Raw genomic sequence first — 144,179 nt, 5'->3', positions numbered from 1 at the left:
GTTGAAAGATCCGGCCCACATCTGGGCCGTGTTGAATCCACATGTGCCGGATCTGGGCCGGATCTGTTGCGGTCTGGGTATGATCTTTTGAACTTTAAGGTTTGAGTTTGTTCAAAAATGTATCCTAACTTTAGAATACATTTATGTGTGAACTTACTGACCAGCGGTCATTTCTGAATTAAAACATTCACACGCCGGTTTTGAGCACAAATGCGTGGGTTACAACATCGTCAGGTGACTTTAATGGTGACTTTGATAACCCAGGCTAGAGCAGTAGCTCATTCTCTGGCATAACTGTTTGTTTTGGTAACACTTTATTTTACAGTGTCCTTGTTACGTATGTTTCATGTAGTAATAACAGTAAATTATGCATAATTACATACAACCAAATCCTACCTTAACCCTATAGTAAGTACATGTTGTTAATTATTATTACTCAGTACATATATAATCACACTGTAACAAAGACACCTCAAAATAAAATGTTACCTTTGTTTTTTTGTGTGCTTTTATTTTCTGTCATTGTTCATATTTGTGACGTTTCACATCCACGCTTTATTCACAGATAACTCTCTTGACTGTTCCTAGGAGGAAAAAGAAGTGCATTCGCTACCTTCAACGAGGACGCTGCGCCAGCCCCCATTCTTCCGATGGAAGTGCTATAGACTCCTCCCCCTCACCTGTCAATCAGCTGCCAAGCCCCGCCTCCCCCACCAGCAGGCCCCGCCCACAGAGTGGCAAACGCTCCACCCACCCGCCCAGACTCTCGCTCCACTTCAGCAGAATTAAAACAGAGAGCACGACGCGCCAGCCACAATAACCCATGCCGAGACTCATTCCTCACGTTCTCTGTGTTTACTCCCAAAAAAAAAAAAAAAAAAAAATTATGGCACATCACTCATCTTTAAGGAAGTCGTGGCATTAGATTTTCTCGTGGGTGAATCTCATGAGGAATGGTTTCTCTCTTTTATTTTATTGACAATTAAGCATATTATTGTTTCCATTACCATAATGCAAAAAAAACCCCTCATTTTTGTTACTGCAGTTCAGACAATTATATATGAAACGATGTATATTAATCCTCTAGTGCTGTTCGGTCATTTTTGACCAACAAAATTTTTTTCTTCACTTCATCGGAATGGTACGAAACTTGGTAAAGATTTTGGCACTTGCTGTGTGAACACACAAAAAAATGGACATGATTGGAAAAGGTTAAATGTTCCTGTAAAAAACAGCCACACTTGAGCGCACTGGAAATGAATGGGAGACGAGTTTCCTCTAGTGTAAGCGTTCGGTACTGCAGCCGAACACACTCTCACTGAAAGCTCATTCACTGAGGTATCAACCTCAAATTTGGAAAACAGCTTGTTTAGATTTCTGGCTTAGATAGTTTTAGAGTAAAAAGTCTTTTGGAAAATATATATTTCATATAAAAATTTTAAATACTATTTTTCTGCATTTTTCATTACAATAAATGTAAAATTTTACAACTTTTTAAACTTTTCACTTCAGCAATAATCTGCCAAGTGTCGTCTTTAAAAAGAGATCAAACTTAAGATGTATGACAGTTTAAGTTGGAAATTTAATTTTCAGGTCTATGCTCAAAAAGTGAATAAATAAATTATAACCACTGCATAAATATAATTTAGTACTAAAAAATCCCCTAAAAATACACAATGTTAAATATTATTGAACTAAAATAAAGTTAAAGTGGTCTTTTTTGACCAACAAGCGAACAGTACGAGAGGGTTAAATATGATTTTCTGTATTACAGTAATGCGAATGTAGTTCTCATTATTGTCTGATTCTCATTAGAAAGTACAATTACAGTAGTGGAAATTAACTTATGCATTAGTCATGAGAATTTGGCAGGAATGTGCTTAATTGTCTTGAAGATAACGTCACAATCCAAAGACTTTTCTTCACATGAAATGAATTTCTTGCTTCATCTTTTGATTTTGTGGAGTACTGTATATCTGTACATTTCTTCGTGAGATTCAGCCACTGTGTGTTAAAACCGCTTTCGACTGCCGATAATCCATCATTTAAATGCCATGTCTCTACATCACTGAAAAGTTCTCAATTCTACAATCAAGTTAATGTGTTGTAAAACGTATTCTTTTATAGATATTAAAGTCCGTAAATAACTAAACTTTTATATGTTTTTATGTAAAGAGAAAAAAAACAAACAAAAAAAAAACATTCTTGGGCTTTTTACTTTTATTCATACATTTTAAGTTTTTGTTGTGTAGATCTGTAGTCTGCTACGCCTGTCATACATCCAAACGTCAGCGTTTGAAATGAAGTATGTGCATGTATTTTGTATGTTTCAGAAACTCTGCTTTGTGTGTGTGTGTGTGTGTGTGTGTGTGTATGCGCTTCTCCAGCAGTCACTCAGTGTTTACTCGGGTCTGTCTCCATCATGCCAGCAGAGGGAGCCAGCTCTCCTACTTTCGCTTCTGATGTAACTAGATTTATTAAAATATTTTGAAAACTATGTTTAAAGCTGATCTTTCATTGTTCCTGACACTCAACACTTTAATGTGTCTTTATCCATTGACTTGAAGACACTGAGCACAAACTATCAGAAAAGTGACTTTTATTCATTACCAGGATTTGAGTCCACTAGTAAAACCTATAATTCTTGATATCTGTGATTGTATTTTCACCATAGGATGCCATTCAAATTCAATTATCAAGAATTGATTTCTTACAAGTAAAAAAAAATGAGTTTTTTATTTCAATAATTACTTTACTAGTAAAATTATACATTTCTGATATCAAGAACTCAATTGTCACTAGTTGAAATGTTACTTCTAGATATCTGTAAACATATTTCAACGTGTTACATTTGTCATTTTTGATATCTGAAAATGTATTTCTGATGTCAATAATTAGGAGAGTAATTTCAGATATCTAAAATGGCTTTCTTACTAGTAACAATCACATTCAAGGGGCTGCATGGAAGTATTCACTGCTATTTGCGTTGTAAACAGCTTGTAACGAACCTTAAAAAGGTTGTCTATGAAGGCCTGTAAGGACTCGGCCGGTTTTGCTGGGAAAATCAAATGTATGTGGGGTTTATGTGCGCGCCAGAGAACCTCTCTTTCAATCACATGAAAATAATGCTTATACAATGTTCACGATAAGAGCCGTTCTGTACCGTAATGTCAGTGTGTCACGCAAAGAAAGGGGATTAGTTCAAACTATAGTCTCACATAGGCAGATCTAGTCTATAGTCTCAAATATACTTTATCAAACTATCATAAGTGTAATTTTAATAACATCTGTAGACATGATGCCGGTGAATCGCAGAGCTGGTGCAAACATGACCACACCACTATAATCAGATGCTTTCTGAACTCTTAGTTGTGTGTTTATTGTGTTATTGAGATGAAAGTGCAGCACATATTTACATATTCATCTAACCTTCGCTCTCAACAGCGCGGACGGTGTCGGGATGTTCATTAACAGTATATCGCTGTAACTGTATTTCTAACTTTTTACTTCTAAACGAAGAACAAAACGGCGTCGGGATGTTCGTAAACAGTATATCGCTATTAACTTTTTATTTCTAAACGAAAAACAAAATGGCGTCGGGATGTTCGTTAACAGTATATCGCTATTAACTTTTTATTTCTAAACGAAAAACAAAACGGTGTCGGGATGTTCGTTAACAGTATATCGCTATTAACTCTAAACGAAGAACAAAAACAGCGTTGGGATGTTCGTTAACAGTATATCGCTATTAACTTTTTATTTCTAAACGAAAAATAAAAAGGCGTCGGGATGTTCGTAAACAGTATATCGCTGTAACTGTATTTCTAACTTTTTATTTCTAAACGAAGAACAAAACAGCGTCGGGATGTTCGTAAACAGTATATCGCTATTAACTTTTTATTTCTAAACGAAAAACAAAATGGCGTCGGGATGTTCGTTAACAGTATATCGCTATTAACTTTTTATTTCTAAACGAAAAACAAAATGGTGTCGGGATGTTCGTTAACAGTATATCGCTATTAACTTTTTATTTCTAAACGAAAAACAAAATGGCGTCGGGATGTTCGTTAACAGTATATCGCTATTAACTTTTTATTTCTAAACGAAAAACAAAATGCCGTCGGGATGTTCGTTAACAGTATATCGCTATTAACTTTTTATTTCTAAACGAAAAACAAAATGGTGTCGGGATGTTTGTTAACAGTATATCGCTATTAACTTTTTATTTCTAAACGAAAAACAAAATGGCGTTGGATGTTCGTTAACAGTATATCGCTATTAACTTTTTATTTCCAAACGAAAAACAAAACGGTGTCGGGATGTTCGTTAACAGTATATTGCTATTAACTTTTTATTTCTAAACGAAGAACAAAATGGTGTCGGATGTTCGTTAACAGTATATCGCTATTAACTCTAAACGAAGAACAAAAACAGCGTTGGGATGTTCGTTAAAAGTATATCGCTATTAACTTTTTATTTCTAAACGAAAAATAAAAAGGCGTCGGGATGTTCGTTAACAGTATATCGCTGTAACTGTATTTCTAACTTTTTATTTCTAAATGAAGAACAAAATGGTGTCGGGATGTTCGTTAACAGTATATTGCTATTAACTTTTTATTTCTAAACGAAGAACAAAACAGCGTCGGGATGTTCGTTAACAGGTTATCGCTATTAACTTTTTATTTCTAAACGAAAAACAAAACGGTGTCGGGATGTTCGTTAACAGTATATCGCTATTAACTTTTTATTTCTAAACGAAGAACAAAATGGTGTCGGGATGTTCGTTAACAGTATATCGCTATTAACTCTATAAACGAAGAACAAAAACAGCGTTGGGATGTTCGTAAACAGTATATCGCTATTAACTTTTTATTTCGAAACAAAAAACAAAATGGCGTCGGGATGTTCGTTAACAGTATATCGCTATTAACTTTTTATTTCGAAACAAAAAACAAAATGGCGTCGGGATGTTCGTAAACAGTATATCACTATTAACTTTTTATTTCTAAACGAAGAACAAAACGGTGTCGGGATGTTCGTTAACAGTATATCGCTATTAACTTTTTATTTCTAAACGAAGAACAAAACGGTGTCGGGATGTTCGTTAACAGTATATCGCTATTAACTCTAAACGAAGAACAAAACAGCATTGGGATGTTCGTTAACAGTATATCGCTATTAACTTTTTATTTCTAAACGAAAAACAAAATGGTGTCGGGATGTTCGTAAACAGTATATCGCTATTAACTTTTTATTTCTAAACGAAGAACAAAACGGTGTCGGAATGTTCGTAAACAGTATATCGCTATTAACTTTTTATTTCTAAACGAAAAACAAAATGGTGTCGGGATGTTCGTTAACAGTATATCGCTATTAACTTTTTATTTCTAAACGAAGAACAAAACGGTGTCGGAATGTTCGTAAACAGTATATCGCTATTAACTTTTTATTTCTAAACGAAAAACAAAATGGCGTCGGGATGTTCGTAAACAGTATATCGCTATTAACTTTTTATTTCTAAACGAAAAACAAAATGGCGTCGGGATGTTCGTAAACAGTATATCGCTATTAACTTTTTATTTCTAAACGAAAAACAAAATGGCGTCGGGATGTTCGTAAACAGTATATCGCTATTAACTTTTTATTTCTAAACGAAGAACAAAACGGTGTCGGGATGTTCGTTAACAGTATATCGCTATTAACTTTTTATTTCTAAACGAAAAACAAAATGGCGTCGGGATGTTCGTAAACAGTATATCGCTATTAACTTTTTATTTCTAAACGAAGAACAAAATGGTGTCGGGATGTTCGTAAACAGTATATCGCTATTAACTTTTTATTTCTAAACGAAAAACAAAATGGCGTCGGGATGTTCGTAAACAGTATATCGCTATTAACTTTTTATTTCTAAACGAAAAACAAAATGGCGTCGGGATGTTCGTAAACAGTATATCGCTATTAACTTTTTATTTCTAAACGAAGAACAAAACGGAGTCGGAATGTTCGTAAACAGTATATCGCTATTAACTTTTTATTTCTAAACGAAAAACAAAATGGCGTCGGAATGTTCGTAAACAGTATATCGCTATTAACTTTTTATTTCTAAACGAAAAACAAAATGGCATCGGGATGTTCGTAAACAGTATATCGCTATTAACTTTTTATTTCTAAACGAAGAACAAAACGGTGTCGGGATGTTCATTAACAGTATATCGCTATTAACTCTAAACGAAGAACAAAACAGCGTTGGGATGTTCGTTAACAGTATATCGCTATTAACTTTTTATTTCTAAACGAAGAACAAAATGGTGTCGGATGTTCGTTAACAGTATATCACTATTAACTTTTTATTTCTAAACGAAAAACAAAATGGTGTCGGGATGTTCGTAAACAGTATATCGCTATTAACTTTTTATTTCTAAACGAAGAACAAAACGGTGTCGGGATGTTCGTTAACAGTATATCGCTATTAACTTTTTATTTCTAAACAAAAAACAAAACAGTGTCAGGATATTCATTAACAGCATATCGCTGCAAAGGGGTGTAACCACGGCCTCCTAACCATCCCCATATACTGATTGGCTTCTTCACTGTCTCCTCTCCACCAGTAATCTGGTGTGTGGTGGGCGGTCTGGCGCAATATGGCTGCCGTCGCATCATCTAGGTGGATGCTGCACATTGGTGGTGGTTGAGGAGATTCCCCCCTTCTATGTAAAGCGCTTTGAGTACCTAGAAAAGCGCGGTTACACTTTATTTTAAGGTGTCATTGTTACAGTGTAATTATATATTTAAGTACTGAGTAATAATAATTAACTACATGTACTTACTATAGGGTTAGGGTAGGATTAGGGTTTGGTTGAGGGTTAGTTGCATGTAATTATGCATAATTAACTGTTAAAGGGTTAGTTCACCCAAAAATGAAAACTCTGTCAGTAATTACTCACCCTCATGTTGTTCCAACCGCGTAAGACCTTCGTTCATCTTCGGAACACAAATTAAGATATTTTTGATGAAATCTGAGCTATGTCTCACTCCTCCATAGGCTGCTATGTGACCGAAACTTGCTGGCCCAGAAAAGTCATCAAAGAGATCGTTAATATAGTCCAAGTGACTCCAGTGGCTCAATCTTAAGTTTATAAAGCGACGAGAATACTTTTTGTGCGCAAAAACAAACAAAAATAACGACTTTATTCCACTTTTCATTTCCTTCTCTCTGGGCCTCTAGTTGGTTCGCGTAGTCTTTTTGCGCAGCGCGTCTGTGTTACACGTCACCACGTAGGCTCACTATTGGCCGACGCCGGTCATGTGTGTGATGCGTGATGACGTGCAACACAGACGCGCAAGCGCAAAAACACTACGAGGCCCAGAGAGAAGGAAATGAAAAGTGGAATAAAGTCGTTATTTTTGTTTGTTTTTGCGCACAAAAAGTATTCTCGTCGCTTTATAAACTTAAGATTGAGCCACTGGAGTCACTTGGACTATATTAACGATCTCTTTGATGACTTTTCTGGGCCAGCAAGTTTCGGTCACATAGCAGCCTATGGATGAGTGAGACATAGCTCAGATTTCATCAAAAATATCTTAATTTGTGTTCCGAAGATGAACGAAGGTCTTACGCGGTTGGAACAACATGAGGGTGAGTAATTACTGACAGAATTTTCATTTTTGGGTGAACTAACCCTTTAATACTATTGTAAGTACATGTAACATATGTAACAAGGACATTGTAAAATAAAGTGTTACCAAAAGCGCTATATAAATGTAACAAATTATTATTAATTATTATATCGCTGCAAAGGTATTTCTAGCTTTTTACTTATAAACGAAGAACTAAAATGAGCTTCTCCATGAGTATATCGGGTCCTTGAATCTCGTTCAGTCTGTTGTGTGTTATGTGTTCACGAGTGCGAACAGTAAGCGTCTGCTGCAGTTTCACTGAACGGCCACCGGTGTCACTAATAACAAGGGTTTCTGAACTCCACATTCAGACCCTTTAAACGCTAGAACAGATGAAGAAAGCTACATATAAAACTGACTTTCTGGCAAAAACAGTCTAAAGGTGCAGAAATATTGCAGAAAGAATGGACAAATCCCACAATAATCGTTTTATTTTTTGGAATTAAAAGATTTATAATCCTAATTGCCTGCCGTTTACGAGCAGAACTGTGACTTTCAGTCCTATACAATGAAGCAAAGAAAACCAAGTGAAAGCAGACACAAGTACTTCCAGTTCACAACACACGTTTTATACATCTTTCCAACACTGATCTCTCGTCAGCACAAACCAGGCTGCTTATAAAATGTTGCTAATGTATTTAAAAAAAATAAAAGAAAGAAAACCAAATCAGCCGTTTGGCGACGAGCTCAGTTAAAAATAAAAAACTGTGGCGAAGGGAGTGTTTTCTCTACATGGGTAAATACTAGTTCCAGTGAGAAAATGAGAAAAGGAAATGGTGGTTTAAAAAAAAAGCTTTTACACCACACATGCTAGCAAAACACATGGGATTTGACTGTTTATTTGTGTTAAATATGAACAGCGCAGTGCAATTTTTTTAATTACTTTTTTACGTTTTTTTGGACCAATCCATAGTGTTAAAGTGTGTCAGGATCTTCACTTCTCTTCACACCACTGGTTCTCCTTGCGTACCTGCAACACACACACACACACACACATTCTGGTGAGCGCGAGCGCATTACATCACGAGACACAGGATAAAATGAGCTCTTGTTTTTACCTGGGCTTCCTCTTCCTCTGTGAAATCATTTTTGATATTGAACGTCTTTCTGATCTCCTCTGGGGTTTTGCCTTTGATCATGTTTGCAACCGTCTTGCAGGTCACATCTAGCAAACCTTTGATGTCCAAGTAATTTGCAGCCTAAACAAAAGACAAGAGATGAAAGTGAGCAAATGGAAGTGGAGCAAATGAAGAGGCGGACATCTTGTGGCCAGCAAACGCAACGCTGCTCAAATCTCACACACATTTGCATGAAGGATCCATGCCAGTTACATTTTAGACACTGGTATAAACATATCTATTGGTACAACATGCATCACATGACTAAACACCCATCATCATTTTCAAATACCTCAGTTTTCAGAGTCTTACGAGAAAGAGGCGTTTTCAAATGTAAATGATTACTGTAGCTAAATGACAAAATGACTCGCTCATTAAGACAGTGACTTGCTGCCACCTACTGATGATTTAAAATCATTTCATTATTCACAATATTTGAACACCCATCGCAATATGGAATTATAATTGCAGTGTAAATACATTTGAATGCTGCTTCGGTTACCAATGGAATGAAATCAGTGTTTATTATTATTAGAGCTGCATGATTAATTGTGACCCTGGACCACAAAACATGGGTAAATGTATGCATCATCTGAAAGCTGAATAAATAAACTTTCCATTGATGTGTGGTTTGATAGGACAATATTTGGCCGAGACACAACTATTGTAAATCTGGAATCTGAGGGTGCAAAAAAATTCAAAACATTGAGAAAATCTCCTTTAAAGTTGTTCATTTATGTTGGCGATTGTGCTGCATTCACTCACACAAATACATGATTTATATATTTACGGAAGGACATGTACAAAATATCTTCATGGAACATGATCTTTACTTAATATCCTAATGATTTTTGGCATAAAAGAAAAAAAAAATCGCTAATTTTGACCCATACAATGTATTGTAGGGGTGGGCGGTATGACCAAAATTCTGTTTCACGGTATGACTAATTTTATTTCACGGTAACGATATATTTCACGATATAGTTATTTATTTATGTAGTTATTCTCGAAAAATCGTCAAAAAGGGCTTTGTATAATAAATAAACCCAAATACTTTAGAAATGAAAAGTACTTTGTTTGAATTTTCTTTTTCTTTTATTTGGTAAATTATTTCTTTGGTAAACTATTTTTAATAGCTAAACACTCTCATCAACTTTTAGATGAACTGCCCCCAACTGATTGATATTAAATACAACATAGGTGCAATTCAATTTTAAATAAAGTGTTGCTGAATAATTTTTCAATCTCATGTTATTGCTTTACTTCATCAATTAGTTTATAATATCTGAATATTTTAAATTGAACTATTCTATTCATAATAAATGAGTTACTTCCTTTTAATTTGGTAGGATATTAGTAGATACTATTTATGTTTAAATGTTTTCCTGGTACATTTTTGCCATGTCTGCTTTTAAAGGGCTTGTTTTGTTCTTTTTGTGATATCTGGCAACCCGAGGTTCAGAAGTGTCAAGTTCATAAGTGACTGGAGAACAGCAGTATAAAAACCGAACAGCAGCTACTGTTACTAGTGTTGACTAAGTAGTGTGTAAATTATACACACCTTGTAAGTGCGTCATTATTTTACATAGCCCGTGAACACCGACACATCGCGCTCCCTTAGAAATATAGAAAGTTAGAAATATATAACTCGCGCTGCATATTTAGTAATTTTGCCTCAGATACAGGATTATACATTTGCTTTAACAAGCACGTTGTTCATCACCACGGCAACCGCTCGGGCGTCATGCTGAATGCGAGTTTCGTGTTTAAAAAGTAACTATACATAAGAGACAGAAAGATGTCATGCAGTTAACTATACATTATTTAATGTTATTTCTATTCGTTATGATATTGATATACGAACTGTTGAATTGTCAAGTAAGCTTCATGCTTTCCCCGTTGCGATCGTGCACTCCTCTAACGGGTGCTGCTCTGCTCTAGTTGACTGCTGCGCCTTTCTCCCCGAAATATCTCAGTGTCTCAGTCTCACACGCGCTGCATGTGAGTTAACCACGCCCACTTCTTTACATGTCGCGGTATCACGGAATGAAAAAATCTGTTACGGTTGACATTTTCTACCGCGGTAACGATATATACCGTCATACCGCCCAGCCCTAATGTATTGTTGGCTATTGCCACAAATATACCCGTGCGACATGTGACTGGTTTTGTGGTCCAGGGTCACAATTGTTAAAACATCGCGCTCTTACTCCTAAATGGCAGCGATTCGTCTGTCTATTAAAGCTTTGACAAGTCCGATCACAGCGAACATTCAGATCTGAGTTCTGATCCAGAGAGAGCCGCTGTCATGTGTAGATATGAAACAGCTTCACAAACGGTCTCTAACACACAGGATCATTATTTCTGTCTTACAATCATTCATACTAATCACAGAAGCACCTGGCTAAAAGTTTATAGTTCTGATGACTACGTCAGCATTCAAAATATAGGAAATCACCTCTTGAAAGTAACTTGACGTTTCAAATAACGATATGCATTACACAAGTGGCGACAAAGTGACTTAAAAACATGTTTTTGTCATTGAATCATTCACTCAAGAGATTAGTTCAAAAATGCTAATGAAATAGGTCTTTATGAGTGAGTCATTGAATCATTTTAAAAATTTTAAATAGACTGCCGCAATTAAAATTGTGTCAGAACCTCTAGTTATGTTATTTTGTTTAGAACAAACCTCATTGGTTCTCACGCATAAGCTTCGGTACGAAATCTAAGTGATCCATGTACATTCGTTGATCGATGTTTGAGCTCATTCACTGTCTATGTGTGAATAAAGTTCATCAAGTGAGCCGGTCTCTTCTGAAGCCTTGGATTAAACCACTTCATTCATATGGATTTATTTTCTGCTCTTTTTATTAATGTTTTGAAGACTCCGAGTTTTGGGTGAATTGACTTTCAATATTTGCGATCTGAAGATGAACGAAAGTCTTACGGCACAGGTGTCAAACTCAGTTCCTGGAGGGCCACAGCCCTACTGAGTTTTGTTCCAACCCTGCTTCAACACACACACACCTGCAGTTTTCAAATAAGCCTGAAAGACTTGATTAGCTGATCAGGTGTGTTTAATTAGGGTTGAAGCTAAACTCTGCAGGCCTGTGGCCCTCCAGGAACTGAGTTTGACACCCCTGTCTTACGGGTTTGGAACGACACGAGGGCGAGTAATTCATGACAGAACTTTCATTTTTGGGTGAACTAACCCTTTAAACAAGTGCTTCTCAACTGGCTTTGCTTCATTAAGTGCAGAGAAGGGCAGCACAATATTTAGAAATTATTGAAATATAAATGTATATATAAAGATAAATATATATATATATATATATATATATATATATATATATATATATATATATATATATATATATATCGCGACAACTTGCAATAACTGGTCGTGAACAAAAGACAGAGGAAATCACTCGCTGCTCTTGGCTGAATAACTTTTGTAGCTTTAATAAGAATCAGGATATATTTAATTCATCCAGTGAAAACTAAGCAGTGTTTATTTTAACATTTGATTATTCAGTTTCTGTTGTTAAATAACCCTAATGTAGGATAACCTGAAACCTGAGGTTCACACTGATGTTAAAATAACACTTCTTACGCTACAGTAAAACACTGCTGTTCACTGTCAGAAGCTGTAGAGATGTGTTCTTGTCACTAAAAGAATGTGAAACACATTCGTAGGTTATATAATTTTATATATATTTTAAAGATAATTAGTTTATTTTAACACTTTAAGCATTATCGTATCGAGCTATCGCATATCTCTTCGATATCGTGCAGCCCTAGTGCAGAGTGACACCTTTATCTACAATCTGGCGCACTTATGTTGTCCTAAAAGTGAGTCAAAGTGAGTTTGACAGACCAGAATGAGTTCGAAGAGAGTGCCCTGGTCCACTTTGAGGAACTCCTGGTCCCACACGGGAATGTCATCCGTTCTTTTCTCTTTATTCTCGTCGTCTTCGGGTGGAGGAGGGTCATCTTTATGGTGTGTGCACCACTGAATCACCTGTGGACATATCAAACACACCACACGGCTCAGCCCCATGTACCACGGACACTGGAGGATTACATTACACACACACTAGGGGTGGGTATTGGCAAAAATGTGACGATTCGATAGTATTGCGATATTTGGCCCACGATTCAATATTAATGCGATGCAGCAAGTATTGCGATTCGATTCTGCGATATATTGCGATTCATGTCCCCCATATTATTCAAAAGGCATTACAAAAAATGAGGAAAATAAGACTCACTTCAAATGTCACATTTAATTCTGTGAACATCATCTTCTACACATGTACTACACATATCTTCTACACGAATAGGAGACCTCTCACATGAATGGTGAGCTCCCAGCACATAAGTTAAATTATTTAAATACAATAGAGTAACATAAACCTGAGAATAATCACAAATAAGAGTAACTTAGAGCTTCAAATCAAACTGGGAAAAGTAAACACAAATGTGCACTGCTAGAGTCCAGTCCTGGTGGCTGCAAGGTCATCAACTTTGGTTTCATTTGAGAACATTGGCATTTTTGTTTAGAAAAAGGAGTTAGTCAACATGCCCACACTTTCGATCTGAAAGAAGACGGAGCGTCGTGTGCAACCGGTTGTGATGGTGAAGCCATGTTCATTTGAATGCACGACAACAAAGCACCGCAACAAGCGCCACCTTGTGGATGTAATACGCAAATGTAAATTATCAGAGAAAACCAATGGAGAAAACCCGAAAATAAAACAGATACTTTTATAATTAAATATTGCATACTTTGCGCTACTGTATCCATATAATTGTGTGCGCAAAATATTGCAATACTGAACAGAATCGATGCAAAACAGTGATGATTCATGATGCCAATCACGTGACAAATGAACTAAAAACTCGGGGGGATATAATGATTTCTTAATTCAGAATATGATCAAGATTGCATAGGTGGATGTGTCCGGGGAATTTGGCTGTTAAAAGTATAACATTTAAAGCCACTTGAATAAAGATTCGTTCATTTTGATGAACGAGATCGAACGAGAGAGAGAGTAAAATGATCCGAACTTCCCATCACTCGCCATGTAAAGGTCTAACATGCTGTGACAGCATCTAGCAGCCGAACCATGACCTTTAGGATTAGCGCTGCACCAAAACTTAAAACTATAGTGTTGAATCTTTACAACCTTGTGATGAGAAGCGTTGAGCCAAAGAAGAAGCTTTAAAGGGTTAGTTCACTAGAAGACTTTCGTTCATCGTTGAAACACAAATGAAGATATTTTTAATGAAACCTGAGAGATTTCCGTCCCTCCATTGACAGGCTACGCAACTACCAGTTTGACACTTCGGAAAAGTTCATAAAGAGAACGGAAAACTAGTCCAGATGAATCGAGCGGTTTAGTCCAAAGTTTCCGAAGAGACTCAATCGCTTTATATGATGAACAGATTTAATTCAAGCTTTTATTTAGGGATGCGCCGATCCGATACTCAGTACCGGTATCGGCTCCGATACTGCCATCTTTGGCGGATCGGGTATCGGTCAGACGAGGCCGATCCAAAGCCGATATTGTGCGTACACTATTCAGTGTTATTGATAAGCCCCACAAAAGGCACACAAACATTATAAAGCACCATAAGTTTTCGTGCACAATATTATAAGTGTTCTGAAGCCATTATATAGTATAATGTGAGATATAAATGAATATTTAAGTCGTTAAATTCAAGATCACGTAAACGTTTCCCTCAGCTGCGGCTGTCAATCATTCTTCATTCAGCATCAAACAGCGCGTCGCGTTCGGTCACGACAGTTAACACGATGAAACTCTCCAAGATGATTCAGTGTTACTATTATTATACTTGATCTGTAGATAAAGATCTATGGTTTCGCATAAAACAACTCTATCTTGCTGGACTTTATTGCTGTACCTTAATCATGTTACTTTCTACAGGGTGTCTGTTAGATCACAACACTGGAGTAAAGTCAGAGCACTATTTGTTCTTCACGCGCACAGTAACTGAAATTTAAAACTGTTAAAAGAAAATGCTGAATAGACTATTGCATAGATACTGTATAATACACTACGCATCAATATGTATTTTCTTTGTGCTTTAAACTTTTCAATGCGGACTCGACGCGCTGTGACTCATGTTGCTTCAAGCGCATCATTCTGCGCTCGGGATGCGCATAAGCGCTTTGTGCCGCCCTGGAGCCTTTCATATCATAATGATGCAATGAAATATTATTAATAGCCTTTCTTGTTCTGTCCTATCTATCATATGTTGCTACCTCATTAAACAGCTGTGCTATACATTAAAAAAATGTCTCAATTTTATAGTCCGCTATATATAAAATAATTGATATTTTTTATTTTTGTTATCTTGTTTTTCATGAATGTATTTTACAACAATACAAAAAGCAATGTGTAAAGTTTTACCAGATTTAGTGTTACACTTATTGTCTCTTATTTGTTCCCCACCAAACGTTTTTTTCTCAAAATGTTCAGATTTTATACAATTATTGTGCACTCGTGATTTTTCTAGACTCAATTTTACTGCTGAATAATCCACTAATTTAGTTTATAATAGCACTTATGTCAGATTATGATCATATATGTTTTGTTGTTATTGTTTTTCTTTATAATGAAGTTGTCTGTATTAAGTAGATTGTGTTTAACACACAAAATAGTGATTATCAGTTCAACACAGAGTTATAGAAATTCTACTTGATTTTAAAAAAAAAACTGTGCTGGTATCGGATCGGTATCGGTCGATACTCAGAATTATTGGTCGGATCGATTCTGAAAAAATGGTATCGGTGCATCCCTACTTTTATTCACACACAAACATTCATCAGCTCACACATCAGTTGTGGAAACAGAAGATCAAGCAAATACGGTGGAGCTTCTGTTAATGTTTGCTAATGATCATGTTTACATGAGGGGAAAAAAGCCGCAATTAAATCTGTTCATCATATAAAGTGATCGTAATTTAACGCGATCAGAAAATTTGGACAAAACTGCTCAATTCGTATGGATTAGTTTTACGATCTCTTTATGAACTTTCTGAAGTGGTAGTTGCGTAGCCTGTCAATGGAGGGACAGATATCTCTCAGATTTCATTAAAAATGCTCATTTGTGTTTAGAAGATGAATGAAAATCGTACGGGTTTGTAACGACATGAGGGTGAGTGGCCATTTTTGGGTGGACTAACTTTTAAGCCCCCAATTTTTTTCTGTGTATTAACTTGCACAGATTAATTGTTCACCACAAGACTAGTAATCTGCGCTAACAAAGTAAATAGGGTCCATTTTGATTTCATGTTGACGTTTCCGCGGTTTTCGTCAAAAAAAACGTATAATGGTTTTACATTTGTGAATTAAAAAAATGAAAACAGCTATAAATATTGGAGTTTAAATTTTACAGTAGTAATGTAAAATATATTTTCTTAAATATTTTATTTTACAGTGAAATATTACTATTGCTGTATTTGTGTTTTTTTTATTCAGTACATTTTATTTAGATAAACAATAATAACAATGATAATCATTAATAATAATCATTATTATTGATTTATAAAGTCACAAATTGTGCAGCCCTACAAACAAGCACAGCAAACCTGATTTCCTCCATAATCGTACAGTAAATAGCACTAGACGCCACAGTAAAGCTGTCCAGCTAGGCAGTGCACAAGACTTTTAAACACAGACAAAGTATTTAATACTTTGTATACACACACACACCATTAGTAGTGAATATTCATTAACAACGATGGTACTTCGGGCTAGGGTAAGATTTGGTTGAAATTAAGCATAATTTACTGTTATTACTATGGTAAGTACATGTAATATATGTAAAAGGGACACTGTAACATTAAGTGTTACCGTACTGTGTGGTAATATATGATCTGGACACGTTTGGGGAGACTGGAAATTTACCCTCGTGATATGAAATTCAATTAAACAAGATATCAATGTAAAAGTTTGACCTTCTTCAGGATGGCTGCGTTTACATTGGGCAGAGGAACCGGATCATCATCTCCTTCATCGTCCATCCCCAGATCTGAGCAGAAGACAGCAGAGATTACAACACACTTCATATATCATATTCACAACACGCATAACAACATGCTTCCTATAACACAACATCCCAGCTCATCTTACCTTCCAGCATGGTTTTGATAGTTACAGACTGCTTGGCGATTTCAACATCCACCTCAAACATCTCTCCGTCAGAGCTCTGCAGTTTAATAGTCGGCATCTGCATGAATAAAACACAATTACAGTCAGGTTATTAAAGAATGGGAATGTCAGTCAGAAGCTAAATGACTCATGCGAGCTGTGTTAGCTCACATTCACCAGCACTCAGACGTCTACTACACATATATAAAGCGTAAAATGTTTAATATGAAGAATATCCGCTGTCACATATTGTATTATTCAAAGTAAGAATCAGAAAACATCACAGCAACATAAAGCACAGGCTGTTTGTGATGCTAAGCTAACGTTAGCAGCGCGGCTACAGGCCTCTCATAGCAACCGCTGAATTCATCACGTCAACCGGTTTAAAACATCATAATTTCACACAGAAATACATTCACTCGGTCACTTCACTATCAAAATACGACATGTTAACATGGCTGATTTGTGCCGTTCTTACCGTGACTGTGTGAGCGATGAAGATATAAACCGAACGTCAACAAGGCCTGAATGAGACTGAGAATCAGCGTGCGCGCGCGCGCGTGTGTGTGTGTGACTAATGCACGAGCACGCGCAGTGGACCACGGGAACTACATGGTCAAAGGTATCGCAGTGACACACATTTTTTGTTTCGTAATGTTTGCTGCTTCAGCTGTTGATTCACATTGTTTCTAGATTATTGTGCAGAGTGATCAGATGCATTTTAAATAATTGCCAAAAAAAAAAAAAAAAAAAAAAACCCTGTATTGGCCCCCCAAAAATAAGTTAATTATCACAAAAACACAAATTTCACTGTGTTTATTTATTTTTACCCCTGGCACAAAATGACCAGGTAACATCATTTCACAAATAATGGGACATATATATAAAACTTTTCAAAAAAATGCTAGAGAAAAACAATAGGTTTAAGTTTTGAATTAAGTGTTAAAATTCGTAGTAAAAAGCAGGACTTGTGTAAGACTAGGAGCTATTCATAAAGACACTTTCAGCAAAGTCTCAGACTGACTCTTAGTGACTGAAGTGTTGTGAACTGAGGACTACAATGATGTCAACCCAAAATGGCCGCCCTCAACCTCTGAATCAACAGTGAACCTGGAATAAAATCATTTAATTAAGGCAATAAAACATGTATTTTAATATTTAAAGTTGTTTAAAAATTTACTTTGCACTGTGCAAAGTAATGAGTAGGGTACAACAGGGTTAAGGGACAGTTGGCACTTTCATAAACATCCGCTTTTCAAGATGCACGTGGAAATTCTTCTGATCCTTGACGTGATCGCGGAAGAATATGTAAACGAATGGTATTTGGAGTGAAAGACACAATAATTAACATAATAAACAGCTGACTGACTTTTCCATTTGTTGACATGACATGGTTATTCAGATGGTAAATATCATACCTTAGAGATAATCAGCATATTTATAATGAATGAATCCATCATAATGTAAAAATATGTTTGAACTATAACAAAACACAACTATAAATAACGCCATAACAAACAGTGTTGGAACTATTTTTCTATTTTATTTAACTATATGTAAATAAAAATATTAATTTAATTAAATGATTTTTTTTTTTTTTTTGTGTATGATGATGATAAAAATAATTAGTAAATAATACATTTAAACATTTGAAGGCTATGTGCTGTTTAAAAGTAAACACTGTTTATAAATCACCACATTTATTAAATAAAATTACAAATGTTACAATTTAACATTGTTTCTGCACATTTCTCATTTCCAAAAACTGTATACACATTTACAGCATACCTCTTTATACCATTTTATCCTTTTACACTTTTTATACATTTTATCACATAATCTATCACAAAAAGAAAATGTCATTTGCATATGTATTTTCACTGTTTCTACAGTCAAAACTGGTTATGGCCAGTCAAGTCTTTTTAAAGTCAATTACATAAAAATATAAGATTGTTATCATCTGAACTGGAAAAGTATGTTAAGAACTTTTGTGAAATTGTTTCAGCTTATTGTAAAGCTTTGTCTTATTTTAAGTCATCTTGAGGTAACCCCTGGTTGAAAAACACATTTAAAAGACTATACAGTTCACATTCAGGAATATTATCGATTTAATACACTCTCAGATAACAAAACCTGAACTGAATAAAAGAGACTGAACACGGTAACATTGAGCTAAATAAATGTGTATATAAGATTTTGGGAACACTTTACAATAAGGTTCACTAGTTAATGTATTAACTAACATGAGCTAACAATGAGCAATACATTTGTTACAGTATTTATTAATGTTGGTTAATAAAAATACAGCTGTTCATTCTTAGTTCAGTGCATTAATGTTAACAAATACCCTTGATTTTAATAATGTATTAGTAAATGTTGAAATTAATATTAATTAAGATTAATAAATGCTGTAGAAGTATTGTTCATTCTTAGTTCATATTAGCTAAGGTTACTAATGAACCTTATTGTAAAGTGTTACCAAGATTTTATATGAATAAATGGTCTTATCTTGAGCCATTTCATAGCTGAATTGAATTAGTTTCATAATTTCACAACAATAACACTGCGATTTCCCATTGTTTATTAATGTGAAGTGGCTTTGAAACAATCATTACTGTATAAAGCTGAAGAAATAAATGCAGATTCAAGCAGAGAAACAGACACAATACAGGAGCAAGATCCATCTTTATTGTTGAACTGGTACCCTTTATACAGACACACACCATCATCTGAAGCTATCCCAGCATTCCTGCGCCGGCAGGCCATCTTAGTCCGCCACAAATCATGTAGTTGGCATCGGTTTAACACGTTTCCCCCGTAGGAAAGATCACCCTCTAGATACTGGATGTTGGGATACAAAAGCATCTCATTCCTCCCACACCACATGGAAAAAAGGTGGACAGAAATTGTAAAACTGACATGTTTCGTTCAGCTAAAAAAAAAAAAAAAAGTGCAAACATACATTAAAAAAAAGAAAAAGAAAAAAGGAGAGTACACAAAGAGGGTTGAGAAGGCGTGAGTGTATTGAGGACAGGAGCGAGACGGGAACGAGATCTCGTGGTCGTGTGTCGGACTGAAGCCGGGTCGGATTGGATATGGCACACACACACACACACACACACCTTTTGGTCCACAGACATTTCTTTCTGGATCAGTTTTCTCTTTAATCTTTTTTTCATATATATACTGTTGCCCACCGTTCCTCTCCTCTTATTTTAAACTGAATGAAGGTTATTATATCATGGCAATACTGTGAGATTCACAGGAAGTAGTCGGGGGTCCGGCGAGTGACGTGTGGCTCTCCTCTGCGCGGCGCCGGGTCGAACTGCAGGCTGGAAACACACAACACAACGTCAGATCTCACACACACACACACTGAGGACGGAGAGCGTTCATCATTATCCTCTACTTCACACTGAGATATCACTATCTGGATAACACGGCACATAAAATGACAAAACCACAATTTACACATTCAAAAATTAAACTAATCAAATAAAATCCTGAGAAACAATAGTAACACTTTACAATAAGGTTCATTAGTTAACATGAACTGCACTTATACAGCATTTATTAATCTGTTAATTTCAACATTTACTAATACATTATTATAAACCTTGTGAACATTAGTTAATGCACTGTGAACTAGGGCTGGGCAAAATTAATCTATTTTTCGATTAATCTATTTATTTATTATTATAAGTCTCATAGGCCACGAATCGATTTTTTTTTCCTTATTCATTAGGGCTGGGTATTGACACAAATTTCACAATTCGATTGGATTTCGATTCACAAGCTTGCAATTCGATTCGATTTCGATTCAATATTGATCATTTTGGATATCAGGTACAATATATGGCAAATTTTCTCCAGGAAAACAAATCTCTTCACTAATGCTGTAAACTATGGGAGTCAGTGGTAGCCTATAGGCTTCATTAGCCTACTATCATACTGAAGGTAAAAATGAACTGATTTGTATACAAACACTTAAATTACACTTATTTATTTTTATAATAATAAAGTTATATGAAATTATATAAAAATTTAAATGGTGACTCAAACTTTCCAGATTTATTAAAACATGCATTAAATATTGAAGAACATTAAAAATTATAATGAATATATAATATGGTGCGTATATTTGACTAAATGCTCCTTTCTAGAGTTAATTTTCTAGCTGACTAACGAGTTTATGGTCACTGGATATGGTTTTTCTGAGGTAAATGTGACGTTACATGACATTGTTTACTGACGTCTTTCCGCGGTTGAAACACTGATTGAGCGACTCCATGTGACATGATACGGACTTCGATAAGTTGTACTCTACTTTTAACACACTTTCAGAAGCTCATTCATGTTTATCTCGCGCTGTAACTGGTGTTATTAATGTGGAGGAGAAGATCACATGCTTCTCTTGAGCTGAGCCAGAGCGATCTCACGCCACAGCGACGAAACGGCATTTATGTTTATGAATTTCTTAAGGAAATGGACGTAATTTGAAATCTGAGACTTTGTTTCATATCAATAGTAACAAAGCACAAAGATTATTGCGATTTATTGGATGGGATGCGCAACAATGTTCCATTCATTCATCAACTGAAAACAGGATGACTAATCGATTCTTGGGATTTAAGTATCGATATCGTTCCGTAAAAATGAGAATCGATTAAAATCGAAAAATCTATATTTTTTTACCCAGCCCTAATATTTATCTATCCTCCAAAAGCCAGTATTAGTTTTCCTCCACTGTTCCTAGGCTTGCAGCCTCCACGTTACCGATAATGCCGTGCCACTGCTCTGACTCGTCCAATGTCCAGCATCAATTTTTCATCTTGAAATATAGAGTTGGGTTCTGTTTCAATGTACCCAAGTATACCTAAAATAAAAATAGTTTAAGAGTTCTTAATTTCTCTTCATTAATTAGCCACCTGTGAACTTATATTCACTGTTCTTTATTATAAATCTAGGATTTGTGTGAAATCTATATTCATTGAGTTAAATCAAAAATCTAATTTAGAACCGAGATCGAATCGAAACATCTGAAATGATACCCAGCCCTACTGTAAACATGAACAAACAACAGCTGGATTTTTATTAAATAACATTACCAAAGCTTAATAAATACAGAAACAAATGTATAGCTCATGAGTTGTTCATGTTAGTTAATACATTAACTAATGAACCTTATTGTAAGTGTTACTGAAACAATTGCAAGTGTCCTTTAAAACATTGTGCATTTAAAAGTGCATCTAGATTAAGATTAGAGAACTAACTCTTTCTACAAGTAAACCATTCAAAGTTTTAATTACCATATCAGTTCCCTTAGAGCGACCACGGCTAAAAATCATGTGTTTTTATTTTTAGTTTCAAAAGGCCTGATTTAAAGAAGATGAAGCTGTTGTATGAATAGTTGTATCATCTGCACACAGATGTGTTTTGGCTGAATCTGTTCCATGATGTAAATCATTGATAAAAACAGAGAACAAGAGAGGGTCTAAAGCGGATCCTTCATGAACACTCACAACGAGTACTTGAGGGTGTCGTCGAGCTCCATGATGGCCGCCTGATTCCCACACCGGTAACAGTAGTTCGGCGCGCTGAAGATCGTTACCACATTGCGATCATGGCACCAGTTGTAACCCTAGGGGACAAAGAGGAAAATTACAGATTTGAGCAAAACTTTTGCGATATCTTCTAAATGTCGATTAAAAAATATAGCGAAATGACGGCGTTTCCAGTAACTGATGTTATGCGACTAAAACGTCATTTTTTCCTCTCGCGACAAATCATTCCATCAATCATGGCATCGGATGTTTGTAGGTTTACATATATCTCAGTCATCGCACTAGACATTATTATTAATGGAAGGAGACATGGGCGTTTCATCCAAGCATTAATGGCAAGGAAAGACCGTTATACTGAGAGCGGCTCATATGAGGAGTTTCTGGGTGTTTCTCCCTCAAATCTTTTTCGAGATCTTGATTGTGGCATTTCTTAGTGGTTTAGAGTCCAGTATTCCTGTAATTCTTTCGTCTTTTATGAGTTTAATGAAGAACTCTGTCTCGTCTTCTGTCCAAACACACCTCATCATAAACGTCAGGCGACTGTAAATGTGCAAAAACTGTTTCCATTGCATTTGAAAAATAATCCTTTTTCTAATTGCCTGAAAAAACCCTCATGCGAGCGAAATAATGATAACTATAAACAAACAATCGTAACGATATCTGTACGAACCAATGAGGTTCATTCTCGTGTTACGCAGCACGTTTGAATTTATTTTGTGAGCTCTTTATGAACGATTTAAGTTTTCTGGTGAATACACCATCAACGAAGGGACAGAAATCTCTCAGATTTCATTAAAATATCTTCACTTGTGTTCCGAACATGAACAAAAGTTTGTAACGACATGAGAGAACATTCATTTTTGGGTGAAATAACTAAGATAATATAGATTCTCTGCCCAAAAAATGACACATTACTGTCTCACTCCTCCATAGGCTTCTAGGTAATCGATATCTGCCACCCCAGAAAGTTAGTAAAGACATCGTTAAAATAGTCCAAGTGACTACAGTGGCTCACCCTTAAGTTTATCAAGCGACGAGAATACTTTGTGTGCAAAAAACAAAACAAAAATAACGACTTTATTCAACTCTTCATTTTCTTCTGTGTTCCTCTGAGTGAGTTCACGTAGTGTAACAGAGCAGCGCTTCTGGGTTGTACGTCAGAACGGAGGCTCACTATTGGCCAGCATCACACACATGACCAGCGTCGGCCAATAGTGAGCCTACATTATCATTGCTCTCAGATTTCATCAAAAATATCTTAATTTGTGTTCCGTAGATGAACGAAAGTCTTACGGGGTTGGAACAACATGAGGGAGAGTAATCACTGACAGAATTTTTAATTTTTGGGTGAACTGACCCTTTAATGCATGTAACTTCCAGGTAAGGACCTGATTGTGTGTATATGGTGTCATGAGGAGAGGAACGCACCTCCATCACCAGCTGGTGAGCTCTGGAGACCAGCGTAAGGCCGTTTGCATGGTTGAACGTCTCGGATATGTCCTGCCCAAAGGTGTATCCCGCACCTCGAGGAGAAATCCCCCAGCCTCCACGGTCATCCGGATCAGACCACAGAAGATCACACATGGGTCCCTGAGGAACAGCAGAGGCAGAGAGACGTCAGGGCCCGTTTCAGGGAGAAACCACATTCAGGACCTTCAGTGACTTCAAGCAATACTTTTTGGGTTTTCAACGACTTCAATCAGAGATCTCACTTATCAAACAATATCTTTATCATCTGTCAAACTCTAAAAAAGGTAAACAGATAAACAAAAATAAACTAATAAAACAAAATGGTACAAATAAAGTGCAGCAGATGCAATGACTATAACGAGATATCGCTTTCCTGATTCATTCTCATGAATGATTGGCCTGAAGAATGAAAGATGTATTACAGACTTGGATATTTATGAGCAATATCACACTCATAGCCATGCAAGATGCCTCTATATATCAGGCAGTAGGGGTGTAACGGTACGCAAAAATCACGGTTCGGTACGTACCTCGGTTTTAAAGTCACGGTTCGGTTTATTTTCGGTACAGTAAGGGAAAGAAATGCAAACATTAAACTGCAGGTTGTTTATTACTATAAACTTTTTTTAACAATTTGTTTACACTTTTTTTAAACACTTTTCAATAAAATATAATAAAATATATATAAAATAAAAAAAAGAATAAGAAATAAAATACTGCTGCAAAGTTCTCCACTAAATAAAATACTCTCAGTCTCAAACCAATATCACATAATAAATTTAATGAAAAATATAAATAAATAACTATGATTACAGTGCAGCATTACCAATCCCAGCTTGTAGACCTGCTCATATTTAAAAATTAAGGCTGGGAATCGATTAAAAAAAAAGAACTAATTAATTGCACAATTTGCTGTAATTAATTGCAATTACTCCAAGCTTGTAATCATCAATAATTAAACTTAGAATCACCTATTTAAATGAAACACTGGGGAAAAAAAGGAACAGAAAATAGCCCTATATTAAAATAATATTAAACAAATATATCAATGTATTACTATTTTTCAATAATCAAATCAACATAATCAATTTAAGATTTTTTTTTCTTCATTTTTTTTACTAATGATCAAAATAAAATATAGCCCTAGAAAGCTATTATTACCAGAGCATGTGATCAGAGCAGGTCATTTTACCATTGTTGCCAGCATGACTATACCAGCTCAGCAAACAGAAGTCTACTGAGAAATTTCACCTTATTTGAGCGGACTTTGCTTTTCCAGTGCGTGATCGGTACATGATTGGAGTGTTTGGGCCGTGAACGACAGAGCAGAACGCGCAGCGCAAACACGGAGTCGAACATTGAACAGAGAGCGCAGCGCGCGCGCGCGCACACACACACACACGCGCGCGCGCGGAACGGAGAGTGCGGCGGCGCACACGGAGCGGAAAATCTTTTTTCCGCCCTGCAGTCGATTTCATTGGTTTAGGTTACAGTGACGACGGATAAAACTTTAGAATCAGCTGCAGGGCGGGATTTGCGCTGAACGCGGAGACTTCCGCCAATTAATATGTTCGTGTAGAAACACGAAAATGTACCTATGTTCCGCACACAAAATATTGCATTCGGTACACACGTGCACCGAACCGAAAGCCCTGTACCGAAACGGTTCGGTACGAATACACGTACCGTTACACCCCTATCAGGCAGCGTTGATTTTGTGTGAAAAGATTAAAGATTAAACATTAAATAGTTTCAATAACTCAAGCACTTTAAGTACCTTTAAATAAATACGGCTGTTTTCAAGGGTTTTCCAGGACTTAAATTAAAGCCCTTCAAGCACTTTAAAAACCGCGTACGGTTCGTTTTACCGTTACTGTTGTTTTAGCTTGACTTGATTTTTTAAACGATTTTTCCATTTGACTCAAAACAGCACAATAGGGTTTCAACTACTGCCACAGTTTGCAGCTTAAAACAGTCATTTTTATAAGGATAGGAAATGACATGATGGGATAAGCGATGATCAATACCTCGTGAGGAACTTCCTGTAAACGATCCAGCGCTCTGATGTGATCAAGAGTGTCTATGGACGGTGACAATCCTCCATGGAGACAGAATATCTACAGAGAAAACAATACGATGTGAACATCACAGCAACATGTTGACGGGTTTAAAGCTGAAGCGTTTCATGATCAACCTCCGAATGTCTTACTCACAGATGATTGCATATTAAGGATGTTTTATGGATATATTTGAATATGTAAAACATGACCATGTGCCTACCTGACCATCTACCAAGGCAGTGAGGGGAAGGTAATCGAAGAGGTCTGTGAAGTATTTCCAAACATTTGCATTGCCGTATTTCCGTAAGCACTCGTCATAAAAGCCGTACACTTGTGTGATCTGTCTGCTTTCGTGGTTCCCTCGAAGTATTGTGATGCGTTCGCGGTACCTTACCTGGAATATGAAGACATGACCAGTGATTAAACATTAACATCAACATTTAAGATCATATTTCCAGCCCAAAACTGACTTTTAAATCACCAGCTGTGATCAATCCTTCCCAGTGATCCAAACACGGATCTCGACTATACGACAATAAGTGTTTTTTGCTGTTGTTTTAATAGAAAAACATTAAAGTAATTTGTTTTAGATTTAAATTTTTTAGTCATTTAGTCGACTAAAACTTGACTAAACAAAAACAGGACATGGTTGACGAAATATGATAACTAAGAGTACATTTGACTCAGGACTGAGACTAAATCAATAAAAATAGTTGACAACTTGAACACTAATAGAAAGGCAGACGGCATCTGCTAGACTACAAGATAGCGGAGGGCTCTAAAGTTAAACGCATGAGGAACTACTTTAATTTAGAGTGTGTGCTGCACAATATTGAGAATAATAATGAGCTGAAGCTTGACTTTACTAAATGATAAGGGTGTCACGATTCTCCAAATCCTCGATTCGATTACATTTTCGATTCTAAAGTCACGGTTCGATTCGATTCTCGATTTGTTTGATTGTAAAAAAAATTGCATCACAATAAGTGTATTGTGATTGTCACTAACATTTTAGTAACTAAACTGAATTTTATTAGGTTTAGTGACAACATGTTACAATGTTTACATGGTACAATTTCTGGTAAGCTACACTTTTTTATTATTTCAATTCAATTCAATTATTGTGATTTGATTTAATATTGACTCATTTGGATAAATATTAGGTAGGCTACACAAGATAGGCGTTAATTTGTCTCAAGAAAAAAAAAAAAACACTCACCTAATGCTGTAAACATACAGAGAGCCCTATCAGCTGGTAGTAGGCTATTATTTAAGGTTAAAAATAATTAAATATAATGCGTTTTTTTATTATAATATCAACTTTATTTAATGATATAAGTAAAAAATATATAAATATGTAATATAGAACACATATTTAGCACAATACTCTCTATAGCTATTTTTTCTTGCCAACTACTACGTGCTATAGCCTATATTATGGTCATTAAATGGCTTTCCTGAGGTAAATGTGACATAGGCTAATTGTTCTCCAGCTGTGTTATTGACCCCTTTCCGCGGATGAAAACACTGATTGATCGATATTATGTATAAGGAATATACATTTCGGTAAATTGTACTGTATCTTTCAACATTGTTCGTGTTTTTTTACTATTAGCTAGAGATGATCGGGTCACGTGCGCTAGGGATCTGTCGAGTCACATTTACAAGCGCCAAAACGGTATTTATTGTTTGAATTGCGTAATAAAATTGACAGAATCTGAGAGCTGAGATTTTTTTATATCATAAAGTAACCTGCTCTAGTCTGTCGGTCTCCGTGTCCTCTTTGCTTCGCGATTTTTCTGTGCGTGAGAAAATGGATGTGTGGCGTGAGAGCGTGTGAAAAGTGTCAATTGCGTGTCTCACGGTGAATGCGTGACAGTTGGCAGCACTTCAACACGTGTGTGTTTTTTTTTGCTTGGCAAGCCGAGCTGACGTGACATGGGGGCGTGGCAGCATCGACGATTCCATTTTTTGATTCGATAATCGAGATTGAGCATTAATTTCAATCGATTTCGATTTAAAATCGAAATCGTGACACCCTTATTAAATTAAATCCAGTGTTTCCCCTAGAAATGTTTCCGCCAGCGGTGCTGTTACCAAGCCGCGCATGGAGGGGTCCACATGGTTTAAAAACCCCTTAAACTATGACTTCTGGCAAGTTTTGTGGATAGAAATGGACATTGAGACATACAAATATGACATAGCCTACCATCGACAGATTCAAGGCATGATTATTGCAGCACGTACCTTGAACTGGTCACAAACAGAATTCTACATTTTATACAGGATTATTCATGTTTTTTGATGAAAAAGCTAATTCAGTGTGTGGTGCTTAAACAGGCATTATACGGAGCTCAGGGTCAATATACCCCTCTCATCTGGCACCAACACAAATGTTTCCATGGTTGTGATGTAACATTTAATCATTAACCTATTATTTCTTCTGTGAACAAAGCTCTGTGCTCGACTCGAGTGGTAATGTGCTCATGAATCAGCACGCACAGAGAACAACAATGTGCTTTCCCTAAGCCCATCGTCAACAAATCTGTCTCTTCCCAGTGCCTGTTGATGACAGACTTCCTCATTTCCATATTTATCACGCCATCTGTCATTAGTTACATCATAACTTTTCCAGTTTTTATATGAAATATTGGTCAACATTATAATAATATAATTAAATAAATGACTGTCACTGCAACATTTATTAAAACGTGATGCAAAGATGATGAAATAATCCTCAGAGCAACATAAGATGTTAACTTGATTAAAGATGTTTCAGTTTCTGTACCTGAAAATCTTAAAACACTTCATTTCAATCATATCTTTGTTCAGTTGTGTCTATTTGTTGCGATTGCTTATTTTTTATTTGTTCTATTTTAATAACTGAGTGTTTACTTGTCTTTAATAATGCTTGAAATGTATATTAGCTCGGCTAGTTGTTTTTCTACAGGCAAACGCTCCTTGTGTAAGTGTTTTCAGCCTGTTGATTTCGGTTCATGATATTCAGATACAATTACATGTTTTGCAAGAAGACTAAATGTGAATAATATCCAAGTTTTTTTTTTTTTTACCTTATTGGAATCGAAATTAGAAATCTGAATCGATAAGCAGAATCGAAATAGTTAAAATTCAAACGATAACCAACCCTAAATATAATTATATAATTTAATAAATTACAGTCACTGTAACAGTTTTTATTAAAACGTAATGCAAAGATGTTGGAAAAAAAAAAATCCTCAGAGCAACATAAGATGTTGCTAACTTGATTTTTTTTTAAAGTCTTTACACACAAATCTGCAAGCGGTCGACCAATCACATCAAACTGGGCCATCTGACCAATCAGAGCAGAGCAGGCTCACGGAAAGGCGGGTTTAGAGATTCAGATTGTTTTATTTAGTGCCATGTCAGCACTCAAGGCTATTTTCATGGCAAAAATTCTATTACAAAAATACAAATATCATATAAATACAATAAAAACCAAACAAACAAAAACAGCAAGTCATATTATACAAGATTTATTAAATTAACATGATTAAAAAAAAACCTTTTCAGGCATAATCTTACTCAATAAGTCCTTAAGTGAGGTTTAGCTTCATAAAAGAGCATTCTACATGTATCCAGGACAATCTAATAAAATATGTTTTGGGGTTTAGAGAGAGCGAACCCTTGATCGAACCGTTTCAGACACTGAGAGAGAAAAGACACTACGCTGTCATCAAAAACGAGCCTTTACCTTGAGAGCGACAAGCAGCGTGACTGTTTCCACAGAGTAATAGCCTCGGTCCACGTAATCTCCCATGAACAGGTAGTTTGTGTCCGGGGACTTTCCGCCGATTCTGAAGAGCTCCATGAGGTCATGAAACTGGCCGTGAACGTCTCCACACACCGTGACGGGACATCTCACCTCCTGCACGTTAGACTCCTTGGTCAGGATTTCTTTAGCCTGCGGAGAAAATAATAATGATAATAATAATAATGTCATTCTGATTTCTGACCTGCCAATGTCTTAAATCTAATTATTCCACGTTCTCTCTGAATACTGGAGTGTGATTAAACCCGTTTAATGCGCAGGTAAATCCAGTCAGTTTAATCACTGTTCTGTATTAATGCACTGCTTTCACTGAAGGCTAGATCTAACGAGTCTTATGGCGCTTTTCCATTACCAGTACCAGCTCAACTCGACTCGCCTCGTCTCGCTTTTCGCTCCGTTTTCCATTGCAGATAGTACCTCCACAATAGTACCTAGTCGTCATAGCGACGCCGCAGGAAACTGCCATGACGTAATCTTCTATGCGACACACACCCACTACCCACACACACAGGACAATGGAGGAAATCGAGTGTATGCTGTTTTTGTTTTTGCTGTTTTTTATTCAGGATACTCCGTCTGGCGCGTGCAATGATGACGCAGTGAATAGTGACGATTCTCTCCGACCAATCAGCAGTCTGCCGTGTTTTCACGTCACATTTTAGTATCGCCTCAGCTGGCTTTAACTCGCTCAGAACCTCGCCGGAGGTGGTACGAAAAAAAGTACCTGGAAGGAGGTACAGGTACAACTTTTACACAGTGGAAAACCAAACAAAGGCGAGTTGAGTCGAGGCGAGCTGATACTGTGTAGTGGAAAAGCGCCATAAGTGTGTGTGAGAGAGAGTGAGAATGTGTGTGTCTCCACACACGCACAGGTCCAAGGCCTGTATCTTTGCAAGCACACATGAACATGATGAACACACTCCTGAACACTAAATGTTTCTCTTATTTTCAATCTGCCCCATTCATTTTCAATTTTGACCAACATAAGCTCAGATTAATCAGGCCTATGATCAATCAATTTCAAAAATAAAGGAGAAAATATTTGGTTATTGTGTGTTGTTTAATTAAATTAGTGATTCTACATTTAAATATTGATGATTACAAGTTTGGGGGAAATGCGATTAATTGCGATTAATCACAGCAAATTGTGCGATTAATTAGTTTAGTTTAGTGCGTTTCCCAGCCCTAGATATAATATAGCATAACGAGAGATTCAAAAGCTATTTTTGCAGTCCTACATTTCCAACATGCTTGAATAAATCCGTCATGAAAACAAGAGTTTGACAGCCACAGTTTTTTAAATGTTAATTTAATTATAAATAGTTTATAATCATTTACTTACACTTTCTAAGTGATCTTAAGAATCAGTGACAACTCCTAAATAACTGGTTAGTAAATAAAGCAATACTTCATTTAGGCATGATAAACTGATCATTAATTAAGTATGAAAATACAATTATTAAACACATTATAGATATGCTTATAAATCAAGAATAAAGCATTTATAGCAGTATTTATAAACGGCTTATTAAGGTCTATTAATGACCTATTAATCTATTAATGCTTTATAAATTATGAATTAACGGTTTACTAATGCTTAACTAATGATTAATAGTGTGCAGTTATTATAAAGCGTTACCAATAACATTAATAATTTGTTAATAAACGAGTGTTTAGAGAGTCAGTGTCGACTGCAGAGATGAAGCTTACGGTCATCTCTGTACTGTACTAGTTTAGCTCCTACACTTGGATATGCACCTAATAATAGGCACATTTATCTAGGCTAATGTTAGAGCGAGCAGTCATGTACAGAAGTTACCGTAAGGCTGCATGTTTGAGGTCTATGAACGATTTTTATGAGCCGCTATATGCAAGCTGTCCTCCATATTGGAACAGTCAAAGCCGGCCCATGAACGCGAGAGAGCAGGTTAACTGTGCGTCTGCAACCGTAGATATGAGCATATCAGAATATGTTTTCACAGGATACAGTTTATCATTAATGTTAGATAAATCTGCATATGCTTAATTCTGCATATGGTTCCCATAGTTTAAAAACCAGTAATATTGAGCGATAAAAACAAACCAACACGTTCTCACTGGTGAAAGGTGATCCCATTATTTGGGAATTTAAATCTCGGCAGTTTTTACCAACAGAGGCCTGCAACATGTTGAGGCATCTTGGAAACCTCATAGATTTTTACTGCGAGTGACGACAGCATCTGACTGTTCCAAGATCTACATCTATACACATCTATGGCATGAACGATCAAGTCTCAGACGTCACGGCACACAAAATTAGAAACACTTCAGGAGTTTGGAAGTCGTCATCTGATTGGTTGAATTCGAGGGTCCATCTGGAAACAAAGATGCCGTGATGCCAAACCCCCTCATGGAAAAAGAAAGCTATAATATTTACAACCGTGACAAAGAGTGCTTATCAGGATCAGCTAAACACTGGATTTCCAAAAGTAAGTGACGGATGTAAAGTTTGCAACATAAGGCATCTTATGAGTTAAGGCTGCTCTAAAGCGGCTCTGTGTCTGCTCAGAATTCTATGTAAAGACGCAATTCCGCATAAAAGCAGACTTAAAATATGCCGGGTCTGACCCACCTCAGCCCCTAGTGTCAAACGCGACTCTGATACGGTTTTGGTTCAGTGTGAATAATCACGAACTCGTGCCGGCCTAAACTACGTCATTTTTCATGACAACCAAAAGCACGCCTGTCAATCAAGAAGCGGGAGACAAAACATATAGGCCTAGCTCCTTTGTTTTAGGAAAATTAAAAAAAATGTCTACCAGCAAAGCAGTGAAGTAAAAGCGTCCTGCACTCGCATCGTGAAGCAAACCATAAATATATCAGCAGGGAGTCGCCGACTCGCCGTTTGTAATCTTCCTTTGAAGAGACAGATCGACGCGCTGCTATATTTCTCTCAGGTACGGTAAATGCTTAACCCAATCGGTGATCGCATTGCTATATTATATTCCAAAAATCATTTCCTTGAGGACGATATTTCCCGACGGTCCGGTGACATCTGCTGTCCTGCCAGAAATGCTAACGCTAGCATCATTGTTCATTTCTTGTGCCTTCTCCAAACTCCAACGGGACTTTCTGGCTCTTTGAAGAAAAAAAAAGAAAAAAAGCCCTTTCGACCTCTTTTAACCCTGCAGTGATCAACCCGGTGTAATAATTCAGAATTTCTTTGTAGCATTCGTCCCAGCTGGACCAATATTATTAAGAAATAGAAAAAATATATATTTATTAACTAAATAAATGTAAAAATTGCATTTTTTTTTTTCATTTTTTTTTTCAATTCATTTTATAACACGTTGTTAAAACGGTAGTCATGTTCATAGGATTGTTTCCCGCGACTTTAATTCCTGTGTAAATGCATTTATGCCGCTTGAGAGAAGCAATAAACTTTCAGTGTAAACTTGAAATTGATTTTTGTGATTTTATGCCGCTTCAGATTTGGTTTCTGTGGTGCTTTTTCAGTGTAAGGATTAGGGCTGTGAAACGATTAATCGCGATTAATCGCATCCAAAATAAAAGTTTGTTTACATAATATATGTGTGTACTGTGCATAATTATTTTGTATATATAAATATACACACATGCATATATTTAAGAAATAGTTGCTTATATATACTGTATATATATACACACATATATAATTTATATTAAAAATATGATCAATAAGTTATGACAAGATGTTTTTACATTACTACATTATACATATGTTTATACAAGAGTCAACAATTTTTTTTAAGTCAGTTTGATGAATTCAAGTTGTAATGAATTAAACATCCAAGTTGATTGAATTTTTTTTTCTTTTTTTTGAAAAAATGTTTTTTTTTTGCAGTGTATACATGCATGTGTGTGTATTTATATATACAAAATAATTATGCACAGTACACACACATATATTATGTAAACACAAACTTTTATTTTGGATACGATTAATCGCGAATCGATTAATCGTTTCACAGCCATAGACTCTTTAAAATACATCCAAGAGTTTCACACACCGGTCTGTTATTGTAGGGACAACCACATTACATTTTCACGCCCTCAAACATGACGTGGAACAAAACAAACCGTGATTGGTTTCTTTACGTTACTCGGTGATAAGTGCTGTGGACTTACTACTGTGCTGGGTTAGACCCGACTCTGAAGTAGGAACTAATTTAGTTTCCCAAAATGCGTTTCTAGAACTAAAACCGTTCCCAGTTCCTGCAGTGCAAACACACCAAAGAGTGGGTAATTCCAGCAAAAGTTATAGGAAATATGGAAAGGTTCCTATTGTAAGCTAATAATTAGCAGCTATTTTAGTAGATTCAAATAAAATTAATTTGGCTAACTCAAATATTTCAATAACCTTTAACTCGTTGGGTCGACTCAATTTATTTGCTATGGTACCAGCAAATGTAGTCATTACATTTTTACTCAATACACAAGATGTATTTAACTGATTTAATTTCACACCTTTAAAATGTACACATTATTTAAGTGCTATAACGTTTCACCGACAAAAAGAAAACTACATTGAGTTTAATTTTCTAGTTTTGATAAACTTAGCAAAACTATGAAATCTGTTGCAGCAACAGATCATCGACCAAAACATGCTGGGATGTTTCAACATGTTTGAGTAGCCCAACGGCTGGGTTACATTTTTTAACCCAACGTATGGGTTTGTCCATATCGCCATGTCTCAAACATGGATTGAAACAACCCAGCATTTATAGAGTGCAATAAAAACTGTCCCACACTCGTGATTCAATCATGAGACGCGGTCAGAGAAGCGCTAATGCTGAGCTAGAGCAGATTAGCATTAGCATGTGTGCTCTGCTGTCAGCAGATGATGGCCTCTCACACGGCCGCCATTTTGAGACACTGTGAGTGAGGATGAGGAAGAAGCTGCATTCAAACCATTCGCTTTTTCAACAAAAACACATTTATATTCAGAAACTCTCTATAACCCACACGTTGTTTTGATCCGAACAGAAATTATTCTGATTTAACAAGTCACGGTTTACTGCGGGTTACAGTTTATTGATTCATACTGTAGCTTTCAGCCTAACGTTCCCGTAAATAAATTAACGGCACAGACCGATTCAACATTCACACGTGATTTAATTAAAGATTAACGGAGGGCATGTCGGCTTGTGTTACTAAATCAAAAACAATCGTAGTTTCTTATGAGTGTTGCGGCGGTTTAAAAATCCGCCATCTTGCATCTTAGCAGCTAACGCGGCTAAAGGGGGGGAAATGAAATAAACACCGAAACACGACGTTGGCGGTGTATTACACATACATACCTTCTCACAGAGGCTCTTGACTTGGCTTTCTGAGAGCTGTTTGCATTCGTTGAGCTGTTCGATCCATTGATCCAGCTCTTTCGTGAACGCCTTTTCATCCATGTCTGCTTTTTTTTAACTCGATTTTCACACGGATTTCTGATCTAACTTCTCCCAGCTTTCCACGAATATCCACCCGAAATCGATTGATTACTTTAAAACGTACATGTGGCCAGGGATCTTGAAGTAATTAGGTACGGGAATCCTGTGAGGAAACGAGAAGCCGTCGGCCTTCAGAGTCCCACCCTGACCACGGTTGTTTTCACTTCAGCCTTTCCTCACATCAGACTCCGACAACCGGCGCGGCGCTGATTGGCCAACCGCAGCTGTCCCATTCTTGATACTGCGCTCTGATTGGCCACCCGCAGCCGTTCTACCTTTCTGATTGGTTTCTAGATATGTCGTTGGGCGTTTTCCTTTACTGCAATAGGATCTCATTAATACGTCACGGTTACATTATTTTTGTGTATATTTTTTATATAATAATTTATTTTATTTAGAATTGTTGATAAATATTACATTCATAAGTTTTTAATGAGGAAACTTTTATTTTGTAGAAGCTTTAAAGTGACTATGAAATCAAAATGGACAATTCTTTTTTTTATTGAATGTTGCCGTGTTTATTATAAACGATTAAAAAAATATACATATATACATTAGAGAGAATTATTACTGATATACCCAACAATGTAAAAGAAAATGTACAAAAACATGTATAGAAACGGTTGTGTGATGTGGGTTACACGGGCCTGAGGACAAAACGGTGATTTTTTATTTATTTATTTATTTATTTTTTTTTTTTATTACTTTATTGAACAATATTAACAACCATAATTGGCCTGGTACAACATACTCAGACAACAGACAAGCACCATAACATAGGATATAGAAAATACAAATAAATAAGGTTAGAAAAAAGAAAAAAAGAAAAAAAAAAGATTCAAATAAATAATAAATAAAATAATTAAAAGACTAAGGGTTTTCAGAAAGTTACACATCCTCTATCAAAGTAGATAAGATTAAGGCTTAATTATTTTTCTTTATTAATTTTAGCGATACAAAGTAATGACACAGTTCTTTATGAAAAACGTATAAGTTTGGAAGTGTTTTCAGGAATCTATTCTTGTGTAAAAAAGAATTTCCCAAGAATAATAAATGTGTTAACTGCCAAGTAATGTGTTTCATCTTTCATAAAAATACCACAAATTGACAAAACGGTGATATGTGGTGGTTCAAAATGCTGTAAAATATTTCTCAAATTATTATTATTATTAATCAACTTCAATATGCTTAGCGTTAAAATGGTGTTATTTATGACTAAGACAGGTTTAAAATGGATATTGTTCAGCATTAAGTAAGATCATGATCTTTACCGGGGACACAAAAGGCACCAAATCCCAGGAAAGACCCAATGATCAGAGTAAAAGTCGAAATTATTTGATTTTTCGATTTTTTTTTTTCAATTTTTCTAAATTATTAGATTTTTTTTAAATCGATTTTTCGACTTTTTTTTTATTCGATTCGATTTTTTATGTCAATTTCTGCTCTTTATGTCTTATTTATAACTATTTGTCTTAATTATGACTTTTTAAGACATAACTGTCGACTTTTCATCTCATAAATATGACGTAATATGTCGTTCTTTCAACTTTATCATAATTATGTTTTTTTTTTTTTCTTATGGGGAATGAATTCCATATGAAGCAGATAATATACTTGCAGATTTGCCGACTCGGTTCATGGCCCATTGTGATTGTTGTTGTGTGTTCTTTGAGTGTAAAGCTGTGCTCGCACTGCGGCTGCTGCGGGTCTATGGCGTCACGGGTGACGTCACCGGCTCATCGCCCCGATCCTCCCGAATCTGACGGTGTTCTGCTCGTTTTATGACATAATCCGGCGATAATAAAGCATGTCTACTCCTGCGAGACGAAGGCTCATGAGAGACTTTAAGAGGTTTGTGATTTCACATGAGTGTTGTGTGTTGATGTGACGCCTCACGCGCGCTTTGTTTATACTCGCGACTAGCCTTTAGCAGCGTTAGCTAGGCCTGGCCGGAGTTCATTCCTGGTGTTTTTCTCCACAGCACCACAGTACAGTACCATAGTACTCTTTCTTAGGGTAGACAGCAACTGTGGGCATCATAGGCAGGCTTGGAAAGCAGGTTTGGAGATCCAGCTCTTACTAACCAGATTTCTGCTCAATAACGTGAAAGTGCTTCACAGTAAACATACTGTTTTATCGCCATTCTGGACTCATTTTTATTCATAAAAAAGTGGCAACACTTCACAGTAAGTTCCCTTTAGTTAATATGAACTAACCTAACCATGAGAAATACATATGTTACTGTATTTTTTAATCTTTGCCAACATTAGCTAATAAACAAAAATACAATGGTTTCTTGTTAGTTCATGTCAGCTCAGGTCTATTCAATAATATTAACATATACATCTTTTGATTTTAATAATGTATTAATAATAACTAAGGTTAAAAAATACTTGAGAAGTTAATTCATATTTAAATATCCTGAAAGCAGTCAACAATAGAAGTGGTCTAAATATCATAACTTGATGTGGAAGTCTCAGGACCAAAAAAAGAGCTCTGTATTTTGTTTACATTTATTATTATTGTAATATTATGTGCTTTTAGACATGAGGTAATTTAAAGGGATAGTTCACCCAAAAATACTCCCCTTCAAGCCATCCTAGTGAGCCGAACACAATCAGAGTTATGTTAGAAAATGTCCTGGAGTGTCAGTGATTCTAGTTTATAAAGTTATAAATATGGATATTTCTCTTGGCTTCAGAAGGTCTTTATTAACGCCCTGGAGCCGTAGGGATTACTGTTATGATGGATGGATGCACTTTATAGGGCTTCTAAATCTCACCCCCCATTCACTCCCATTATAAAGCTGGGAAGAGCCAGGACATTTTCCAACGTAACTCTGATTGTGTTCGGCTGAAAGAAGAAACTCATACACACCTAGGATGGCTTGACGGTGAGTAAATCCTGGGATAATTCTTATTTTTGGGTGAACTATCCCTTTAAAAGAAGAAATGTCAAAGTAACAAATAATGGCATGTTGTCATTCATTAGCCTGGGTCCAATAGCGTTATTGTACTTTGATTCTGTACAGTATTTTTAGGCTGACTAAATTGTGAGACAGCCCTTATTAAACACACTCGACTGCTGATAAATGCAGAACTCAGAGTCAGCCGAATGTGTGTGTGTGTGTGTGTGTGCCAGGGCTCAACATTAAGCCTTGTCATGTGCAAGTATATAGTAGTAAAAAATAGGATTTTTGCATTGTAAATATAATTTATTCTGAAGCAATATCCTCAACAGTGTTCAATAAGCTTTGACATATTAAATCTTTATATTTATGCTATTTACCCTGAGGGCTTTTTTTTTAAACCTTTTATAAAGGACTCCCCCTTCCCTTAAACTTATTACATATATGCTTCATCTTTCATTTTAAATTCTTAAATTTGATCAATAAATTAAATTAGAATAATAAGAAACTACAGGGCTGTTACCAATCAAATTAAATCATTTACACTGAAAAATTACAACTGCATTAAATAATGCTATGAGATTGTTTTAAATATTTTTTGAATAAACAAATAAGAAATATTGGAATATGAAGGACTAAAAATGACAAAACGAAAAATAAATAAATAAATAAATAAAAGTAGAAATAAATAAATAAATAAATGCAGAAATAATAGTAAAAATAAATACATTTTGGTAATATAAATGGCTATTTCTGTATTTTTACATGTATTTATTTATTTATTTATGCATTTCTATATGTATTTATTTATGTATTTCTACATTTATTTATATATTTATGTATTTATATATTTATTTATTTATATATTTATATATGTATTTATTTCTACATTTATTTATTCCTACATTTATTTATTTCTGTATTTCCACATTTCTACATTTATTTATTTCTGTATTTCCACATTTCTACATGTATTTATTTCTGTATTTCCACATTTCTACATTTATTTTTCCCTGCGCATGTATGCTAATTGACCAATGGCTAAGCCACGCCCCCAAACGCGATGAGCCAATCACAGTACGCATAGCTAACCCAATACACTTGGACATTCTCTGCTTCCTCGTCCATTGCAATGCATTGCGGTTGTCATTTTGGCTTTTAAACAGCGTGTGTGTGATTTTGGTTGGGTGACAGTTGTGGGTGACAGTTGTAGGTTACAGTTTGACAAGAGTTTACAGTTTGACAAAAGCACAATGTTGTGTTTTACACAAATATAAGTAGGCTAAACACTTTGCAGTTTTAATTATGTCCTGTATGAACAAAATGGAGTATGTTTTTATGTTTCCACTGTTCGATCGCGCCCCGGCGCCCGCTCTCTGACACACACACACACACATTCCAGCAATGCAATCTTGACATCGCAGCCTGTTCATTATTCTGCGCTCCCACCAAACGCGAATAGAGCGTCAAATTCGCGCGTATCCGCGTCTAGTTCGACGCTTGAACATTTTGAATCCAAAGCGAATAGGACGCGCGTATAAAGCGAGCGTTTGAAGCGAAATAGCACCAAACTATAACGTTTACACTGTGAACTGTAAATCTTTGTTCTGGAGCTGAAGCTATCGACCTTCTCAACAATAAAATTATTAATATAACCCTCCAATGCATATTTAAGGCCCTTTTGGTGACATCGAGATGATATATAATCTTTCTGTCTCCAAAAAATCATCAATTGCCTCCTGTGAAATGTCTCCTACTGTGACAGCTGCCATAGCGCCTGTTACCGAATGTTGACTGAGTGAGAGGAGGGGGCGTGGTTAGCCATTGGTCAATTAGCATACATGCGCAGGGAAAAATAAATGTAGAAATGTGGAAATACAGAAATAAATAAATGTAGAAATGTGGAAATACAGAAATAAATAAATGTAGAAATGTGGAAATACAGAAATAAATAAATGTAGGAATAAATAAATGTAGAAATAAATACATATATAAATATATAAATAAATAAATATATAAATACATAAATATATAAATAAATGTAGAAATACATAAATAAATACATATAGAAATGCATAAATAAATAAATAAATACATGTAAAAATACAGAAATAGCCATTTATATTACCAAAATGTATTTATTTTTACTATTATTTCTGCATTTATTTATTTATTTCTACTTTTATTTATTTATTTATTTATTTTTCGTTCTGTCATTTTTAGTCCTTCATATTGGAAAGGATGATACTTTTAAACATGAAACTCAAACACCAGTAGGTGGCGGCAGGCGACCGTCTTAATGAGCGAATCATTGAGTCATTTATTCAAACTATTCGTTCAAACGGCTGATTCGTTCAAGAATGAGGCAGTTGTTTATGAATGAGTCACTGAATCTTTGACTCAAACGATTCGTTCAAACGGCTGATTCGTTCAAGAATGAGGCAGTTGTTTATGAATGAGTCATTGAATCTTTGACTCGAACGATTCGTTCAAACGGCTGATTCGTTCAAGAATGAGGCAATTGTTTATGAATGAGTCATTGAATCTTTGACTCGAACGATTCGTTCAAACAGCTGATTCGTTCAAGAATGAGGCAGTTGTTTATGAATGAGTCATTGAATCTTTGACTCGAACGATTCGTTCAAACGGCTGATTCGTTCAAGAATGAGGCAGTTGTTTATGAATGAGTCACTAAATCTTTGACTCGAACGATTCGTTCAAACGGCTGATTCGTTCAAGAATGAGGCCGTTGTTTATGAATGAGTCATTGAATCTTTGACTCAAACGATTTGCTCAAACGGCTGATTCGTTCAAGAATGAGGCAATTGTTTATGAATGAGTCACTGAATCTTTGACTCGAACTATTCGTTCAAACGGCTGATTCGTTCAAGAATGAGGCAGTTGTTTATGAATGAGCCACTGAATCTTTGACTCGAACGATTCGTTCAAACGGCTGATTCGTTCAAGAATGAGGCAGTTGTTTATGAATGAGTCATTGAATCTTTGACTCGAACGATTCGTTCAAACGGCTGATTCGTTCAAGAATGAGGCAGTTGTTTATGAATGAGTCACTAAATCTTTGACTCGAACGATTCGTTCAAACGGCTGATTCGTTCAAGAATGAGGCAGTTGTTTATGAATGAGTCACTAAATCTTTGACTCGAACGATTCGTTCAAACGGCTGATTCGTTCAAGAATGAGGCAGTTGTTTATGAATGAGTCATTGAATCTTTGACTCAAACGATTTGCTCAAACGGCTGATTCGTTCAAGAATGAGGCAATTGTTTATGAATGAGTCACTGAATCTTTGACTCGAACTATTCGTTCAAACGGCTGATTCGTTCAAGAATGAGGCAGTTGTTTATGAATGAGTCACTGAATCTTTGACTCGAACTATTCGTTCAAACGGCTGATTCGTTCAAGAATGAGGCAGTTGTTTATGAATGAGCCACTGAATCTTTGACTCGAACGATTCGTTCAAACGGCTGATTCGTTCAAGAATGAGGCAGTTGTTTATGAATGAGTCACTGAATTTTTGACTCGAACGATTCGTTCAAACGGCTGATTCGTTCAAGAATGAGGCAGTTGTTTATGAATGAGTCACTGAATCTTTGACTCGAACTATTCGTTCAAACGGCTGATTCGTTCAAGAATGAGGCAGTTGTTTATGAATGAGTCATTGAATCTTTGACTCAAACGATTCGTTCAAACGGCTGATTCGTTCAAGAATGAGGCAGTTGTTTATGAATGAGTCATTGAATCTTTGACTCAAACGATTTGCTCAAACGGCTGATTCGTTCAAGAATGAGGCAATTGAATCTTTGACTCGAACTATTCGTTCAAACGGCTGATTCGTTCAAGAATGAGGCAGTTGTTTATGAATGAGTCACTGAATCTTTGACTCGAACTATTCGTTCAAACGGCTGATTCGTTCAAGAATGAGGCAGTTGTTTATGAATGAGTCACTGAATCTTTGACTCAAACGATTCGTTCAAACGGCTGATTCGTTCAAGAATGAGGCAGTTGTTTATGAATGAGTCATTGAATCTTTGACTCAAACGATTTGCTCAAACGGCTGATTCGTTCAAGAATGAGGCAGTTGTTTATGAATGAGTCACTGAATCTTTGACTCGAACTATTCGTTCAAACGGCTGATTCGTTCAAGAATGAGGCAGTTGTTTATGAATGAGTCACTGAATCTTTGACTCGAACTATTCGTTCAAACGGCTGATTCGTTCAAGAATGAGGCAGTTGTTTATGAATGAGTCACTGAATCTTTGACTCGAACGATTCGTTCAAACGGCTGATTCGTTCAAGAATGAGGCAGTTGTTTATGAATGAGTCACTGAATCTTTGACTCGAACTATTCGTTCAAACGGCTGATTCGTTCAAGAATGAGGCAGTTGTTTATGAATGAGCCACTGAATCTTTGACTCGAACTATTCGTTCAAACGGCTGATTCGTTCAAGAATGATGCAGTTGTTTATGAATGAGCCACTGAATCTTTGACTCGAACGATTCGTTCAAACGGCTGATTCGTTCAAGAATGAGGCAGTTGTTTATGAATGAGCCACTGAATCTTTGACTCGAACTATTCGTTCAAACGGCTGATTCGTTCAAGAATGATGCAGTTGTTTATGAATGAGTCACTGAATCTTTGACTCGAACTATTCGTTCAAACGGCTGATTCGTTCAAGAATGAGGCAGTTGTTTATGAATGAGCCACTGATTTTTTGACTCGAACGATTCGTTCAAACGGCTGATTCGTTCAAGAATGAGGCAGTTGTTTATGAATGAGCCACTGAATCTTTGACTCGAACGATTCGTTCAAACGGCTGATTCGTTCAAGAATGAGGCAGTTGTTTATGAATGAGTCATTGAATCTTTGACTCGAACGATTCGTTCAAACGGCTGATTCGTTCAAGAATGAGGCAGTTGTTTATGAATGAGCCACTGAATCTTTGACTCGAACGATTCGTTCAAACGGCTGATTCGTTCAAGAATGAGGCAGTTGTTTATGAATGAGTCACTGAATCTTTGACTCGAACTATTCGTTCAAACGGCTGATTCGTTCAAGAATGAGGCAGTTGTTTATGAATGAGCCACTGAATCTTTGACTCGAACGATTCGTTCAAACGGCTGATTCGTTCAAGAATGAGGCAGTTGTTTATGAATGAGTCACTGAATCTTTGACTCGAACTATTCGTTCAAACGGCTGATTCGTTCAAGAATGAGGCGGTTGTTTATGAATGAGCCACTGAATCTTTGACTCAAACGATTCGTTCAAACGGCTGATTCATTCAAGAATGAGGCAGTTGTTTATGAATGAGCCACTGAATCTTTGACTCGAACGATTCGTTCAAACGGCTGATTCGTTCAAGAATGAGGCAGTTGTTTATGAATGAGCCACTGAATCTTTGACTCGAACTATTCGTTCAAACGGCTGATTCGTTCAAGAATGAGGCAGTTGTTTATGAATGAGCCACTGAATCTTTGACTCAAACGATTCGTTCAAACGGCTGATTCGTTCAAGAATGAGGCGGTTGTTTATGAATGAGCCACTGAATCTTTGACTCAAACGATTCGTTCAAACGGCTGATTCGTTCAAGAATGAGGCGGTTGTTTATGAATGAGCCATTGAATCTTTGACTCAAACGATTCGTTCAAACGGCTGATTCGTTCAAGAATGAGGCGGTTGTTTATGAATGAGCCATTGAATCTTTGACTCAAACGATTCGTTCAAACGGCTGATTCGTTCAAGAATGAGGCAGTTGTTTATGAATGAGCCACTGAATCTTTGACTCGAACTATTCGTTCAAACGGCTGATTCGTTCAAGAATGAGGCAGTTGTTTATGAATGAGCCATTGAATCTTTGACTCGAACGATTCGTTCAAACGGCTGATTCGTTCAAGAATGAGGCAGTTGTTTATGAATGAGCCACTGAATCTTTGACTCGAACTATTCGTTCAAACGGCTGATTCGTTCAAGAATGAGGCAGTTGTTTATGAATGAGCCACTGAATCTTTGACTCAAACGATTCGTTCAAACGGCTGATTCGTTCAAGAATGAGGCGGTTGTTTATGAATGAGCCACTGAATCTTTGACTCGAACGATTCGTTCAAACGGCTGATTCGGTCAAGAATGAGGCAGTTGTTTATGAATGAGTCATTGAATCTTTGACTCAAACGATTCTTTCGAAATGCTGAATCATTCAGTAAAGTGTAGGTGTGAGATGCTCTATGGCTCTGCTGTGATATTTGTTTGGAACTTTATTCGCTGCTGAAACAGAACAAAAACGGTCAATATTGCGTCTCAAATGTAAGTGACAATGTTGTATGAAATCAGTGTCACATGTTCAATCATGATGGTATTCAAATCAGGATACTTGTCCAGTCGAGCAAATACAATTCTCTTTCACTCGTCCCTTCAAAAAATCCACTTGTGTCCCAGACAAGCGTTAATGTCGAGCCCTGATGAGCACAAGCTTAGTGTCTATTCATCATTACTGTTATCAGCCAAACAACAGCGTCAGTCCAGTGAAGTCCCTCTGAACGTGTTGATTCTGATGCGAGATGTTCATTATTCACCAGATGATTCTGCCTGTCAGCAATAACAAACCAGTAAAGGGTCTATCTATAGGCTTATTGTCCCACTTCACAGTTTGTTTTCTGGTCTCTTTGTGAATGATTTGAAGCCCTAAATGATGAACGATGATCTAAAGCTTTCTCATATTGGTTACAGACTTCAGGAAGATCCTCCGACTGGCGTCAGTGGTGCTCCTTCAGAAAACAACATCATGCTGTGGAACGCTGTGATTTTTGGGTAAGTTTGATGAAGTGAGACTCATGGCAGCCATTACAGTAGATGTTTATCATTATTATTATTAGTAGTATTTATGATGTCTGTTTCCTTGCAGGCCTGTAGGAACGCCCTTTGAAGATGGTGAGCCAGTCCTTGATTCCTCCATAATACACAACACTAGTCAGTCCCTCCAGTTTTTCGCGACTCCGCGATCGCTGAATACAACGCAAAATCAACAAAATGTCGCATTTTTTTGCGATCCTGCATAATTCCTAATTTAACCACAAAATAATCACAAAAATGAAAAAGACCTCACAAAACATTAAATTATAATCACCCAATGAAATATCTCTAGTTTAATTACAGTTTCAATGCATTTTTACGTGGATACAGATGTTGCTGGAAAGGGGAAACTCCTTTTCCTCGATTTACTGAAGCCTATAATGTAAAACGCATTATGCAGCTGCACAGCGAGTGTCTAGCTCACTCATTGGCTGTGCTGCGGCAGCTGCACATCCAATGGCGCGGGCGCGGCCTTAGCCTATATTATTCTTTTACTGTCTATAATATTAGTCCCCGAAAAACGGCATTTTAGCAGGTTTTAACGACTGAAGCGTAAACTTGCCAGGTTACTATAGTGCGGCCGGCTACGCAATACTCGTTCCCTACTCTCAGGGAACTGAGGTTACGATAGTTCCCCTTCGAACGGTCACTTCGTATTGCGTAGCTACAGTGGAGACGCCATGCAAAACGCCGCACTATAAGTAACTGGTTGCCTTCGCAGCTCAGGACCTCTCAACTCAGGATTTACACACAGTTCTACAGTATAGATTACTACACCTGCTGTTAATATTTACATAGGTCAGGTAGAAAAATTGCCCATAGGTTGTTTTAAAAGTTAATTTGATGAGAATTTGATTAGACCAAAATAAACAAGCTTTATGCATTTTGTTTGTGATTTGTGTCATGTATGACTATTGTGCATCTGACATAATACTATTATGGTAAATGTGATGTCCTAATTATAAAATATAAAAATCGCAATTTTTTTCACAAATTTCTGGAAATTACCACCACAAAATCAGTCATTTTGAAAAAAATCGTGAAATCCTGGAGGGACTGACTAGTTAATAACCATCAAATCAGCTTTGATTATTTATTTTAGAGCGGCTTATATAAGCTATGTGAGGCTTAGGTCCAACTTACCTGATGTATATAGTCAAGTCAGCTTTATTTCTGCAATACAGATTGTTTCAAAGCAGCTTCACCGTCATAAATACTCCTAATGTACCATTTTAGGGCAGCAACTTTTGGCAAAGTTTGTCAATTGAACTAAAATTGAAAGCGCGATATGGCTTTGTGCCCTTATCAAATCACAAAAGTATAAATAAGTATAAAGTCTGTTTGAGCTGCGTTTCAGCTCGTGATCCCGTGTTTTCCGCGTCTCGAACGGCTCAGTTAACAGTGAATGAACACCGCGAACTCCATCTCTGCTTGTGCTGCCGATTTAGCGTTTAGCATTTGGGATCGTTGCTAATTACGCTTTTTTACATTTGCATAATTCCCAACATTTTTGTGGTTTCTATGAATATCTGAATACGCAATAAGAAATAAGACCCACTGCTTTTAAAGGGGCTCTAGATAACTTTTTTACCTTAACTGAACAGCTTCGGAGTCAGTGGAATGTTTATATTACTTATTTCGGGTTGAATGGTGGTGGTTTCGCACCCCCCTGGTGCCCGAGAGCGGAAAAAACTCACTTGCAACTTTGGGACGCGGGTCGTGTTCCAGGAAGTATCGCGTGATATCAGGTCTCGCGATGTAACGAATTGCTTGACGGCACTGCACACGTAATTACACGCCCCCATTCAAGCACCGGCTAGCTAAGCAAAGGGCAACGATAGATTTAGTTATGGCTGAGCCTGTAAAAAGAAGCAGAAAGCTAGGAAATCTTTGTCGGAGGACCAACGAAAGAGGAAACGGGAGACTGACCGAGCAATAAGTCAGACTCGAGTAAAGTTAAATATCGGACCGCTTGGTGAGAACTGAGAGAAACAGAAGCCTGCAAAACGGATGCTGACCTGGCCTTATTGCTGTTGCACTTGTAAGTATCTTTGGAATAAACTGTGTTTAATATTTAAATTTCAAGTAATTGTGACCTCACGATGTTTGCTATTGTCTGTAAAGTTTTTTATTATGATCGCTGTCTGTTACGGGCTTACTAGTAACGTTACGCTAGATACTAGCCTATAACTTTGATGTTAGGCATTGTCATTAGCAAACACGTTTGATTTCTGTAGTTGTTTGGCCGTTCCTCTGTCGGTTTTATTTGTGTAACTTACACTTTTATTTTATGTCACTAAGTCAACGCGTCTGATAATAGGCAATAAACATGTTGTTGCACATATCATGATCGAGCTAGAAAAAACGTTCTGATGTTTTCTTAGACAGGCAAAGGTAACCGTCATTCTACTAGATGAACCTTGCTAATATAACTTTAGACAAATATTAGCCTCCGATATATATATTTTTTATGCTCATGCCCACTCTCCCAAAAACAAACAAACACGAAAGCAGTAGTTCGCCTCGTTCATATCGTTCGTTCCCGGTAAAAATACTAGTATGCATGACAACACAATAAAAAAAAAAAAAAATCGCCATCAGTTGGAAAGAAAATATTGCTTTACTTGCCTCGGTAGACATAACTGGTTTTGAAATAGCCGGTTCCTCTGCTCAGCTGGGTTGACAGCTGATCAGCTGGGTTGCTCGTGGCGAGGGGGGTGGGGTGACAACAGTTCGTTTTTACGACAGAGTGTATGAAAGCATTTACTACCAGACACTAGGGGGAGCTCGTAGAGAAAAAACACTCAAGAGTTGCCTGGTGTCCCTTTAAACAAACAAACAAACAAAAAACATTTTATTCTAGCTTCATGCATTCTTTTTTTTATCAACACTTGAATGTGGGCAAGTTTCATAAAAAAAAAAAAATGTTTTTAACCAATATAGCTGCAAGCAGCAGTTATCGGGGCCAAGCACAAAGAACATAATAAGACATGCCAACATGGCTGGGAGCATCCGACCAACTGCAACAAAGACATTTTAAGATCATTTTAGGAAAATTGGCTGGAAAATCATAAATACAATCATTAGTAATTTGGTTTATCACTTTCGACCAATAGGTGGCGCTGTGACCAAATTGCTGTACTGTGGTCAGAAGGAGGTGACAATGACACATGCAAAGTTTGGTGTCAATATGACAAGGCATTGCAGAGATAAAGCCGAGTCGTTTTGGCATCATGCCTCAAATTTGTCGCTGTGGTACACAAAAACGGTTTCGTCTATCGACACGTAATCCATAACTTTCTGTCCGCAAAGTCTGAAGATGATATGATTCGATACTGGTGAAAATCGGACAAACTGTCTAGGAGAAGTTACTTTTTTTTTTTATTTGTGCCAATGGCACATACCAAGTTACGTAACGATATGCCTATGCGTTTCGGAAAATATAGAAGATGGCCGACAAAATTCAAGATGGCCGACGCCTAAAATGGCTGATATGGGTATTGTTGGACTCGGCGTGCTGCACTGAATCTAACGAGTTTTGTGATATTTGGGCAAAGCATTCAGTAGTTATAAGCAAAAGTAGCCATTTTTCATATTTCTTGACCACTAGGTGGCGCTGTGCCGAAACTGCAGATACCTTCAGGTCATGGTTGTCATAACAAACACCAAGTTTGGTCAGAATATGCTAAAGCACTGCGGAGATATAGCGTTCATTTTAGTGGCCATTTCGTTGAATTCGTTGGCGAGTTATTCGAGAACGATATGGCGAATCGACTTTGATGGCGTGGTCTGAAGATGATCTGGTTACATTTTCGCGAAAATCAGAGCAATGGCTTAGGAGGGGTTTGAAAAAATTTTTGCCGGGGAAATTCAAAATGGCGGAAACATTTCACGACGGAAAATTACGTCATAGGGAAAAGTTATTTGCATAAACATGAATGCAACTTTGGACAGTTGGTGGCGCTAGAGGGATTGAGTTTGAGACTCCAAAATTGCTGTGGTTAATGTTCAGACTGGCCTCTATCTGTATCCCAAATTTCATAACTTTCCCGCAAGCGGTTCTATGGGCGGCCATAGACTTCCAGAGTGGAAGAAGAAGAAAAAAACGGAAAAATAATAATAACGCCAATGAATACAATACGTGCCTACACACCTTCTGTGCTTGGCCCCGAATATAGCGGAGAAAATCACTTATTTTGATAACCACTAAGTGCAATAATCACTTATTGCATAAGCAGTGCTTCTATCGCTTGTTTCTGTTTATTTATGGCCTGTTTTGATCAGGAGATTCAGTCCTCTTTCAGAAGTAATAGCGCCCCCTACCGTACAACAGTGAGAACACAGGAAGACGGGAAAGAGTTAATATAAAGTCTGTGTTTTTGATAACTTGAGCTCAGTCTGCTGTCTCTTCGATTTCAGACAATTATCGGCTAATCGCTAATCAAATTCGTTGTTGATTATTATTGATTCGTTGTTGCAGCTCGTTTTTTTTTTTTTTTTTTTTTACATGAAACCACAAAAGGTTGTTGCTTGATGTGAGTTAATTTGTCGCTGCGACACGAAATCCATAACTTTTTGTCCGCACAGTCTGAAGATGATATAATTCGATTTTGGTGAAAATCGGACAAACTGTCTAGAAGTTCGTTTTTTTTTTTTTTTTTCTCGATTTTGACGACAATCAAAATGGTGGACAGGGAGTTTGGCTGACTATGGCAAAACTGGTGTTCTCAGCCTGACCCAAGGAATCTATTAAGACCAGTTTAATTATAATAGGCTAATTTATTCAAAAGTTATTAGCATTTTTGTAAATTTCATTATAACTTTTGGCCACAAGGTGGCGCTGCCGTGAAACTCTTTGAGCTCTGTCAGGGCGTGGAGGTCGCGTCGGATGTTATTCGTGTTCATCTGAATCATCTCTCTCTCTCTCTGCAGGAACATTTAAACTCGTTATTGAATTTTCAGAAGAATATCCCAACAAGCCTCCTACGGTTCGCTTCATCTCCAAAATGTTCCACCCGAACGGTGAGCTTCTGAGCGTGGTTATGAAGTAATGAGCCATGTTTGCAGTGTTTGTGACTGACGATGTTCTGTTGTGTGTGTTAGTGTATGCAGATGGCAGTATATGTTTAGACATTCTCCAGAACCGCTGGAGTCCCACGTATGACGTTTCCTCCATTCTGACATCCATCCAGGTGCATGATGGGTTTGCTACACTTCAGTTTATAAACAGTCCTGTTGCGTGACATCAATTTTGCACATACGTTGCATGTTGTCTCTGTTAATAAGTTGATAGTTAAATTTAAACATTTCTGCAGTAACCGGGTCAATAAACGCTATAAACTTCAAAGGTTTCTATTTACAACTAGGCATGTGACGGTATCAGATGTTCATGTTGCGATAATTGCTGAATTATGGTATACACTTCTTATACGGTATTATCATGATATTTAAATAAGTTGCAAAAAAAACAAAAACTTTTGTCATACTATAACAGGTTTAATAACTTAATAAAAAGAGCTGGACATTAAAATACAAAATAATTAGTGCTGGGCAACGATTAATCGCATCCAAAATAAAAGTTTGTGTTTACATAATATATGTGTGTGTAATTATTTTGTATATATAAATACACACACATGCCTTTAAGAAATATTTGCATTTATATACTGTCTGTATTTATACATAATTTTATATCTAAATATTTTATATATAAATAACAGTTTTTTTATTACATTTATATATTCAAAATAATTATGCACAGTACACACACATATATTATGTAAACACAAACTTTTATTTTGGATGTGATTAATGGTTGCCCAGCACTAAAAATAATACACAGCATTATAAAGAATAGGTAACACTTTGCAATAATAAGGTCTCATTAGTGAACGTTAGTTAATGCATTAATAAGCATCATCTTCAGTTATTATTTTGATAATGTAAAAAAAAAAAATGTTATAACAAATAAACAAAAGTTCTATTTTTATCCGATGTAACACCAAAAGGGAAATGAATAATCCTCTGGATCACAGAATAGGACGCAGGAGAAGAAAGTTCGACACTCTTATTTTAGCAATAAAAACAAACAAAAATGAAATGCATGCGTTATTAATCTAAAGTCTTGTTTGCTTAGTATGGTTTAATTGGATCAAAGGTCAACAGCAAAGACATTAAAGTGATTGATATGATTAATAAAGTGAGATTAGATAGTAATTTAACATATTTATTAGGGCTGTCAAACGATTAATCGCATCCAAAATAAAAGTTTGTGTTTACATAATATATGTGTGTGTATGGAGTATAATTATTTTCTATATATAAATACACACACATGCATGTATATATTTAAGAAATATTTGCATGTATATACTGTGTATATATATTTATATTATATATAATTTATATTATATATAAATATTTTACATAAAAATAACACATTTTTCTTAAATATATATGCATGTGTGTGTATTTATATATAGAAAATAATTATGCACAGTACACACACATATATTATGTAAACACAAACTTTTATTTTGGATGCGATTAATCGCGATTAATCGTTTGACAGCCCTAATATTTATTAATTATTGTAGGTTTGAATTTTACTTTTTTTAAAGTCCCCCTGTGGTGAAAATCCAGCTTTTAATGTTGTTTATATGCCTATGTGGTGTTTTTAATATGCTTTAAGACAAACCATGTGTAAATTCATAAGTCGACAGCATTGCTGAGTATTTCCTCCTTAAAACTGCAGTGAACCAAAGACAGTCTCAAAAACACGCTTTGAAATCGCTGGTGTTTCTGACGTCACAAACTACCTTGTAACCAATCAGATCAACGTGTGATCGTCAACCAGTGGATCTCTGAGCTGAGGGAGTGAGTGGAGGCGGGGCTCATTTGCATATTCATAGAACCGCGCATACTAAATGAGGCAAGGGTGTCGAGTTACACTCAAGATATTTTAAGGTGAAAAAAACATTAAATGTAATTTTAGTGATCAAAGATGAGTTTTAAGGGATAACATGATCGACTACAGGGGGACTTTAATCATTTTGAGGAATACTGAATGTTCATGTGTAAGTGAGTCGAGTAAATGCTCACATTTAGACAATAACCATCATGTTCACACTAGTTACTTGAGGAAAAAGTAATCCGATTACTTATAATGCGCACTAAACCCTCCACACTGACTTTGTGAAGATTGCAGGTCATTAAAAAAACAAATAAAGTGATATAATTGTCATTTTAATAAACCAAATGTTACATTTTCTGAGGAACTGGAGAGGTGGAGGAGTGGAGAATGACAAAAAAGTCACAAAAAAAAAAATAAAAACCAATGATGAATCGTTAGAGAGTTTTGCTGTAATCAGTCGTTTCATTGAATTGGTTGTGTTGTGCTCATTCAGATCTCTTCCCATAATGCCTGTGTGATTGTGTTTAGTCTCTATTGGACGAGCCCAACCCGAACAGCCCGGCCAACAGTCAGGCGGCGCAGCTTTATCAGGAGAACAAGCGCGAATACGAGAAGAGAGTGTCTGCCATCGTGGAGCAGAGCTGGGTCGACTCGTAACCCTCAACACACACACACACACACAGGAACTATATTTGTGTGCTTATTTATTTTAACTGCATGGTAAGTTATTGCTAACAAAGTTTGAGATGTGCTGTTGTCGGATTGATGCGGTTGATGATTTAAAGCAATGCAAATGTTGCGATCCCTGAGTAAGTTCTTGAGTTACACATCAGTGATATATCTGAGGATGAAGCTCATGCCCGTTCTGCCTTTACAAGCACCCGAAGATTGACCATGGGAATCATCTTTTTGTATCTGTATTTGATAACATCTTTATGCTCACATGTTTGTGCTTCAACAAATATAAAATAAAACAGACCGAGTAAATGGAGGGCATGTGCGCATGAGCCGTGTCCTACATGCAGATGTTTTGAGAGTTAGCTTTTGTGAATTTATCATGAGAACATTTATACTTCTAATATGCTGTATAAAAAAATAAAAAAAACATTCAGACTTGGAGTGAAGAGAATGAGTTCATTTTTATTGGTGCGAATACAAAAAACCTATTGTAACAAAATATAAACGACGTGAAGGCTGGTCGACGAAGGCCGGTGTGTTTCAGGAGTCCTTCAGTCACCGCTGCAGAAGAGAAGAGGAACACACACACACACACACACATTAATCTTCATCACATCAGGAGACACTGAAGGGTCATTCGGTCTCGTTCACTGCTAAAAATGTGATTTTGATTGTTTTTTTGTTGGTGAAAAATCTATAAATGAAGATGAAAGCTAAAATATTAAATGTCACAGATGTTTTGTAGAGGAGGGTCAAAATTATAATTTTCACCTGAGATTTAGAGACAAATTACATGGTGTAAAAATGACTTTAGAAAGATGGCAGCATCATAATTTTATTTTCACACAGAGATTGGTAGGTCTATTAGTGAAATCTGTTGACTATCAATCTTTGTTTCATTAAATGTCAACGGTGTCAGTTCAAAAATGGGGAAAAGCACTGTTATTTTCCTCAAGTTTGCATGGCTGTAACTCAAGAAGTATTACAGATCTCTTAATATCCTTTTAGATTTTGCTTTTTAACAAACTCTTCTTTTGGTATCCATGATTTTAAGGCCCAAGATGGTTCAATAGATATTGGGATCTCAATGCGGCTTCAAGAGTAAATTGTGCGCATCTTCAGCTTCTTATGTTATTTTCCTCAAGTTTGCATGGCTGTAACTCAAGAAGTATTACAGATATCTTGATATCCTTTTAGATTCTGGTTTTCAACAAACTCTTCTTTTGGTATTTTCATTTTAAATGACCTATATGGTTCAATCCTCGAGATATGGAGATCCCAATGCGGCTCCATGAGTAAATTGGTAAATTATATCCACATTTTCAATGGCTAAAAACCAAATGTGGTTCACTTTGCATACAGCTAATACTTTTTTATTTTAAAGAGGAATATCTTAACAACAAATAATGTTAAAACTAGAAATCAAAAGAAGAGTTTATTAAAAACCAGAATCTAAAAGGACATTACAATACAACAGCCTAATACCGAGACACCAAACATGACACACACACACACACACACCTGAAGGGAACTAACTGTTTAAAGGAAACTGCGCTGCTTTGTTTACATCCGTTACCAGGGAAACCGCACGTAAACTTTAACCCGCTGACGGAAATGTAAATCATTCAGATCAGGCATCTAGAATTATCCACCTATAATCTTATTTTGACTCATCCCTTCTCTTAAAACTAATTCAAAGAATGAAATGTGGATTTATCATTTTAAGAAACTTGTATGAGAGAGTACTTTGAATTATGAACATTTGGGCCGATAACAATAACATAAAAAAATGTCATATATCGGCTGATACTGATATGATGACCGATGTGTCATATATCACGCATCCCTACAGAATATATTAGATTTATTTCTTATGTGATATTTGGAAGAATGTTTCAGCTGTTGTTTATCCATACTATGAAAGCCTCCATAAGTTTTAAGATCCAAAAAGAACATAAAGGTAGTGTGAAGTTAAAGAGATAGTTCACCCAAAAATTAAAATTAGCCCATGATTTATTAGCCCACCCTAGGTGTGTATGACTTTCTTCTTTCAGATTAATATAATCAGAGTTATATTAAAACATGTCCTGGCTCTTTATAATGGCAGTGCATGGCTGTTTCTCTCTTGAAGTCCATAAAAGTGCATCTATATCCCTTTGGGTGAACTATCCCTTTAAACTGTGCAACTCTTCTGAAGTAAAACATGATCAGACAGATGTGCTGTATTGTCACGATACTCCTCAGCGTGCACAGATCTCGTGTGTGTGTGTGTGTGTGTGTGTGTGTGTGTGTGTTTACCCTCTGCTGTTGTTGTTTGATCAGTTCATCTCTGGTCTTGAAGACAGGAGCGTCCTCCACTACGATCCCCTCGGCCATCTCTCCCACCCTCTCCAGCAGATCTGGGCTATACCTGCAGATATACAGAGGAGATCATCAACACACACACACACACAAGTCTCTGGACTATACCTGCAGATACAGAGGAGAACATCAACACACACACACACACCAGTCTCTGGGCTATACCTGCAGATATACAGAGGAGAACATCAACACACACACACACACCAGTCTCTGGGCTATACCTGCAGATATACAGAGGAGATCATCAACACACACACACACACACACACACACACACACACACACACACACACACACCAGTCTCTGGGCTATACCTGCAGATATAGAGGAGAACATCAACACACACACACACACACACACACACACACACACACCAGTCTCTGGGCTATACCTGCAGATATAGAGGAGATCATCAACACACACACACACACACACACACACACACAGTGAAGTCCGTGAAGCGTTTCGCAGTGTTAAACTCAGTAATTACACCTCAAGTTAAATGGTGAGGTCAGTTTAAAAGTGGGGAAAAGGTTTTGCATTTACATTTTGTAATCATCATCATCATAGTGACATTTACTGCGTCAAAGCAAGAACACATGCTTGAATGAAATATGAAGTCTTGTAAACACAGTTCTTGCTTGCTATATATATACACATCACACACAAATTATGAACTGTGGTCTCAAATAAAACGAAGACTTTCATAAATGTCTGTCCGGGGCAAGTTGTCACAAATTTAGCATGTATTATAAATGTAAACAACTTATTAGTTACAATTTTCGTTAGTCAAAACAATGGTTTGGTATCACATTTTGGTGATATAATACTGTTTGGCGTTTCATAATGGTTTAGAATATAGAAGCTTGTTTTCGCCACGGAATTAAAAATAAAAGGTTAATTGCGACCTTTATCTCACAATTCCGACTACCTCACAAATCTGAGAGGACGAAAGGAATAAACTCGCAAATGCACGTGAGAATTGTGAGATAAAAAAATGAATCACAATTACCTAACACATAATATTATTATTCCCGTGCGCAAACACGTGACTCGCGGCCTGACCCCTGACCTGCAGCCCAGGAACACGTGATTGGCCCACACCATGGACAGCGCGAGCAGGTGGTCCACGCGAGGCTTCTCCTCGTAGTTTGAGATGTTTCTGAATAAAAACTCCCTCCTGGACTTCCAGTGCTTGTCGCTCTCGGAGACGCCGCGAAACGTCTCGATGAAGTCCGACAACAGCCGGTTCTGTCCGATGAAGTCTTCCACATCCGCGGCCGCCATGTTGGAGAGGTGACGTCACTCGCCGCGCTGTTCTTCTTCTCCTCGCTTTATTGGCGGTTGGCAGGGCAGATTGTGGAGCACTACCGCCACCAACTGACCTGGAGTGTAATAGCATCGATGGGAAATTAAAGGGGTGGTATAATGCCCTTTCCACAAGATGTAAAATAAGTCTCTGATGTCCCCAGAATATGTATGTGAACCTTTAGCTCAAAATACCCCACAGATATTTTTATATATCATGTTAAAGTTGTCACTTTTTGAGGGTGAGCAAAAACGCACAGTTTTTGTGTCTGTCCCTTTAAATGCAAATGAGCTGCTGCTCCCGGCACAGGGGGCGGAGCTTCAAGAGCTTGTGTCCTTTTACCTCACACACACATGCACTGAAACTTTTAGCCTTTTTACGTTCAAACCGGAGTCGAACAAAGATGGAGAGACTCAAGAAGAAGTGACAACATGTAGAAGCAACAGGACATTTCTGAATGGTTAGTTGATGAATTTATGTAGCTTATGTGTAGTTATCTATTGATTAGCATATTCTGTCATGATAATCTATAAATCGCGTTCCCGGGGGCGGGGTTTATGTAAATTCTAGGGTTTGTGATGTCACTAACCCGGGTAAAATAAAGACATGCTATGTTACACAATGGTGTTTTCTGGAAGGGACTAAAGAACAAAGGATTTTTATCAGCTGAAAGGCAGAATACAAATGTTTTTATTAAGTTAGATAGACATTATATAGTTTCAGGTTATGTTTTAGGGGCTGTTTACACCTGGCCACTTCATGCGTTTTCTCAGATCGGATAGCTATCCGATCGTGAAAAGACCAGGTGTAAATGCCCTCCGAAACGCATTCGAGGCTGATTTAAACCCGATCGCTCAAACCACTTCAGGAAGAGATCTGAGACGCATTCCAGACGAAACTGGACAAGAGTAAATGCATCTGGTTGTTGAAACCACATATGCAAATTGTACTCCTCCCAAAAATGCTAAAAAATAAACGTGTGAGAGCGTGTTATGGGCTATATGTCATGTTATAGCCAGATATGACGACGCTACTTCAACACGCATCACCACAGATGAGCATCTATTCATCAAGCCAACGTGCAAACTATCACAAATCAAAGTGAAAGTCATTCATCAACACACAATCATCTTCATTAAAAGTAAAGAAACGAAATGATCTTACCAGGGCTGTTGCTGCATCTCTCTTATTGTGGTCTTTGATTTAGAAATTTTAGCTGATGATCAAAAAAATGCAGCTCATATCAGTTGCTTTCGTGACGTGCACTCCATTAAATCTGCATATAGCGCGGGAATTGAAGATCGGATTTAAATCCGTTTCGCAAAAACACATTTATGTGACCAGGTGTAAATGGAATCGTTTTGATAAATCAGATAGCTATCCGATCTGAGGAAACGCATGAAGTAGCCAGGTGTAAGCAGCCCCTTAGTGTTGGCAACATGTCCCACACAAACTTATAATCGTCCCACATTTGGTTTGTTTGATGGTGGTGGTCACCCTAAGAACGGGTATTGCTCACAATTCATGTATAACTTTGATGAAAGGTTTTGATCCACTTCAAACCACCGTATATATTTTGCATATTGCATTATTCTCCCACTTTTTTTGTCAGAAGATTTTCTATTGACTTGATTTTTATTTTCTGCAGCTTATCCTTTAGTATTTGCCTTTCATTTTTATATGCTTTGCAGGCAGTGTATAAGGATTTGTTCAACAGTTTCTTGGTTACACTTATTGCACTTCTTTGTCGGATGCTTATATTGATTATAAGTAAATTGCCATTTAACCCTTTGTGTCCTGTGCAGAGGAAATGATTGATTCTTCTTTTCTTCCTGATATTGAAACCCAATTTCTGTTCGTGTGTTGGTCAAATTTATTTAAATAAAACGATTGTACTAAGAAGTTGAGTTTTTTTATTTAATATTTTATATTATTAGGGGATTTTATGGTACTATATCATATTTACGAAGCAGTTATAATAGATTTATTCACTTTTTGAGCAATACAAGTGTGACTGTTTGTTCCAGGACCTTTTAAAGTCTCACGTCAATAAATATATCCCTTAAAACTCATCTTTGATCACCAAAATTACATCTTTAAAAGTTTTTTCCTTGGAAAAAACATTCTTCATGCCTTAAAATATCTTGAATGTAACTCGACACCCTTGCCTCATTTAGCATTCGCGGCTCTATGAATATGCAAATGAGCCCCGCCTCCACTCACTCCCTCAGCTCAGAGATCCACTGGTTGACGATCACACGTTGATCTGATTGGTTACAAGGTAGTTTGTGACGTCAGAAACACCAGCGATTTCAAAGCATGTTTTTGAGACTGTCTTTGGTTCACTGCAGTTTTAAGGAGGAAATACTCAGCAATGCTGTCGACTTATGAATTTAGACATGCTTTGTCTTAAAGCAGATTAAAAACACCACATAGGCATATAAACAACATTAAAAGCTGGATTTTCACCACAGGGGGACTTTATCCTTTTCTAACTTTAACCAGCGTGTGGGTGAATTACTGCCACCTACTGGACTGGAGAGTGGATCGGAAGATTGGCAGCAAAAGAAAAAACATACAAACCAAAAAAGAAAAGAAAAAACAAACAAACAAAAACCAAAGACCTTCTATACTTTCTCTATCAGGCCTGTTTCTTTCAAGAATTTCATGAAGGATGCACTTAAAGTCACCACGAAATCAAAATGGACAATTCTGGTTATTATTGCAGTGTTTAGTCTAAATGATTTATCGGTGCACATCATTATTGTGTTAATAATGTTGAATGAGAATAAGTTCCTCTTGCAGCATCTCTTCTCTTCTCTGATGACGAGGGCGGGGCTATAACCTGTCACTCAAATGAGATCAGCCAATAGCAAACCACAACCATCCAATCAATTCCCCACGGACTAAATCAAGCCCCGCCCACATTAGTTCTTGTTCCAGAAGCTTTTCACTCAGATATACGACACAATAAAGGAGAAAAGACAAGTGCAACTTCATTCATTGTGTGCAGTGATCTGAACCAAAAGCAAAGACAACAATACAGTATATAGTAGGAAGATATGATATATTTTTTATTTATTTATTGCCATAACAAACAGGTTGTCTGGAATTTTTCTTGGTGAGCTCATCCACAATTATAACAGAGACACACACAAAAAAAAACATACATACAAACATACATACTGTATATAACCCAAGCGTTACAAAGAATTAAATACTGATGCATAAACACCAGAAGAGTTAAAATAAGGTCAGTTATGATGACAAGTCAGTTACCAGGTTAATAATCACAACAGGCATATTCTCAAATGAAAATGAGGCGTGAGGAATAGACGTACAGTTGTTTTTACATTGATGTTTTCTGTCACCAGAACATGCATTTTCAGTGAACACGACCCATTGGACAGACTGATGTATTTTTTTCACAACTAAAATGGATAACACTTTACAATAAGGTTCATTAGTTAACATTAGTTAATGTATTAACTAACATGAACTAACAATGAGCAATACATTTGTTACAGTTTTTATTAATCTTTGAAGTTAGTTAATAAAAATCCAGCTGTTCATTGTTTGTTCATGTTAGTTCACAGTGCATTAACTAACGTTAACAAATACAACCTTTGATTTCAATAACGTATCAGTAAATGCTTAGTAAAACTAAGATTAATAAATACTGAAGAAGTATTGTTCATTCTTAGTTTATGTTAACTAATGAACCTTATTGTAAAGTGTTACCCTAAAATGTTTAATAATTCATAAAATCAGGTTTATTCTTTTGTTTCCATAAGCAGGATTTGTGCTCTTCTTCATATGCATGTCTGGTCATTATTGTAACTCACAAGCTTACAGTGTGATAGACACTGAAACAGACTGCTATGGCAAAATAATGGGCCGTTGTATGTGTAAATCTGATGAGTCGTCAGCTCGGTCAGGCAAACGCTATAATTTGGTGCACAAATGTGCTTCTGTTGCAAAACTGAAAGATTATTTACAACAAGCATTACAGTCTAGCATGACTCATATTTAGCCTTCGAACTATACTGAAAAAAATTATAAATGCCACACTTTTGTTGTTGCCCCCATTTTTCATGAGCTGAACTCAAAGATCTAAGACTTTTTGTATGTACACAAAAGGCCTATTTCTCTCAAATAATGTTCACAAATCTGTCTAAATCTGTGTTAGTGAGCACATCTCCTTTGCCGAGATAATCCATCCACCTCACAGGTGTGGCATATCAAGATATCAAGATGCGGATTAGACAGCATGATTATTGCACAGGTGTGCCTTAGGCTAGCCACAATAAAAGGCCACTCTAAAATGTCCAGTTTTATCACACAGCACAATGCCACAGATGTCGCAAGTTTTGAGGGAGCGTGCAATTGGCATGCTGACTGCGGGAATGTCCACCAGAGCTGTTGCCTGTGAATTGAATGTTCATTTCTCTACCATAAGCCATCTCCAAAGGCTTTTCAGAGAATTTGGCAGTACATCCAACTGTCCTCACAACCACAGACCACGTGTAACCACACCAGCCCTGGACCTCCACATCCAGCATCTTCACCTCCGAGATCGTCTGAGACCAGCCACCCGGACAGCTGCTGCAACAATCGGTTTGCATAACCAAAGAATTTCTGCACAAACTGTCAGAAACTGTCTCAGGGATGCTCATCTGCACGCTCGTCGTCCTCATCGGGGTCTTGACCTGACAGCAGTTCGTCGTCGTAACGAATTGAGTGGGCAAATGCTCACATTCAATGGCATCTGGCACTTTGGAGAGGTGTTCTCTCCACGGATGAATCCCGGTTTTCACTGTACAGGGCAGATGGCAGACAGTGTGTATGGCTTCGTGTGGGTGAGCGGTTTGCTGATGTCAACGTTGTGGATCGAGTGGCCCATGGTGGCGGTGGGGTTATGGTATGGGCAGGCGTATGTTATGGACAACGAACACAGGTGCATTTTATTGATGGCATTTTGAATGCACAGAGACACCGTGACGAGATCCTGAGGCCCATTGTTGTGCCATTCATCGACGACCATCACCTCATGTTGCAGCATGATAATGCACGGCCCCATGTTGCAAAGATCTGTACACAATTCCTGGAAGCTGAAAACATCCCAGTTCTTGCATGGCCAGCATACTCTCCGGACATGTCACCCATTGAGCATGTTTGGGATGCTCTGGATCAGCGTATACGACAGCGTGTTCCAGGTCCTGCCAATATCCAGCAACTTCGCACAGCCATTGCAGAGGAGTGGACCAACATTCCACAGGCCACAATCAACAACTTGATCAACTCTATGCGAAGGAGATGTGTTGCACTGCGTGAGGCGAATGGTGGTCACACCAGATTCTGACTGGTTTTTGGAATATTCTTAAAAATATTCTTAAATATTATTGGACATATACATACATACCTATATGTACTGAACAATATTTTATTTTTACATGCAATTATTAAATTTCTGTACTAATTCTAACCACACATTAAATAAACCTATTGTACCTAAAAACTTCAGGGAGCCAGGGCGAACCTGACAGTTCAGGAGGCCAGGGGGAACCTGACAGTTCAGGGGGCCAGGGCGAACCCGACAGTTCAGGGGGTCAGGGCGAACCCGACAGTTCAGGGGGTCAGGGCGGACCCGACAGTTCAGGGGGTCAGGGCGGAACCAACAGTTCATGGGGCCAGGACGAACCTGACAGTTCAGGGGGTCAGGGCGGACCCGACAGTTCAGGGGGTCAGGGCGGAACCAACAGTTCATGGGGCCAGGACGAACCTGACAGTTCTGGGGGCCAGGGCGGAACCAACAGTTCAGGGGGCCAGGGCGAACCCGACAGTTCTGGGGGCCAGGGCGGACCCGACAGTTCAAGGGGCCAGGGCGGAACCAACAGTTCAAGGGGCCAGGGCGGAACCAACAGTTCATGGGGCCAGGGCGAACCTGACAGTTCTGGGGGCCAGGGCGGAACCAACAGTTCAAGGGGCCAGGGCGAACCTGACAGTTCAAGGGGCCAGGGCGGACCCGACAGTTCAAGGGGCCAGGGCGGAACCAACAGTTCATGGGGCCAGGGCGAACCTGACAGTTCTGGGGGCCAGGGCGGAACCAACAGTTCAGGGGGCCAGGGCGAACCCGACAGTTCAAGGGGCCAGGGCGAACCCAACAATTCAGGGGGCCAGGGCGGAACCAACAGTTCAAGGGGCCAGGGCGAACCCAACAATTCAGGGGGCCAGGGCGGAACCAACAGTTCAGGGGGCCAGGGCGAACCTGACAGTTCAGGGGGCCAGGGCGGACCCGACAGTTCTGGGGGCTAGAGTGGAACCAACAGTTCAGGGAGCCAGGGCGAACCTGACAGTTCAGAAGGCCAGGGCGAACACAACAGTACAGGGGGCCAGGGCGAACCCAAAAGTTCAGGGGGCCAGGGCGAACCTGACAGTTCAGGGGGGCAGGGCGGAACCAACAGTTCAAGGGGCCAGGGCGAACCTGACAGTTCTGGGGGCCAGGGCGGACCCGACAGTTCAAGGGGCCAGGGCGAACCTGGCAGTTCTGGGGGCCAGGGCGGAACCAACAGTTCAGGGGGCCAGGGCGAACCCGACAGTTCTGGGGGCCAGGGCGGACCCGACAGTTCAAGGGGCCAGGGCGGAACCAACAGTTCATGGGGCCAGGGCGGAACCAACAGTTCATGGGGCCAGGGCGAACCTGACAGTTCTGGGGGCCAGGGCGGACCCGACAGTTCAAGGGGCCAGGGCGGAACCAACAGTTCAAGGGGCCAGGGCGAACCTGACAGTTCAAGGGGCCAGGGCGGACCCGACAGTTCAAGGGGCCAGGGCGGAACCAACAGTTCATGGGGCCAGGGCGAACCTGACAGTTCTGGGGGCCAGGGCGGAACCAACAGTTCAGGGGGCCAGGGCGAACCCGACAGTTCAAGGGGCCAGGGCGAACCCAACAATTCAGGGGGCCAGGGCGGAACCAACAGTTCAAGGGGCCAGGGCGAACCCAACAATTCAGGGGGCCAGGGCGAACCCGACAGTTCAGGGGGCCAGGGCGGACCCGACAGTTCTGGGGGCTAGAGTGGAACCAACAGTTCAGGGAGCCAGGGCGAACCTGACAGTTCAGAAGGCCAGGGCGAACACAACAGTACAGGGGGCCAGGGCGGAACCAACAGTTCAAGGGGCCAGGGCGGAACCAACAGTTCAGGGGGCCAGGGCGAACCTGACAGTTCAGGGGGCCAGGGCGGACCCGACAGTTCTGGGGGCTAGAGTGGAACCAACAGTTCAGGGAGCCAGGGCGAACCTGACAGTTCAGAAGGCCAGGGCGAACACAACAGTACAGGGGGCCAGGGCGAACCCAAAAGTTCAGGGGGCCAGGGCGAACCTGACAGTTCAGGGGGGCAGGGCGGAACCAACAGTTCAAGGGGCCAGGGCGAACCTGACAGTTCTGGGGGCCAGGGCGGACCCGACAGTTCAAGGGGCCAGGGCGAACCTGGCAGTTCAGGGGGCCAGGGCGAACACAACAGTACAGGGGGCCAGGGCGAACCCAAAAGTTCAGGGGGCCAGGGCGAACCTGACAGTTCAGGGGGGCAGGGCGGAACCAACAGTTCAAGGGGCCAGGGCGAACCTGACAGTTCTGGGGGCCAGGGCGGACCCGACAGTTCAAGGGGCCAGGGCGAACCTGGCAGTTCAGGGGGCCAGGGCGGACCCAACAGTTCAGGGGACCAGGGCGGGACCCGACAGTTCAGGGGGCCAGGGCGGACCCGACAGTTCAAGGGGCCAGTGCGAACCTGACAGTTCAGGGGGCCAGGGCGGGCCTCACAGTTCAAGGGGCCAGGACGGGCCTCACAGTTGAGGAGGCCAGGGTGAACCCGACAGTTCAGGGGGCCAGGGCCCAGGGCGAACCTAACAGTTCAGGGGGCCAGGGCGAACCTGACAGTTCTGGGGGCCAGGGCGGACCCGACAGTTCAAGGGGCCAGGGCGAACCCAACAATTCAGGGGGCCAGGGCGGAACCAACAGTTCAGGGGGCCAGGGCGAACCTGACAGTTCAGGGGGCCAGGGCGGACCCGACAGTTCTGGGGGCTAGAGTGGAACCAACAGTTCAGGGAGCCAGGGCGAACCTGACAGTTCAGAAGGCCAGGGCGAACACAACAGTACAGGGGGCCAGGGCGAACCCAAAAGTTCAGGGGGCCAGGGCGAACCTGACAGTTCAGGGGGGCAGGGCGGAACCAACAGTTCAAGGGGCCAGTGCGAACCTGACAGTTCAGGGGGCCAGGGCGGGCCTCACAGTTCAAGGGGCCAGGACGGGCCTCACAGTTGAGGAGGCCAGGGCGAACCCGACAGTTCAGGGGGCCAGGGCGAACCCGACAGTTCAGGGGGCCAGGGCAGACCCGACAGTGCAGGGGGCCAGGGCGAACCCGACAGTTCAGGGGGCCAGGGCGGGCCTCACAGTTCAGGGGGCCAGGGCGAACCCGACAGTTCAGGGGGCCAGGGCAGACCCGACAGTTCAAGGGGCCAGGGCGGGCCTGACAATTCAGGAGGCCAGGGCGGCCCTGGCAGTTCAGGGGGCCAGGGCGGGCCTGACAGTTCAAGGGGCCAGGGCGAACCTGACAGTTCAGGGGGCCAGGGCGGGCCTCACAGTTCAGGGGGCCAGGGCGAACATGACAGTTCAGGGGGCCAGGGCGGACCTCACAGTTCAGGGGGCCAGGGCGAACATGACAGTTCAGGGGGCCAGGGCGGACCTCACAGTTCAGGGGGCCAGGGCGGACCCGACAGTTCAAGGGGCCAGGGCGGGCCTGACAGTTCAGGAGGCCAGGGCGGACCCGACAGTTCAGGGGGCCAGGGCGGACCTCACAGTTCAGGGGGCCAGGGCGAACCTGACAGTTCAGGGGGCCAGGGCGGGCCTCACAGTTCAGGGGGCCAGGGCGAACCTGACAGTTCAGGGGGCCAGGGCGGACCTCACAGTTCAGGGGGCCAGGGCGAACCTGACAGTTCAGGGGGCCAGGGCGGGCCTCACAGTTCAGGGGGCCAGGGCGAACATGACAGTTTAGGGGGCCAGGGCGGACCTCACAGTTCAGGGGGCCAGGGCGGACCCGACAGTTCAAGGGGCCAGGGCGGCCCTCACAGTTCAGGGGGCCAGGGCGAACCTGACAGTTCAGGGGGCCAGGGCGGACCCGACAGTTCAAGGGGCCAGGGCGGGCCTCACAGTTCAGGGGGCCAGGGCGAACCCGACAGTTCAAGGGGCCAGGGCGGGCCTGACAGTTCAAGGGGCCAGGGCGAACCTGACAGGGGGCAAATCCACCCGACAGTTCTGGGGGCCAGGGCGGACTAGTGGAAGGAAAACAAAATACACTTTTAAGTGTACGTTTAATAGCACTTGATCTACTTGGGTCTGTAGATTTCAATTACAGTGCATATCTTATAAGGCTGCAGCTTTACATACACCAAACTTTGCAGTTTTATCTATATCTATATTCTGAAGGTTTTTACACAGAGGTTTGTTCATATATAATTTGCCTGATTTTATACAAAATTGAATTCCTAAAGAAATTGTGCAAATGTATTTTTTTCTGGCTGCGTGATAAAAGTGATAAAAAGAGAAATCCAAAATCCCCTCTGTAAAAAACCTGTAAAAAACCCCTGTCTAATATGTCAAAATAAAAATTAAAACAGGAATTTTGAACCTGGCTTCATCCAATGTTTAGATTTTAGTCTATAATATCATATTTGAACATAACATTTCAGAAAACTTGTAACACATTTTTTTTTGGCAATTCTTAATGTAATCAATCAACTGGATAAGTATTGTGAAATCTATTAGTTATTTTGTACCCTATTCACCAGGGGTGATCAATGAAAGGTTCTCTTTCCTCTTATTTTTAATTTGTGTGTGTGTGTGTGTGTGTGTGTGTGTGTGTGTGTGTGTGTGTGTGTGTGTGTGTGTGGCTCAGTCATTTATAGACTATACTGTGTTATAACCGAATGACATGATGACGTGACTTTAATGTTCCCTCATTAGAAGAGACTTCATGTCAAATACTACTTTTTTCTGGCTGTTGACAGTATTTTCAGATTTATTTATTGATAAAAAATCCAAAGAAATCCAAAATCCCCTCCATAAATTTTTTGGTTATAACATGTCAAAAAATAAAAATAAAAATAAATAAAAAACATTAAACAGGCATTTTGAACTTGGCTTTATCTAATGTTTAGATTTTTATTCTAGAAATGTATGCAAATTAGTGCATATTTAATTAGATAACGCCTCATTTGCATATTTAAATACAATTTATTTATTATGTAATCTTAATGTAATCAATCAGCTGGATAATAATGGTGAAATCTATATCTATTAGTTAATTTTTTTACCCTATTCACCCTATTTCTCTGTATTTTTCTATTCTATATTTTTCGATAAAATAACTATATTAGTTATTTTACCCTCTTCACCAGGGGTGATAAATGAAAGGTTCTCTTTCCTTTTATTTTTAATGTGTGTATTAAAATGTGTCAGTCTTGTTCATTTGTAGACTAAACTGTGTTAACCGAATGACATGACGTGACTTTAATGTTCCCTCATTAGAAGTGACTTTAATGTCAAATACTACTTCCTATTTTCCGATTTATTTATTGATAAAAACAGAAATCCAAAATCCCCTCCATAAAAAGTATATGTCAAAAAAAAAAAAAAATTAAACAGGAATTTTGAACCTGGCTTTATCCAATGTTCAGATTTTTATTCTAGAAATGTATGCAAATTAGTGCATATTTAATTAGATAACGCCTCATTTACATATTTGAACATAACATTTCAGAAAACTTGTAATTCAATTTTTTTTTATTATGTAATCTTAATGTAATCAATCAGCTTGATAATAATGGTGAAATCTATATCTATTAGTTTTTGTATATACCCTATTCACCCAATTTTTTTTTTTTTTTTTTATGTGTGTGTGTATGTGTAGCTCAGTGCTCATTTATAGGCTATATTGTGTGTTATAACCTTATGACATGTTGACGTGACTTCAATGTTCCCTCGTTGGAAGAGACTTCATGTCAAATACTACGAACATATCTAATCCCAAGCAAAGTTGTGCGCTTGTAGGGAGAAGAAGGTCTTCCCAGACAAACCGAAGATGTCATGTTTGTTGTGTCAAACGGCATTTCCTCTTTCGTGTTTGTTCATGGCTCCCCCCATCGGACTCTGTGTAAAATGGTCGGTTATTTGAGCGAACCGCCCCGTTCTTCACTCATTTGAGGAGAGAGAAGCCGCTGACTTTCTTCTTCATGCTCGCTGGCTCTTGATGGACATTATAAAACTTGACAGGTAAACAACGCAAAGAGCTTTCGCGGTGTTTTCTCTCACGCGCACGAGCCACAACAGGGTTTTATCCGCGCGCTTGTAACGGAAATTTTTGGTACGTCATTAATATGGCGCCAAAAGAGTTATAAGTGTGAGCTTAATGTTGCGATCCCGCACCTCAGTCGGTTTTGTTTACGCGGAAACAAACAAACAAACAAAAACAGAATGTAAAACGCCTCATTGGACGGAAACGAGATTTAGACGCTATCGAGACGGTAAACTCGATGACTTGTCACGTCACTGGAGCAGTTAGTGCGCTTCACTTTGCAGGGATGTGAGGAAATGCTTTCCTCAGAAACAATTTTACGGATGACGAACTGATGAACGTTGCTGTAATAAGTGTGGAAACTGCGATTTTAGCAACTCGACGGACCGCGGCGCAGGACGCCATTTAATGTGGATTAAACCCGCCGACTGTAACTTTTATTCGGGCTGTGGAGGGGAAATCATCTGTCACACGGATGCTGAGAGACATACATGTGCCTGGCCTCAGATGATCATGATCCGCTGATTTCTGTGCATCGAGGACATCACGCCCTCTTGTGCAAACCGCAAATAAGGTAAAGCGAAAGAATGTGCCATCTTTTCTGGCATCACGCAGTTTCAGGATGGGCGTTTGTGTTACATGAGATTTAAGTTTGCCTGAATTCTGCAGCCTCATTCTGAGATCGAGACATACATCCTCACGAACTGAAGCGATGTGCTTTATTAATGATCTGTTTTCGACCTGTCTGTCATTATTGATAAACTCTTCCGTGCAATAATAGTGTTGAGTTTTTATAGGGAGGTAGAGCTTTTACTCAGCTGACTACAACTTGATTATTCCAAAGTTATTTGAAAGTGCAGTGCGCTCACACTATATTTGTTTAAAATGAAATTAGTGGTTGTTTTAGTATCGCTAAGTTATAAACGCTGGATGGCCTAGCATGCTTCTGCAAGAGATTCACTAACAAGCCCTGCGGGTCATCGGCCACGCCCCCTCCAGTCTGCTCGTGACGTGCGCGGAGGGGGCGTGGCTGCGTGTGAGCAGCGGGAAAACGCGTTTCATATTTTATACCTCATTATTTTATCTTAACAATATCGGTACTCAATAGTGTTTTAATAGTCTAGTTTTCCATTTCAAATGTCTACAGTTACAGTTAAAAAATAAAAAATAAAAAAAACAAATAAAAAAAAGTCACCATGAAATCAAAATTGGCGGTTCTTATTTGTATGGAATACTGTGGTATTTATTATAAATGATTTTTCTGTGCATCAATATATTTGTTTTAAATGTATGTGGATGGTGCTATGGGGTAGGCCTAATTTTCAATTGCTCCTAATACTTGGAGACAAGTTAGTATAATTACAGTTCCGGGTTCCATCGTCCTGAAGTCAATGGGTTTTTTGAATGGGTTTTGGTTAAATGTCTGAAATTGGGTTTGTATTGCACATAAGCTCAAGATGTTTTCACGTTTTATTCTACAACATCAAATTAGAGATGCACAGAAATGAATATTCTGGGCTCAATTTTGGATACTCTTGGCCGAAAACCGATTTATTTTTAATTATTACTTATGTATTATTTTAATTGAGTTTAATTTTGTATAATTGTATTAATATTACCTAGACTTTTTAATGAAATTTAATAATTTGAATGATACTGAATTAAAATAACAACATATATATATATATATATATATATATATATATATATATATATATATATATTTTTTTTTTTTATATATATATATATATATATATATATATATATATATATATATATATATTTAACACACATTTACAAATAGAGTAAGGTCTAACTGTAGTGTATGCTGTTACAGACGTAATAATTATGCCTAAATGTAAAATAACACTATAGTGTTTTTTACTGTAGAAATTAAATATAAATTGATCTTTGTACAAAACTGTGTTTTGTGATTTGATGAACCTTAATGACTTAGCAGCAGGAATGTATAGGCTGCTGTCACTTTAAGACCAAATGCACAAATCCAATATAATGATGCACATCAGATTTCTTTCTTAATGTTCATTTACCAACTGTGTTTACGGGAATACGAGACTGGTATTTTGACATCATTTTGTGTGTATGCGTCCCAGACAGCAACATAGTGTCGACCCAAATCTGGCACAGGTGGATTCCTCACGGCCCAGATGTGGGCCGGATCCGGGCTGACACTTGAGGTCCGTTAAAGCGCACAAACGCGTCTCTCTGTGCGTGTACCAAGTGGGGCCTGGTCCGTACGGATCAAGTGCGATCCATTTAAGCCGTTAGCGTAGAGCGTCACACCGCGCGCGGGGCAGCAACTGCACGTTTGCTGAGGGGTCTGCAAGATCAGTGTTGGCGCTGATATGAGTTTAAATTGTTATTGCTTTTGTTGTTTTTTTGACCCATGTAACCTTATAGTCATATAAATAAGCTACAAAATTTTACATAGGCCTACCAGTGACATTTTCGATATTACAGCAAAACTACTATAGCCAAAGACTTTAATAAAGTCAACTATAAAGTTCAAATGTTATTAAAGAAAAGCAAACACTCAGTAATAAAATAAGAACATATAAGCTTAATTACAAGCAATTATGGCCAAAAACTAATTAAATATAGAACAAAGATGAAACAGATTAATATTTCATGTCAAATTCTTACATTTGATCAATAAATTTAGTTATAATAATAAAACGGGGCTTTTACCAATGAATTAAATAATTTACACTGCAAAACTGCAACTGCAATAAATAGCCCAATGTTATGAGATTAATGTTTTAAATAAATGTTTGAATATACAAGAAAAAATGCAATGATGCTAAACATGAAACTAAATAGGGCTGGGCGATATATCGCATGACATCGCGATACGTCCGCGATATTAATGCGATATGGCTCAGCTTGTCAGTGAACTACGGCTCTTTGTAGTAAATGCCGCTCCATCTGAAAGCAGGTGATGGCGATTTACTACTAATCAAGGAACCGGCTTTACTGACGAGATGTGCCTAACAATGTCATGCGATATATCGCCCAGCCCTAAAACTAAACCGCCTGTAGGTGGCGGCAGGTGACCGTTGTAATTTATTAAATATTGATTAAAATAAATATAAAGTATAGCCTATATATCGGCTTTTTATCGGCCACCCTGCTCTCTAAGATATTGGAAAAACAATATCGGTCGACCACTAATTTAGACGGTCACCTGCCGCCACCTACAGGCGGTTTAGTTTTAGGGCAACTTCTTGAGTCTGCAATCCTATTACAGTATTTTTCACAAATAAAGTAATTGTTTAAAAATATATGAAAATGTGAATAAAAAGGAAGTAAACACTGTAACAGGGCACTCAATAAACTGGTAATATTGTGCGCACTGGTAATCATATTTTTTCAAATAAAGACAAGGTAACGCTAATATTACATACAGCACACAGAGAAAACGATATGAATATGACACAGTGGGCAACTGGATATAGCACACAGGCCCGGAGTGGGTAATCGGGAGAATCGGGAGAAATCCCAGTGGGCCGCTTCACTTTTGGGCCGGTCGAGGAATTTATTTATTTTTTTTCACATTTCAATGTCACGTTAGTTAGGCTACATTACACGTTTTGCATTCTGACACCGCAGCGCGCAGCCTCTGCATGGGTTGTACCATATGAGGGAGTTCTCCCCTCCCCTCCTATAGAGTTGGTTGGGTCCATAGCCCGTCTTTTCCAAAGCGTTTTCTCAGGTAAATATTGGGCTACCGCGGCACCGCCGGCGCCTACCGATAAGCTGGGCCGGCCCTACCGTAAACGGTACGCGTCAGGGAGGATGGATGGGAGGAAGAGGCCAGGAGGTATGGAAGCTTGTTTCCGCCACAGAAAGATAAAAGATAATTGCGACTTTTTATCTCACAATTGCGAGTTTACATCTCGCAATTCTGACTTTATTTCTCAGAATTGCGATATATAAAGTCAGAATTGCGTGAAATAAAGTCGCAATTGCGTGTTATAAAGTCAGAATTGCGACATATAAAGTCAGAATTGCCTGAAATAAAGTTGCAATTGCGTGTTATAAAGTCAGAATTGCCTGAAATAAAGTTGCAATTGTGTGTTATAAAGTCAGAATTGCCTGAAATAAAGTTGCAATTGCGTGTTATAAAGTCAGCATTGCGAGATATGGTCAGAATTGCGTGATATAAAGTCGCAATTGCTTCTTTTAAAGTCAGAATTTGCAAGATATAAGTCAGAACTGCGTGAAATAAAGTTGCAATTGCTTCTTTTAAAGTCAGAATTGCGAGATAGTCAGAATTGTGTGATATAAAGTCGCAATTGCTTCTTATAAAGTCTAAGTGAATTATTATTTAACCTTTACATTATTTGTTGAACCATTACAAACTTCACAATAGTAATCTGAACTGTTGCTTAATTTATCCAATTTGGAAAAAGTGCTAATTTGGAATTCCACCATAGAAAAAGTGGGCCGGTCTTGGGCCTGAAACTCCCGGGCTGAAAAGTGGCCTCACTCCGGCCCTGATAGCACAGCATATTTTAAAATGAAGGATTTAAAGTTTTTCGATCACGTCTCCTGAAGCTGATCTTCTGTTCGCATTCACTCGCACACTTCACACGATATCACAGCTGGATTCGATTAAATCTGCAAGCTTTGTGAAATTAAATGTTTATTAGATATTCAGAGATTTGTTTAAATGATGTAAATGCTTTTTTGCTGAATGTTGACGGTAAATGATAAAGTATTTTAGCCTGATTGTTTGCCTTTTCTGTTACAAATAATAGGCTATAAAAGCAGCGCTTTACTTTTTCGCATACCATAAACTTTCTTTGTTTACCAGTTCTGTCTAACAAAGTATTAGCAGAGCCCGTCTACGGAGAGCCTGCCCACTCCCTATTAAGCCCTATTGTACCGAATTTTGGTTGTAGTTCCACCAGAGTTCCACTGGGGGCGATCGCCATGAGTGCAAAATGAATGGGAGTCTATGGGGCTAAACGGCTAAATTTGTCTCTTTCACCCGATTGCCGTTGAGAAATCTCAGATCTGATTGTAGATTTTGCAAGTTCAACATGGGTTTTAAGTCGAAAGTTGAATGAACGAGTACTTATGTCGTTTTGATTTCTTACAGGTTGAGTTGTTGTTGCCCATAACACGCTAGCATTCTGCTAATGATGTCAGCATTCTGACGTCATTGACATTTTGAAAGACTTTTTAAAGCAAATAAGTGACTCTAAAAAATTTAACACCCAGCAATGTGTAATTTCTTTGCATCTCCTTTCGAATACAACATTCAAATTACTAGACAAAAAATTATATCCTGAGAAAAGTGGATTTTGAGGGGTATACCGCCATTGACCTCCATTCATTCTGCACTCGTCCTGTGAGCGCCCTCATGTGGAATCAGAGTGGAACTGCAACCAGTTCAGAAGCCGGAAGTGTAGTGAGAGTGAAACTTCTCGCCATATTAGACATTCTCTGGTATTAGATATGACTGACAGAGATCGGAAGCTAGTGAAGACGGAGAATGTGAGTGAGCGCTGTGTGATCAGGCGCTGCCGCTCTCAGCACCGCACGTCAAAATAAAAGTCCGGAGCGCCGTCAAAATAAAAGTCCCACTTCCAACACAACGGCCAATCAGAAAAAATTGCTGATGCTGATATTTAAAAAATGCCAAATATCCGATATATCGGCCATGGTCTTAATAAGTGAATCATTGAGTCATTCATTCAAACAATTCGTTCAAACGGCCGAATCCTAATCATTCAGTAATTGTTGTTTTCCTTTGGAACTATTTTCGTCTGTCAATAATGCATCTAAAATTGAAGTTACTTAATATTAAATAGGCTATTTGTTTATGAAAATAAACATTTATGATAATTAAATAGGCTACATGTTCGTGATAATATTCAGCAAACAGCTCCCGTGGTCGTGTTCTGTTAAATAACTATATCATATGTTCTGTGAGACTCTTGTGTGCTGTTGTGCTCATCAGTCGCTCTTTACACTGAATGTGGCTAATAAAATCAGAATCATTCTCGCGTTTCGATGCTTCCCTAATTATTTTTAAGCTACTTTTCCAGCCTTCAAAAAAAAACAAAAAAAAAAACGTGTCCAGCAAACAAGCGTTATTGTCAAGCGTAAATGCGAAGTTGAACCAAAGTTAACCGTTGTTAAATGTTGATCAATTTAAAGACTTACAGTGATAAAATAAATACATATTAATAATAATAGGTTAAGCTTATCATTTTACCCTTTTCTGCTCTGTTTCCCACAACGCTTCCCACATCTATCCATTTTTGGTCATGGGACAGACTTAAAGTAGTCGGAGGGTGAGCGGTTGTTATTGATATAATAAATATATAATAAATAATCAGATAAAATGCTAAACAAAAGTTCCTTTCATCATTTTTAACAAATAATTTTTGATTATTTATAAAGTTTTATTAAAGGAGATTTTCAAAGGATTATTGTGCCACAATGGCGCCCCCTATGCACTGCATACCCCATTTTTGCGCCACTGGGGGCAGCAAATATTCTCAGCCTTTTTTTTTTTTTTTTAGCGTTTGTGTTGTAAAGGGGTTTGACAACAGTTACGTCAGTTTATTTGCCATCATACTGTGTTTGCTCAAGTTAACAATATCTTCAACTGCTTGTAGAACAGCTATATCTGTTCAGTGTGTTTGGCAGCTGTCTTGTGATTGGTGGAGAAGGAGGCGAGGCGGTCACATGGGTAGCATTGTGCGTTCCTCATTGGGTGTGGGAGTTATTGATGAATGAAGCTCTGCCTGTGTGAGCTCTGCCTCTGATGTTCCCCCGCTTCGTGGATTTGTGTCACGCGTGCCGTTAGAAGGGCAGTGTGTGACTGCGTGTGCTCGTGTGGCGGATTACATGTTTGTGAGAGATGGATGTGGTGCTGATGTTGAGAGATGACATTACCATGCTTTGATCTATAAACCAGAGAAAGGTGCTCCTCAACCGAGAGGCAGAGACACTTTGCAAATTTATTAAAAAGAAAAAACTTAAATAATTACATTGCTGTTACAATTTGAATAGAGCATTTTAATTTTTTGTCTGATCATCTTTGAGATGAAAACCGTTATTTTTTTCCCCCCAAATTTAATGTTTTCTGTTTTTTTATTTTTCTGAATTCCAATTTTATACAATTTTAATAATCAAAAAGCATGTCTAATTAATTGAATTTGTAAATCTTTAAAGTGTACCTATTATTATGCCCTTTTACAAAGTCTTCTTGGTGTTGTTTCAGGCTCTACTAGATCAGGTTTTCCTGCTGTAAATGTTGATTATTCTCCTCATATTCTCCATTGTTGCGGCTCCTCTCTTCCCAGTCTGTCAGTAACGCTCTGTTTACTTCCTGTCTCTATGAAGCCCCTCCTTCTGAAAAGCACACTGTGCTCTGATTGGTCGGCTGGAGCAGTGTGTTGTGATTGGTCGAGCGTTGTGTTTGGGAAATGTCCCGCCCCTTTCCATAACCGCCAGTTTAACACACTACTAACTAACTCAACCAGGCCCCGCCCCTTTATTCTGCACATGAATAGGCTATTGTGACTAGAGCTGGACGATTATGACAAAAATCATAATAATCGATTATTCCCTTAAAATTTTAATTGCGATTATTAATATTAATTTACATTGAATGATGTTTTGAAAAGCTTTATTCCATTGATTGAAGCAACTACATGCCATCATTTTATATAAAAATAAAAAACAAGCTGAAAACACTCTTCCTGAAAAAGTTATATTGCTTTTCTGTAACATTAAGCCTCAAATGTCAACTATACATTGGTTTGGTTTCTTCCTTGCACGGTATAATATTAGGGGCGTTCGCACTGGTTAGCTCTAGGATCTCTGTTATAGGAACTATAAGCGTATGCCGTGTGGTTGATGTGTTGCTAGCATCATAATCATGTTTCGCTTGGTCCCTCAAAGTTGTGTTGGATTTTCTCCTCAGCGTAAAGGTTGAGAGGCTCATCTATCACTGTTTTACATGTTCATGGAGGAAAAAGTACACAGCTTTTTAAAAATGGCGGGTGCTGGTGTTTCGCGTGTGTTGGACCAATCAGCATCATAAACTTGCGTCACTGGTAGTCATGATTAGCCTCTCACAACGTAACACAATATTAAACCGCAAAGAGACTCTTTAAATATTAATCCTGCATGTTCTGAGTGTCTCTGTGTAAATGAATGGTTTGATTTCACACACACACACACACACACACACACACACACACACACACACACACACACACTGAAGCACGCGTGATGGTCGCAGTGTTTCAGCCTCTGCCGTCTCACTATATGAGGACATGAACGCATGAACTTCATCTCTAGAGTCACTTTATTAGCATTTTACCGTTTCATCTGAGGAAAACTAGCATCATAAAACACGTAGCCTAAACTCAAAGGTCTTCACGGCAACCCTTCAAAATAAAGGTTTGGTTTAACTTAAAGAATTTGTGACAGAAATATATTACTGTTGTACAGTATAATAATACTAACACTAATAATAATAATAATAATAATAAAGGATTTAATATTTATTTTTTAGATAAAAGTTTATTTAATTTCATATGATTAAAAGATAAATAATTTAATGTTTTATGCCCTCATTTAATTGGCAGAAAAATTTAAATACACAACAGAATTTCTGAAATAAAAAAAAACTTTTCTAAGAAATTCAATTTTATTTTTGAATTAATAAATCAGTGTCTTTATGATTTCATTAATTACACATGATTTGATTTATTAAAATTGAATTAAACCATTAAAATGGAATCTAGAAAACAGTAAACACAGAATTTGGTAAAAATAAAACAGAATTTGAGAAAAATAATAAAACGTATTTCATAGGGCCCTGAACATAACATTTTTGTTAAACTTTTAATAAATTGTTGTTAAATTAATTAGACATATTTTTTTATTACTACCATTTTATGTAACCATTAAAATGGAGTTAAAAATTCCAAATAAAATGGAATCCAGAAAAATTTAAACCAAATTTTGGGAAAAAATCCAACAGATTTCATACGGCTCTATAGAGTTCATGTCCTCATATATATCGAGACGCAGACGAACATCACGCATGCTTCAGTGTGTAGTAGAGCAGTAGGACAATTATTATATAGTCACTTTGATTCAAGACACTTACATTTGTTTTTATCATCCATCCATTTTTTTTTATTCTAAAATTAAAAAAAAATATATTTTTATAAAATAATAAATCAAAACTGTTCACACTCTCTCTTTGTGTTTGGTGAGCCTCACTCATAATCAGTCTCAGTCTATAACACGAGAGTTACAGGTGTAAAACAGGGCCGTGGTAACATCAGTGGTCTGATGGTTACACAGACGGTTCTGTTAGCCTGATTGTGTGTGTGTGTGTGTGTACTCTGGTCTGACAGTGTCTCTTTCTATATTCCTATAAATAGGCTGTGCAGGAGAGAACAGCTGAAGATATCTCTCTCTCTCTCCCTGGGGGACTGCAGTCTATTCTCTCTCACCCAGAATACTCCTGTTCACGCTCACTTTCTCTCTGGACACATCCAGCTCTCTCTACACACACACACACACGCTGAGCTTGTGCCGCAGAGCTGTACCCATCCCATCCTAGCCCAGCCCCGCATGCTTTCATTCTGTCACGTGTTCTCTGTTTGTTTGGATTTCTAGTTTCCTGTTTCCTGAGTCTAGTTTTGTAGTTCTTTTGGTTCCCCTCATTAGTCCCTCATTGTTTTCACCTGTGTCTTGTTAACCCTTTAGAACCTGAAGCTAAAATAGGTGTTTTTCACATATTTTGTTTTTTTTACTGTAAATTTCTAAAACAGTAAAGTAAATTGTGCAGAACGTTGTTTGGCCAAATTTTTTTTTTATTTTATGATTAAAAGAAATTAAATTACTGTTTATTTCTTTATTTGATTACCAGAAAAAAACACAACACTGAATTTGTGTGAAGAAAAAAAAAACCATTTCACAGAATGTTTTTTTTTATCTTGATAATTTAATAATTGTATAAGTTTCATGATTTTTTTTATTTTGTAATAATAATTATTATTATTATTATTATTTTTAAAGCTATATTGATGCATAACATTACAACATTTTAGCTAAATTGTGCAGACCTACAATCAAGCACAGCAAACCTGGAATTTAGTTTAAACCAAATGTTAAATTGCAATTTAAAATACATTTTATATTTTTATAGGGATGCACCGATATGAAAATTTTGGCCGATAGCGATAATTCTTTATATTTGAAAGGCGATAACCGATATTGGCCGATAAATCTAAATCCAAATATTTATATCATTTTTGAGAGCCTGGTTACAAAAACAAAAGTCTCACTATTAAAAGCCATGTCCCAAACACACAATTATAAGGTTTATGAATGAATTTTTTTTCTAGCCGATATGACAGACTTGCGCTGCACATGTTGCACTACTTTACTCTATTTTCCTTTTTTGAAGTGATTCCAATAATATTTCAAGCAATTCAAAGCCATCATGTTTAACAGTGCGCATCTGAAGCGTCTCAGCTGAACGAAATAATACATTATTATGCAGCTTTAATATATTGGCTGAATTTTCTTATCAGGCCGATAACAGTAACATAAAAAATTATCATATGTCTCATGGGTATTTTTTTTTTTTTTCAATTGATATGTATACATCATCTGAAAGCTGAATACATAAGCTATAAGCTTTCCATTGATGCATGGTTGGTTTGTTAGGACAATATTTGGGCGAGATTCAAATATTGTAAATCTGGAATCTGAGGGTGCAAAAAAATATAAACATTAAGAAAATCTCCTTTAAAGTTGTTCATTTATGTTGGCGATTGTGCTGCATCCACTCACAATTTTTTTTTTTTTATATATATTTACAGTAGGAAATTTACAAAATATCTTCATGGAACATGATCTTTACTTAATATCCTAATGATTTTTGGCATAAAAGAAAAATCGATAATTTTGACCCATACAGTGTATTGTTGGCTATTGCCTCAAATATACCCCTATGCGACTCGTGACTGGGTTTGTGGTCCAGAGTCACATATCATAGTGATCATATAGTAGCGGATATAGCGTACATCCCTAATATTTTCATTTAAAATGTTAATAAATTGCAATTCGATTTTCCCCTAAATCATGTCGTGAAGGCATCTGGGCCAGCGAGTGGGATTCAGTCTCTCGTAAAGTGATGATCGACTGAGAGGGAAAGCCCTGTTTCATGGCCACATTAATCTGCCAACAGCCAGTGAAGTGTTTCCTCTCCTGCCTACACACACACACACACACACACACACACTGCATGTGTTTCTGTCATCTTCACAGGGTCTAATATTGTTCATCCCTTCTTCTTCTTCTTCCCTGACAGATGGAGAGTGAGATGAAGAGGAGAAAGTACTCCACCAGCAGCAACGACTCGGACACCACTGACAGTGAGTGATACACACAGATGGAGGAAAACACATGGCTTCTCCTCAGCCAGAGCTTTATTTACGCGTGGAGAAAGTTTGTGTCTGTTCATCAGTTGTTCAGCAAGTGAATGTTTTACTGGGCTTCGGCTGCACTCGAGTGTGTAGTTTTTAGGGGTGTAACGATATATCGCAATACAAAAATGCAACAATATGTATCGCGGATAGTTCACCCAAAATAGAAATTACTGTGTGAGAAAAAAGTACTAAAAGAGTTTTAGTGTCAGTACTACATTAAACTACTATGTATAGTAGGGCTGGGTAAAAAATATCGATTTCTCGATTTTAATCGATTCTCATTTTTATGAAACAATATCGATTCTTAAATCCCAAGAATCGATTAGTCATCCTGTTTTCAGTTGATGAATGAATGGAACATTGTAGCGCATCCCATCCAATAAATCGCTATAATCTTTGTGCTTTGTTACTATTGATATGAAACAAAGTCTCAGATTTCAAATTATGTCCATTTCCTTAAGAAATTCAAAAATATTAATACCGTTTTGTCGCTGTGGCGTGAGATCGCTCTGGCTCAGCTCTAGAGAAGCACATGATCTTCTCTTCCGCATTAATAACACCAGTTACAGCGCGAAATAAACATGAATGAGCTTCTGAAAGTGTGTTAAAAGATAGAGTACAACTAATCGAAGTCCGTATCATGTGACATGGAGTCGCTCAATCAGTGTTTCAACGGTGGAAAGACGTCAGTAAACAATGTCATGTAACGTCACATTTACCTCAGAAAAACCAGATCCAGTGACCATAAACTCGTTAGTCAGCTAGAAAAGTAAACTAGCCCACTCTAGAAAGGAGCATTTAGTTAAATATACGCACCATATTACATATTCATTATACTTTTTAATGTTCTTCAATATTTAATGCATGTTTTAATAAATCTGGAAAGTTTATGACAGCCACCATTTAAATGTTTATATTTCATATAACTTTATTATTATAAAATAAATAAAAGTTAATTTTAAGTGTTTGTATACAAATCAGTTCATTTTTACCTTCAATATTATAGTAGGCTAATGAAGCCTATAGGCTACAACTGACTCCCATAGTTTACAGCATTAGTGAAGAGATTTGTTTTCCTTGAGAAAATTTGCAATGTATTGAACCTGATATCCAAAATAATCAATATTGAATCGAATTGCAAGCTTGTGAAATTTGTGTCAATACCCAGTCCTAATGTATAATGTTGAATATAATAATGTATAATAATGCAATGGGGGAATATTAGTGTATCCTGATTAGGGCTGTCACTTTTGAGAAAAATCAAATTCGAACGGATATCGAATATCAAGCAATATATTCGAATATCTACGAGTAAAATGTAAAATGAAGTTAACGAACAACCTTGATCCATCAGGAAACGCCACATGGTCGCTGAATTTCACTGCGCTTAATGAACAGTTTTTCTTTTGCGTGAAAAAGCCGTTCGCTGGAGATGTGTTAAAAGATAGGGAGTGCATTCATGATTAGGCTACCGGTATAATAATCCTCCTGGCGCGGGGTCTGAGTGAGTAATTTACTCTCTTACCTTTGTTCTTTGATTAACATTAATGACACTTTAAGACCAGCCGCTGCGAACAGAGACGCGATCTGACACGCGCGTCGCATTTTCTCACATCTCTACGTTCATTTAAGACTTTATTTAAATAATTTAAGACTGCTCTTATGAGGACACTCGGCATAATTTGTGTGTTGTGGCTTGTTCAAGCCCGAAAGAGAACTCGATACTGACGCGAGTCTTTTCTGTGGGTCGTGTGTGTGTGTGTGTGTGTGTAATAGGCAGGAATTACAGCGCGGTCTCTCTAGTCTTGTCGTTATCTTCCATTTTCAAAACAAGCTGGCTATTATTCGCTTGATTTGGTCATGGGCCTACGCTACAATACGTTTAGAGCGGCTGCTACTGGATGAGATGGCAAACAATAAAATAAAAAGCAAACGGTCTAATCATAGACTGTAAAAAATGCGCAAAACATGGCACTTTAAAAACTGAATAGTTTATTTATAGTTCGATTTCGGATATTTCACGTCATGTTCGAATGCATATTCGAATATCGAATAAAAAGTGACAGCCCTAATCCTGATAATGCCAAATGTCTGATGTTACCAGTAAAAGTGTCTTACATTATTTTAAATATATCTAGTCAGTGACAGAGAATATTCATCTACAATAATTCAGTATTTTCAGCTTCAGAATCATGAATATTGTTATTCTGGTGTCTCTATTGTCCTGTGCTTTGGGTTTCAGCACCAAGTCCAAGTCTATTCATTTACACTCACAATATAAAACCAAATTTAGCATTTTAATCAACAGGACATTTTTTGTTCACCTTTTATCATATGTCTTGGAGGATCGCAATAATGTTGTATCGTGAGTTCAGTGTCGTGACCTGAGGGTATCGCTACACCTCTAGTAATTCATGCATTTACAGTGTACATTAATTCACATTGATCTTGCATTGTCTGCATGACTTTAAGGCTTTGCAAGCAAATGTTGCACAGGAATAGTATGATATGCATAATAATATTTGTACTTTTGATAGTTTTTTAAAACCCAGCCAACCTGAATATTATATTTCAGTAGTTATAATAATGATTAATATAAGATTAGAACATTATAAAATAGTAATTAGGGCTGTAAATAATGTTTATTCTTGACAATCGATAGTTACTCGAATGGTATTTATATGGAAAAAAATAGTGAGATGATTTACTTGTGATGTAAATCAATGAGATCTTTATAACAGTGTAGCAGATACTGACATAAAATGCATATAAATATCAATATCTGCAAATAATGTATTAGTAAGAGGATTTTTGAATAGTTTACTGATCAAAGCTCTGTAGTTTTAAAACATAATGCAATGTAATACAATGATGATGGAGAGATGAACAAATAAACCTTCCTCAAAAGCATTATGATCATATTTGATACTCATGATTTCTCTAAAAAATTATGTCTGGATAATCAAGTAAACCGTCAGTCTGAAATATTACTAACAATATGAAAGTTATTCTTATGTTTCCTTGATATAAATCAGAGCAGATTTGACAGCAGAAACACACGAGCTGAAGGAGGACGATTGTACAATTACACTAAAAGACTTTTACTTGATAAAAGAGTCTAAACTCTCAATCAGAGACAGAAGGACTGGAGGAGACTGTGTGCGACAGGATTATCAGCAGAGTTTTGATCATGTTGATCATTTAAAGGCCTTAGAAATTTGTATTAAATAATACAAGTCATTTAGTCAGTACAATTCTGTGCTAACTAACACTAAAGCAATGAAAACACCTTTCACTGAATTACTGGTCAAACAATACTTTTTCTTTTTAAATGGAAAGATTAAATCTGTTTTTTTTGTTGTTGTTTTTTACTTTGACCTCAGTGGAAATGTTATCATCAGATGTTTATCAAGTATGCCGAAAGTTTATCGGAATTTATTTTTCGCCTCAAATGTCTGTCATTTGCTCACCCTCATATCATTGCAAAGCCAAAAAGAAAGTCATACAGGTTTGGAACAACATGAGGGCGAGTAAATGATGATTGAGTTCTCTGTGCGTTCAGGTGTGACACTTCAATCTCTTGCAGGTCATGTGACCACCTGGTCACGGTCTTCGAAGAACACAGGGACCAATAGCACATGGGTACGCCATGAGCAGAAGAAACCATCCGAGGTGAGAAACACTGAAGTTGCATTCGTCTTATCTTCCCTATTGTGTTGTATTATGCGATTGAAACGCTTCTGGAACAAGATCAAATGTGGGCGGAGCCTGATTGTGTCCGTGGGGAATTGATTGGATGGTTGTGGTTTGCTATTGGCTGATCTCATGTGAGTGACAGGTTATAGCCCCGCCCACATCATCAGAGAAGAGAAGAGATGCTGCCAGAGGAACTTATTCTGATTCAACATTATTAACACAATAATAAATCATTTGGAATAAAGAGTTGTCCATTTTTATTACATTTCAACTTTAATCCAAATTAAGACAAATGCAAAGATTTGTATATTAAAAAAATAATCAGATTAATCTACTGGGTGGACGGCAAGATTTTCAGTGAAATAAAGTCATTTTATATAAATAATAATACAATTTATTTTGTTTAGCACCTTTAAAATGTCATTTCTCAAAGCACTTTACAACACAAGCAAGCACAACAATATAACTTAAAACACGAAGTAGAGAGCAAAAAAAGATATAGCACTGAATTAATAAACAATTAAATAAGTCAATTAAAAGCAATCCTGAATTAAAAAAGTGTAAAGACTCGATTTAAAAATGACTAATGAGTATATGCATACAGTTTCGTGACGTTAATATTGATAATATCCTAATGCCTAATTGTCCACTTTCAGCAGTTTAGAGCTGGACTATACAATGATAATATAAACAATCAAGCAGTTGAGAATAGCTATATGGTATTGTTTGATTTATGTCAGAGTATTGTACATTTGATGTATTTGTGGGGGTTTTTAATGTGTGATTTAATGTTTAATATTCATCTGTCCTAAACATCAAGTTCTTCAGATCTGTTGTGTTCATTTGTGAAAGGTCTGGAAGATTGTTAGTGAAGTTTATCTTTTAAGTGCTTTTGTAATTGCTTAGAAAATGGCAAAGTGTTTAATACTTGCTTCAGTGCCGGTGAAAATGTCAGAAGAAAACATCCGTGATGAATGTTGCCAATGTCGTCGTGTTCTTTCAGGTGTTTCGGACCGATTTCATCACAGCCATGAAGTTGCCTGATTCCGCCCAGCTGAGCCCGGAGGAGTTCTGCTTCCTGTCGGACCCCTGGAGGCAGGAGTGGGAGAAGGGTGTGCAGGTGCCCGCCAGCCTGGAGGCCATTCCCCAGCCCGTGGTCAGGTGAGGTCCCGCCAGACCAGGGAGGAACACTGCTTGGAGTTAAAAAATGCTTTTCTTACTTAGTATTTTTGTCTTGTTTCCAGTCCAAATATCTAAAAAAAAAAAAAAAAAAATCAAGATGCATTTGCCAGAAAAGTAAAATTCCATAAGATATTATGTCCTGTTTTCTGGGGAAATAAATCAAAATTAAAAGGATATTTCACCGCTGGAAAGATGAATATGTGTTTAAATTGTGTCATTTATGTAGAAATGTGAAATTATTTTAGAAGTTGGTGCCTTCTAGACTGAGAAAAGCCTGAAAATATATTTTTGGCTCATGTGGATGAAAGACAACATCTCCCAGAATGCACTTGCTTCACTGCCCTACGAGGCCACTCCCAAGCCACGCCTACCGGTTACAGAGGGCAGTATCGGGAGAAATGAGACAACTAGGCTACTAGTCGACTCGAAACTGAAATGACGGTGTTTTATCGTGAGATCCCCCTATAGGCGGGTTGAAGACATGCGGGACGAGCTCCTCCTGCTGGCTGTAGTCTCTCGCCTCTGGACTAAAAAGCCTCAGATGAGCTAAATGACGATTTTTGCGTCACCTGAGGTTTTTTCCAGACACACAATACAGAAATCTCTCGTCTCAAGGGGACATGAGGGAGGGAAGCACGGTCACTCGAGAATACCACCGGGTTTCTACTGATACAAAGCCTTATGCTAATCGTGGAAGTATCCCTTTTAGTGAGTTGATGCTTGAAAAAAGCAAAATTATCTGCCAATGTGCTAAGAAAATTAATCTTAATTCAAACAGAAACAAGATAATTTTGCCAGATAATTTTGCTTTTTTTTTAAGCAACAACTCACTTAATTTTGATTTATTTCCCCTAGAAAACAAGACATAATATCTTATGGCCTTTTACTACTTTAGTAAATGCATCTTGATTTAAGAATTTTTATATATTTGGACTGGAAACGCCAAAAATACTAAGTAAGAAAAGTATTTTTTGCAGTGTGGGTGATATTTCGAATATTAGCAATGATATCGCAATAATTTTGACGACGATATAAAATTAAAAAATATTGTGAATATCGAATATTTCAAATTCCTTCTCTTGCAGTGTGCTTATATGCGAGAAATAGTATAAAGTGGGAAGAAACATCAGCGATCACGTTTCACGTAGCCAAAGATATGATACCTGTGGGTGCCGTCTTCAAGCGGCTGCTAAAGGCAATCGATCCTCCATACAATTTGCCTTTCCGTAAATACTTTTCCCAGGATGCGCTCCCGAAACCGCATTTTAAAGCTGGCGAAACAGCTGTCACAGAAGCTTTCTCAGATAACGCACTCCGTGACCACTTCCGATCTATGGACGAGCCAAACCTGCGAAAAACTAGTTTGTCCAGTTGCACAGTGTAAATTGTGAATTGCATGCATGTGAAAAGTTGACAGAATGCACTTTCTGTACTTGTGTTTTGCACTACTTCAGTTACATTTACATGTGTTAATAATGTACATAAAAATCAGTAAGTGATCGCTTGGTCTAGATTTTGAATTTAAAGTCGACATGAAATCAAAATTGACCCTATTTACTTTGTTAGCGCATATTACTAGTCTTGTGGTGAACAAATAATCTGTGCAAGTTAATACACTGAAAAAAAAATAGTTTGCCGTGGTAATCTTTAATCAAAATCTGAAAAGTTACTTCCGGTCTGGAATGGCGTTCCTTCTCTGATGACGTCAGTGTGACGACTTGGGTTGAAAACGCGTAACCACTCACACCGTCAGTCTGCTATGAGCAGAGATGGAGAGGAGGAGCGCTGAAGTGAAACCCTGCCCTCTGTTCGATATTCCCTTTCATTGGGATATACACTCACCTAAAGGATTATTAGGAACACCATACTAATACTGTGTTTGACCCCCTTTCGCCTTCAGAACTGCCTTAATTCTACGTGGCATTGATTCAACAAGGTGCTGAAAGCATTCTTTAGAAATGTTGGCCCATATTGATAGGATAGCATCTTGCAGTTGATGGAGATTTGTGGGATGCACATCCAGGGCACGAAGCTCCCGTTCCACCACATCCTGCTGGAAGTAGCCATCAGAGGATGGGTACATGGTGGTCATAAAGGGATGGACATGGTCAGAAACAATGCTCAGGTAGGCCGTGGCATTTAAACGATGCCCAATTGGCACTAAGGGGCCTAAAGTGTGCCAAGAAAACATCCCCCACACCATTACACCACCACCACCAGCCTGCACAGTGGTAACAAGGCATGATGGATCCATGTTCTCATTCTGTTTACGCCAAATTCTAACTCTACCATCTGAATGTCTCAACAGAAATCAAGACTCATCAGACCAGGCAACATTTTTCCAGTCTTCAACTGTCCAATTTTGGTGAGCTCGTGCAAATTGTAGCCTCTTTTTCCTATTTGTAGTGGAGATGAGTGGTACCCGGTGGGGTCTTCTGCTGTTGTAGCCCATCCGCCTCAAGGTTGTGCGTGTTGTGGCTTCACAAATTTGCTGCATACCTCGGTTGTAACGAGTGGTTATTTCAGTCAAAGTTGCTCTTCTATCAGCTTGAATCAGTCGGCCCATTCTCCTCTGACCTCTAGCATCAACAAGGCATTTTCGCCCACAGGACTGCCGCATACTGGATGTTTTTCCCTTTTCACACCATTCTTTGTAAACCCTAGAAATGGTTGTGCATGAAAATCCCAGTAACTGAGCAGATTGTGAAATACTCAGACCGGCCCGTCTGGCACCAACAACCATGCCACGCTCAAAATTGCTTAAATCACCTTTCTTTCCCATTCTGACATTCAGTTTGGAGTTCAGGAGATTGTCTTGACCAGGACCACACCCCTAAATGCATTGAAGCAACTGCCATGTGATTGGTTGATTAGATAATTGCATTAATGAGAAATTGAACAGGTGTTCCTAATAATCCTTTAGGTGAGTGTACGTCACAACACTGGAGAAAAGTTGTTTGCAACTTCCGGTTCACAGGGACTTTTAATTGCTTAAATTTGCACTAAACATTTTGTATTTACTTTGTACCAAAAGCTGTTCTATCTTGTTTTTCAATGGGGGTAAAAGAAAATCATGTTTTTTATTATTTAAAAGCAAATGCAAACATTTTGTGATATATATCGAATATCGTACAATTTCGACAATATCGAGATATCACATTTTTTTATACATCGCCCCGCTCTAGTCAGAGTATATATGCATATTCAGGGTTTGAAATGAACACCCTCCAACCTGCCAATTGCGGGTAAAAAATCAACTGTGGCGTGTAACGCTGTTTAATCACTTTGCTGGAAGTTCGTACAAGACAAATCTGCGCAGATTTTGCGCAATATTCAACTTGTGAGTCATGATATATTAAATACAGCATATTGCACAGAATCTGCTCATATCTGGCTCACTTGAACACACACGTCTCTATACAACAAATAACGGCGCGCTTGTTCATTTGCATTGATGCAATAGTGAAGATTAAAAAGCATTTGGTGAACAGAAAACACATTGTTATTTTCCAATATCCTACATTTTTTTGATGTTCTTTGTCCTGTATTGATCAGTCCACCTAAAACACATTTCTGGTGATGAGGATGAGAGAGGAAGAGGTGATGCTGGATGGACAGGGTTTTGTTTGAATAAGAAATTAATGTATGAAATCATCCCACAAGAGGGCGCAAGCGAGCGCAGTAAGCCAATATAAACCAAATCAAGCATCACATCTTTTATTGAAATGAAATGACATTCGCTTTTTAAAGTGCATTAACTTTTGAAACAATTTTTCTAAAATAAAATATAATTTCCTTAATGTGCTTTAGTTTAAACTAGGCTACAATAGTGCATAAAACTGTGTTCGAGCAACAGTGACCTGAGAAAACACTCTTCAACACACAGCGTAATGGACTACATGAAACACTCACTTCTAGTCACTACATCTGCATATTGTTCATCAAAAACACCAGAAGCTCATCTCTATCAGCAGCGAGTGCTGAGCGCTTTCTGTTGACTGTGTTTCAGCTGATGAAACACACACACACACACACACACACACACACACACACTCGGCTCTGACCGATGTGCAGGTTTGGTCAAGTCAAGGTCAAGGTAGCATTTATTGTCTCCCTTAGGAGAAATTTGTTTTAGATTAGGGAAACTGCTGCCACATCAAGACATAACACATATAACATACAACATATAAAATAAAAATAAAAGTAAAACACATTTCCAAATAAAGAAAACAAATACAAAAAAAGTGTCGTTGCACGACTTTGTTTTCGTCACCAGGGAACCCATTTTTCAAATGACCGACTGATCGGCACCGCGCTGTACTGGATAAGCTAACAGAAACACGCCACGTTAAGGCCCTTTCACACCGGACGCGCAACGGAAAAGCGAATAGTTTGCGTCAAAACCATTTACATCAGCCGCGACGCGAATTTGCGACGTCTGTGACGTTCAGAGCTTCAACATTCCAAAACTTTCGCGCCGACAGCTGAGAAAACATGGACACTTCTTCATCATCATCATCATCATCCAATGAAGACGAGCTTTTCTTCTTTGCATTTTCTTTAAAAGACAGAAAAGATGTCTTCTTCTAATGTCCACTTTTAGTTTCCTTTTCCTCTCTCCTTTTCCTCACACAGGTCAGGTGTCCCTGACGTTTTTCCACAGTTTTTTTTTTTCAACTAAACACAGTGCGTTTTCTAATGTCAATACACATTACATGTAACACACGAAGTAACAAGTTATCTACTTTTAGGGCTAAATCATTCGACTAGAAACTGTAGATATCACACACAGAATGTATAGTATACTGAAAGCAGCCCTAAATAGTCTCACTGCATTGTTACATTTTCAAAGTAAACACAGACCGTGTTTAGAAAGATTAAAAATTCTTAAATTAATTTCTTTCTTTTTCTTTCTTTCTAACTAATCTTTCTTACCTTTTTCTTTCTTTCTCTTTCGTCCTTTCTCTTTCCTCCTAACTAATCTATCTATCTATCTATCTATCTATCTATCTATCTATCTTTTTAACTAATCTTTCTTTCTTTCTTTCTCTCTCTTACTAATATTTCTTTCTTTCATTCTAACTCCAAACTAAATTCAAATGTTGGCATTATTACTCATTAGACTCCATCAGCTGCCGCTCTATGTACTATTTCTAATCAATTGAGACTCATTTTCCTTTCTAATATTTCTAAACTGAAAACCTTCAAACTTCTACAAACTTTTAAAACTACTAAACTAAAACTTAAACTAATTAAAACTAAAAACCTTCAAACTTCAAGCTTTTAATACTTCTTCAAACTTTGGTACTAACAAACCTTCTTTCTTTCTTTCTTTCTTTCTTTCTTTCTTTCTTTCTTTCTTTCTTTCTTTCTTTCTTTCTTTCTTTCTTTCTTTCTTTCTTTCTTTCTTTCTTTCTTTCTTTCTTTCTTTCTTTCTTTCTTTCTTTCTTTCTTTCTTTCTTTCTTTCTTTCTTTCTTTCTTTCTTTCTTTCTTTCTTTCTTTCTTTCTTTCTTTCTTTCTTTCTTTCTTTCTTTCTTTCTTTCTTTCTTTCTTTCTTTCTTTCTTTCTTTCTTTCTTTCTTTCTTTCTTTCTTTCTTTCTTTCTGTCTCTTTGACGATAATAGTGTTAGCTTTCTATCCCAGATGTAGTTTATCCTGCTAGCCTACACAGCACAGGACTATACGACGGCTAAAACTATCACACAACACACTCACAGTCGTGATAACCGAGTTGGTTGGCAATGCTACGCCACACATTGTCTTTCAAATCGTTGTCCTTGTAGTGTGTGATTGGCTGAAGCCTTTTCTGTCGCGGCAAAAGTAAAAAAAAAATCAACATCGAAGCGAATAAAATAAAAGTCGTGTTTCCGCCGCAGCACATTCGCGTTCGGTGTGGAAGCGCTCATTACACGAACAGCTGATCACAAAATAAACCCATCGCGCGAATTATTCGTGCGTCAAAATCGTGTCCAATGTGAAAGGGCCTTTAGTTACGTCGTCATCATGTCTCGCCTGCCTCTTGACACACGGACTTGAATGCATTTGCTTTTTTAATTTTTTTTTATTCGATGAATATTCGAAATAAGGATTTTTATTTGACAGCCCTAATATATGTATAGTATTAGGGCACACATGTCTCTGCTTGACGAGATCTGTTGAGGCGAGACACGGCAGGCAAAAACATCGTTTTTTTTTTTTTTTTTACTGGTCAATTTTGTGATTTTTGGATATTTGTCTTCAATAACATGTCTTCTTTCAGACTTGTGGTGAAAAAAGTCGGAAATACACATTTAGGTCTTTATTTTCCTACACTTTGTCTGTTTCCGTCTGTAGATTTCTCCTAAATTCAGCAAAAGTTGGCGTTGTAAATCAACATGATGCTCCCTGTCATCACACACCGCTGGAAAGCTCTCTCTCTCCTGTACGATGCTGTCGGATCCAAATATGGTCATTTCCTTTTTATCAGCAACCAATCGTGAAAGGGCTGAATGCGCAATCTCATTGGATAATAATAAATCTTTAAAGCCCGTTTTCTCAAAATGACTTTTCTCTCATTCTCCAAGTCCGAAATCTCCTCTTCAGTACCACCGATATACACCAAACCTTCCAGTCTTGTACCTAGTTATATTATGAAGACATTTACCGAGGGATTTGTAAATATATTATTCCTAGCCTGATTTATATAACATTTTATTCCAAAAAACATGGCGAAAATCATGTTTTAAGGCTATTGACAGTATTTTCTGATTTACAGGATAACAAAAGTAGATATCCATAAATCCCTCTGTAATTTTCCCCATCTAATATGTGAACACAATGAAAAAATAATTTTTAACCTGGCTTTATCCAATACTCAGATTTCGTTTTTTAAATATATGCAAATTAGCGCATATTTAATTAGATAGTGCCTAATTTGCATATTTAAACATTAAATTACAGAAAACTTGTAATACATTTTTTTCTCATCTTAATGTAGGTAATCAACTGGGAAAGTTTCATGGTGATATCTGCTAGTTAAAAATGTTACCCTATTCACCTGTAGTGTCTCGCCTTAAGTGAGCAACTCGACGAGTTTGATGCACACATCACAATGATTTCCTGTCGTGCTGTAAATCCTGTCCTTTGAGCTTAACCTGAACCTGAAACTTTGAAGACTTGATGCATGCAGGATGAGTTGTGTGGTCATTGAAGTGTGTGTTTTCCCCCCAGGGAGCTTCCGGAGGTCAGTCGAATCCCATTCTTTTCACCGATCCAAACCCGGGGCCAGTCAGAGTTTGGCTTCGGAGAGTCACATGGTCTCGCTGAGCCGCTGAGCCGCTACGATCTGGATGATCTGGATGTGGCCTGGCTTGAACTGGTTAATACTGAATTCAGAGAACTAGGTAAGATTTATTGGCCATCTAAAGCATTTTTCATTAATGATGCAAGTTTGTTATTTTAAACCAAGACTGGGAATTCTTTGTGGAATTAGTCGAGTCACATGTACTTCTATTAGGGGTGAAACGATTCGCTCGTTTAATCAGTGCATCGATTACAAATCCTGACAATCTTGAAACATGCATTTTTGAATCGTGAATCATTTGTTCTGGGGCCGTATTCACAAAGAATTTTAAGGCTAAAAGTAGCTCCTAACTGGCAAATTTAGTTTATTCAACTCCTAAAAATAATGGGCGTGTCACTCGTAACTTTAGGACTCCTAATTTTTTTCACTAAGAGTAATTCACGAAGCATTTTAGCCCTAAAAGTAGCACCTAAGCCTGGGACAGCTTAAAAGAAGTCGAGAGGACTCCTAACTCACTAAGACCTTCACAAACCGCTTTTTGTGGCATTTCACGCTGCGATGTTTTGAAGTGCGTGTGCGGCGCTACAGGAGCTTCCAATCGCGAGGAACAATTGTGCATTGTAGGCATAACTAGGGATGCAATAATGCCACCAACAACAACCAAAACTAGACTACTCATTGCATGTGAACTAATTGTAACGTTTCATTGTGAATCAAATTAAAATGTTCTTCTCTTTGCAAACGTAGGCAGAGGCATATAGTGACAGATTAATTCAATAATGTTGCAAAGATATTGCATCAATCCATATGTTTCATTAGGCTACTAGGCTATTTGTTTTGCCTTACTCTTTATTCAGTTAGGCTATTTATTCAGTTATTCATCATCTTCCGTCCTTCGCACTGCTTGTGTAGCGCACGCATTCTCAGACCTGTCACCTGTCACTCATCATCGTAGGGGAGGAGTTTGAATCATTCCCGCGTTACAATCATCAGCCAATCAAGGTGGTCACTTCAGTCAAGCTCGTGCATGAGTAATGACGTCATCCATAGCAACGAAGACTCACTCTTAGTTTAGGAGTTGTCATTTTTCTTTACTAAGAGTAGGTCTGAAAGGCGTTGTGAATAACTTTTAAGAGAAAACTCCTAGCTAAAATCTTTTAGTGCGATTTAGGAGTACTCCTAGTGGTAAGATAAAATGCTTTGTGAATACGGCCCCTGATCAATACATTTACATTTTACATTTAGTCATTTAGCAGACGCTTTTATCCAAAGCGACTTACAAATTAGGACTAAATTAAGCGAGTCATCATGAAGAGGCAAAAACAACGCAAGAAGTGCTCAAAATACGAAGTTCGGGCATTATTCAGAGTAGCAGAGTAGCATCAATAATTGATTCAAAATGATAAATGAATCACAATTTGATTCAATGCTTTAAAATATATAAGCATTAAATTATTACATGTGCGTATGAAAGTATAATTTCTACATTTCTACAGCTCAGACTGATTTTAAGTTGCTCTGAAATGGTTAATTCCATATGACATTACCTGAGCAGTCGAAGTAAAACCCTGGCATGGATGTCTGAAATGTATTCGACAGTTCTGTTGAATGATTAATGAAATGCAGTGTTATGAACCGGGCTTTTCTTACTGTTCAGCGAAGAACAGTGAGTTTAGGATTAGTTGAGAAGGTTCATGATATTCTAGGTTAGTCCATCCATGTTTAATGTGTCTGAATCACTGTAGCCTTTACACTAACGGTTCATCACTATCCTACACAACAGTTAACATCAACTAACAATACTTTTAAGCCTTTTAAATCTTGGCTTATGCAAGTTTCTACATATGACAATTTTAATAGGCTATTAAAATAAAGTAATGCAGCATTATTAAGAACTAGCATGATCTAACAAAAGGGATCCCACTCCCACTCTCACACACACTCTCACACACACTCTCTGACCCCCTGAAGGTACAGTATATTTCACATTAGGGATGCAGCAATATGAACATTTTGGCCCATACCGATAATCGATAATTCTTTATATTTGAAAGCCGATAACCGATATATTGGCAGATAAATCTAAATCAAAATTATTTACATCCAGTCATATTTCAAGCAGTTCAAAGTGTGTGTGTGTGTGTGTGTGTGTGTGTGTGTGTGTGTGTGTGTGTGTCCTGTGTTCACCTCTCCTCTTCTTCACCTGTGTGTGTGTGTGTGTGTGTGTGTGTGTGTCCTGTGTTCTCCTCTCCTCTCCTCTTCTTCACCTGTGTGTGTGTGTGTGTGTGTGTCCTGTGTTCACCTCTCCTCTCCTCTTCTTCACCTGTGTGTGTGTGTGTGTGTGTGTGTGTGTGTGTGTGTGTGTGTGTGTGTGTGTGTGTGTGTGTGTGTGTGTGTGTGTGTGTGTGTGTGTGTGTCCTGTGTTCACCTCTCCTCTTCTTCACCTGTGTGTGTGTGTGTGTGTGTGTGTGTGTGTGTCCTGTGTTCACCTCTCCTCTCCTCTTCTTCACCTGTGTGTGTGTGTGTGTGTGTGTGTGTCCTGTGTTCTCCTCTCCTCTCCTCTTCTTCACCTGTGTGTGTGTGTGTGTGTGTGTGTGTGTGTGTGTGTGTGTGTGTGTCCTGTGTTCACCTCTCCTCTTCTTCACCTGTGTGTGTGTGTGTGTGTCCTGTGTTCACCTCTCCTCTTCTTCACCTGTGTGTGTGTGTGTGTGTGTGTGTGTGTGTGTCCTGTGTTCTCCTCTCCTCTTCTTCACCTGTGTGTGTGTGTGTGTGTGTGTCCTGTGTTCACCTCTCCTCTCCTCTTCTTCACCTGTGTGTGTGTGTGTGTGTGTCCTGTGTTCACCTCTCCTCTCCTCTTCTTCACCTGTGTGTGTGTGTGTGTGTGTCCTGTGTTCACCTCTCCTCTCCTCTTCTTCACCTGTGTGTGTGTGTGTGTGTGTGTGTGTGTCCTGTGTTCTCCTCTCCTCTCCTCTTCTTCACCTGTGTGTGTGTGTGTGTGTGTGTGTCCTGTGTTCTCCTCTCCTCTTCTTCACCTGTGTGTGTGTGTGTGTGTGTCCTGTGTTCACCTCTCCTCTCCTCTTCTTCACCTGTGTGTGTGTGTGTGTGTGTGTCCTGTGTTCACCTCTCCTCTTCTTCACCTGTGTGTGTGTGTGTGTGTGTGTGTGTGTGTGTGTGTGTCCTGTGTTCACCTCTCCTCTCCTCTTCTTCACCTGTGTGTGTGTGTGTGTGTCCTGTGTTCTCCTCTCTTCTTCACCTGTGTGTGTGTGTGTGTGTGTGTGTGTGTGTGTGTGTCCTGTTCACCTCTCCTCTTCTTCACCTGTGTGTGTGTGTGTGTGTCCTGTGTTCACCTCTCCTCTCCTCTTCTTCACCTGTGTGTGTGTGTGTGTGTGTGTCCTGTGTTCACCTCTCCTCTCCTCTTCTTCACCTGTGTGTGTGTGTGTGTGTGTCCTGTGTTCTCCTCTCCTCTCCTCTTCTTCACCTGTGTGTGTGTGTGTGTGTGTGTCCTGTGTTCTCCTCTCCTCTTCTTCACCTGTGTGTGTGTGTGTGTGTGTCCTGTGTTCACCTCTCCTCTCCTCTTCTTCACCTGTGTGTGTGTGTGTGTGTGTGTCCTGTGTTCTCCTCTCCTCTCCTCTTCTTCACCTGTGTGTGTGTGTGTGTGTGTCCTGTGTTCTCCTCTCCTCTCCTCTTCTTCACCTGTGTGTGTGTGTGTGTCCTGTGTTCTCCTCTCCTCTTCTTCACCTGTGTGTGTGTGTGTGTGTGTCCTGTGTTCTCCTCTCCTCTTCTTCACCTGTGTGTGTGTGTGTGTGTGTGTGTGTGTCCTGTGTTCTCCTCTCCTCTTCTTCACCTGTGTGTGTGTGTGTGTCCTGTGTTCTCCTCTCCTCTTCTTCACCTGTGTGTGTGTGTGTGTGTGTGTGTGTGTCCTGTGTTCTCCTCTCCTCTTCTTCACCTGTGTGTGTGTGTGTGTGTGTGTGTGTGTGTGTCCTGTGTTCTCCTCTCCTCTTCTTCACCTGTGTGTGTGTGTGTGTGTGTGTGTGTGTCCTGTGTTCTCCTCTCCTCTTCTTCACCTGTGTGTGTGTGTGTGTGTGTGTGTGTGTGTGTCCTGTGTTCTCCTCTCCTCTTCTTCACCTGTGTGTGTGTGTGTGTGTGTGTGTGTGTGTCCTGTGTTCACCTCTCCTCTTCTTCACCTGTGTGTGTGTGTGTGTGTGTGTGTGTGTGTCCTGTGTTCTCCTCTCCTCTTCTTCACCTGTGTGTGTGTGTGTGTATCCTCAGCGCTGCCGGAGCTGGACGAGCTCACCATGGAGCAGGTTGTGCTGGAGCTGGAGAGCCGGTGTCAGCAGAACATGCAGCGTGCCATCGAGACGGAGGAGGGCCTGGGCATCGAGTACGACGAGGACGTGGTCTGTGACGTGTGCCGCTCGCCCGAGGGGGAGGACAGCAACGAGATGGTTTTCTGCGACAAGTGCAACGTTTGTGTGCACCAGGTATTCCATCAAACAAATTACCCACATTGCACAGAGACAGAGCACATTTAGGCCACGCCCCCACCGGGGGGGAAACAATCCAACCGTCTCCATTGACTTTGTATTGCGAGATTTCATGATTTATCCGTGCACATCTTTATTATTTTTTTTAAAAATGTACTCAAAAGCGTTAACCTCCCTATATCCCATTGTGTGCATGAATGCAGTGAAACACCACTTGACACCAGGGGTCGGATTCACGAAACATTGCTTTTTTTTCTTCTTATTTTCTAACTTAAGAGTAAAGTTAAGAATGTTTTGTATTCTCAAAAACATTTCTTAACAATATTCTTTTTTTTTAAAGGGTTAGTAAATTCTGTCATCATTTACTCACCCTCAAGTCCAAACCTACATAAAAATTCTAAAAATTAAAATTCTAATTTTGTAGATATTTTATTGGCACTATCTGTGAATATGTCTTGCCATGCTTAATAAATATATACTTGAAATTAATTTTTTTTTTACTTAAACTTTTTAATTAATTTTAACATCTAAAGCACTATATGGGACTGCACCAGCGTATCTGTGCAATATTATTAGTTCATACACATGTTTTAATAACAAAGTTTGGGAGGAGCACGTTCACATAATTAACACGAGTGGAGAAATTGATCGTTCAGGGGTGTGTGTGTGTCCCGTACAGCGCTGTAACTCGTGCTTCACTATCACAGTACGATCATCGTTGAAGAAATCCACTCGCTAGTCTCGACTGTTTCCCAAACCGTATTGTCGCAAATTGGTCGTTCAACCACGTTGGTTAATGATGTCACATGTGGAGGAGTAATAACTACTGCTAATGAATCTGTTTGAGATCAAATTAACACGAGATGTTTTGCTATAAATTACGGACTGGCATCTGAGGACTATTTCTCATCTTTCTCAGTTATTTTGCTTTATTTCCAGATTCAATCATAGAGCTCGTTCACACACACTAGAGCTTGTTCACACACACACACTCTTCAACAACTACGCTTTAAATCTCTTGAACTAAAAGACGTAAATGACATTTGCATGTATTCTGAATTAAAGACACAGGTTGTCCTGAATGTCAGCTTGATTATTTTGCTCAAGATCAGGATTTATTGAGTCCACATGTCATGAAAACTAGAAACTCTTCTTCTAACCACAGCTCGAGATCTGTTGTTACACAAACACACACACACACAACTCTGAGATGCTGTTTGCGAATGTTCGCTGGAACGATGGTTTGGGGAGACACAGACTCGTTGAACTATGATGATAACGACAGAACTTGCGAACATAGTTGGCTAACGGTGCTTTCGGGAAACACACCCCTGATTTGTGCACATTATTGGTTGTGTTGAGCAGTGTTAATTTCGTTCGTTCATTATTTTCGTCAACGACATTTTTTCACAGATGAAAACGAGACGATAACTAAATAAAAACTAGTTTTGAATGACAAAAACTATGACGAAAATCTATTGACATTTTCGTCAATGAATAAAAACTAGACGCAAATGTTAGATAGTGACGATTTGGGAAGCGATCCAGTCTGATGTCCTGCGTTTGTGGTAGATGCGCACAATTGTACTGTGACGTGATCTACCCAGCGGCACACGAGTTGGCATGCGCTGTATGTCTCATAAAACGTTTAAACATGTAAACGTCTGGGAGAATGAGTAGAGCAGACATGAAGATCTGAATAAGAGTGACGACACAAAAAAAGAGCTCTATTCGGTACGGTTTTCTGTGCGCACACACCCGACCCGAAGCGTGCAGCCGTGCACATAGACACCTATACAGCGCGCGAGTGCTGAATTGAGCTCTCTTTCCTGTCTGAATGGACAAATACACACAAATATTATGTCTAAATGTCCGTTTTGGAGAGTATTCACGTAAATGATGTCGGTTATGTCTTAAACAGTTGTGAGTGTATCGTATGTGCATGTCATTGGACATGAACCGATGTCTTAAAGTGACAGTGGGTAATAAACCTATTGCGGTCTGTGTCCTTAATATTGATCAAGCAACAAAAGAAAAAGAGAAAATCATTCACTGCTCGTTAATAGCTTTAATAAGGATTAATTATATTTAATTCATACAAATAAATATGTCTGCTTGAAAGAATAGAGAATGATGTATGCAAGTAGTTATAAAGAATTCATAGTATATCATTCATTGAAAAAAAGACTGTGTTCTACTTTAGGAAAAGTGGTTTTATTTCATTTTAAGATATTTTTTAAGTTACAGTAGTTAAATCTGTATCTGTATTGCACGTTCAAACTTTAAAATCATTCATATTAGCAGGATATGTTTTCTCCGGGAGTATATGGGTTTGGAAATTTTAGAGAAATTCTAAATAAATGCATTTAAATTGAAACCTATTATATTTTAGTCGACTAAAATCTTATTGTATTTCGTCGACTAAAACTAGACTAAAACTAAAACAATTCAGATGACTAAAATATGACTAAAACTAAATGCCATTTTAGTCAAAAGACTATGACTAAAACTAAATCAAAATTTGCTGTCAAAATGAACACTGGTGTTGAGAGAAGTACTGTTTTCTCCTCCTGCAGGCGTGTTACGGGATCCTGAAGGTGCCGCAGGGGAACTGGCTGTGCCGGACCTGTGCTCTGGGAGTGCAGGCCAAATGTTTGCTCTGTCCCAGAAGAGGAGGAGCTCTCAAACCCACTCGCAGTGGAACCAAGTGGGTCCACGTCAGCTGTGCCTTATGGATCCCTGAGGTATCAAATGAAGCTAGTCTGGGGATAGTGGGTATAAGTACGGGTGTAACAACACATCGATATGGATCGATGCATCGATCAAACGTCTAACGATACAATGCATCAATGCCACACGTAAAATATCGATATGCGGTACCTTTATTTTGACACTCTCCTCGTCCTTACGTAACGTCTGTCTACACATTTCTGTCAAAGCGCGCATTTTCGTTTACTCGCCACACTGTCTGCCAGTGTGTCTTTGAATGAACTTTAATTTAGTAAGTAACCTGTATTTTTATAATAGTTATCATTACTTAATCAAAGCAACCCAGCTGCAGTTTGATTGATAGTTGTCTGTTTTTGCAAATTAACTCTTCTGTTGTCCCAAATGAGAGAGGGTGTGCAATTTTCAAAGAGTTTAATTAAACGTTCATATTATATATTTTGGTTGCATTTGTGAGTTAATAAAAATGTAACTGGTTGTGTAAACTTGGCACATAATATCTAAATAGTAAATATCGAAATAGCCCTGAATCGAATCGTAGCACAGAATTTTTTTCTGCAAATATCGTATCGCTGACTGAGAGAATCGATATTATATTTTATTGTGATGAACTGTCTGATTTACAGCCCTAGTTATAAGTGGTGTTTAACCCTTTAGAACCTGAAGCTAAAATAGGTGTTTTTCACATAATTTGATTTTTTTGACTGTAAAATTCTAAAACAATGTGCTATCTTCAATGTGCAAGGTGTCATCTTTTTCAGAAAAAGATAAGCTTTCAACAAATTACAGTTATTGACCATTATTGTGTGTGGTGAGTTTGTAAATAGAATTTAAATAGACAAAAATAAATAAAACGAGAATAAATTTACTGATTTTTATTTAGAAAAAAACTGAAAAACACTTTAAAGTTGAAAAATGAACTATAATACATATATACAAGTCTTTTTTGTGACATTGGGTTGCACAGTTTTCATTTAGGACACTTTTTTTCATACACACACACATACACATGCACGCACTACATGCTTAGATACGTGAAAGAATAACGGCCATCCGCCTCCCAAATTTCATTAAAAATCATCCCAATCCCCTCTTCTGCTGTCTAACACTTCTTTCGCCATGTATTTGTTTGTTTCTTTTATTATTTTATGCAATCCAAAACACTCTAACCTGCTGCGCGTCGTATCTCTCTGTTCAAATCCTTCCATCCCGCGCTGCTGTCATTTGCAGACGGAAAGCATTACCATAATAAGCCGTATATTGGCGAAAAGCGCATGTCTACTTTCAGGAACTATTTGATTTATTTTGATAGTGCAAACGGTTGCAGTGTTACAGTGACATGAATACAGCTTGATTGGCTGTGTCATCGACGACACATCCGGTTTTAAAGGGTTAATTTTAGGGATGGTTTTGACAGTGAATCCTGGATGAGAGTATCATCCGAAACGCCAACTTTTTGCCTCACTTTTTTTTTAAGTTTAATGTGTAAAGTCAGCAAATTAAATGGTGATTGTTTACTTTATTGATTTGTTGTAGCCCTAGTTGAGTTGAAATTCACTTTTGATTGAATTTTGCCTCACAAATGATTGTCTGATAGAAGATGCAATAAAGTATTAAAAGCAGAAAGGAAATCATAAACGTCACCTTTCACAATCAGCTCACTCTTGTCAAGTGCTGCAGAACATGTGCACGCGTATTCATCTGGAAGACGACAAAGGAGAATTGTGATTAGCACGCAATAATGGATGAAGTCTAATTGAAATATTTCCTCTTTGTCTTGTCATGTGATTGAAAGGAAAGCTTTTGAGCTGGAAATTGTTTGGTCAGGTTGGGGGCAAGATATTTCTGTAAAGGCGTAACAGATTTAGCGCTCTTATTTTACATGCAAAAGGCTTCTGAATATCCAGAGGAGGACAAAAGAAGGTTTGACAAGAAGATAAGGACTCAAAGAGGGATTTTTGAAAAGCCTGGCTAAAATGGGTGTTCCAATGAAATGTACAGAAATTGAAGAGCGAGGCAGTAACAATAGCCGAATGATGAGGATGTAGAAAGCCACAAAAGTGAGTGAAAAGGCTCATTGAAACTGCTGTGCGGCGGCTGATGAATGAACACACGAGTTTCCACGTCTTCCAGACGCAGTGAATTTGATTATATTCCCCATTCCTGCTAATTTCATCTGTAACATATTTGAGAGGATTGGGGGAAATACTGTTGGGTTACAATGCAAAGCTTAATTCCTTGATAGTAGTGTCGGGCATCGTTTGAATTTTAACGATTCCGATTCTTATCGATTCCTATTTTCGATTTCGATCAGGTTAGACGTAAGGTTAAACCTTAGATATCATTCACATTTAGTCTTATTGCAAAACATTTAATTGTACTGAATAGGGATGTCCCGATCAGGTTTTTTTGCCCTCGAGTCCGAGTCATTTGATTTTGAGTATCTGCCGATACCGAGTCCCGATCCGATACTTAATACATAAAAAAAAAAAGAATAAAGAAGAGCGAAAAAACAGATCCAGGATGTTCCTTATTTTTTATTTAATTCACCTTATTTTAACATTCAACAACTCTGTTAACAAACAGAGCACTTCTGTGAGCAATACAGAGCACTAGCTTGAACAATCAAGTAATACATAAATTCTTCACTTTTGGACTTTAGTGCAACAGTAAATATAAAAAAGTCTAATATATAAACAAATAGCACCTCAACTTAAAATACCCGGCAGGCATGTGAACAAATAAAAAATAAAAGTGCTACAGTGTTTGCAAAGCCAGTAATGTGCTTTTAGGAACTGCACTCCTAACTCTTACACCGGTTTCACACTGCACTGTTAGCAGAGCGTGCAGCGCGTATGTTTTTTCGCCGCCCATGTTACCAGATTAAACCAGGCTTTAGAGCATTCACACCGCGCGCAGAGGCGGCGCGGCAGTGCGTAGCAGAGCAGAGCAGGAGTGCCGCGATCGTTTCGGCGCCGAGTCTATTTTTGCTGCGCCGCTTTTGCTGAATTAAAGTGACAATACATTGATCATGGCCAAAATACACCGCAGTTTTATCCAAAAAGTGCATTGATGATATCTATTGTGTTTTAAACAGTCAATCAAATGACCAACAGCAATTTAAAAAGAAAACAAATGTCCAAAAACAAACTTGTTGCCATGACAATAAAAACAAAGATGAACAAAAAGTTATATGAAATTATTAATAAAATAAGCTTCTTGACAAGTCTTTATTCTTAAATGTATTTGAAAACGAAAAAAGCAATGCCAACTTATCCATTATAGAGTAGCCTACTCTGTCTGTAGCCTGCCCTACACAACCCGCGGTTCAGCCGCGCGCGTCAAACGCTGCCAGTGTGAAAGCAAAACGCGCGTGTCCTGCCCCTGCCCTGCTCACCATATGAACTGCTCCTGCGCTGCTTTCACTCTGCTAACGCGTGCAGTGTGAAACCAGCGTAACTCTGTGCCACCGCATAACTATAGATGTGTTAAAAAATAATGAGAATATATATACATATATATCCGAGTCCTGATCGGGAGGTAACGTCCGATTCCGATCGAGTCTGAAAACACGTGATCGGACCCGATTTCCGATCACGTGATCGGATCGGGACATCCCTAGTACTGAATTTCATGAACAAAAATCAACAGGCTAAAGAACACTTACACAAGGAACGTTTGCCTGTGGTTTAAAAACACCATAGAAAAACTAGCCTAACTAATATACATTTCAGTCATTATTAAAGACAATTAGCCATCGCAGCAAATGGAGACAACTGAACAAAGATACGATTGAAACAAACAGTGTTTTATCATTTTAATCTGATTCCTGATCTCAAGTATTCGATTCCAGAATTCGAATAGATCAAAATCAAGTTGCGTTTCCACTGTCGAGCCAGTAGGTACTCTACCTACCTGTTTAGCACCCTAAAACCCATTTCACCAGCTGACTGAAAACTAGCAGGATCGCAAATTGAGCATGACAGAATCGAACGTTTGGTTTTTACTTGGTCAGTAATTTGTTTAGTATCCGCGGTTCTATGAATATGCAAATGAGCCCCGCCTCCACTCACTCGCTCAGCTCAGAGATCCACTGGTTGACGATCACACGTTGATCTGATTGGTTACAAGGTAGTTTGTGACGTCAGAAACACCAGCGATTTCAAAGCGTGTTTTTGAGACTGTCTTTGGTTCACTGCAGTTTTAAGGAGGAAATACTCAGCAATGGTGTCGACTTGGATTCCAGCATCGATAATTGACCAATGGTTTACAATAAACGTTTTTTACAGTGACAGTAATTTATTAATTTTCTCAGAAATGCACATCAATAATGCTGAATCAAACTGGTATTTACCATTTCACATACCTTTTCAGTTGCATCTGCATCCATTTATCTGTGATCACAGGAATGCACAAAACATCTCCATCAAGGCTTTTTAGTCCAAAGGCTTACACATTTAAAAACAAAAAATGTTTATGTCACATTTCTTTAGAAAGAGTGAGCATTTCTATTAATTTTCAATGAAATTATGTGATCGAAAGATGTTTGAGCAATCTATCCCGTCTCACTATATTGTTATCCATTCAACCATAGCAACAGGGGGAGCTCACGAGCAGACAACAGGAGTAATGAGTTATACGGAGTGCATGTTATTCATGACATTTATGCGGATGCATGATAAGATTACGTATTGTTTACTACTTGTTTTCTGACTTGTTTCCATGTCCACACAGGTGAGCATCGGCTGCCCTGAGAAGATGGAGCCCATTACAAAAGTATCACACATCCCTGCCAGTCGATGGGCCTTGTACTGTAGCCTGTGCCGGGAACACACAGGCACATGTATACAGGTGAGAGACGAGGCAGAATAACCTTTCACCTGCTTTAATGCTTTTACAGAACTAAGGGAGGATTGGCTACTTCAGAAAGTCCAGTCAAATTTATTTCTATAGCGCTTTTCATAATACACATTAGGCTATTTCAAAGCAGCCTTACAGAAAATCATGTTAATGTTTGTAATATCTTAAAGTCCCCCTGTAGTCAATAATTGTATCCCTTAAAACTAATCTTTGATCAGATTTCTTCTTGCTTTTAAATAGCTTGAATGTAATGCGACACCCCTGCCTCATTAAGTATGTGTGGTTCTATGAATATGCAAATGAGCCCCGCCTCCACTCACTCACAGCATCTCAGAGATCCACTGGTTGACGATCACACATTGACCCGATTGGTTACAAGGTCGTTTGTGACGTCAGAAACACCAGCGATTTCAAACCGTGTTTTTGAAATGATGACATTCAATCTTGTGTTCATATTTATGGTCATGTTCTTGTGATTTGTGATAAACATCGGCGTGTCTCCTTTGATGTAGGAGCTAGCGATGACGTGTAATGGTGTAGTTGTGGTGTCCCATTTCTTAACCCAGAATCAGATCAGTCTGATTCATAAACTTTTTAAACATTTTCACGAATAATGGCTGAAATCTGGTCACTCAACTTCAGAAGAATTAGGGAGTACCGCAGTTTAGCAAGTTGTACTGTAATGATATTTGGTCCTTGAATCTTTCTTTTTGCCTTCCTGTTTTGGAAGGACACGAGGGTGAGCAAATGATGACAGAATGTAAAGCGTTTTTGAGGTGAAACACGTGCCGTTCTGTTTCCACAGTGCTCCATGCCATCCTGCGCCGTGGCCTTCCATGTGACCTGTGCGTTTGACAATGGACTAGAGATGCGCACCACCCTGGCAGAGAACGACGAGGTGCGCTTCAAATCTTTCTGTCTGGAGCACAGCTCGTGCTCAAACAGCGGCGCGAGTGCAGAGCCGCGCCTGGATCTTCCCGGGATGCTTTCGGACCGTCTGAAGCAGGAACAAGCCGAACGGGAGAAAGCCAGCCATCGCAAGCAGAAGCTGCAAGAGCTTGAAGATGAGTTCTACAGATTAGTGGATCCCAAGGATGTTGCGGAAAGCCTTTCGCTGCCAGATGCTCACGTGGACTTCCTCTTCCAGTACTGGAAGCTGCGACGAAAGGCCAACTTAAACCAGCCGCTGGTGGTCCTCAAGAGGGACGAGGTGGACAATCTGGCCCAGCAGGAGCAGGACGTTCTGTATCGACGACTCAAGCTCTTCACTCACTTGCGTCAGGATCTGGAGAGGGTGAGTGTAGCATCTCTCAGTAATCTATAATGATTGTTTCAAACAGGTTTCTTGAACATTATTATTCAGGCATTATTTGGGGATGAGTCACGATTTTCTAATATTCGATTAGTTGATTTCCATTTCATTGTTGAAAATTGACAGTTGAAGTCATTTTTACACCCTGTAATTTGGCTCTAAATCTCAGGTGAAAATTGTAATTTTGACCCTCCTCTACAAAACTATGGATTACTGAGTACATATCTGTGACAGTTAATATTTTGGCTTTCTTCACTATTTATGTTTGCCTTTCTTCAGAAAGAATATTAACAAATTATACAGGGTGGGCCATTTATATGGATACACCGTAATAACATGGGAATGGTTGGTGATATTAAAGTCCTGTTTGTGGCACATTAGTATATGTGAGGGGGCAAACTCCTCAAGATGGGTGGTGACCATGGTGGCCATTTAGAAGTCGGCCATCTTGGATACAACTTTTGTTTTTTCAATAGGAAGAGGGCCATGTGACACATCAAACTTATTGGTAATGTCACAAGAAAAACAATGGTGTGCTTGGTTTCAACGTAACTTTATTCGTTCATGAGTTATTTACAAGTTTCTGACCACTTATAAAATGTGTTCAATGTGCTGCCCATTGTGTTGGATTGTCAATGCAACCCTGTTGTCCCACTCTTCACACACTGATAGCAACACCGCAGGAGAAATGCCAGCACAGGCATCCAGTATCCGTAGTTTCAGGTGCTGCACATCTCGTATCTTCACACAGAAAAACAGGAAATCCTGTTAACAGGAAAAATCCCATTCTGAAAACAAATATGCAACTGTAAGGGTTTCAAATTTATTGTCATGTCAATATTTATTACGTTCCCAAAAATTAAAATACTTGAGTGTTGAAATATAAGAAAAGTGCAAGTGTAAACATCTTACACACACACTATCTGAAGGGTGATCCTCGCTCCGATGCGGTAACGTTAACTCTCGATGAATGCTCGATCAACATCAGCATCTTGAAAACAGACAAACGGATTTCGCTTCAAACGTTTGCTTTTTATGCGCGTCAATTTTTCTCTGGACGCGCGAATGGATTCAAAATATTCAAGCATTCAACTAGACGCGGTAGACGAGAATTTGACGCGCTATTCGCGTTTGGTGTGAACGCACAGTAACGTGGTGCTTTTTTAAATGTTTGATTGCGTTCGTTGTGTTGTACGACGCGAGGAAGCTTAAAAGAGCTCTGAATTACGGCTTCGCAAACATTGCATTTTGCTGTCTTGCTGTCTTGCTCTGCGGTGTTTCCAGTATGAAGTTAAGTCCACACAGCGGACGTTGTTGGCTAGTCGCAAACTGCGGAATGGATTTCCTGAGCGGGAGCGTGTCTCATAACTCTGTGTCTCATTGAGCCGCACCTCCGTTCAGGAAATCCATTCCGCAGTTTGCAGCCAGCTAGCAGACTAGCCGGCGGGAATCACTTTTGGATTTCAGCAGACAACGTTAAAGCGCAGACATGATTCATGGATATCGGATATCTCCGCAGGTTGGATCGGGAAAATCCGATACGTGAATTATGCTGGTATCGGGTCCCGATACCGATACTGGATCGGATCGGCCCCATCCCTAGTGAAAACCTCTTTGTCGGGGTCATTGTTTAACAAGACTGTTCAGCTTCAACCCTGATAAAAACTCACCTGCTTGTTGCTTTCTAGTAATCCTGAAGACCTTGATTAGCTTGTTCAGGTGTGTTTGATTATGGCTGAGTACTTTCTCACCTATACTATGAATAATGAATACCTTGAGCATGTGTTTAATTCCATTGTCTCACCACAGAAGCGCATCTGGGTGGAGCAGATGTTCTCACTCACGTGCACGTGATCTAAGATTTATAAAACGTGATGCATGACGAAGAATAAATAATTTGTAGAAACATTTAGGAAATAATGTTCATATTTGGAGTCATTGTAGGCAAAAAATTGCATATGAGCAAAGGCGCTGAATGTAACAAACTGAGTCAGATGTAATGTGAGCATTATCACCAAGGTTTTACATCATGTTTTACAGACACATGCTAACTCCTAACCGAAAACTGAAATAACCATAGCTATTTCAGTGACTGGTGTGTTTTCTTTCAGGTCAGAAACTTGTGCTACATGGTCACACGCAGAGAGAGGATCAAACACTCTTTATGCAACCTGCAGGAGAAGATCTTTTCCTTGCAGATTCAGCTCTTAGAGAAGGACCTGGTTGGAGGTATGGAAACTCTTCACAACAATCTCTTATATTTTTCTTTTAATATTTTGATCTATCGGTTTCAATTGATAGCACAATATCTAAGCTGGAAACGAGTAGATTGTGAGAGCTTTAAGCAGTGTTTGGGGGTCAAGTTCATTTAGGGCTAAAATAGGGTTCAAAATGACCCTTCAGAAATGTATTATTTTTCCTTTTTATACAAATGGTCAGTGTAAGAAGGTGCTCAAACTACGGCTGGGCGATAAACGATATCGAGATTGCGATAATTTATGTTGATAACGATGATAAGCTCTGGCCATTTTAACTCTAAATGGATTAACCTACCAGTCTATCACACATCAGAAATAAATGTGACAACATCCAGTCAGTCTCCAAAGAGCCGACGAGGGAAACAAAGTTGCGTTACCCTCCAAAGCTGAGGAAATTGTTGAAAAAAGGTAAGAATGCATTACACAACGTGATTTTGCGGAAACACGAGATGAAGATCATTCGAACAAGCTCTTAAAATGTGTTGTTGTTTTTTTTTAAGTTGAACTTCTTTTAACGTGTTTTTGCATGCGACGCTACGCAAGACGCGAAACACATCCATATAGCACGTTTACATAGAAAACCAGTGGAAAAGTAGCGCAGAGGAATGCAAAAACGCGTTTTGTGTGATCCGGCCCAGACGCTCTGCAAACAAAATGCAGACGGACGGTTGGGAAACGCAACAGACATTTTCCATCACCAGAAAAGGTACTATCCCAGTGACAACACCAAGAGTACGAGAATGCGGTCACATGTGTAGCATAGTGACCGGTTTACAAAGTTTACATTTTGCCAGGGTGCATTAAAAAATCTTGAAAGTCCCGAATTAGAATCCCATGATTTTAACACCATTAAAAAGTCCTAAATATATGCATTTAGGCCGCATTTACACTGCATGGCTCAAGTTATTTATACGCAGAAATAGAAGAAGTCTTGAAGAATTTGTACTATATTGATATAAAGATTAAACCATTGTATTAAAAATGTTTATATGAATTCCATGTCAATGAATTAAACACATTGTACTATTGAAATTGATTTCTTGATATCATAATGTTGTTTTTTGTTAGTTTCGCCAAGTGTAGTGTAAATGCAGATATCAGATATGGGTCACTTTTAAAAGAAGATGTAAGAGGGTCGTCAAAAAAAAACCTTGATATAGTCAAAAAATCAGAATTGGGCATGAAGAACTGCAGTGTAAATGCGGCCTTAGGCTGTGTAGCACCAAGTCTTGGGTAGTACCCAGTTTGCAACTTGACTATGTTACACATGTCTTTTTATTATGTAGTATGTCACAGTGTGCACCTCACCAGAGATGAGTCGCCTGGGAGACGAGAGCGGGCAAATTCAAGCAAAATGGGAAAGTGCAAATTTAACTCTCAGTCGCTTGAAGATGGCCAGTTTCGGAGAGGGTTGGAAACAACTAATGACAGCAGCTGTCAAAAAATTGACAGTAATTTTTGTTTTATTTTTAGAATACATTTTTAGATTACTTTTTCCATTAACCGGTTAATATTTGCAACATGGCGTGTGTGCTACGTCAAAAAGGCATCCACACTCTGATATAAACAACCCAATGCTGATGAAAAGCACACAGCGGAAACGAGTGAATGAAAACGCACATTCGCTCTCTGACAGTAGATGGCGCTGAAGGAACAGCAGAAGTGCAGCCTTTACCTCAGTAACCCCGTAAACAACGCAGCTGCGCTATTTTCTGTTTCTGAACACTATTTAAATGTTTCTGTCATTTGACGTGTCCGTTACATACAATTATGCTTAGATTTTAACTTTCACTAAGCACTGTTACATTTTGTCATGCGTTTACTATTTTTATAGTATACTGAGTTGAGTACTATTTACATAGGCATTTTTTCCTAATACCAGCGGAAAGAACTTAAAATCACTTCTGGTCATACAGATAAGATCATTCGAAACTGTAAAGGGTCTATTTTTATTTGTGTACAATCACAATAACAACAAAATGTTATGCTTTTTTTTTTTTTTAATAAAGAAAACAAACAGGGTGCGCTTTCTGCCGTCTCAGTCTCCATGATCTTCTTTCTGAAATGCATCACAAATATGAACCGAAACTCAACGAATACAGACACGTGAAATGCTTAAAACATCTACTTTTAAATGAAGTCAAATCGATGACAAATATTATCAGTTTATGTAATCCGTATGAACCCAGCTAGAGATACAGTTTCTCAAGTCTCTGCTCATTATTATTAATGTGGCCACGCCCACTCGCAGTGCACCTCATTCATGCGGTAATCGTCCACGTGAGCCTGTAAATGCCCCGTCACCTCAGTAAACAAAGCATCAAGCTTCATCAGATTTCCTCTGCTTTCCATCGAGTTTGGAAGAAGACGCGCTGTGAGGAATAAGCCTTGAATTTACCTCAGAAGAAGAAGAGTGCGATGCGACGCGCGGCTTGATTCAGCGGAGGATATCTTTTCTGACGAGTAAGTGATTCATTTTCACATTAGTTAGCGTGTTATTTTTACATAAACTTTTACACATTTTACTATTTGGGTATTTCCCTTTTCCTTCTTATTATATTGCCAGATTGAAAAGTGTGAAATCGAGTGAAACTTTGGAATATAAAATATAAGCAACCTTTCATTGCATCTAATGACATATAAAGCGGGTTTTTTGCTCAATAATAAAAACATAATACGATATAAAATTAATTTGTTTACACTGTAATATGATGAATGTTTAGACTAGTGTTTTCTGTGAAATACTGTTTGCAAATATCACGTTTATAACTTGATGATGATAATTGAGTTTCTAAAATATAAGATGACTTGTACTGTATGTATGATAATAAATACAAAGCATGCGTGCCTCTATGACTACAAAAAGAATTTTTTTGTTATGAATGGGTAAAATTAATAGTGATTACTAATGCAGTAATATAGTTTCTCCTAATATCAGCATGCTCACACGCCTTTTTTTTCTTTTTCTTTTTTTTTTAATACAGGGACCAGATAGACACTACTGATGAGTCCTGCGGACTCAAACTTTCACACGAGTCTCTTCCAATTGTTTTTCTATGACAGCGCTGTACCAACATCAGCAAGTTTTTCAACTAAATTGAACTAGTATTTTACATGAACATGGTGAATCACTGACTACTGATGGTGCGGCAGTTTTTTTTCTTCCGTGCGAAAGAAGCTGCAGGCACATTGGAAATACCAGGTATGGTTTACTTGTATCTTCAGTCAAACAGGAACTGTTTCCAGGAATGGCACAAAGGTGTTTGACAGTTCATACGTCTGTGTTTAGATTAGTGTGTTAAATAATGTGTCTTTGACCTTCATTGTGTATTGATTATGTTGTGTTGAAATAAACTACAAACAAGGGAAACAAACCCATTCTTTTAATCTTCTCACCTTCTTTCTTTGGTTCCTCACGGTCACATTTACCTTGATTTGACCATTAGGGGAGGGTTTTTGTCTTCCCAGTTGTGAATCACATCGATTCATGGCCATCGACACTCCCTCGCAACACAAAAATTGTCTTAAAAAATTTAAATCAATATATTGTTAAATCTCTAGGCTGCAAGATCCAGCTCTCAAAAGTCCAGTTCAGTATCGCCCCTTTCACACAGTGCGTTGATCCCGGGAAATTGCCGTAAAATTGCTAGAGTGCCTTCTGTGTGAACGCAAACACGTCCCGGGATTGATGCCAGGATGGGGACCTAGTAACATTGCCGGGATCAGTCCCGGAACGCGCCCTGTGTGAACAAAAGCCAGGACCAATGCCGTAAGGGGTGTGTCGCAGTGATGACGCACGTTAGGGCTGTCAAAAAAATAATGCGAATTTCGAATTTTCGTCAAATTAATAAATAAAAAAACACAATCGAATGCAAAAACCGTGCATTAAAATTTTTGGCGTGTCAAGAGGTGCGCGAGACATGATGATGTAACTGACGCGGGGTTTTTTCTGTTAGATTATACAGTAGTGCACAGCGCAGTGCGGTTGTGTTGTTTATTTGATAAATGGTGGGAAAAGGCTTCCTACTGACGAAACCCCTCTCAGTTGGTGGCAATACCGCACGATTTGTAAGACATACTTGACCACACCTGGCACCGGTCAGAGCTGAGCGTGTTTTTTCTTCAGCTGGAAACATCATCAACAGAAAGCGCTCAGCACTCGCTGCAGATAGAGATGAGCGTTTGGTGTTTTTGACCAACAATATGTAGATGTAGTGAGTAGAAGAGAGTGTTTCTGAATGGTAGTTTGCTGTTGTGTGTGTGTTCATCACGCGTCTGCGTGTTTTCTCTGGTTACTGATGCTCGAACACAGTTTTATGCACTATTGTAGCCATTTTTTCCTTGCATGCACATTGTCATTTAAGGAAATTATATTTTATTTAAGAACAATTGTTTGAAAAGTTAATGTCATTTCATTTCAATAACAGATGCGATGCTTGATTTGGTTTATATTTGTTTATTGCGCTCGCTTGGGCCCTCTTGTGTGTGTAGGAGACAATACAGTACTTTTTTTCTCTAACGTTAAGTATTGCCTTTAGAATTTGAATGTAATTAGAATTTTGCTAATATTTAAGAAAGAAATTCGAATTTAGCTTTTCAGCCATTTTGACAGCCCTAACGCACGTGCCATCGCGATGACATCCTGACGTCACGTGTCTTTACGGGATTTTTACGGGATGTGTGTGAACGCACTCACAGATTCCGGAAAATCACTGGCAGTGTGAATCCCGGGACACATTATCCGTGTATTTTCCGGAATCTCTGTGTGAAAGGGGCTTATGTGTTTTATGGCCTTATTTCAGTGACTTAATTGTTTTTTAACAAACCATGCATGAATATTGTTTTCTCAAAACTACGAACTTTTACATACTTGCATCAGTGTTGCCATGTCCACTTATTATAAGCGTTTTTGGGCTTGTTTCAGCTTGGCTCATAAATCTCATGAGGAGGTGCGGGTCATGATATTTTGGTATTATTTTCATCAAACATTTTGATTTATTTAGCTTTTTTATGGGCTTGTCGTTGGCTTTTTCTATCAAGATCTGGCAACACAAGTCAAGGCTCGTAGTTCTTCCCCTGTGATTTTCTTGCACCGCACATACAGAAGAGAGAAACATCTCTGATGCAGGCTGAAATACCTCATTAACAACTAGTTGATCAGTTTGGTTCTGTACACACTGCGTAGGATTTTTGTAAATGCGATTGTCACTACCTGCATTTTTCATTCGGATGTAGAATGTGTTGGTCACTTCTTTAAATTACCGAACTGTGTGTGTACAGAACAGGATTAAGGACTAAACTGAAACTGAACTGACAACCGGATTTAGTTTGGAAGTAATTTAGTGTGTAAGTGATGGAATACAAGTTTTTAGTTCTGATGTATATGCACACTGATGTCTACGGTAGCGATCAAAATAGAGTAAATCACCTTTAAAAGCAACTTGATGCTTCAAATAAAGATTGTGTCGTTACACCAGTAGGTGGCGACAAGTGACTGTTAAAAATGTATTTGTCATTGAATCATTCATGCAAGAGATCTGTTCAAAAATGCAGCTTCATCCAGTAATTAAATGAGTGTCTTTATGAGTGAGTCATTGAACCATTCATTTAATTAATTAAAAAGTAATTAAATTATTTATTTTTTTAAGTAGACTGCAGCAACATTTTGTCAAACCTCCAGGAAATTACGTGTTATTTTGTTTAGTTGTCATTTCAGAATTGTGGGAGAATCGTGATCTCTATTTTAATCAATTAATCCAGAATCGTGCAGCTCTAATAGGTTATACCTCTTCAAATATTTCAGATGTCATTGTTGCTGCCACTATTTTAATAAGTTACAAGGCAACCGAACTTCAATTATTTTAAAGCTGCAGTCCGTAACTTTTTTTGTGTTTAAAATATATATGATAAGTGAGTGCATCATGAATCCACAGGTATCCACACATACCTGTGTGATTCGCCATAGACATAAACACACAGAATTAGCTCCGGCTACAATGTTCTTCCGCAAGACGCATGCAATTCTGCTTATTAACCACTAGAGCGCCAAAAGATACGTACTGCAGCTTTAAGGCAGAAAAGCATGTTTGCACAGTTAAAAGTTTACGTTGTTATTCGATTTATGTTAATAAACTATATTCTAAAATGTAATTAATGAACCTTCAGGTACCTCCAGGCTTCAGTCATTGTCAGGATACTTTTCAAGCTGGCAGCATTATAAAATTATACATCATGATAAATATTACTATCGATCAATATGGGAAAAAAAAAAATGTGAAAAATATCATATATTGCCCAGCCCTAGCTCAAACTAAATATTTGATCAGTTTTATTTTCTATACTTTGTCTATGAGGTTTGCCATTTTTTTCCAACCCTGTTACCAGATCTATGTGATTTTGTTGCTTTATAGCAATAAACATAAAATTGGGGAAATCAAATAAAAACAGCCACAAATGGTGATTATTGGAGTCCAAGGATTATTATTATAGGAATCAATTACCAAAGTTAAACAGTTTTTACAAACACATACTTTAGGCTCTGTTTACTGCTGGTATTAAGATGTGTTTTGGTAGATCGGATCACAAGTGGACGACACTAAATACAGGTGTAAACGGGATCTAACACGTTTTGAGATTGTCCATTTTCAATCACTTCCAGAGGTAATTGAAAACGCATTTCGACCACATGAGCGTTTACACTACGAAAGCAATCCAATTGAATGCGTTTTCTGGAAGTGGTGAAAGTAGACAAGCTCAAAACGAGTTTGTGTTTTGTGTTCATACAGCCACAAAAGACCATCTACTGACCTAATGAGTAAACATTATGGGAAGAGCTCTAGCCGGACGGGATTTAAAGGTATAGCGGAGGACTTTCTTTTTCCGGGTGGATCATCAAGACTATTGGTCCTCCTAAGTGTCAATCATTCTGGTGATATGTTTAGGTAAGGCCGTCGTACGTGCTCGTGCACACGATTCACACGATGGCGTGCGCTCAAAACACAGGTTGGGCTTCCCACTGATGCCTCAGTCGCGAAGTTTCTTGACAGGTAAAGTTTGGCATGCTATTTGGAGAAATCCATTTAAAATCACTGCTAGTAAAAGTTAATGTAAACTATGATTAGCTCGTGCATACGTTTAATAGGCGTTCCCTCTCGGGAGCAGGTAGGGTGTTGCGCATGTGCATTTTTTCAAAAAGTAGAGAGGGCGGTTCTTTTCTAAAATTCGGGAAAATCCTCCGCTATACCTTTAAACTGTCGGCTGAAGATCCAAGTTTGGTTTAAAGGAAAAATGTACCAAGCTCAATTTTCTCTCACCATTTCTGATTTCTCACACACACTCAACGGCGTTCGGCTGGTCTTGTGGGTGTCAGATGATACATACCAAATTTCATACAAGTTTAGACAAACAGCCCAGGATGAGTGTTTAAAAAAACAAAACAAAAAAACATTCATGTGTCTTGCAGAAATGTTATTCCCTATGACTGTCTAGTTTTGGGGCACTGGAAGATTCAGAGCTAAAGGGCATGCTTATTTCTGCCTGTGCTCTTCTGTATTTATTAGAAAATGTCCGTTAGTTTACTTTAGTGGCACCCTGTGGCAGATTTGATTTACAGCCTCATGTAAGACACCCTACACATCAGCCAAAGTACACAATCACAGTTTAAGTTATTAGCTGCTGAAATTTGCTTGGCTGTCTGTGGCCTCTTTTCAATTGGTATTGTAGGCATATATTAGGAACTACACCATAAAAATACGCAAAGTAAGGTAAAAGCAGAAAGCAGGAGACAAAATGGTGCTAAAAATAAACCGTTTCCTGAATAATCTGTTAAATATCTGTCTGAAGTCGTATTATATGCGCTTTACAACATCATCATGTGATGCTAAAAACCTTGAGATGGAGACATTCTCTTATCTTGTTAGGAGACAACACGGCATATAACAAGATTAAACAGAAACAGAAAGCAATATAAAAAATGAAAAACAACAGGTACTGTATATGGATATATATTAAAGTAATATGAAGAAGATAAACAACATAATTTAAGTACAACACATTGCATTTGAGATCAACTTTTTTATGTTGTGCATCAAAGTACATGTAAATAATTCTTAATAATAATTGCATTCATGGAAAACTGCATGTAAATAGATGTTAAGAGGTTTGCTTATGATGTAAATATCTTATTTCAGTTGAGTCCCACTCTTAATTATTACAAATAATCATATCATTGGCGCACATGTAAACCGACCAAGCCTCTTGACGACATCACATTCGAGCAACTATCATTAACTGGTGCAGAGATTTAATGCAGTGAGATGTGGAGGCGTTGCATGACAGTCGTGGCTGATTGTGCCATGAATCAGGGCTTATTTTCCTGGTGGATTATTCTAGGAATACCTAGATATTCCTGGTGTCTTGCTTTGAAACAGCCCAAGCCGTCAGTGCTAGTTCAAAGGAGTAATTTTTATAAATGAGTAACTGAGGTTTCTTGCAATTATTGGAAGGAGAGAGTGCAGCAAAAGAAAAATAAAGGACAGTAAGGTGTTAAAGTCTTTCTGCCTTACAACTGTGGGCAAACAAACTTGATCATACTATATATTACATAAATAATTGTAATTTTTAAAATAAGTGAATTAGCCGGTAAGAAATCTGGCTGGTATCTGCGAGTCAATGTAATCGAGTCAGGCCATTTCAGGCCATGCCATCAAAATCTCAGTCCGACCAGGAAACCAAAGTTGGCATGCCAGGTCAAAAAGGACAAAAGGACAAAAATATCTGCATTACGGTGTCATGTTCCTAAAATTATTTTGCCTGTTCAAACTGAAAATCATACCTACTGATGAAATTATTCACCAATATATAATTTCATGACAATAAAATTGCCATGCCCTTCACATTAATCTTTGGACATTAAAGGTTTCATTCAATAAGTACATAGTATAATCTCTGACAATGTCACACACTGGCTAGACTAATCCAAACTAAGGCTTGAAGCAGAAGAATTGAATAAACATCAGGAACAGATAATGAGTAACAGGTGAGACACTAATCAATGAAACAATGAATAACTATGGCAACTAACAAGACCGCAATGGAAACTGAAACTAAAACACAGGAACTGAACGCAAAAGATTATCAAAATAAGAGTCCTTGAAATCAGGGACATAGGGAATTGTGACACATAATTGCTCTTTACAAGTATGAATATGTGCACTTTTCACATGTTTTAATCAGATATGAACGCAGTGTTGTGCAAAAATGTGTAAATCACGTTGTGATTGAGCTCTTTCAGTTACAATGGACTATAAGATGGACAATGAATAACTGAAATATAAATCAAAACTAAATATTGTATAGTAGTAGTGTACTCATTATATTATTATTAATCAGCCAGGACAGTTTTCACATGTTTTATTGTAAATGTTGACATGCGTTTAAATACACGAAATGATGAAATATTTGGTGTAATATTTTGTTTAGTCAACTAAAACGTTTATAGACTAATATTAGATGCAATTTATTTAGAAAAATTGACTAATATGGAATGAACACTGCCTAAATTTAAATGAAGTTTAAAATGAAATGCACTTGTTGACAGCCAGGTTTGTTCGTTTGCAATGAGCAATAAAACAGGTTGCTGTTTGTTGTTGAGTTATGCCTTGCGCCCTCTTGTGGACTGTTGATGTCTGGTGTTCTCTGATCTTTTCATCTAACTCAGTGCTTCTCAAACCTGTTCTGGAGACACTGCAGAACACAACTGCACATATTGCATGCAGTGGTGTAGTCATAACCATAAAAGTTGTTTACTATTACCCAAGCACTCCCTTAACCCCTCATAAAAAAAAAAAAAATTGGTATAACGATAACAATCCTTAGAAATCGTAATACGCAAACAGCCCTAGGGAAGAAGTATAAGGCGTATGTGCGTGTGACCCTGACTACTCTTCCTTTTGTCCTCAATTGGGGCCGGTTGCATACACCGCTAAGAGTAGTCCTACGAGTTAGACATACATTTTTTTCTTTAAGACTGTTCATAGCTTTTTTAAATCGGTTACATAAAAACATAGATTAGCCTAATTTGATACCGAAAAGTAAGACTGGCTGCCCCAGACTAACTGATAGTGGGTCACACTGGAACTTTAGACACTGTCTTATCATAATAGCTATGTTTATGCAAGCAGCCCCGGGTCTTACAGTCTCCACTAATGAGCTGATGATCTAAATGAGGTGTGTTAGATTAGGGAAACACTCACAGTGTGTGGTGACATGTTTGAGATTTAGAAGCACTGGGTGTATAATTTGGGTGTGTATCAATCAGCTCCCTAGTTCACTAGTCAGGGCACTGTTAGCCATTTCAAGGGCCGTCTCAATCGCAGAATCCTTAACGTTCGCTCCCTAAAAAGTCCCACTATGCACTTTGAAAACCAGGGAGCATCGATGCTCATTACGTTCTCTAAGCAGAAGTTCTGAAGTGCGAAACTTGAATCGCGTGAGCCGACTCACTGCACATAACGAAACGTGATAGATGTTCTTAAAAATATAAACCATTATTTAATTATATTTCTGCATAAACATGCGTCGCTAGACAGGCTAGCTAGTTGAATTTTAACAATTTCGATTCTGCTTATAGATTAAAATTCTTATCGATTCATAATTTCTATTCCAATAAGGTTAAAAAAAAGAGAGAAATCATTCACATTTAGTCTTATTGCAAAACATTTAATTGTAAGTGAATATCATGAACAAAAATCAACAGGTCAAAGAACACTTACACAAGGAACGTTTGCCTGTGGTTTAACTATATATTGTTTCTCTATAATATTTTTTAGTGTTATTATAGAGACGGCAGCAGGAATATTAGTGTTGTTATAGTGTTATTATAGAGACGGCAGCAGGAATATTAGTGTTATTATAGTGTTATTATAGAGACGGCAGCAGGAATATTAGTGTTATTATAGAGACGGCAGCAGGAATATTAGTGTTATTATAGAGACGGCAGCAGGAATATTAGTGTTGTTATAGTGTTATTATAGAGACGGCAGCAGGAATATTAGTGTTATTATAGAGACGGCAGCAGGAATATTAGTGTTATTATAGAGACGGCAGCAGGAATATTAGTGTTGTTATAGTGTTATTATAGAGACGGCAGCAGGAATATTAGTGTTATTATAGTGTTATTATAGAGACGGCAGCAGGAATATTAGTGTTATTATAGTGTTATTATAGAGACGGCAGCAGGAATATTAGTGTTATTATAGTGTTATTATAGAGACGGCAGCAGGAATATTAGTGTTATTATAGTGTTATTATAGAGACGGCAGCAGGAATATTAGTGTTATTATAGAGACGGCAGCAGGAATATTAGTGTTATTATAGTGTTATTGTAGAGACGACAGCAGGAATATTAGTGTTATTATAGCGACTATACAGCAGGAATATTAGTGTTATTATAGAGACGGCAGCAGGAATATTAGTGTTATTATAGTGTTATTATAGAGATGACAGCAGGGATATTAGGCTGCTGTCACTTTAAGAGCTGCACAATATAGTTACACGCCTGCAGGACTGAAAACAGCGCGCCTCGCGCTTGAATGGTTTAAAATCACATTCAAATTACTTTTTCTGTGAGCGCGTTTTGGATGTGTGTGCAGCACAGAAAACAGCGCACGAGTCGTCTCACACTTGAATGGTTTAAAGTCATATTGAAATGCTCACAAAGGAATCAATGAGAGGATTCAAAATTTTAATTTTATAACAAGTATTCGATTCCCAACCCTAAATCTAGCTAACATTTATAATCTATTAATGGCTGAAGTGTTGCACGTATATGTAACAAGCTAATTATTTATCATACTGTGCTTTAAATAACATTACAAGTAATGTCAGAAAGATATAAACTCTGCGTTGATGTTGTACAATGAGGATGTTGTCCCAATGTGTCGTGAGCCAGCGTCCTCTACTGTCCTTACCGATGCCCGAATTCGTGAACACGATACACTGATTCACGAGCTCGGGAGCTGATTGAGACACACCCTTCAAATTTACTTTCTCAGCTCTGCCGGGGAGGATTAATTGCTCGTTTTAAGTGTATTGCATACTCTGTTTTCTTCACTTCATAGAGAAAAATCTAAGAGGGGAGAAGATTCATCGCAATGGAGTCAGGGAACGAGTGAAAGAAAGGAGGAAGAGCAGTCCAGAAAAAAAGGACAAATGGAAATCAGACGACAACTCTCTGTTCACACAGCTGGGTAAGTGTGTAGCCCTCCAGTTTCATCGTCTGCACAGATCTGCCAAAAAAGACTTCTGCTGTCTGAGATGAGCAGCTGTTGGAGATGTGAACGGCCAATTCAATTCGATTTAAAAACCTTTTTTGTAAAAATCTGAATGAATCCGTTCGATTCAATCCACTGACCAGCAGTACAATTCAGCTGCGCTTTTAAAATGCATTTTTATGGTTCTTAAAGTTCCTCTATTGTCAATACATTTTACCCCTTAAAATTAATCTTTGATCACCAAAATTACATATTTCAAAAAAAATATCTTGAATGTAACTCGACACCCTTGCCTCATTTAGTATGCATGGTTCTATGAATATGCAAATGAGCCCCGCCTCCACTCACTCACTCAGCTCAGAGATCCACTGGTTGACGATCACACGTTGATCTGATTGGTTACAAGGTAGTTTGTGACGTCAGAAACACCAGCGATTTCAAAGCGTGTTTTTGAGACTGTCTTTGGTTCACTGCAGTTTTAAGGAGGAAATACTCAGCAATGCTGTCGACTTATGAATTTACACATGCTTTGTCTTAAAGCATATTAAAAACACCACATAGACACATAAACAACATTAAAAGCTGGATTTTCACCACAGGGCGACTTTAAAAGTCTTTCTCTAATGTTTGTTAAGACAAGACAAACTACTTCAGACTTGTGTTGGCTGTTGTACCAAAAGTAAATACAGCAGAGATTCTCAATTTTTTTGTAGTTGAGTCTCATCAGGATCTTTCACAAAATATATATGTTTTTGAGAGATTTTTTCCTTTGCCATGTACTAGGCCCCAATTAATCGATATTGAATCAAACTCGAATCAAAATGCAGGCTTTTGGTTAAAAATAAAATTGTGAAATTTGTGTCAATGCCCAGCCCGGAAAAATGTATATATAATCACAACCTTTTGGTCAAATTGTGCAGTCCTACAAACAAACTTTTTTTTTAACTCACAATTTTTTGCAGAAAATTCGCAATTCAATATCTTTTCCCCCACATCGTTCAGACTCTGGTATGGTAGTCCTCCAGGAGCCAGGTTGAACACCCTACTAGGATCGCAGTTGATCCGCAAAACCGTACGGTTCGTCTGCCCCACGGTTCGACGCGCTTGGGATTCGTGGATTAAGTGCTAAGTTTAACCATCATAGAGTGAAAATGTATAATTTGCAAGTGTTTTTTCTTGACAATTTACACATTCAAGCGATTTTAAAACATTCAAGCCAGAGAGGCGAAAGAGAACGCCGTTATCTGAGCGTACAGCCGCGCACATAGAAATTATGTTAAAATGACCGTCTCTGCAAATATTCTCGTAAATGCAGTTGGTTATGTCTTAAGTGAGGTCAGAAAGAAATGGGATGTGTATCAGTATATTAGATCCGTGCATTCGGTCTTAAAGTGTCAGCGGCCTAATATTCCTGCTGTGTCAATAATGTTAATCAAACAACAAAACACATCTTTAACAAAGATTAATCTATATTTAATTTATACAGTGAACACTATAGTGTTATTTTACATTTAATGATTACATGTCTGTACCTCAATACTACTGTTAGACCTTTATTATATTGTATTTTCTTGTAATTTGTGTAGTTTGTTCCTGTATTTTGACAATTCACTTGTCTTTAAAGTGTAATTATTAAAAGCTAGATTTTTGCAGTGGTATCGAAGTACTTAAAGTGGGATTTAAGTAATAAATGAAAAGCAAAGTTGCATTAACCCCCCTCCCCCCCTTTTTTTTTCCCCCTGGTCTGAAAAAATGATCTGATCCGTGACTCAAAAACCATAATATGATCTGAACCGTGAGTTTAGTGATCAGTTGCACCACTACACCACACCAAAAACCAATTTTGTGCATTGAGACACAGACAACGAACGATGGGTCCACTCATTGTTTAATGCACGTCTTTTCCACAGGTTTCTCCAAATCCTTCCCGCTGGACGGTTCGCTGTTTGACAGCTGGCTGGCTCAGTCGGTTCACATCACTGCCGATAACATGCTGAGCCAGTGGTCTCTCTCCGGAGAGAGCGACGACCCGTCCGCCAGCCTCCTGCAGGGCGAGGAGAACCTGCTCAGCCTGATGATGGACCACTCCATGAAGTCCACCTGGAAAACTCCTCAGCTGGGACGCAAAGCGAGAGGCGTGCCACGCAACCGCAGAAAATCCGCCTCGCTTCCTCGGACCGGTTCCACGGTTAAAGGCAAGGTTTGGTCCAAACGAGGAGAGAGATCGTTCCACCGGCACAGCCGTAGCGAAGCCAGGCCAGACCCGCTTCAACCAGCCATTTCCAAAATGGACTCGTGCCACATTTCCGAGGAGCACGGGTCTTGGGATGGCACTGGGGAAACGGATTCGCAGGTGGCCTTGCGTCTACGTCTACCTAGACAAGGCAAGTCACGGTCTAAGAGTGAAACTTCGCTGTTGAACAGCACATCTGCACCGGACACTGAGACGGATGGTTATTTCTCCGACGCAGAACAGAGTGACACTGAATTTCGTTCGTCCAGGCGAAAGTTACGCTTACCCCAACTGCATGCTGGGAAGGAGCAAGTAGTGCGGCGAAGCGTGCTCGCCTCCTAAAGCTATTCCTGGATGTCGCTTTAGTGTTGTCACGTCATCAGAACGAGGCTCGGTTTCTCAATGCATACGTTTCCGGACCTTCAGCTGTAATGGCTTGCGTTCTTATCCCTGTTTTATCTGTCAGAGTATATTAGCCAGTCGCCTACATTTATGCAACCATAACCATTTGTGCTTGACAAAACAACGAGGAACAAGAAAAAGTCGAAATGAACACTGTTGGATGTGTCCTTTTGGGAAGCAATAGGATCTGTCCTGGAACTGGGACAATGACGTGGGCATTATAACGTCTGTTCAGGTTGTGTTTGTTTTGAATGAACATGTATGTTGTGTGTCTTCAGAGGATGTGGCTACTTTAAAATGATTTACCAGAGAAAATATGACACAAATAAGCACAAATAGCCGTTGGGGAATGTAGCACACGTCATATCCATTCGCTTTGGCAGAGTCTAGACGTACCAGCATCACGAGCAAGGCCCGCTTCAGCGTAATCCTTGCGTGTACGTGTGTGTGTGCCAGTGGACAGATCTGAGCACAGTTGGGTCAGTCTATCTCAAGTGGTCCAAAAGAGTTGGTTGCTTGGCCATTTTTATTTCCCCCCAGATTTCCACTAACTGTAGCTTTGTAACAAGCTAAATCTTAAACTAATTTTTACAGCCAATATAGTTGCATCTGTGAAGATTTAAGCAAAGTCTCTAAATTGATGTTCTGCATGTGCACGATAAACCATTTGGAAGCAGACGTCACAGTTTCGTCACACACATTGTGTCGGCAGAACAACCGTCGCCGAAGACGAGCTTTTAAGTGAAACAGAATATGTTTATGGTTGCAAGCCAACAAATTGGCAAGCCGGGAACCGATAACATCTGTGACGATTACCCTACTATTAAAGCATGAATCTGATGTAAACAATAGATCTACATAATATTCACATATTAGCCCTACAGTTACCACATGAGGGTAATATTTAAACCTTTTTATCTCACAATTCAGACTTTTTTTCTCTCGCAATTGGGAGTTTATATAAAAAAAAAAAAAAAAAAGTCAGAATATTAAGTATTATAAACTCGGAATTGCAAGAAAAAAAGTCAGAATTGTGAAATATAAACTCGGAATTAACTTTTAATTGTTTATTCTGTGGCTTCCATCGACTACTACCCATTATTTCTTGTAATACGGCACAGCAACATAGTGTCGGCTCAGATCTGGAACACATGGATTTCACACGGCCCAGACGTGGGCCGGATCTGTGCCGACACTATGTTTACTATGCCGAGACTATTTTCTGCCACCAGGTCGAACAAAACACCGAACATATCTACAATAGGTACCCCATAATACAACTTTACGGCTGAGACTCGAATCCTTCCGATTATAAACTGACCGTGAAGTTGAACCCTGAGTGATCGTAATCATTGCATTTTGTAGAAAATGTTTACATATGTTTGTGTATTTTGTAATGTACTCTAAAAATCAGTTTTTGTTTCAAGGAACATCTCGAGTCAATGCTGAGGTTTCCGTAAACGTCCGTGTAACACAAAATTTGTAATACCAAATGATAATTTTTCGATACCAAGACATAGAGGTAATCACATTAAAAATGGTCAGGCAACCTCCACTGGACCACTTGTGACGGAGTGACCGTTAAATCTAAATATAATGTCTTACCTTTTTCTTACTTTTTGTGAGATTCGAACTTGTTTTGGTCCATTTGTCCAAAAAAAACTGTTGTCATTCTCCATTAAAGCGTGCCTTCTGTAAGCCCCCCCCCCCCCCCAATAATCCACATGTCTAACCATTTTAACACGATGAAGGCAATCAGAAATGGTCCGAAAGCTTGTATGAAAGTGTTGAGGCCGTAGATGTTCTTGGTGCCTAGAAAACAGCATCCAACAATCATCAATCCTGCATTAGCAAAAATGCTGTTCACAAACCAACATCCGTCAGTCAGTTCTTCAGTTTAATGACATTCGTGAAGTCTAATGAATCAACTCATGGTGTTTATCTCAGGGTTAAAGAGAAGAAGTGATCGCAATCATGTGAAGAGTTAAAACCTGTACATTCACCAACAACTCCATGTTTCTTTGGCAAGTGTGTTGAGCGGATCTGAGAGGAATGATGAAACACTGAGTTTCTTTTCTTTCTGGCTTTTTTATTTTATTATTATTGTATGATGATGCCAAAGAAAAGCAAGTCAGCATATGCTCTGAAGTGGATGTAAACCTTGTGTCCTGATCTTCCGAAGATCTCGACCTGCACTGATGTCCACCTGTACACTCCTGGATCGCATCATCAATCGAGCACACACGTGATGAAGTCTGATGCTCTGTCCTGAAATGTTTTGTTCACGAGACAAAACCAACTGATATGTGGCGTACGTGAGCAAGAGTGTGTGTTCTCTCTGCACACCTGAGGGATTCACCCAACTAGGACACTTCTGTCCTCATGTATTCAGTCTCATGTCGTTCCAAACCCGTATCAATGTGTCTTTCCACGCATAGGAAGTAAATGGGTCCAAAAAAGTAGTCCTCGTCCATGCGCTACATTCCAGTCAAAATGAATATCCAGTCTTTATTGACTGAAAACCTTCCCTTCCACCATTGTGACATTTTGCGAACCGCATTGTTACCAAAGGTGTGCTGTGTTCTAGTCTTCTGATAAACAAACAAGTGGTTGTCATTTTGTGAACCACAGAAGAGTCATACGGGTTTGGAACGGCTCCACGGTGAGAAGAACGAACTCCTCGTTCTCACTCTTCATTGGCTTAAAGGATTAGTTCACTTCAGAAGTAACATTTCCTGATGATCTACTCTCCCCCACGTCATCCAAGATATTCGTGTCTTTCTTTCTTCAGTGGAAAAGAAATGCAGGTTTTTGAGGAAAACACTCCAGGATGTTCCTCCATATAGTGTCTTCAATGGGGTCCAACGGGTCAAAGGCCCAGATGTGAGTTTCAGTGCAGCTTCAAAGTCTCGACACGATCCAGCCGAGGAATAAGAGTCTCATCTAGACAAACCAGCGGACATTTATAACAAAATACACATTTATATAGTTTTAAACCACAAATGCTCGTAGATCTCACTAGATCTGCGATGCGCCACACATTATGTAATCACGTTGAAAGGTCACGTAAGACGTTTACAAAGCAAACTTGCAGAGACTAAGTAAAAAATGTACAAAAAAAATAAAGTAATTAAAAGTAAAACAACGATGTCGGACGATTTTGAAGTTGGAGGAGAAAATGAGATGGAGTTTTTCGCCCTATTCTACATTTATAAACCAGAACAAGCGTGACCTTTCAACCTGATTATGTAATGTGTGGTCATGGATGTGCAAGACCATAATTTACGAGCATTTGTGGTTAAAAGTATATAAGTGTTTATTTTGTTATAAAATGTCCGCTGTTTGTCTAGATAAGACTCTTATTTTTGACTTTGAAGCTGCACTGAAACTCACATCTGGACCTTCGACCCGTTGGACCCCATTGAAGACACTATATGGAGGAACATCCTGGAGTGTTTTCCTCAAAAACCTTCATTTCTTTTCCACTGAAGAAAGAAAGACATGAACATCTTGGATGACGTGGAGGGAGAGTAAATAATCAGGAAATGTTACTTCTGAAGAGAGCTACTCCTTTAAATCTTGACGCTGTCTGACCACAGACAGCGACCTGTACAGATCTCATGTATCTCCGCTGCTTTAATAGGAACTAATCATAGATGCTGGTCATTGCCGTTCTCTGGTTCAGTCATGGAAATACTGTGCCTTTAGTGAAATAGTTTCAGCCGCCTGCAAGAGTTCATGCTTCTTTTTCATGCTTCGTTGTACCAAAACTATAACATATACTCTACGTAATCTCTGTAAATGTTCAGCTTCTGTGCAAATCATTTTCCTCCCACAGCGTAACAGGGCGAGAATGACAGAGTAGATCTTGTATTTGTTGGCAGATATGTTGTTATTGAGCTATCCACTTCGACACCTTTGCACTTATTGTTCTTTTATCTCTATTGCTGGCGTTCATTTATAACTGGCGGCTGCTGGTAATCAAAACCATCAAGGGGTGTGCGATATTGACAAAAAATATTTTAATATTTCCTGCTAACAATAATTAGATGATGGCTAGTTTAGGCCAAGCGGCAACCTTCCGGTCTCTCTTGAATCCAACACAGAAGTGACTTAGACTGCAGTTCATCGACTGGCCACTAGAGACAGGCTCCAGAAGAGAGTCAATCCCATAAAACCCGCATGTTAAAACGCCCAACTTTACAGCAGAAAAAAACATGTTTACATCCTGGTACTCAGTGGTTTTGGTCTATATAGCTAATTTTGCCCTTCACGACGACTGTGAGGGGGGTGAATATTTTTATAACTCATTCGTTTAAGCCTTAAAGTTCTGCATAATTAAGGGCGTGGCCACCTGAGTGACAGGTGAATTGCCACTTATGTCACTACTAGCCGTTTGTCTGCTGTCTGTTAGCGTCACGTCACCTCAGCTAATCCGCCTCGCTGCCCATTTTCGGTTATCCGGGAGTGACGCGCGGCCAAGATGGCGACGGCCGGCTCCGCCCACTTTGGGCACAAAAATTGACGTCACAGAATATGTCCATATTTTTATACAGTTTATGGTTTAGGCCTGTCTGACTCACGAAAACTTTCATATTCTTCATTTTCTGGTAGTTTGCAGCAGTGACAGAAACTCTTCCATTAAAATGTCCACTAATTTGCACTTGAAGTGGCGTTTAGATGTATTTACACCGACTGTTTAGAGGTGGCGTTAATTAATTTACACTGCAATTACAATTGCATGAATAATGCAATGAGTGTAATGTTTAAAAAAAAACTTTTGGATGTATAAATATTAAAAATGAAATACTTTAAATAGCAAACTAAAACCCCCAGTAGGCAAGTCACAGTTAATGAGTGAGTCACTGAATCATTCACTCAATTGATTTGTTTAAAAAAAAAAAAAAGAAAGAAACAGATTGGTTCAGTAACGAAGCTCTGCTGTGTGTCGTTGTTTAGAACAAACAATACTGTGTCTAAAATGTATAAAATCAATTTCACATTTGCAGTCGTGCTGATATCTGGCAAAACTGCACACTTGCTCATGTGACATTGCTTAACTGCATCATATGATATAAATATAAAAGACAAAAAGTCATACAGAGCATTTGTTTTTTCCTTTGAGTTTTGTGGGTAACTCTAACAAGGCTTCGTCTCCGTTCTCTCTCTTAGTGCCGTACTAAAGGCACTCATTACTAAAGATTTTAAGAACTCTATAAAAACTCCATAGTAACCATCTGTGACAACTACCAACCACCTAGTAACACCATAGCAACCACCAAAAATACCTTAGCAACCGCCTTGAACACCCTAGCAACCGTCTAGAAACCACCCAAAATACCCTAGCAACCACCCAGAACACCTAAGTAACTGCCTAGCAACCACCCACAACACCCTAGCAACCACTTAGAACACCCTAGCAACCGCCTAGCAACCACCCAGAAAACCCTAGCAACGCCATAGCAACCACCCACAACACCTTAGCAACTGCCTAGCAACCACCCACAACACCCTAGTATAAATAAGTTACATGTGATTGGTTGCTACTACGTTGGACGATACTGATTGGCTGCCACGAAATGGCAGGTCCCTCCTAATATGGCAGGGCTTCCGGCTGTCAGCGGCAGCTACTTCCTTTCTCATATGTATTAAATCATTATTTCATCTGACTCCATAAATGAAAAAGGTTTTAAGGTTAGGTGTTTGGTTTGTGCAAAGCGAGTGACATACTCAATAATGTCAGCTCACATTGTTAAAAACAACAATTCCTATAATATCATAGACGGCACATCGCACACCCCTTTTCTTTCGGTATGAGTGGTTCCTCTCATCCACGGAGTAAAGTTACAGGGAATCTACATCTGGCCTCGTAGTAATCCGTTCCTCTGGTGGATTCCTCAATGCAAACGGTTGAATCTGGCTGAAGAAGAGTCATATTTCATCCACAGATATAAATTATATTTTGCATAAAGAAAAAGAAGCCATTTTTTTAGGAATATTAAGGTTCTTTTAATTTTTATTATTTTAATTTTGTGGCATTTTCAAGCACCCAGAGGTCCTTCAGTGTTGTGGTTTACCCTGCGTTTGCTGAGGGCCGGTTCACTGATGCTCTGAACTTCATTATGAAAGATCTCGTTGGTCCAACAGTAGCTTGTGCTGGCATATCAAAGTCTGAACCCTCTCTCCTGACTTGTTTACTGGTAATACAAATCTTAAACGAATGAAGCACAGGAGAGGTGAAGCACTAGCAGGCTTTAGTCTATTAAGGTTCACTCGTGTCCCGTACATCTATCGCTTGACTCGGTTACGATACGATGAAATGAATGTTGCAGGAGTTTATCCTTCTATGTTCTTTGTTTCAAAGAATGTTGTGCCATTTGTTAATAGCAGAGAGAACTATTGAACATATACAAAAAAAAAGAGCTATTTTAAATTATTTTACTTTTTTTTTTTTTTTGGTTTGTTTTTTGCTATATTTATTTTCTTGTATTGGAAATCTTTATAGAAGGAGAGAAAAAAAAAAGACAAGTATTTTTCATCAGTGCAAAAACCTATTTTTCCGTTTTGTACATTTTCCATGTTGAGCAGTCTTTAGAGCAATATAATGTTCATGTGACTGTATGTGCATGCTGTGTGTGATGCCTTAATAACAGCCCCGTCCCATCATCGCCAGCGCTCGGCTGTGCTCGACCAGTGCACTCAATAAAGCTGTGCTTTCTGTCTACACGTCTCTGCTCTGTGTGTGTGTGTGTGTGTGCACCAAACACAACTACACACCAGCACAACTCAAGCTTTCAGTCAGCTCAGCTCTTTCTTCAGGTTAAATCATTTCACCAGAAGGTGGTGACAAGTGACTGTCAGACACATGCACATACTTGCTAAAATCTGTGTGCAAAATGTTTTCACTCAGAAATCATGATTCATCAAGTTCACGTTCTATGATCAAATTTAGGACCAACTGAGAGCACACCGACTCCAGCGTCAATCGGACAGCCAGTTTGCTATTCATTACTTAAAGAGGTGGACAGTAACAAAGTACACTGTAAGAGGTTCAACCAGGCGCTCAGGTAAAGTTAAAAGGTCCGTGATAGGTGCTCTTGGGGTAGGGAAAAGAATCCAAAGAAACAAAAAATAGGTCCCAGGCACTCAGTCAAACTTTAAATAAGGACAAGAATAGAATTAAAAAGCCTTTATTTTGATATGGCTTAAGTCATTAAAAAAACAGTACACGAGCCAACATGTTTCGACCAACAAGTGGTCTTCTTCAGGGCAAGGTAACACAGAGAATGAGAATGACAACAAATTATAAGTTAAGTCCCACCCATACTCAAAGAGAATTCAATTAACCTAATGAGGCCTAATACAATCAATTAACCCAATAAGGCAATCGGGTCTACAGGATTGGGGAACCCAACGTAATGAGCAACAAAGCAAGTGAAAATAACAAAAAAACAATAAAGACAAATATCTCCAAAGAAATCTCGACATCATAGGCTATCTGGAGAGAAAAAAGAAGTAACAAAGTACATTTACCTGAGTAGGCCTACACTTTTTGAGTATCTGTACTTGAGTATTATTTTTTCTGGAAACTTTTTACTTTAACTTCACTACATTTGAAAGACAAATATCGTACTTTTTACTCAACTACATTTCTGTCACAGTCCTTGAGTAGAAAGTAGGAGCGTCAGTCAGGGGAGGAGTTTGGTTGCAGGGGTTGCACTTTGGCTGGAAATGAAAGTCGGGTTGACGCCAGAACTCGACTGATGTTGGTTTCTGACGTCAACCCGATTTTCGTTTTCAACCACAACACAATGTCTGTCCAACGTTTGAGATTAACGTCAACCTGACGTTGGATTCTGACATCAACTTGATTTTCATTTTCAACGTTGGGTTTGGTCTTCTAAATGCGAATTTTGTCATTGTTTTGGAGCACAACAGTACGGCTAACATATTCATACTAAAAGCCAAAACACTTTAAATAGGGCACTGTTTGAGGGAACAGCCATTTGGGTGTCCGAAACCATTGTGGACGTTATTGAGTGACTTACTCAGTCTCACATTCAATCCCTCTGGAACTGTGTTCTAGAAATACATGTCATATTGATATGAGGGTAGGCATAGATTCAGAGGCATAAGGGACTGTAAGTATTACACACAACAATAATAAAACAATGCATTGAAATTTACTTTTGATACTTAAGTACTTTTAAAAACAAGTACTTCTGTACTTTTACTTAAGTAAAAATCGTTCTTTACAACTTTTACTTGTAACGGAGTAATATTTGACCAGTAGTATCTGTACTTTAACTCAAGTAAGGAAGTTGTGTACTTTGTCCACCTCTGATTACTTATTTGATATAATTAGTGGTGCTTGCCAAAGGCACCGTTTGTCATAGACCAATGAGTGAGGCGTCAAATTGACCGGCGATCGGGTGTACGATGTTCTCTCTCTCTCTCTCCCTCAGAGGATTCATATTATCAAGCAGCCAATAAGTAATGGCCTAAAATCTTCATAGCCACACCCTAGCAACCACTAAGAGCTCCATAGCAACCATCCTAAACCAATAAATAAATTTTAAATGAGAAATATCACACTCGTAGCTTTGCGATATCGCTTTATATGAGCACGGCTGTGATTCGGCCATAGGCACGAGGCCCAGTCTGAGTGCCGTACTAAAGGCACCCACAACACCCTAGCAACCAGCCAGAAAACCTTAGCAACGCCATAGCAACCACCCAGAACACCTTGCCAAACTGCCTAGCAACCACCCACAACACCCTAGTATAAATAACTATAAATAACTTTATTTATAGAGCACAATTTAACAACCATAGTTGATCCAAAGTTATTTACAGTGATAAATATGAGGAATTTAAAAGAAAAAATGCATAAGAAAAAACACAATTGAAATAAATAAAAAATCATTATATACTGTATATATGTATATATATATATATACACGTATGTACATACATACATACATAGAAAACACACTATTCAAGTATACACAGCAGCACTCGAACGCTGGGGAGTAAAAATAAGCCTTTAAAAGCATCAAGTGATCACTTTTTGGTTTAGGGTTAGGTTGGGACAGATCAAAGAAATTGATTACATCTTACTGACCCAGAGGCTGATATTGTCTGGGGTCATTTTGTGCAGTGTCTTGTACACAAAAAGAAGAATCTTAAAGTCAACTCTAAATTTTCCCGGGAGCCAGTGCAATGAGGCAAGGAAACGAGAAATATGTATGATCCCTTTTCTTGGGTCCAGTCTGGCTGCTGCATTTTGAAGCATCTGTAACCGAGACGGGGTGGATCGAGGTAGGAAAACACACAAAGAGTTACAGTAATCCAGAGAAATTAGTGCATGAATCATGATTTCAATGTCCTTACTAGAAAGTACTTATTAGGAAGTGTTTTGCTTTTGCTACAGATCAAAGTTGGAAAAACAAAAAAAACTACTCTTAACGACTGCATTTACATGCTTATTACTTATATTCAGTTGTAGGCAATTATTTGTTGACTTCATCAACGCATGAAAAGAGATTATGAAATGCAAAATTACCAACACACTGCTAAATCTGCTCCTAATGTAGTTTAAATAGATGATCAAATGAAAATTAATTCCTGGTTTAATTGGGAGATAAAGTTGGAGATCGTCAGTGTAGCAAGGATAATTAATGTTCCCTTTCTGTCAGTCTTGTTCGACGTTATGTCGACTGACAAATGGGGTCTCACTTGGGAGCCCCAATCACCGATGAAATTCGCATGCTGTGGAATTTGCATTAAATGATGTAAATCATATCGAAAACAAATATTCTCTGTATAAGTAATCCGTATGAAAGCAACGAGAGGTACAGTTTCTCAAGCACGTCCTCATTATCTCTAATGTGACCACACCCACGCACGCACGAGCAATTTGACATGCAAATCGTCCATGTGAAGGAACGCAAGCCTGTAAACACCCTCATCACCTCAAAACAAAGAATCAGACTTCATCAGTCCCCTGCTTATCATCAAGTTTGGAAGACACGTTGTGTTTGTGTGTTTGTGCTGTGCTGTGCTGTTTACTGTGGATTTACCTCAGAAGAATTAGAAGAACGCGGTTTGAAGATAAATATTTTTAAGGTAAGAAATTCACACTCATAATAGTAAGCGTGTTATTGTTGCATAAACTTCACATTGTAGCTACTAGTTAAACTGTTGCCATACTGAAATGTATGAAATAGACAGAAACATGTTGAAATATGAACTATAGACTGGTAGGCAACCTTTCAATGTTACATTTATATATATGTACAACACAAGGATGTTTTTATGTTTTTAATAAAACAGCATGATATAAAATTAGGCTAGTAGGAGTGTTTCACATCCACCCAGTACCTTTCTTCCCGGAGGTGCATGAGGAGATCCAGAAGTTGTAGAAGGCACCTTTAACTGCCCAAAGCCACTTCACAGCCTCCTCCACTCGCACTTCCATCGATGGCTGGGCCGTCAGGAGGTGCATGGAGAGTCCACAGGTGGAGTATGCTATTGCGGTGCACTTGTGCCCGCAAATTGCCACCACCTGTAGGAACCATCCAAGGCGCCTGTCCAAGGCCTGTAATCTGACGCCAGCCCTGGCTGCTAAGGCTTAGGCTAGGCTAGACAGGCAGCCTCCAAGCATGCAAGTACATCAGGCCAAAGCACTCAAAGAACTGCACAAGGGTAGTTCTGAACCGGGGTCGATGTAGGAACTGCGCATGGCGACCAATTTCACGGTCCAAGGATCGAGGTCACGCCGCAACATTGACCCCCCGCAAGAAGGCGACGCAGCCCGTCCCTCAGGCCACTGCTATACCCTCCAAACGTCCATCAAAGCGGCCCTGAGACAGGCGACTCAGAGTTGGAGGGAGCAGCTCTGAACCAGGAGGAGGTGATTGAACCACTTCTTCCCCAGAGAAGGGCCGGGCGGAGAATCTTTTGCTCCATTTAAAACAGTCCACGTCGTACGTCGGTTTAAAACGGGGTACGTCGGTTGTCCATCTGGTGCCGCTCGCGTGGAGCTTGGGAGCCTGGCTAGTGCTTCCCAGCCTGCGCTGCTGGCTCGTTCGGACAATCAGACTCGGTTATGCCGAGACCTCAGTTCGCCGGGTTTCCCCCCAGGTTCAGCGATGTCCTATTTACCTTGATAGCAGGCAATGACACCGCTGTTCTGCGAGCGGAGATTGCAGTCCTCTTGGTAGGACGCAATAGATCCTGTTTCTCTAGCCGAGACTTCATCGTACCCAAGAAAGGCGGTGGGTTACGGCAGATCTTGGATCTGCAAGTCTTGAACCGGGAATTTCACAAGCTCCTGTTCAAGATTTTAACGCAGAAACGCATTCTCACGTTCGTTCGCCCCCAAGATTTGTTTGCTGCGATCAACCGGAAGGACACGTACTACCACGTCTCGGTTCTGCTTGACAGACCGTTTCTTTGGTTTGCGTACAAAAACAAGATCCTTCCCGCATCTTTACCAAAGTCACGGAGGCTGCCCTTGCCCCGTTAAGGGAAGTGGGCGTTCGTATTCTCAACTATCTCGACGAATGTCTCATTCTATCTCACTCTCGAGATCTGTTGTGCGGACACACAGACCTGGTGCTCAGGCACCTCAGCCATCTGGGGTTTTGAGTCAACTGGAAAAAGACCAAGCTCTCCCCTGTGCAGAGCATCTCTTTTCTCGGTACGGAGTTAAGACTCATTCAATATGACAGTGCATCTCACAAACGAGCACACATAGTCAGTGCTGAACTGCCTTAATATGTTCATATGTTTTTAAAAAAATTCATAGGCTCCTAGGGTACATGGCATCCGCAGCCAGGGTAACACCGCTCGGATTGGTGCATTTGAGACCATCACACCGATCTTTCCTCAAACTTTCCTCAAAAGTTCTTGGTCAGACCTTGCCTTTCTCCAGGTAGGAGTCCCCTTAGAACAAGTGTCCAGGCATGTTGTTGTCTGGAAGACCCCCGGAGATGCCCGGTCAGTTCTGTGCTTTCCTTTCGGCAAGAAAGGTTGGAGCAGAGGCTGTCCCCCTTCACCTTGAAAGTGTATGTTGCCATCGTGGCACATCACGTTGCAGTGATCGTGGGTTACTGGGAAAGCACGACCTGATCGTCAGGTTCCTGAGAGGCGCCAGGAGGCTAAATCGTCCCAGGCCATGCATTTCTTGCTGCATTAAAGATGAAATGGTTAAACTTCTGTTTTTCGCGCAGACACAGTGAGGGAAAAACACTGAGTTTAGGGCAATCGGTTCGTAGCTCTGCTTCAACAGTGCGATAACCTCACGAGAGGCGACCAAAATTTCGGACATGTCAGAAATCCATCTGACCATCCGATTGCCTGTTGGGAGAGGTTAATCTTCTCTCGTTTCCCCCTGTACACTGCACGACAAACGACACACGATAAAGCTGAAAATCATCCCGACCCGTAAAAAACGGACTCTACAGGAGACAATAATAACAGCAACACATTTTCTTTATCCACGTTGTTGCTTCTACATGTTGTCACTTCTTCTTGAGTCTCCATCATTGTCTGAATCCGGTTTGAACATAAAAGGCTAAACGGTTTTTAAATTTTCAGTGCATGTGTGTGTGAGTGCAGGCTGTTGTTGCTCCGCCCCCTGTGCCGGGAGCAGCAGCTCATTTGCATTTAAAGGAACAGACACAAAACGGTGTGTTTTTGCTCACCCACAAAAATTGACAATTTTAACATGCTATATAAAAATATCTGTGGGGTATTTTGAGCTAAACTCCACATACACACATCAAAGACTTATTTTACATCTTGTGAAAAGGGCATTATACCACCCCTTTAAGTGAGTTAAATGTACATTTGCTACTGGAGTTATCTTGAGCCAAAATGGTGGTGTATGTATGCACTAGAGCCAAAATGGTGACTTACATGTAACACATGAGGTTAGTGTGAAGCCAAATGCTAGATTCATTTCTGTGGCAGTGTGAAAATGGAATTAATGTTCATGATGATGTGAAAACACTGTAGCAGGTCAATGTATTGTGATTTGATTCTAATGAACTTCAGACGAAATAATAACTTCTGAAAAGCCTTTATTGAAATGTAATGGTCTTTAATGGAATGTGGTGTTTTACAAAGAAACAAGTATTTGTTGTTCAGTAAAGTTAAACATGTAATTGTTGTTAATACATTGAAAGGAAAGAAAGAATGTATCAAGCATAAAACAAAGGCATGACGAGGCATGAAACTGAAAACTCAGAACAAGAACAAGAACAAGAAACTATCAATACTGAATTGTATTGAATACAGAAACATGACAATGACAAGAAACAAAGAAACAAAACCCAAAACGTGACAGTGGGACAAAACACTGCTCTTCCGTCCCAATTACAACATCAAACAGGTTCTCCCCTCTCAGTGAAACACCCACTGAGAATCCTGTTGAATGTGCCCTAGTTATTGCCGATTCTATTACACGGAACGTGAAAATAGAGACACCAGCGACCATAGTCACATGTTTGCCAGGAGCCAGAGCGCCTGACATCAAAGCAAATTTAAAAGTGCTGGCTAATGCTAATCGTAAATTCTCTAAGAGTATTATTCACTTAGATTTTGACAGATGGAGATCACTAAAACTAACTTAAAATTAAAGAGCTGTGTGAATTCGCACGTATGATGTCAGACATTGTAATTTGCTCTGGACCCCTTCCTGTTCGCCGGAGTGATGAGATAACATAAGATCTGACATTTATATATCTCTTCTCCATTGCTCATGTCCACAAGCGGCCAATCTTATACTTATTCATTCAAATTTGAGATTGAGGTCAATTTCTCTAGAAACTTCTTTTACTTTTGTTCTGTTAATTTCTGTTACGAGTAGATATTACTCTTTCTGATTCTCTTTAGAGGGGATTGCTTTCGTTTCTATTAATGTCCCATTCAATGTAAAGGATTGCATTTCTTTTATCTGAATCTCAACAGGACAATTTGGAAGATGTCCAAATAATCTGCCAAGTCAATTTGTAATTGGCGATTATATTACATGGAACATGAAAATAGAGACACCAGCCACCATAGTCATGAATTTACCAGGAGATCAAAGCAAATTTAAAGGGGTCATATGATGCGCCTTCCTAAAACGCTTCGTTCAAACATGCCCTCACATCTCTAGATCAGTATGTGGAGTTTCATAACACCGCCCAAATGTACACGCAAAGAAAGAAGGCGTAACTTTTATTCTCTCTGTATTGTTGTTGCCGTTGGCGCTGCCATGTCGTGGAGATGTTGTGTTTTTCGTCGCAAAAGCCAAACTACTTTGCTTGGCCTTCCAAAAGAGGACACAATTAGAAAACAGTGCTTAAGCTTTATTTACAACACTGTTCCATAACGTTCAACTGTGTGCTGCGCATTTTTCGGAGGACAGTTTCCAGACTCTGAAAGAGTACAAGACTTCTGAAAAGTGGGGTAATTCCATCTTTGCAAGTACATGCTGGCACTTATTCTGACTCACAGACACAGCCTGTAAGTATGTTTTAATATTTTAAGAATTTGCTACTATTCAAACGCGAGTTTTGAGCAGTATAGAGTAGCGCTTGCTTGTCGTTTCTACGATCACAAATGCAGACATGGTTTTATGTTTACATAGTGTCCCCCCCCCCTCCCCCGTAGCACGATGCGTAAAAAGACAGTATAAATCATTAGAATCAGTAATTATGTCCCCAATGAATTACAACCTTACCAATCTGATACGATCTGGTCCAGTCGCGCTGGCAAAGTTGATCGATCAGCTTGGTCATCTGCATTTTCCGGATCAGATTTGGGCTCGTCCATTACCACCTGTCATTATTGCTTTGGGAACTGATGTTCCAAATATGGTAAGGGGCGTGACATTTCCATCACACGCTTAAGGTTTTTAGGCCAATCACAATGCACTGGATCGCTGGCCAATCAGAGCACACCGAGCTTTTCAGAATGATGAGCTTTGTAAAATTCGACACGTTTCAGAAAGGTAGGGCATAGAGGAGCAACAATAATGTACAGTATGTGTAAAATAATGACATAAACACATTGCATTGAACCAAATACATAAAATACTTTTTAGAACCATCATATGACTTTAATGCTGGCTAATGCTAATCGTAAACACTCTAAGATTGATATTCACGTCGGCACTAATGATGTTAGTGTAATGCTGTTCGCCGGAGTGATAAGATACTTAGCAGACTGTCATCACTCAATGGCTGGCTGTCTAAGTGGTGTCTGCAAAATAAAATATGTTTTATAGAAAAGTGGACAAGTTTTTATGGCAAACCTGACCTGTTGAAAAGAGATGGTATTCATCCCTCCTGGGGTGGTGCTGCTCTTCTCTCTTGCAATATGGCACGTACTGTAGTCTCTTAGGCCTCGTTTACACTGTCAGTGAAATGTGACCCAATTCAGATTTTTTGCTCATGTGACACAGATCGGATGTGTTCTATGAACGTGTAAACAGGAATAAAACGCATGCATTCAGATATTTCGAAATCGGTTTCAGGCCTCATTCATATGTGGAAACAGGGGCGGATCTAGAAAAAAAATCACGGGGTGGCAAGCAAGGTCAGGGATAATTTCTAGGGTGGCGAATGTTTATAGCGGGGGTACGCAAGTTTTGCTTGATCGCAAGGCAATTTTTCCGTTTAGATGCAGGCTGAGCCTCCCAAAATTATATAGAAATAGTAGCATTGTCCATATTATAAGTAGGGGGGTTCTAACTCAGATCAAATTTAAACTTTTGTTAAAAAAAAAAAATAATAATAAAAAAAATCATCATCTTGGGAGCCACAGGAGTTGGCACCTGGCTCCTTATTTAGCTATAAAGTTATTATAATTCTTTGTCCTGTAAAAAAGTACTAACTGAGAGTGAGCCTCTGTAAGCACCCAAGTAGCTTCTAGAGCAGATGTGAGACATCACATTTGTTATACAGACCAAAAAAACGATTAAATGAATCAGGCTTTGAAGATCTGGATTGCAACTAGTCCTTGAAACAATGCATTTATAAAGTGCCAGGTTGATGACTACACTAGAATTTAGACAGTTCCAGACAAGGACAAAACCTGGAAGACTTTTCCAAACCAGGACTAAACATGGAATGCAACACTAGGTCTAATCTGGGACTAAATAATCAAACAGGACTAGTGCAAGGGAACGGCAATGTCAGTAATTCACTAATTTGGATAGATAATGACACTGAATGATGACAAGCCTTTTATTCCTTCGTGATGCGAGTGCTAACTCTCAGGGTTTATGTGAGCTTTGCTTTAGCGAGAAAAGCTAAGTTTCATATCGCACGCTATGACGAACGACATCAGCGTCAGGTCTGTGGGATTTTGCTGTAATCATAAAACAACACTTTCCTTTCTCCTTTAATCCGTTCGCTCTGAAACAGCCTCCTCCGTCTAAACTTTGCACCAAATGCATCCAAACTTTCCCTCAGAGCCGCCATGTTGGTTTGTCTAACGTTACCATGACAACGAGATTGTACGTCCGGGTCATGTCTGTAACGCTGTAATTTTTTTTTTAATACTTTTTAAATGGATAAAAACAAGTAATAAAAACTCAGTGAGTGTTTTAGCGCAATTTTCTCACCTCATGGGATCACAACACTAAGAGATAGTAAATCTTTTCCTGGATTTTTTTTGTGCGTTCCCGAGATTAGACCTTCCTTAACATAATGCCGAAAACCCGAAGTCTCTAGGTGGTCTGGTTGAGGAGTAGATAGAAGTGCAAGATTGGTGCGCACAGACAGAACAGAAATCATGAGTTAACAATCGCAATTTGTCCGGTGGAAAATTGCGCTAAAAACACACTTTTGGTCGGAGTAATGCTTTGATAGCATGATATTTAGCTTAATTGCGGACATAAATATACCGGTAAAAAGTATTTCATTACGCTGTTTAAACACTTTCCAAACTCCGACATGTAGATTCACACAGGACTAGAAGCACCTTTTACCTTGAGGTCCCTAGGTAATTCTAATCCCGTGTGAATAGGTGCATTTTTCCTGTGTATTGTAACTGTTAAACCACTTTGACAATGTAAGGTTATATGCTGCTGGTGCACTGTATTTATGTGTTTAACATTGTTTCACATGTTTTTCCTTAAAAAAAAAAAATTCTCTTTTATCCTTTGTTTTATTGTATCCAGTGTGAACAGCACAATATCCTTCAAAAAGTAGATAAAAAAAATCATTGTGCAATTAGTGCAAATCTGGTTTTCAGAATATATTTGACATCATTCTGTAAAATAATGTTAGATGAACATATTGAACAGCAGTGCAAAAAAGCATGTATAGTCACAATAAAAAACAATACAGCAGGTAACGCCATCACTCCAGTACAAAATAATATCTTCCAAATAATTTCATTTGCAAGTGGAAGTGCATTTAAGTGCATTGGAAAGTGCCCGTGGAACTACAACTCAAGTAGGATGGAAGAAACAAATATCTGGTTGTCTGATCATAAATGGCACCACCCACCAACAAAACAAAAGTCTGACTTTAATTTTATATTGCCTCTTGTAAAATATTCAAGTTAGGAGCAAAGAGCAATTGTCTTAGAATAACATTTTGATAACCTTTTACAAATAAACGCAGAAGACTAACTAACTGAAACTTGACTCTGCTACTCGGTTTTATCAAACAAAGCAGATGAATTTTGTCTCTCACAGGAGCTGAAGGCGTCTGTTGCCATGTTGTTCAGCAAATCGCCTTACAAATGTATCAAGATCTAAAGCTTTAGTGCGTTTATTTTCAATGCTTAGTAATGCTAAGTTTGACAACCTACTCTCGGTCATAGTGGAGCGTAAATAGTTCTTTATTATTCTCAGAGTTGGAAAAACTCCGCTCGCAACTTGCACTACTTACAGGGATCACAACAGCTATTTTGCATAATCTGTAGAACACATCCTTGTATTGTTCCATAAATTGTGTGTAATCCATTAAGGTAGCTGGTGAGTCTTTTTCTTCATTTTTAAGTCTTTCAAGTACTCTTTTGCACTGATGAATTTCATGTTTTAGGTCATCAGCGTTTGATCCATATTCCTTTGCCAACAGCATAACATCATCACCCAAGAAGGAACGACTGGAAGGATTCAGAGCCTGGAGTCCATTCATTATGTCACAATTTGTTTTTTAAAAATGCCGCTCCACTTCTCCCTTCATGTGATCTTTGACTGGATAGTACACTTTGTCCCGAAAACTTGTCTTTCCGTCTGATGCAACGTGTTGTCCCAATGTTGAGACCTGAACGAGTCTTGAAGCGCTTTTGTTGTTTGTCTGACCCCTTTTGGATTAGTTCTGTGTTGTGGAGATATTGCTCTGGTGACATGTGTCGACAATGTTATTCCACAGTTCACCAAAAGTGTCCTCACTGCAATAATCATCCCGAGTATCTTTAAAAGCTTTGATCAGATTGCAGACACATGCCCTTGCTGAAGTCAATGTTTTTTGATTGAAGGTGATCTGAGAGAATTTTTTGACTCACTTAAAGGGACACTATGCAAGTCTGAGTGTTTTTTCTCTACGAGCTCCCCCTAGTGTCTGGTAGTATAATGCTTTCAAACACTCTGTCGTAAAAACGAACTGTTGTCCCTCCCCCCTTGCCACGAGCAACCCAGCTGATCAGCTGTCAACCCAGCTGAGCAGAGGAACCCGCTATTTCAAAACCAGTTATGTTTACCGAGGCAAGTAAAGCAATACTTTCTTTCCAACTGATGGCGATTTTTTTATTTATTGTGTTGTCAAGCATACTAGTATTTTTACCCTTGAACGAACGATATGAACGAGGCGAACTACTGCTTTCGTGTTTGTTTGTTTGTTTGTTTTTGGGAGAGTGGGCATGAGCATAAAAAAAAAAAATATATCGGAGGCTAATATTTGTCTAAAGTTATATTAGCAAGGTCTATAAGTTCATCTGGTAGAATGATGGTTTACCTTTGCTTGTCTAAGAAAACATCAGAACGTTTTTTCTAGCTCGATCATGATATGTGCAACATTTTGCGCGTCTGATATTGCCTACTATCAGACGCGTTGACTTAGTGACATAAAATAAAAGTGTAAGTTACACAAATAAAACCGACAGAGGAACGGCCAAACAACTACAGAAATCAAACGTGTTTGCTAATGACAATGCTAACATCAAAGTTATAGTATCTAGCGTACTAGTAAGCCCCTAACAGACAGCGATCATAATAAAAACCTTTACAGACAATAGCAAACATCCTGAGGTCGCAATTACTTGAAATTTAAATATTAAACACAGTTTATTCCAAAGATACTTAACTTACAAGTGCAACAGCAGGATCAGCATCTGTTTTGCAGGCTTCTGTTTCTCTCAGTTCTCACCATTCTGAAAAAGCCGGTCCGATATATTTACTCGAGTCTGACTTCTTGCTCGGTCAGTCTCCCGTTTCCTCTTTCGTTGGTCCTCCGACAAAGATTTCCTAGCTTTCTGCTTCTTTTTTACAGGCTCAGCCTCAGCCATAACTCAATCTATCGTTGCCCTTTGCTTATAGCTAGCCCGCCGGTGTTTGAATGGGGGCGTGTACGTGTGCAGTGCCGTCAAGCAATTCGTTACATCGCGAGACCTGATATCACGCGATACTTCCTGACACCGACCCGCGTCCCAAAGTTGCAAGTGAGTTTTTTCCGCTCTCGGGCACCAGGGGGGTGCGAAACCACCACCATTCAACCCGAAATAAGTAATATAACCATTCCACTGACTCCGAAGCTGTTCAGTTAAGGTTAAAAAGTTACCTAGAGCACCTTTAAGATCGTTTTAAAAACCACAAGGCACCCAACAAAATTCAGATCAAGTTGTCCAAGTATCCCTCTAGCTTCAACAGCTCTTTGTGGGTGCATTTCAGAAGCTATCTCCTCCAAGACGCGTATAATAGCAGGCAACCGGTCTAAAACATTGCGACACGCTGCCTGCCGACAAGCCCACCGGGTGTCACTAAGACGCTGGAGTTCTCTAGGGGCACCATCAAACATTTCCTGCTGCACTTTCAGCCATTTGTTGTGTACATATGATCCTGAAAGAAATACATACAAGTGCTCTAATAATGAAAAGAAAGTTCCTGCATCTGAGACATTTTTGACACTGTCCACAATGACCAAGTTTAAAGGAGACATATCATGCTTTTAAATCGTTCCTTTTTACATATAAATCATACATTTGTAGTCTATATAAAGCGGAACTGCAATGCTTGGGTCTGAATTCCTCATTATTATAGCTCCACAGGCCCCTTTTCTACCCCTTTTCTGATGTGCGTCTGAGAGCAACTCGTTTTGGTGCGGTCTCTTTAAATGCAAATGAGACACGTCATACCCCGCCCCCTCTCCAGGTTGCAGAGGTGACACTCGGTTCAACTCCACCCCGTTCTGCCATTTTTGTAGTTTGATAGCAGAGACACGATTATCTAGCGGCACAGGAACGTTTGGACATCCAAGATTTGTGTCAACACAGAAAACATTTCATCACTGGATAGTTTTTTCGTTTAATTAAAGTGTTGTTTTATGTCAGCTTAATGCCCGGAACGCTTTTCTGAAAAGATAAGGCAACTTATTTAGCACAATTCACACGGTAATTCAGGAAAAAAATATCTCCGAATGCTCCACATGAAACTTTGGTCTTCCGACCTTTTACCACCGTTTCGATTTATTTTGATTAATATGCGCGAGGGAGAGAGAGCAAGACAGCGTCTAGTTTGGAGACGGTGTCTTGTTTACACTTTCGCCTGGCTCGGAAGAGAGAGAGAGTGCGTGCGCGCGACCGGGTCTCTCTCTCTCTGCTCATTCTTTCAGTTAAACATGCGCCCTGTCACAAGCGCGGCAGTTCATCTACATTACTCACCGATCAAATTTGGCGGGACAAAAAAAACGCTTTGGCGGGCGTTAAAACAAGTTCAATGCAAGAAAAACCCTGTTGTTGCTGAAGTAGTTATCCTTGAAGTGCTTCGCGTTCGCGCACACAAAAATGACTTTTTCACACATTTCCGTGAAAAATAAAACTCAACCAGGCACTTCGAAGAGGTTCTGATGCTGGGAGACGGTGTAATGAAGCGTGTGTGTTACTACATCCAACAACCGAACATTTTGACTTACCCTTTCGTAACTTCTGCATCTTTGAGCTTGGACTACAGAATCGTAGCGAGAAATAAAAATGGCGGATTGCTCGAAGTGTTGGGCCGGGAGTCAATGTCCTTATTTGGCAGTTCCGCTGCAAATACTGTGACGTAATTGTTCAAAAAACGTAATAGAGAATAGAAAAATCGGAACAGGTTGCAAAATATGACCAAAACAGAATATAAAGATATCAACGAAGCGCCTGAAGAGACTAATTTAAACTTTTCTGTACTTCTAAACACTCCAAATATACAACAAAATGCATTTAAAAGGATACTCCACCATTTTTTCATATTAAACTATGTTATTCCCTTAACTAAGACGAGTTGATACATACCTCTCTCGTCTCAGTGCGTGCACTAAATCGCTCTGTCTTGTGGCGAAACTTTGTTAGCCCAGTTCATTCAATATGGGCCAAGCAGAGAAGCTACCAAACACCTCCACGTTTTCCCTATTTAAATACAGTTACTCGCGTAGTGTAACTCGACCTAGGACGGTGACACAAAACAAAACATTGCGCTTTTCTAAGTGTGTAAAATGGATAACTATATTGTATTGTATCGGCGCAGTAATATCTTCACTAGAGGGAGCGGGGCCGGTGAGAGGATTTTTCACGAGTGAAGATATTACTGCGCCGAAGTCGAAGTGCTTCCAAGCACTTGCTATGGTATTCCGCCATACAATATAGTTATCCATTTTACACGCTTAGAAAAGCGCAATGTTTTGTTTTGTGTCACCGTCCTAGGTCGAGTTACACTACGCGAGTAACTGTATTTAAATAGGGAAAACGTGGAGGTGTTTGGTAGCTTCTCTGCTTGGCCCATATTGAATGAACTGGGCTAAGCTAAGTGCTAACAAAGTTTCGCCGCAAGACAGAGCAATTTAGTGCACACACTGAGACGAGAGAGGTATGTATCAACTCGTCTTAGTTAAGGGAATAACATAGTTTAATATGAAAAAACGGTGGAGTATCCCTTTAAGGGCTAAAAAAGTGGATTTAGCATGATATGTCCCCTTTAAGCAGTGAGCACTGCAGTGAACAGAAAAAAATGCATGCTTTGCAACCTCTCTCACTTTGGCCTGTACCCCTGCAC

At 38.7% G+C, this 144,179-nt stretch overlaps 6 protein-coding genes across 22 annotated transcripts in view; 3 read left to right on the top strand and 3 right to left on the bottom strand.

Annotated features, from left to right (window-relative positions):
• The window catches only part of tcf7 (transcription factor 7), a 69,887-nt gene extending 69,055 nt beyond the window's left edge, over positions 1–832 (top strand). For 6 of the 13 annotated variants that reach the window (XM_079847154.1, XM_079847153.1, XM_079847151.1 and 3 more), the window contains one exon: positions 566–666. In XM_079847154.1, coding sequence (XP_079703280.1) covers positions 566–588 — 23 coding nt within the window. In that variant the 3' untranslated portion in view covers positions 589–666. Of the gene's footprint in view, positions 1–565 lie in introns of all 13 variants that reach the window. The other 7 variants (XM_079847152.1, XM_079847162.1, XM_079847160.1 and 4 more) reach the window with 2 other exon arrangements.
• Positions 833–8,090: 7,258 nt separating this feature from the next.
• skp1 (S-phase kinase-associated protein 1) lies at positions 8,091–17,577 on the bottom strand. Its single transcript, XM_079847181.1, has 6 exons — positions 17,456–17,577; positions 16,960–17,056; positions 16,785–16,858; positions 12,676–12,819; positions 8,736–8,876; positions 8,091–8,647 (listed from the first exon to the last, which is right to left on the bottom strand). Exons 2-6 carry the CDS (start codon positions 17,054–17,056, stop codon positions 8,612–8,614), a joined length of 492 nt encoding a protein of 163 aa, XP_079703307.1. The 5' UTR covers positions 17,456–17,577; the 3' UTR covers positions 8,091–8,611.
• A 2,184-nt stretch (positions 17,578–19,761) lies between these two features.
• On the bottom strand, positions 19,762–35,541 carry ppp2cab (protein phosphatase 2 catalytic subunit alpha b). The gene is made up of 7 exons (XM_079847176.1): positions 35,201–35,541; positions 29,805–30,014; positions 26,292–26,465; positions 26,039–26,128; positions 23,970–24,131; positions 22,500–22,618; positions 19,762–20,309 (listed from the first exon to the last, which is right to left on the bottom strand). Exons 1-7 carry the CDS (start codon positions 35,300–35,302, stop codon positions 20,237–20,239), a joined length of 930 nt encoding a protein of 309 aa, XP_079703302.1. The 5' UTR covers positions 35,303–35,541; the 3' UTR covers positions 19,762–20,236.
• A 1,449-nt stretch (positions 35,542–36,990) lies between these two features.
• Positions 36,991–53,144, top strand: ube2b (ubiquitin-conjugating enzyme E2B (RAD6 homolog)). Of its 2 annotated transcripts, XM_079847182.1 has the most exons (6): positions 36,991–37,192; positions 44,992–45,072; positions 45,167–45,192; positions 50,047–50,136; positions 50,218–50,306; positions 52,556–53,144. In XM_079847182.1, the coding sequence occupies exons 1-6, from the start codon at positions 37,149–37,151 to the stop codon at positions 52,682–52,684; spliced, it is 459 nt and encodes a 152-aa protein (XP_079703308.1). In that variant the 5' UTR covers positions 36,991–37,148; the 3' UTR covers positions 52,685–53,144. The 2 variants fall into 2 exon arrangements, with proteins under 2 accessions (XP_079703308.1, XP_079703309.1); XM_079847183.1 differs by lacking the exon at positions 50,218–50,306.
• A 3-nt stretch (positions 53,145–53,147) lies between these two features.
• Positions 53,148–56,384, bottom strand: cdkn2aipnl (CDKN2A interacting protein N-terminal like). Of its 2 annotated transcripts, none has more exons than XM_079847184.1 (3): positions 56,142–56,384; positions 55,005–55,115; positions 53,148–53,270 (listed from the first exon to the last, which is right to left on the bottom strand). In XM_079847184.1, the coding sequence occupies exons 1-3, from the start codon at positions 56,354–56,356 to the stop codon at positions 53,261–53,263; spliced, it is 336 nt and encodes a 111-aa protein (XP_079703310.1). In that variant the 5' UTR covers positions 56,357–56,384; the 3' UTR covers positions 53,148–53,260. The 2 variants fall into 2 exon arrangements, with proteins under 2 accessions (XP_079703310.1, XP_079703311.1); XM_079847185.1 differs by having other exon boundaries at positions 53,148–53,266; positions 55,004–55,115; positions 56,142–56,381.
• Positions 56,385–67,323: 10,939 nt separating this feature from the next.
• Positions 67,324–123,638, top strand: jade2 (jade family PHD finger 2). 3 transcript variants are annotated; one of them, XM_079847138.1, is made up of 12 exons: positions 67,324–67,696; positions 79,102–79,165; positions 82,806–82,891; positions 83,919–84,076; positions 91,307–91,479; positions 95,649–95,860; positions 98,440–98,607; positions 103,325–103,441; positions 104,256–104,744; positions 106,874–106,991; positions 119,140–119,268; positions 121,203–123,638. In XM_079847138.1, the coding sequence occupies exons 2-12, from the start codon at positions 79,102–79,104 to the stop codon at positions 121,865–121,867; spliced, it is 2,379 nt and encodes a 792-aa protein (XP_079703264.1). In that variant the 5' UTR covers positions 67,324–67,696; the 3' UTR covers positions 121,868–123,638. The 3 variants fall into 3 exon arrangements, with proteins under 3 accessions (XP_079703264.1, XP_079703265.1, XP_079703263.1); XM_079847139.1 differs by having other exon boundaries at positions 67,324–68,292; positions 121,246–123,638; XM_079847137.1 differs by having other exon boundaries at positions 67,324–68,292.
• Positions 123,639–144,179: the final 20,541 nt, after the last annotated feature.

Source organism: Squalius cephalus (genome assembly GCF_949319135.1).
Source record: "Squalius cephalus genome assembly, chromosome: 17".
In the NCBI taxonomy this organism is placed as follows: Eukaryota; Metazoa; Chordata; class Actinopteri; order Cypriniformes; family Leuciscidae; genus Squalius; species Squalius cephalus.
Note: the sequence above shows the minus strand (reverse complement) of the source record. Positions and strands in the feature narration are given on the sequence as shown.

Excerpts from the sequence above, each read along its gene's own strand:
- jade2 (XM_079847138.1), top strand. The coding sequence starts at position 79,102 with ATGGAGAGTGAGATGAAGAGGAGAAAGTACTCCACCAGCAGCAACGAC. Across the intron at positions 82,892-83,918 it reads AGCAGAAGAAACCATCCGAG|GTGTTTCGGACCGATTTCAT; the intron begins GTGAGAAACACT and ends GTGTTCTTTCAG. Across the intron at positions 98,608-103,324 it reads GTGCCTTATGGATCCCTGAG|GTGAGCATCGGCTGCCCTGA; the intron begins GTATCAAATGAA and ends ATGTCCACACAG.
- ppp2cab (XM_079847176.1), bottom strand. The coding sequence starts at position 35,302 with ATGGATGAAAAGGCGTTCACGAAAGAGCTGGATCAATGGATCGAACAG. Across the intron at positions 26,466-29,804 it reads CGCTGCTTGTCGCTCTCAAG|GTAAGGTACCGCGAACGCAT; the intron begins GTAAAGGCTCGT and ends TTCATATTCCAG. Across the intron at positions 24,132-26,038 it reads TACAGGAAGTTCCTCACGAG|GGACCCATGTGTGATCTTCT; the intron begins GTATTGATCATC and ends GCTGTTCCTCAG.
- ube2b (XM_079847182.1), top strand. The coding sequence starts at position 37,149 with ATGTCTACTCCTGCGAGACGAAGGCTCATGAGAGACTTTAAGAG. Across the intron at positions 45,073-45,166 it reads TGGAACGCTGTGATTTTTGG|GCCTGTAGGAACGCCCTTTG; the intron begins GTAAGTTTGATG and ends GTTTCCTTGCAG. Across the intron at positions 50,307-52,555 it reads CCATTCTGACATCCATCCAG|TCTCTATTGGACGAGCCCAA; the intron begins GTGCATGATGGG and ends GATTGTGTTTAG.
- skp1 (XM_079847181.1), bottom strand. The coding sequence starts at position 17,056 with ATGCCGACTATTAAACTGCAGAGCTCTGACGGAGAGATGTTTGAGGTG. Across the intron at positions 12,820-16,784 it reads ACGCAGCCATCCTGAAGAAG|GTGATTCAGTGGTGCACACA; the intron begins GTCAAACTTTTA and ends ATATGTCCACAG. Across the intron at positions 8,877-12,675 it reads CTCTCTTCGAACTCATTCTG|GCTGCAAATTACTTGGACAT; the intron begins GTCTGTCAAACT and ends TCTTTTGTTTAG.
- cdkn2aipnl (XM_079847184.1), bottom strand. The coding sequence starts at position 56,356 with ATGGCGGCCGCGGATGTGGAAGACTTCATCGGACAGAACCGGCTGTTG. Across the intron at positions 55,116-56,141 it reads CACGTGTTCCTGGGCTGCAG|GTATAGCCCAGATCTGCTGG; the intron begins GTCAGGGGTCAG and ends GTATATCTGCAG.